This window comes from Tetrao urogallus (genome assembly GCF_951394365.1).
Source record: "Tetrao urogallus genome assembly, chromosome: 25".
NCBI classification, from domain to species: Eukaryota; Metazoa; Chordata; class Aves; order Galliformes; family Phasianidae; genus Tetrao; species Tetrao urogallus.
In genome coordinates, this window is record NC_136838.1 from 527,470 (window position 1) to 671,648 (window position 144,179).

General features: G+C 47.0%; 2 protein-coding genes across 2 annotated transcripts; one reads left to right on the top strand and one right to left on the bottom strand.

Moving 5' to 3' along the window:
* Nucleotides 1–36,819: 36,819 nt before the first annotated feature.
* Nucleotides 36,820–46,060, top strand: MVP (major vault protein; the record flags this gene model as incomplete). The annotated part of the gene is made up of 16 exons (XM_079546598.1): nucleotides 36,820–37,025; nucleotides 37,296–37,491; nucleotides 38,389–38,512; nucleotides 38,584–38,715; nucleotides 39,113–39,207; nucleotides 39,407–39,643; nucleotides 39,866–39,991; nucleotides 40,353–40,511; nucleotides 41,147–41,397; nucleotides 42,195–42,392; nucleotides 42,938–43,076; nucleotides 43,587–43,798; nucleotides 44,569–44,685; nucleotides 44,949–45,075; nucleotides 45,147–45,335; nucleotides 45,932–46,060. Exons 1-16 carry the CDS (start codon nucleotides 36,907–36,909, stop codon nucleotides 46,058–46,060), a joined length of 2,550 nt encoding a protein of 849 aa, XP_079402724.1. The 5' UTR covers nucleotides 36,820–36,906.
* Nucleotides 46,061–73,158: 27,098 nt separating this feature from the next.
* Nucleotides 73,159–119,621, bottom strand: CERS4 (ceramide synthase 4; the record flags this gene model as incomplete). Its single annotated transcript, XM_079546619.1, has 11 exons — nucleotides 73,159–73,350; nucleotides 77,055–77,211; nucleotides 77,612–77,718; nucleotides 77,986–78,114; nucleotides 79,310–79,402; nucleotides 82,596–82,646; nucleotides 85,226–85,283; nucleotides 88,272–88,390; nucleotides 91,637–91,754; nucleotides 108,827–109,000; nucleotides 119,536–119,621. The coding sequence occupies 11 exons, from the start codon at nucleotides 119,619–119,621 to the stop codon at nucleotides 73,159–73,161; spliced, it is 1,284 nt and encodes a 427-aa protein (XP_079402745.1).
* Between the last annotated feature and the right edge of the window lie 24,558 nt (nucleotides 119,622–144,179).

Here is a 144,179-nt window from a genome sequence, read left to right on the forward strand (position 1 = left end):
GCCCCTGAGGGTCTCTGGCTTTGAGCATCAGTCAGTGGCAGTTGTTACTTGTAGAGTGATCTGAGTGTGTGTGTGAATGGTGGTACTTAGAGCTGTGTGAATTCCTTGGCGAGGCCAAGCAGTGTGGAGGTCCTTCTACCCCTACTTGTGCAAGTCAGGAGTGAAGTATGTTTCTCAGTTTCTGCAGCTGAGAGCTTTTTGTTTGCTTGTGCAGCTTTGCTGTGAGCGATGCAGAGCTGTCAGGCAGACTTGGGTTCATTTGCCACTCTCAGCAGCAATGAGATCAGTAATACCTTCTGTAAGTGCACTGCAGCTGAGAAATTACTTAAGTCTGGCAATAGAAATACTGTGTTGGAGGGATTGTTGGTGGCCGTGAGCTGACAGCACAAGCCTTGTATTGGCAACTGTTTTCTGTGGCATGGATTAATTGCAGCTCATTCTAGGGGAGAAGCCTGGGATTTGATTGAATCATATTGTGAAAGGGGGGGGAAGGGAAAGGGATATTTTGATCGCTGAGGTTTGCTGCTTCGGAGCTGCCCTAGGCAGAGCTGAGGCGGCTGATCGCGGGGTGCACAGGGGATTCGCTCGGTTTTCCCTCATCCAGGGATTCCCGAGGCGTCGGAGCAGCCCGGTACCTCTCTCGAGAGCGGCTCACGTGGCGGGGGCATTGCCAGGGGAGCGGCTCTCCATTCCCGCCTCCCTCCCCCCCGCCTAATAAGAGTGTTGAAGAAGGCAGTGGCATGCCACTGCCCACACAGACGAGGAGTATTGTCACTGTGAAGGGCAAGGTAATGTGAAGGGGGTGATAAGTGCGGTTGCACCCGTCAAGGGCCTGGTAAAAGAGCGAGGGCAGATCCAGCACTATCAGAACCGGGGTGGAGCCGTTTAGTCACACCGTGGTAAGGCTACTCTGATACTAAGTGCTAGTGGTTCTGCTGGATTGCCATGGCTGCGTCCCGGCGGAAGGCTACTGCCAGGAAAAATGTGGAGACCCAGACAGAGGTCCCCTGCACACGTAAGAGGAAGGCTGCAGCCAAGAAGAGTGTGGAGACCCAGACAGAGGTCCCCTGCACGCGTAAGAGGAAGGCTGCAGCCAAGAAGAGTGTGGAGACCCAGACTGAGGTCCCAAAACAGCATGCTAGCAAACAGGCTGCTGGCTGCAACAAGTGCCAGAGTTTGGCCCGTGAAGTGCCAAGCGATGGAGGCAGCGCCTGTGTAAGGTGTGACCAGGTAAATTACCTTCTCAGTCTGGTTGCCTGCCTGAGGGAGGAGGTGGAGAGGTTGGGGACCATCAAGGACTGTGAAAGAAAATTAGCTGGTGGTGCCAGGCCCTATCGGCCCCGAGGTCCTGGCATGCACCTGAGGCTCCCTATGGAGCATGTGGCCCCCAGTCGCCTTGCAAACAGGTGACAGAGAGGAATCGGCAGACAGACTGTGCTCCTGATACAGTGAGCCCTCAGTCTTCTCCTACCCCTCGCAATACTAATGAAGAACTAGGGGGTGTGGGACTGGGTCGAAACCACTGTAACTCTCTCCCAAAAGGGCAAGGTAATATCCACTGCACAGTGGTGGAGCCTCTGCCCTGTTGCTGCCAAGCAGAGCAAAGCAGTTTGAGAGCAAAGGACAGGTGGAAACAGATACCGACCCGACGATGTGGGCGTCTCCCCCCTGACCATGCTCGGCTCCCCAGGTGCCTCTGTAAATAGATTTGAGGCCCTGGAACCTGAGGGAGAGGAGTGTGCAGGTGTGGAGGGAGGCCGACCCATGAGGGTGCCTTGGGGGAAGCAGTCACCCCCGCGCCTCAAGACTTTCTCCACCCGGAAGGACAGAAGGGTGGTGGTCATAGGCGACTCCCTGCTGCAAGGAACTGAAGGCCCTATATGCCGGCCCAACCCTACCTGCAGAGAGGTGTGCTGCCTCCCTGGGGCATGGGTCAGGGACATTGCTAGGAGACTTCCCAGACTGATCTGCCCTTCTGACTACTATCCACTATTGGTAGTACAGGCTGGCAGTGAAGAAGTTAGTGAGAAAAGCCTGAAGGCTATCAAAGATGAATTCAGGGGGCTGGGGCGGGTAGTTGAAGGAACAGGTGTGCAGGTGGTTATTACATCTGTACCTTCAGTGGCAGGGAAGGATACTGGGATGAGCCTAAAAACCCAGCTCTTGAACAAATGGCTTAGGAGTTGGTGCAAACACAGGAGTTTGGGTTTTTTTGGTCATGGGGCAATTTACTCGGCACCTGGCATGATGGCTGCAAGTGGAAGCAGCCTGTCTCCACGGGGAAAGGGTTCTAGCTGAGGAACTGGCGGGACTTATTAGCAGGTGTTTTAACTAGGTATGAAGGGGGAAGGGGACAAAATGAGGACCGCTGGGACTGAGGGGGCAGTTTGAGGCTCAAAAGAGAACTTGATGGGTGGAGATGATGGAGTTGAAAGGCTGGAGAGGGGTGGGGAGATGCTGTTTCTCTTAAGTGCCTGTATACTAATGCGTGTAGCATGGGAAATAAACAGGAAGAGCTGGAGTTCTGCGTGTGGTCGCACGGCTACGATCTCATTGTGATCACGGAGACGTGGTGGGACAGCTGGCATGACTGGAATGCTGTCATGGAAGGCTGTGTGGTGGTTGAGTTGCTCTTTATGTGAGAGAGCAGCTAGAATGTATTGAACTCCACCTGGGGGAGAGCGGTGTAGCAGTGGAGAGCTTGTGGCTGAGCATCAAGGGGCGGGCTGGAATGGCTGACACTGTTGTGGGAGTGTGCTACAGGCCCCCTGATCAGGAGGAGGAGGTTGATGAGGCCTTCCACAAGCAACTGGATGTAGCGTCACGATCCCAGGCGCTGGTGCTTATGGGGACTTCAATTATGCAGATATTTGCTGGATGACCAAACATGGCCAGACACGCACGGTCCAGACGGTTCTTGCAGTGCGTTGAATACAACTTTCTGATGCAGGTGGTGGAGGAACTGATGTAGGGAGGGGTGTTACTGGACCTTATTCTCACCAACAAGGAAGGACTTGTTAAGGAAGTAAAGGTCGGGGGCAGCTTGGGTTGTAGTGACCATGAGACGGTGGAGTTCAGGATCCTGAGTGGAAGAAGCAAAGCAAAAAGTAGGATTGCTACCCTGGACTTTAGGAGAGCCAACTTTGTTCTCTTCTGGGACCTACTTGGAGCTATCCCGTGGGCTTGGGTGTTAGAAGGGGGCCTCTGAGAGCTGGTCAGCATTTAAACAGCTTCCAAGCTCAGGATCAGTGCGTCCCTGTGAGCAAGAAATTGGGAAAGGAGGCAGGAGACCTGTGTGGATGAGCAAGGAGCTCATGCGCAAGCTCAAAGGAAAGAAGAAGGTCCATGAAATGTGGAAAAAGAGTCTGACCACTTGGGAGGAATACAGGAATGTTGTCAGGGCCTGCAGGGATGCAACAAGGAAGGCTAAAGCCCACCTGGAATTGAATCTGGCTAAAGGGATAAAGGATAATTAAAAAGGCTTCTTCAAGTATGTTAACAGCAAAAGGAAAACTAGAGAGAATGTGGGCTCCTTACTAAGTGAGGGGGGTGTTCTGGTAATGGGCGATGCTGAGAAGGCAGAGATACTGAATGCCTTCTTCCGTCTTCAGTGAAAAGGCTCTCCTTCAGGTTTCCTATACCCTGGAGGTTAGTGAGAGGGTCTGGGGAATGGGAGACTTCCCACTAGTCAGAAAAGAGGTGGTGCGTGAGTGCCTAGGCAGTACTAAAGTCCACAAGTCCATGGGACCTGATGGGGTGCTTAGTCTAACCGTTTTGTCAGCCCAGGCATATTCTAAAAAAGAGAGCCCTCTCCAGAGAGTGGATGAGGGGCCTCTAAGAAAGCAACAAAAAAGGGAAGATAAGCAGAATAGGAAATTGCTGCGACATGCAGGGCAGGAGAAGAGCCCAGAACTGGGACAAAGGTCGGAAGGACATGGCAAGGTAGACAACTGACTTCATCCCAAACAACCACCGAAAGGGGAGGAAGATGTCGAGCCTTCATCCAAAGGAAGCTACTGCGCGTGCCCTGGGGAGGGGGGACAGTAAATGAATTCACGGAAAAGTAACAAATGTGTCAGTGAGTTTTGGGTTAGCAAAAGGTTAAACAAAGCGATGCTACTTGCCCAAGGACGTTGTGGATGCCCCATCCCTGGAGGCATTCAGAATCCTCTCTTGCCAGCTTGCTGTGTTGGATTTTGAGCTTATGAAGTGCGCTTGTCTTTCTAAGGTGTTCCCTTGTTTCAGAAGAGAAGGGCTGCAGGGTGGTATTTCTCTTGTGCCTTGCAGATGTGCTCCTTGGCACACACCACTCTCAGCCTTCAGCATTGTTTCCTTGAGGCAGACTATTTTGCAGACTGTGGGTGTCCTAGATTCCGCCTTCTATTTCTCTAGTCTGACAGATATTTTCTTTGGAGGAGGAAAGAAAGAATGCAGTTTAATGAGAATAACATTTGAGTGCTAACACAGCGAGGTGAATGAGGGCTGCAGAGGCAACTTGGTGCGGTTGAAGCACCGACCAGTGATGAGGTCGGAGGTAACACCTGCTGGCAGATGTGGATAACGCTTATGGACTGAGGTGAGAGAGAATAAAAAAAGATGACTGAACTGCCTGCAAGGAGCTGCAGGGGGAAGCTTGGTGCCAACTTTGAATTTGATCTGTAGCCTCCCGTGCATGTTCTACATTTATTCCACCCTCCATCTTTCCCACAGCCATACACAGGACTCTGGGCAGCGGATGTTTCTGTTGTTGTTGTTGGGGGTCCGGCTGCCACCTTCTGTGTGAAACATGAGGAAAAACCGCAATTCTGAACCCACAGCACCTCAAAGCCCCTTCAAGAGCCCCCAGCCACTGCCCTAAGCCCTCCAGGTCTCCCTCCTGCCCCCTGCCTGCTTCCGCTGCTGGGCACCGCCGAGCGCAGCCCGGCTCCGTCCACTCCGCGCCTCCTTGCACGGACCGATGGCCGCGCCCGGGATCGCCCCGAGCCTCCTCGTCTGCAGGCTGAGCCGCCTCAGCTCTCCCGGAATCCCAGCCATTTCCGAGGAGGGGAGGGGATGCGGGGGGAGGAAGGGGGCCGGCGCTCGCAGTGCTGCGACGCGGCCGTTTGCGCCGCCCTGTCCTTACCCGGCGGTGGGCACGGACACGGGAGGGGGTTTACCGGAGCTGCAGAAACGACCGCGGGCAGAAGCGCCGAAAAACGAACGGGAAACGTTTAATCGACGAACGCACAGAGCGACAAACAGAGACACGACCGCGTTCCCAGCCGTCTCCCGTCCAAACGGCGACTGCGGAGGACGGCTCGGTGCCGACCGGGGAGGGACGGGCCTCTGTGCCGCCTTCCCCTGAGCGCCCGGCGTCCCCGAAGCACGGCGCGGGCGGCGGCGAGGACACGGGGCGGTGGAGCGCCGCGGCTCCGCCAGCACCATCGCCGGGGCCTCGCGGCCGCGGCCGCAGCCGCCATTGGCGGAGAGGCCGCGCTCGGCCATTGGTCGTGCCGCGGAACGGGGCGGGCGCCGCGCGCGGGGTCCTTTCGTTCCGCGGTCGCGGCGTCTTTGCGTCATCGCCGCGCGCATCCCGGAAGGCCCCGGCCCGGCTGCCCGCGCCGATGCCTGTCGCCGCGCGCCCTCTCCACCGCCGTCAGCACAGGAGCTGCGGTTCTGGCGGCGGCAGCAGGAACTCAGCGCAGCCCTGCAGAGAGCGGTCCGGCAGGACGGGAAGAAGATGACGGCCGTGCAGTGCGAGTGCCTCAGCGGTGTCTGCAGCAGGTTTTTACTGCAGGCCTATCCAGTACCGAGAGCAAACCAGGCATATACCGTCAAGGCACTCACTAAACTGATGTCTGCCTACGGGACACCTCAAGTCATCGAGAGCGACCAAGGGACTCATTTTATGGTGCAACGATACAGCACTGGCCAGAAGAAAATAACATCGAGTGGCGATTCCACCTGCCGTATAATCCAACAGGGGCAGGCCTCATCAAACCTTATAACGGTATTCTTAAGGCTGCCCTGAAGACAGACTCCCAGTCCCTGCAGGGGTGGACGAAAAGGCTGTATGAAACCCTGCAGGATCTGAATGAAAGACCTCGAGTCGGCAGACCCAGTGCCCTGAGAATGTTGCAGACGACATGGGCCACCCCGCTTAGGATCCAAATTACGGGCACTGATCATCAGGTAAGACCCCAGATTGGTAACGAAAATAATCTTCTGCTCCCTGCCCCTGAGAATTTAGATCCGGGTACCCATAAAATAAAATGGCCCTGGAAGGTGCAGGTAGGACCCAAGTGGTGTGGCCTACTTGCACTTTGGGGGAGACTATTGGAGGTGGGAGGCTCAGCAGTCCCTCCAGTAACAGGTACATGGCCTACTGATATTGTGGTCAACACTCCGATCTTTATCGCTAAAGGGACCCCCATCGTGTCCATGTGGCAGATCAGGACACCTCCTTTGGTGCCTGATATCGTTACGCGCTGCAGACCAGAAGGTGTGGTACAGGCGGTCAGGATGTGCCCCAGTACAGGTGGAAGTGTTGATCCAGGATAGAAATACAGCCTGTATCTTGCCCTGGAGAGCAGACCTTCCCCTCCTGGTACCTCTGAAACATCTGTATTTCTCCCCGTGAGTCTGTGAGCCTTCAGGATCACCAGAAGGAACGAAATGCCATCAAGTGTTCCAGTGTTGCTGTCAGATCACATACAACACCTGGTGATGGTCTGCATGGGACTGATGGAACATAGGATGGACCTGCACCTCACAACTGCATGCCCTCCCCTGTTTCCCCACTGGCTGGGTACTCCAGGTTCACAGTCTTATCAGAAGGCTTACAGCGGGGGGGAGGGTGGGGAAAGGGATGATGCCAGGCCTTCCGATGTCTCTCCAAGCGCTTCCTCGGGCAGGCCATCACTTATTTGCTGGTTTGCTCTCGTGCAGGATATTTTTGCAGTGTGTGTGACAAAATATACACACATACACCTACATACAGAGCATGCGTTCCTGGGAAAGTTCATCTAGAGGATAAGTGATGTAAACTATCAGAGATCTTCCCCAAGTTAATTAGAAGGACTGAGATGGTAAGCTAAAGAACACAAGGTGTAAGAATACAAGATGTAAGGGGTCCATAACATCGCCTGGTTATGTTAACTCAAAAGAGGTCACAAGTAGCATCGCTTTGTTTAACCTTTTGCTAACCCAAGGGAGATTTATTGCTTAGTCTAACCATTTTGTCAGCCCAGGCATATTCTAATGAATATGTATGGCTTGGCTAAGGAATGTATCGAGACCCCACTCTGTGGTGTGCAAGCTAGGAGGAGCGATCCCCCTGGCACCCGGCGTGTGGCGCAGCGCTGAAATAAACGTATCTGCTCTTTAACCTTATGTGGGTTAGAGAGTTTGATTCCGCAAATCAGGACTCCCAAAAAGAACTATGATAGCAGAGATCATGAGATAAAAAATATATATATATTATCCAATTCTAATGCAGAAACAACATTTGATTTCCACAGAACCATGTTAATCATTACTCTCAAAGTGCGTATCTACTAAAAAGCTGCAATGTTTGAGGCCTACAAAATGATTTCCGTTCGCAGACTGATCAGTACTTATCGGTTCCTTCTTAGAAGCACTGTGCTCTCTGCCAACCCAGATGTTGTGGTTTCGTGATTTGTTTGTTGTTGTCAGTGTTCCACATCAGAACATCACGTGGACCAGCAGGAGTTAACGAGTGAATGTTCTGGTTCCTTTTGCTGCCTTTTGTGGACTCTTTGAGTGTCCTGATGGGAAGGGAGGGGGCGGCATCCCCGGAGGACGTGGAAGGCAGAGAAAGTGGGGGGGAGCTGCGGTCGGGACCCGGAGGTCTGCCTCTCTCCGTCTGGCCCGGCTCAACGTCTCAGCTCGCCGCGGAGAAATCGCGTGCTTTCGTCGCACTGTTGCGATTTGACTCTCACTTTTTGAGTCCTGTCTCTCTCGTTTTGTTTGATTTAGTTAGATTCAGTAAATTACCCTTCCTCAGATCGCTGCCGTCGTGCCAGCTCTCTGCCCTTCCCCCTCTCCCGGAGCGCACGCGGCCCGGGGCCGGAGGGCTGGCGGCAAACCATTCCTACCCTTTTTCTCTCTTCTTCCCGGGGCTGTGCCCGCCCGTCACGGGCTTCTATCTAAGGATAACCCATGACACCAAAAAACACCGGCAGTTCTAAGGTGGTTCGTTTGAGTTAGTGCATCTATCCAAATCTCAAGGGGAAAAAAAAAAGAACAAAAAAAAAAAAAGGAAAAAAAATGCTTTTATAATCAGAAATCGAATTGTTCCCTACTGATGCAGACAAGAGTTACTTTTTTTGCATATAACTTTACTTCTGGAAACAGGGAATGTATCGTCTCCCCTCTTGCTTCCTGTGATTCTTCAATCCTATCAAATGTTCAGTGAAGACCTTTAGAAATGTGTCAGTTACATTTCTCTATTTCTAGTTTCCAAAAACTACAGGAACTTTAGCTGCTCAGATGCCATGTTAGGAAAAGGCAGGCGAGAAGGTATGAATCAGGTCTTTGTCTAATGACTTTTCTCTCCATGAAAATAAAGCTTTGACTGAAATTTAAGAATTTAATCTCACCTATCATCTTCAGCCTAAGGTGGCTGATAGGCCACCATTTCACCACGGAGGGTGCTGAGAAACAAATTCGGGATTGCCTACAAATGGAATAGAATGATTTGATAAACAGCATAAAAATTGTTGCAAAAAAAAGTCAAAAGTCGTGCTCTGTCTAGGTAAAAAGGAAGGAACCAAATCTCTGAATCCAGTGGGTAAATATACAGCTACTTGGTACTATTTGCAGAGAAGTAAGAATTTTAGCGCTTTTGAATTTGTCTGATTCATTTCTCCTTAGTGTTGGAATGATCAGTTTTTGGGTTACCCAGTAGATGAGATGTACTCTTAAAATGAAATTCTACACAGTTTCTTAGAAGCTGAGAGAAATCATTCTAAACAGAATTTATGAGAAACTCAGAGCATACGGTATATCATTCTGATTACAGAGGGAGAGGACAAAGTGAGCTACATAAAAAAGAAAAAAATGAGAAGGTTTGTGAGCTGTTACTTCATCGGTGCATCCAAGAGCAGCTTCCTGTTACTCTACCTGATGAAGCAGTACCTTTTCTCAGAACCAGACCCAGGTTTCATCCCAGTTCTCCCCCATTGTGATGCTGACATCATGCAACAAGAAGTAGCATTTCACCCCCAGCACAAGGGAAATGTGAGGCAAAAGGGCAAATCATTTAAAAAGAATGAGTTAGAAAAGACACACCAGCTTGATTTATTGTTGCAAGGATATTGCCATGATCAAAGTACCTACTGAGAGGTACTGAGAGAGGAGGAAGGATGGAAAGATTTGGGTGTGAGTTTTCAGGATTCTGAGCAGTTCTGTGCTCACTGCATAATCACCTCAGGCCTCGCAGGACATTCCAGTAGCTCTTCTATTGTTCTTTATTGCATTAGCGAGGGACTCAGCATTACTTACGTGAACATATATGATCCTTAAAACCTGGCAGAAGAGCAGGTTGCTCTGAAAGTAACTTGTTAGAATACCAGCATCATGTACACGAAAATATTTCTGGACACATAGAGGAAAACATGATGCACAGAAAGATACAGCAAAGTAATGTTCACATGTGTGGTCTACATTCGTAAAAATGTATTTTTTTCTATTTGCTCGTGTTAATGAAATTTCTATGCTCTAAAAAAAATCCCTACAGCATATCTCAAAGTTAAAAAGGCTGAACTCTTCTAGATCTGATTGAGTTTCTACAGAATCCCAGCGAGCTGCGAGAAACATTTAGCACTGCATGCAAATAAATGCCTGTCTTTTTAATCAAAAATGACCCTGTCACTGATGGCTATGTTTCAGCTCTTCAACTAAAGGTTTTCAGAATTAAGTTTTGAGATCTGCTCATTAAAGAAAAGATCCGGCTATGGGTGGTCCTTGTACTTGAGGAAATCAGCATAAGGAAATTTGTTTAGAAAAAAAAAGTAATAAAAAAATCATAGAACCATAAAATCCTTAGAGAGAGATGATTTTGTGCTTCTAATGCATTTGGAGTTTTCTTGATCAGCAGCTTCATCAGATCCATTTGTCCTGCCTCACCTAGAACAGAAACACATGGCGCTGGCGTGGGTCTGCAGAGTTCCCCTGCTGGTTGTTTCATCTCTGCTCTGTTTTCTGTTGCAGCCCTCATGCCTTTGGCCAATGACATGGAGAGCTCAGTCTGATGCTTGGCAGCTGAGACCACGTTGATTCTCAGGACAACCAGGAAGACACCAACAGCATGATGGAGCCTGCACTTCTGTGCTGTCTGTTCCGCTGAGCTGCAGCACTCCTGTGACAGCTCTGTCCCTCGGAGGAGCACAGCAAACCCAGTGCCCTGCTGCCCTTCTCCAGGGGACGTTCCTGCCCGTGCTCAGCAGGCAGCGCCATTCCTGGCCTCTGCTGCTGGCTGCAGGACAGTGCATCCCTCTGCACTCCTGAGCACATGGAGGGCACTCTAGGTGAACAGCCTCTGCTGGAGATGGCAAACAGCATTGGCAAGGCCGCAAGGCTCCTACAGAACCAAGGTCTTTGTCCACTTGGCTATGGTAGTAGTGTCTACTACCGAGGCTCGTGAGGGGACATGCTGTCATGACACTGGGGCCTTGCAACCCCATAGGGTGACCAGGAGGTGTCATATCATTCTCCTTCACAGAACATTACAGACCATACTTCCCACTGACCATGGAGGAGCTCTGGACCTTATGTGAGGACCTCCCTTCCCAAGATCTGGAGCTATGGCTAAGCCATTCTGTCTCATCACATCAGCCGAGGGCTCTTCTCAACATTAAAGTCATTGCATGGGGCCTTTGCCTACTTGTAATCATGATCTCTAATTACCTGCTCAAAAAAGACCTTCAGGAACTTTTGTCAGTAATGGCCCCCACGGGAGCCAGTTGATACTCAAAGACACTTCAGCATCTCCTTTGTTGTGTGGTTACATCAGCCTCCTCTCAGTATCTGAAGTTAACGGACTCCGCATACATGCAGTGGGGCTCATTACAGTGCAGAAAGACCTAACAAGCATTTCCTTCAAGTTATCCAGACTTGTCCAGTTAATTATTACGGTTTCAAGGTTGTAGATGAAGAGAAAACTTCCTAGGATAATTAAAAAAAAAGTTAATCACATTTAAGGTTTTTTTAATTACTTTTTTTGTTAATCTAAGAAGTGATTGAAGCTTTCTTCATTTTATAGTTTTCCCAGGCTGTCTCCTAAGGAGGTCTGGACAAGTAACTGCATGGACAACCTTGCTCTCCACTTCCCTTCTCCACCACCTCATTCATGAGTCACCTCAGACTTGCATCATTTTTCCTTACAGCAGATATCTACGCTGAATTCTACAGATTCTTCCAGTTCCTTTGTAGAAATGTACACTTTCTTTGTCTTGCATATCTCCCTACGAACTCAGAATTGTGTGCACATAGGCTCTGGGCACTGGTCTGTGCAGCAGCTAGCTCAGATACAAACATTTGTTAGGAGTTCTTTCAAAGTAAAATAGTAAAAGTTACCTTTTATGTCCTCTACCATCCTTCATTTGGGGCGTGTTGGGGGGGGGTTAAGTGCACATGCATGTGTAACATAGGAGTTGGCACAAACACAGCTGGTAAAGACTCTTATCTACAGATTCATTATTTTTTTCTCAAAACAAAATGCTCTGCTCAGTCCTTATTCAGAAAGCACTGAATATCTAATATCTAGTTAAGTAGGGGAGAGCATGGCACTAGCCTCATGAGATAAGTGAGGCAGTGAAGGTAGAAGAGTAATCCCACTTCTGATCTTTGTTTCCTGTGTCAAGTTCCAGTCAAATTCAAGAATGGGAGGAGTGTGTTTAAGAGTGCCAGGATAAGGGTACAAAATCTATGCAGATACATTTAAAAACATCATTTTTTCCATCCAGCTACATTCTATCAAACTTTACTACAAGACTGAGTTTCACAGGAAAATCAATTTAGAAAGCAAATATTTTCAGTGGATCAGAAAGTTCACCTGAGGTGAAATTGATAAAAAAAATTAAGAATTATAGCAACTGTCTTTTCACAACCTGCTGTGCTCAGTGGGATGCTCCTTCCTCTTGTTCTCAGAAAACACTTGTCGGAAGCAATCTGCCGTCCTCTTCCCACTAACAAATTACTCAATGGAGTATATATGTGGGATTCCATTCATACCCCATGTCTTCTAGTTTAGACAAGAAGCTTCTCACTGAGATGTCCTTTCTCATTAACTTTTTCTGAAGCTTTTTTATTTCCCGTTGAGATGTATTTATTATAGCAAGGAGCCCAGGCCTCCCTATTCCCAAGTGCCTCTACACTCAGTATCTGATGAAGTCCAACAAATACCAGCTATTCTGGAGAAGAACTATTTCAAAAAGAGAGGTGAATAAACCTTTGCTATTTTATTCCCAGGTAAAATGCCATTCAGGAAACTATTTCTAACCATCCTTTGGGCATTTGCCAGTAGAAGCAAAGCATGTCACTAGTGATTTTGAAACATGAGAACAACACAGCTCTCTTCACACACCTTTGCAAGGGGCGTTAAAAATGACAGCTGGCCTGCATGCAACTGAGTAAAACAGTCCAGTTTGACAATGTCTAAGTGAGCATTGGAAAGACTAACTGAAAATCCAGACAAAACAACTAACCCGGCTGCTTACAAGTTCTCATGTCACCTTCCCTTCAGTACCACGTGTGCTGTGCTGAGCCAGCAGTGCAGTAGGTCCTGGTGACACCTTTCCTGAGCAGTGTCTCTTTCTGCCATCTGGACTGGTGCATTTCATGGCCCTGCAAGGAGGCCAGGTCCTTTTGGGACTCTGGAGGACTTCAGCCGGAGTTCCTTGCACAACTCGCTGTATTGGATGGTGGCTCTAAAGCAGCTCAGCTGAGTGTGCTGTGCTCTTACAGAGTAATTTGCACCTTGCATAGCTTGATTCGTGAATCATAAGGCTGTCAATTTGGAACAGAATTATGGTTGCAATCAAGGCTTTCCAGTACTTACAGCAAGTATCAAAGTGAAGTTGTTGCAGAGTCTGCCCTGCTCCTATTTTCCTCAGCATGGAGACTTATGTTAAGTTCTACAATGTGGTGGATTACCTTCTGTATGTGCTTTTTTTTCTTTTGGAACAAGGAAGCCATTGTTTTCTCGATTGATACTGAGATGTAAATATTTTTAAATGCATTGTTCTAAGGGCAAGAAAACATTTTATTGATAACACTTCATGCTGAGTCACCTACTGTGTGATTCTTTTTTTTTTTATTAATTCTTTCTGTTCAGATAAACCCAAAATGCATTAACAGCAATTTAATATTATAGATTTCTAAGTGGGTCAAAAAGATTCTTCAAGTAAATTTCCAGTCCTCTTTCTCCCTTTCCCTTTATCATTTGTTCTTTTTAGACTAGAAGAGAATAAAGAGAGCTTTTAGGAGTTTTATTATTATTACTACTTTTTAATAGCAAATAAGTCCCCTTAATGCTCTAACATTGCCAGGTGATAAAATTGTGAATTTACCTTTAGGTGCTAAGTGTTGATACAGCTTTGTATAATGGTTGGAGTTTAAAAAGTGAGAAAACATATCAACTACTCCTCAAACCAAAAATAGGTTAAACTCAGGTAATCTTTCTTTTCATTCTTTTTCTGGTGCCCTTTGCTTATTGCACTGGTTCTGCTACTGGTAGCTGCGTTGCCCGCCTGTGTAACATGTTTGCTGTCTTGTGTGTCAGCTGGTATGGAACGCTGAGGTGTGCTGACTGCAGGAATAGTATGGGAGGTGGATCTTTCCTTTATGCTTGCTTTTTTTTCTTCTAGTCCCTGCTTCTGCAGGTTGCGATTCATGTATGGTTGGTAGATGGCCAGGATTCATTACAGGGGAAAATGACACACAAAACCCTCAAATGCTTTTAATACCTTGTGATGTCAGCGAAAATAAAGGAATTTCAACATTCAGCTGCAGAAGGGTTGTGCTTGTGAGTGTCTTAGCCCTGGGATTTCACACGGCAGCCCGTTGTAGTCTGCTTCAGTATCAGAACCTTGGAACGCTCTCACTTTTTTCATAAGAAGTCTATCTGAAGTTGTGGCTTCTTATGAAAAACTAAGAGTTTAATAGAATATTGTGAATGAGTAAAGTGGGATTAAAATCTCGCTGAGATGCATTTCTAGGGGATTTCCCTTTTTGTTTTACTGATACTTGTGATATAGCATAACTGTGTCTTCACAGGAAATAAAACAAATGAAGCTTGGAGGCTTGGAGTTATTCTTATGAGCTGTTCTACTAATTCACCACTGGGGATTATAGTTCAGAAAAGAAGAGAGTGATCAGTACTGGGATCACAGTACTGCGTTTCTGTCTGGTGTTGTAGCAGTAGATGTGCTGTTATGTCCAATATTGCTCACCAGAACCATGACATGGGAACACTGAAGGTCTAGGGAGTAGCATAGATCAAGTCAAAAGGTGAAGAGGGAGAAGCACAGAAAACAACTACTGTTCCACTTATGCACTGCTATGAAAAGACAGGTATTTTTATAAAGCACAAAGCAATGCCATAGCCTGTGTAACAGCTTGTAAGTCGTGAGTCAGAGAGCAAAAATTAGGAAAATTCAAAAAATAAAAAATAAGATTTTTCTTTTCTTCGTAATTGAAATATTTCAAACTGTTTTCAAAATCATTCTCTTGATGCCAGCCCCTTGAGCATTAAATGAACTGAGTATGATAATAAAATAAAAAACATTAACATTATTATGACACTACTTTTCTGCTGATGCCCTTTTGAGTCACTTGAGGCAAATCTGAGAAAGATTTCTGTTGTGTTCCATGGAGGCAAAATGAACCAGCTGCATAGGTCTCTTCGTTCTTACAGAAGCTAGTTCACAACATTGCCCTGGTAATAGCAATTACAGAGGGAAAGCATGCAGCTGCCTGCTTTGTGTCCCAAGTGGGATTGCATCTATGCTGATCTGTCCAGGAAATCAAAGATTTCCACTTGCAAGGAAAAGGTCCTCCTCCTTTGTGCTTCTCTCCCCATGTTGGCTGCTGGGAGCTGTGCCTGAGTAAAGGGTGCAGAATTTTGCCTGAAGTGAAGATCATGCATGAACAGTTAGGAGCACTGCGTTGTATCACGGCCTGCTGACATAAGGCTTCACTTGAACACGTACTGAAATGCACTTGCTAGGGCTACTTTGTATTTTTTTATACTGGACAGGACCTGTTACCAATCTGGAATTTTGCTTGGGCAGGCTTTGAAGAGTTGTTGAGTTTGCCAGGAGTGTCCTTGTATGTGATAGCTAAATTCTTCATAGCATAGCATGAGATTTTATTATTATTTTTTAATAACAGCTATACTTGTAAGACTTCTGCTTTACAGCCACACTACACATTTAGAACAGATCCAAGATCATCTGCAACCATTCGGCTGTGTTTTTACCTGTTTTTACCTGTTAACAATTCTGGCTTTCTGGAAGATCCTCAAATAACAAGTTATAAAACTTTTTTTAAATAAGAATTTCAAATATTTTCTCTCTCTTTTTTTTTTTTTTAACAATCACACGTGTGTCATTTAGCTCAATTAGAAACTGAAAATGAATGGTGAGCATTTAACCCATACGAGATGCAAAAGAATGTTCATATGCATAAACTTGCCTGAACAGTATATACAAAGACAAGGGCTACCTACCTGTGCTTAGCAGGCAACTGGATTGTATAATACACACATAATTTGCATTTGCCCTTTTAAGGTAAAGATATTGATGTAAAAACTTGATTCAAAGTCCCTCTATGAAAAAAATTAAGGAAGAGTTAACCCTATGCATGGATAAATAATGAGCAAAATTTATCCGGGGGACTGTTGTTCCAGGACCTAGAGTTCATTATGTGAAAGAATTTAGTGCTTTGCTTTTATTTTTTTTTTAAGTAGTCAGAATTCATTAGTATTTACAATGTGCAGCCATTGAAGGTAGCCCTGTCAATGTTGGTTCTACTACAAATAATAGTCTTCACAGACATTATATAGGTTTGGAGTGGCATCTTAAAATGATGTGTGTGTGTGTGCTTGTGTGTATGATGGAAGAAAGCCACCTGTGAGGTTCTTCCAACCCTTCACAGTGTTATGGACACAATGAAGAAGCAGTGACTGGAAAATCATCTGATAACACCGAGGGCTCCCAGTCTCCACGCTACACAGACCCTTATCTTCTTTCTAAAAGAACACACTGTCACTGCAAACACTGTATGTATCTTGTTCTCACCCAACAGAACTTCTTACAGCTTTGAAGGATTTGAAACATATCTGCAAAGGAGTGAATTAGTCTTGTTTTCACGTAAGCTGAAAGGAGACATGGAGATGAAAGATACAGCTCACCATCAAAAAAGTCTGCTGACTTTTTCTTGGGAAAAAATTGAGCAGTATTCAGGGTCCTATGGTTGTGGCCACAGAGGTTCCAGAGCTCTCGATGAGCCTAATCCTGATTCAGGAACCAACCTGATATGCTGTGTATGCATTTCTCTGCACAGCCTGGGGGCGCTGGATGCCCTCCCCCACTTGATTCCTGGGAAGGGAAAAAAAAATTAGTCTCTCTTTAGCTCAGTGGCATGAGAAGCAATTCACAGCAATGAAATCTAAAGAAGTTAGCAAGGCATGTATGAAAAGAACAGGATGCCTGCAAAAAAGGGAAGAGCTGTCAAAACCTGATTGTGGGCTCTGGTTGCAATAAACCTTATCAAAGAGGGAAGACAAGTTTGATTTAAGGATGTAGCCAACTTCTGCTAAGAGACACTTTTCATTTTCTAGGACATACCAACTGTTACAGTGCTCCTCATGTGTTCCCTTGGTCTGTTCCTATCAGGGTTTGGCTACAGCTGAGAGCTCAGTGTTTTTCTAAACTCAACTCCCAAATGCCCAGGTGGGTATTTCAGTTGTTGGCACTTTGGCCAGGAGCTAACTTTTCAATGAGGGCACAAAAACCTGGACTCCAGACGTAGCTTTATCTTCCCTCACAGCCATGTCTGCTGGGATCACCATTCTCCACAAGCACAGTGCTTCCCTGCTGCAATGGGTGGGGAGTGATCGAAGGTCTCCCTGTTGAAAATGTGCTTCTGTTATCCCCAGGAACCAGAAATTGATTTTGGAGACAGACAAGGCTGGGGTATTTTTGTCATTTTGTGGCATCTTCCTGTTGTGTGACATTTGACTTATGGAACAACCTATTGCTGGTGCTTGCAACCAATTCCTTAGTTGCATTCTAGTAACAAGTCTACACTCCAGAAAGTGTCTGTCAGCTGCCTGACTCTGCATAGCAGGTGCTCATGGCATTCACACGGCTTAACGAGATATTGCTTTCTTTTCTTTCAGCAGACAGTTGTGACTGTCCATAAATACAGCAGCTTCTCCTGGCTGGGATTATTGCCCAACTTTAACAGTGAGAGTAACAATAAAAATGAACCATGGGAACTCTTAGGAAGCAATTTAGTTAGAACGCTGAAGTTTTGTGTCTCATGAATCAAGATTAGCATTTCCTGTATTGGGAAGGGAGAGGATTAAACAGAGGGATTAAAAGGACATCTTTACCCCGCTGGACTCTGTGGAATAGCCCTGAGGATATGGCTAAGAAAGAGTTCAGAGGAATGCCAAATTCCTGCTGAATAGGTTAGAAGGGTGAGGAAGCCCCTTTGGCAGCTGTCCAAGCACAGAAGACCTGCATAACATTTCTGCTGAATAGGCCCTGAAGACAAGAAACAAAACAAAAACCATAGGAACCTTGAATTTTTTTTCTAATTGCATGGCTTCTTATTGATGCCTCAAATCTCCAGAGAAACTTAAACCTTTTTTTTTCTTTTTCAGGATAGTTAGACATTCCTTGAGATTTGCTAGATGATGTAGTCTTACAATAGTAAAGTAATGGAAGAAATGAGATTAGGTTTTTATACAGTAAAACAATAGGTATTGGTAAACCTTAGGAAGCCCACTTCTTTACATCAATTATAATTGAAAGTTACCCAATCCTATGTCTGAAAAACAAAACAAAAACAACCAAAAAAAACCCCAACCCAAACAAACAAAATAAAATCTGAAACCTTTATCCACTGTACCATGTATGTGGCTTTTGTGTATTTATCAAATACAGTAATTACTTTCTGTTCCCATGAAATTGAAAGGAGCAGGCTTAATTTGCATGTTACCAGTATTGGTGTTTCTGAACACTTTTCTAGGATTTAGTGTATACTTGTGGATCTTGGTTTTTTTGTAAAATTTCATCCTATTTCTAATGCCACATACTAAGATTTTAACAGTTATAGCAATGGGAAAGCAAGAAAAAATTCTTACCTCTGCAAGAGGATGCCAGTGGTCAATGGGCTTCCGAGGATGTGAGAGCATTTCACTCCAATGGTCACAACCCAGACTTTCTGCATCGTTGCCTACTTGACGTACTGCAGTGACCTCGTTGCGACCCACACTGTGAAAATGTTCCATAATATGCTTTTCATAAAACATTACCTTTCGAATTGTACCATTTGCATATTTCATAGAGGCAATAATCATGATTTTTTAGATATATATAATAAAGTATAATATAATAAAGTACAAATTACAAGGGTTTGCTCTTTGAATTTTCCACAAATCAAAATAATTTAGTATATTATCCGTGGTAGCAAACACCGTGTTTCTAGATGCATTTATTTTAATGTTGTATGAGAAATGTAAAATGTTATTTGTTTTCTGTAACTAGTTACAAGTAAACTGAGCCTAATTTTATAAACTGAGGCATGTGTCCAAGGGGTTAGTGCAGCTGCTCATAAACAGAAAATCGGTGTGTGAGCTGATTGTATGCTCAGTTATTTCTGCTCTGGTAAACTCGTGCAGCTTAGATATGTTTGTTAGGGATGCAAATCTGCATTTTAAAATTTAGAAAGGAAATTCTGCCTGACAATGAGACATTTTAGTCTTCCACCGGACTCAATATGAGAAAATATTTGATTTCCCTTATGTTGCGAGAAAAAGGACAACTTCATTCCTGGATGCAAAACTACAAACTACTGTACTAGATTTTGAGATAATGTCATTTTGCAGCTACAGGTATCTCACCGGTCATAATCCATCACAGCTATCAACAAGTTAATTTGGTCAGTGTTTTCTGGAGGGACGTCAAAGGCTACAGCTTCATTGTAAACAGGATTAAGGGCATTCCTCTTGGTGGAAGTTTTCTATAGTCGCCTTCCTTCACGCATTAGAGAAACCTTCACATAAGGATCTGTGTGAATCATAAGAACAATGTTGGTTTTCTTTTGTTGTTTTTACGAAAACATAGATGGAAAGTAAAGGCAGTGTTCTTGTGTGCAGTTGGCAGTCACTTGTGTCTGGAATTTGAGCTTCTTTATTACCATTACCCATGGAGTGACTGGGAGGCAGTGGGCATTGGAAAGCTTTACCTGTTTGAAATCTTATAATGAACAATTCCACTTCAATAAGTTTTTCTTTGTGTACTGACTTCTGAAAGAGTATTACATTATCCACTGAACTGTGGCTGTTTTATACATCAGCCTGTGTATCAGTGTATTTACAGCAACGTAGTTACTTTTACAAATGTATCGGTCAGACAGAAGATGACAGCATTGTACACAGTATTGATGTCTGGTTGAATATAATTCCAAGTGTAAGAAATTGCAGTTTATGTTTCTCAAGAGAATTATAATTATGGATGCAGTGAAAAAGAAAGGCAAGGCAAGGAAAGGAAAGGCAAGTTAACTCATTGTAGATCCTTTTTTTGTAGTTCTAGTATGAAAAATAGAATCTATGAGCTCTTACTTAATTTAGTTTTTCTTGCTTTCATTAGCCAATTTTGAAACTGTTGTTGAAAGGAGTTTGGGATGACTGTTCTGTCCATATGCCAACAGCAGCAGAATTGCTTTGCTGTCTCTTGAAGACTGTCGAGGGTCAGCTTGCCTCTGTGCCATAACAATCTGCTGTATGATCCAGTCTCTAATATGAAACCAACTTCACCAATTCCTGTTTTGAATCATGGTTGCTTTAGAAGTAATAGTGTTGTTCTCTTATAGAGAGGAGATTATTTTAAACTGTTGGTTAAACCAGAATGAACACTATTTATTTCTCAGAAATTCCTAAGGTGACTTAAGAGCTTGCAGTGTAAAAACGCTTCTTTTCAAATAACATTCTGGTAATTGACAGTACCGGAGTTCTGTGACTTGGGAGGGAAATGGGACACTAATCCACACTGAGCATTAAATAAATTCTTACCTGATGCTCCTGTGATATCCACTGCCTTTAAATTTCTTGCTTTTATTATTGTAATACTTAGTCTACCAGCTGTTGGAAGGTAGCAGAGTGAAAACATCAGGTCACCAAGATCCACATTATCCTGTTCCAAGGAAACAGAAAAAATATGAAGCAATAATAAGAGTTTTCCCTAGACATAATCCGTAGCAGATAAAGGTAAATTATACCTTTGAGAATCTACATTTCTGTAAGAAGAAGCTGAATTCTCATTCTCAAATGCAGCTGGAAAAACAGAAGCCCACATGCACACAAGATGGAGGTCACTACATTTGTTGCTAGACCTTCAAAGCTGTGAAGTGTAAATGTAGCTACAGTTTTCTTTACTTGTACTTGGAGCTGAGACACACTGATGTGATGAAGTGCACCACGAGGTACTGGAACATCTTTGCTCTATGTTTTGTAGTGATTTGCATGTAATGTTGACAAGCTGCAGCAGATCTCTGTGCCTTCTCTTCTGCAGAATCACAGAATGGCCAGGGTTGGAAGGGACCTCAAGGATCATGAAACTCCAACCCCCCTGCCTCATGCAGGGCCACCAATTTCCACATTCAATACCAGACCAGGCTGCCCAGGGCCCCATCCAGCCTGGCCTTGAACACCTCCAGGGATGGGGCATCTACTAATCTCTAAATCTTCCCTCCTTCAACTTAATAGCATTTCCCCTTATCCTGCAGTTATCTATCCTTTCAAAGAGTTGATTCCCCTCCTGTTTGTAGGCTCCCTTTAGGTACTGAAGGCTGCAGTGAGGTCACCCCATAGCCTTCTTTCCTCCAGACTAAACAAGCCCAGCTCCCTCATTCTGTCTTTGTACGGGAGCTGTTCCAGTCCCCTGATCATCTTCATGGCTCTCCTCTGGACCCTCTCCAACAGCTCTCTGTCTTTCTTGTACTGGGGGCTCCAGACCTGGACACAGTGCTGCAGATGGGGCCTCACAAGAGCAGAGTAGAGGGGGACAATCACCTCCCTGTCCCTGCTGGCCAGCCCTCTTTTGATGGAGCCCAGTATCTCATTTGCTTCCTGAGCTGCAAGAGCACACTGCTGGCTCATGTTTTCAGATCATCAGGATCCCCAGGTCCTTCTCTGAAGGGTTTCTCTCCAGGAGCTCCTTCCAGTCTGTAAGGATGCCTGAGATTCCTCTGGCCAAAGTGCTAAACTCTGCACTTTGCTGTGTTGAACCTCATTCACCCGGGCCCACCTTTCCAGCCTGTCGACGTCCCTCTGCATGGCATCCCTTCCTTCTACCGTGTCAACCGCACCACTCAGCTTGGTGTCATCAGCAAATTGCTGAGGGTGCACTCAATTCTGTCATCGCTGTCATTGATAGAGATGTAAAAGAGCACCGGTCCCAAGACAGAGACCTGGGGGACGCCACTCATTGCCAGCCTCCACCTGGACGCAGAGCCATTGATCACCACCCTGTCTGCAGCCTTCCAACCAATTCCTTATCCATCGGGTGGTCCACCCATCAAATCCACATCCCTCCAATTTGAAGATAAGGATGTGGTGGGGGACCGTGTCAGAGTCCTTGCTCAAGTCCAGGTAATGACATTGATTGCCTTTCACTTGTCCACTGATGCCGTCACTCCATCACAACAGGCCACCAGATTGGTCAAGCACGACCTTACCCTGGTGAAGCCGTGCTGGCTGTCTCGGGTCACACTCTCATTCCTCATTTTTGGGTCAATAACAAAAATACGTTTAGGTCATTATAAATGGCAGAAAATTCCTGAAATCATTACTACCCAAAGGTAGCAGAAAGCTATTGCATACCTGGGGTCACCATCATATTCTGTTCAGTACCATAATGGCACAGGGTTGGTAATCGGAAATAAACACTGTGCTACTACAAGTGCTTTTCCTGCTATTGGTCAACAATCCACAGTAAGCAAGTGCTTTTCTAAAACTCTCATGAGACTTCATGTGTTTCATCTGGAACTCACTGCCCCTTGACCTGTTGCTGAGCATAATTGGGAGGAGCCTGGCTCCCACTCAGGTCCTCCCATCAGATGTTTATATACGTTGACATACTTCCCCTTGGAGCCTTCTCTTCTCCAGGCTGAGCAGCAACTGCTCTCTTAGCCTCCCTTCTCATAAAGGATGCCCCAGTCCAATTCAAAGGCCTTTGCAGGACTTGCCCCACTAAACTCACGTCCTTTTCATATTGCAGTGCCCAGTTCTGTACTGGTCACAGTTCAGCAGAATTTGCTTTACCAGCACTGAGCAGAGAAGAACAAACACCTCCCTTCATCTGCTCCCCCAGTAGGCTGTTATTCTTCTTTGCAGAAGCAGCACATCGCTATTTCATGGTCAGCTTGTTGCCCGTGTGGACGCCAAGGTCCTTAAGGTCCTTCTCTGCCAAGGCGAAGGGCCAGTCAGCCACCATCCCCTCCCATGCTGATGCAAGGGTTATTTCACGCTGTGTGCACAGGGTCTCATGCAGAGACTGGCAGATTGCTCGGCAGTTCGTGCTGGCAGGAGGAGCTGGGAGGAGGAGCACCCCGCAGTATAGAGGCTAAGTTCAATAGGTGATTATCTCCTCCTAAGTACATGGCCCTCATCCTCTAATTACAGGATTAGCGCCCTCCGAGAATAGAGACCTTAGCCGTCCTAAACACCCGACAGAGAGCTATGCAATGAAACAGGTTAAAAAGTCACAGGGACTAAAAGAATAGAGCAGAGGAACTATATTCTGCCCTCAAAGAGACAGCTTCTACCGCAGAAGAAAACACAAGATCCATGCAGGCAGTATCCATCCCATCACTGACAGGCTGATGGCAAGAACTCAAAGGAAAGGAATGGATGGAGGCAAGTTGATGCTGAAGGCTGCAAGCAAAACCCCTTCTTGCCTACTCCACCCACCAGGTGCTTCTATAGACACAAGGATCTGGGATAGATACTTAAATAGCTGAGCTATTACAGCATGCAGACCAATGTAAATGATTGTGGGTGACATTCGTTTTGGTGTTTGTTAATGCTTGATCTGGAGATCAAGCATGCAGGGAGAAGCTTAAGACAGCCAGTGCCCATTTTTAGTTGAATTTGGCAAGGGACTCGAAGGGTGAACAGAAGACCTTCGCACATACAGAAGAGCAAAGGAAAGGGTAGGAAAATGTCTCACCGAAGACAGGACAGGAGTCTTGTTAACAAGTTAAACAGAAAAGCCTGAAATACACACTCCCTCAACTCAGTCTTCTCTGCTAAGACAGAACTTTGGGTATCCAAGGGCCCTGAGACCAGAGGAAAGCCCAGAGCAAGGAAGCTTTCCTCTTGCTAGGGATCATCAGGTTAAACAAACAGGACATCTATAAATCCATGGGCTCTGGTGAGCTGCACCCATGTGCACTGAGGCAGCTGGAAGACATTGCTGTTAAGCCACTCTCGATGTTCTTTGCAATGTCATAGAGAGTGGGAAAGTTCCCCAAAGACTGGAAGCATGCAAATGTCAGTCACATCTTTAAGACCTGCAAAAGCAAGTGTCTGAAGGGCCAGTCACCATTCCTTAGGCATTCTCCTAGTCAGCTGACACAACATAAATTAGATAAATGGCAGGTGAGATTGATTGAAAATGACCAAATATCAAGGCTCAGAGTGTGATGACTGATATCACAAAGTCCAGATGGACATTCTTGCTTTGCTTCCCAGGGGCTGATGCTAGGTGTTATATTCTCTAACCTCTTCGCTAAGACTCTAGACAAAGGGGTGCAGTGGAGGTCTCCAGCACCACGGTCTGCTCTAAGCAACAATAAGGTGATAATAGGGTCACAGTGATCAGTAATTTCTCTAGACCCAGTGCTGGTCTGCATTCATGGTGATTTATTCCCCTTAAGAAAGTAAGAATTTTCCTTTTCTATCTTTTCAATTTCATTTGCTCACTGCCCTTTGTTCTTTCCCCACTTCCCTGCACTCAGATCAGGTCAGCCACATCTACTCTGACCAAACACAATTGTATGGGGTTTGACTGGGATGGAGTTAACATTCTTCATAGCAGCCTATTAATTAGCACAGCAGCTCAGACAAGAAGGTAACATTCATTCTGTGCACACTGAGCTGAGGCAAGAGGAATCCAGCTCCTGTGTGTCTGTGAGGTACACAGCAGGGGCAGCTGAATCCCTCTCCAGCTCCAAACTACTGATGAGAGCAGAGATGCCCACAATGAATCAGGCAGATCCCTGTGCTGCACAGGGAAGAGATCGCTGCCTGACGCTGCCCCGGCTTGCTGCCTGACAATGGGTAAGGGATTCCAGAGGGGAACACGGCACCTCCTGCATACCACCAGCACACCCTGGGAGGGCAATTCCTGCAGCGGGAGTCTGTGCAGTGCTAGAGAGAGTCAGTACCGATTCCTTCAGCTTGCTTCAAAGTGAGTTCTCCAGGAGGGGCCCTGCTGCTTTTCAGGAGCTGTGAGCCCTGGAGCCTCAGGGACATCTCCAGGGAGGTTGGTTTGGGGCATAGAAAGTGATGCCTCGGGCTGTACCTCTGCTGCTGAGCTGGGCTGTGCTTTCTGAGAAGCAGGGAGCTGCTGGCAAACAGCAGTGCTGCAGACAGACAGCTATGTCCAGGAGCAGCTCTTCTGCACCAAGAGCTGGGGACTGGCCTGCAGCTGGCACAGGGAGAGCAGGGAAGTAAAGAGGTGTTAAAGGCTGTGTGGAAGAACTCCTCAGTGCTCTTCACACAGTAAGTCTGGCTGAAGGCAAGGCAGATGCAATATACCTTGAGAGATCACCTGAAGTTAGCATATCCCACTGCTTATAGGATCTTCTGGGAGTGCTCCCATCATTTTTCCATCACAAAGGAGGAGATCCTGCTCCAAGTCAGTGATTCCCTGCTCCAGGCAGTGCAGGGTGGGATCTGTGAACACAGGTAGGCAGGAAATGTGGGGACAGAGAACCAGCTCCCATCAGGGACAGCTGCAGGCAGCAGAGATGCACAGGCTGTGGGAAGGAACTGCCATGGGAGGGGGATTCTGGCACCTCCTGGCTGCGCCCTGCCATGCAGATGCTTTCTCTGGAGCAGCTCTTCCCTGGTCTCTCCCACTCCCCCAAGCCATAGGGTCTCAGGCAAGCATCACCAGCACAGCAGCCAGAGCCCAGAAGAGAAGCTCCCACACTCCGTCTGTGTGTGCCCCTCTTCCCTTGACAGGAACCCTGTGGCATGTCACTGTGATCCACTTTGGACCGAATAAAGCAGTAGGGGAGGAGGGGAGGATTTGGTCATCATTCAGACACCAGCCCAGTGGTCCTGCTGTGCGGCGGTGCCTGAAGGAACAATGACCAAGTGTCCTCCTGATACTGCAGTGTAAGGAGCTGGGATACAGGGACACCCCAGCTTTAGGGTATGCAGCAGTGTCTATGGGGCATCTTTCTGGGCTGCGTGCTGCTCTCCAGAAGTACGCAGCTTTCTCACTAGATCTTTGTGTTGCCTAGGTGACCCACAAAGGACACACCTCAGTGCTAAGGCCATGTAGATGCTGCTGGACGGCTCTCTGTGTGCAGACAGAAATGAGGCCTCTGTATTCCTGGCTAGGAGGGAAGAGCTGAGGTCCTGCTCAGACATCTCGAGGAAAGGACGATTCTTCACACTGCACATTGACCCAGAGTCTCTGCTGCATCCAGAACAAGGTAACACCTGAGCGTGACCATCCTGCAGCTCACAGAGGTGTGACACAGCACAGCTGGGAACAGGGTGGATGGACAGAACTGCTCTCCTCACTCTTCACCAGGGGACAGTCAGCTTGCCTCCTGGAACCCATAGGATTTCCCTTGGAGTCCACATGGCTTTCAGCTACCCAATACCTCTTCTGAGAGTTAATGGGGACAGCTGTAATAAAATAAACCAAATAAAATCCCCTTAGCTCTTCTCTGCAGTTGGATGAGTTGAAAGAAATGGCACAGAAAAACTCAGTGATGTTATAAGCAGAGTGAATCTGAGTTTCCCCCCACGTTCCTCTTTCCCTTCTGCTGCGTGAGAGGAAGGGCTCCTCTGAAACCTGCAGCAGCCTCTGTTCCCAATGGCACCCTCAGCACCAGCCAGAGATCAAGTCAGACAGCTGCAGGAAGGTTCTCCTGAAAAGTTTAAGGCTCTGTGTGGGGGGTTGCTGTAAGGTTTGCAAAGTTTTCTTCAGATAAAGCTGTTTAAATTTTATATATCATTTTCATCAGAAAACTATGTAGAAATGTACAATGGTAGCTCCATCACCAAGCCTAGCCTGTCTTGTTCTCCTTGAACTGGCCCCAGCTAAACAAATGTCCAACAACACCTTCCTCCTTCCAGTTCCTCCTCCTGCCATTCACAGATGTAGGAGCTGCAGATCCTGAAGGGGCCTATAGGAAACCTGAGGAGGGACTTCTTATAAGGGCACGTAGTGAGAGGACAAGGGGACATAGCTATAAACTGGATGAGTTAGATTTAAACTAGATATTAGGAATAAAATCTTTCCTGTGAGGGTGGTGAGACACTGGCGCAGATTGCCCAGGGAGGTTATAGATGCATCTCTCTGGAAGCGCTCCAGGCCAGGCTGGATGGGGCTGTGAGCAGCCTGGTCTAGAAGGAAGTGTCCCTGCCTGCAGCAGAGGGGTTGCAACGAGGTGATCTCCAAGGTCCCTTCCACCCCAAACCGTTCTGTGATTCTATATGTCAGTTTCATTTCTCATTTTGACAAGCAGGGAATATCCCCGCAGGGCAGCTGGATAGAATCTGACTAATTCAGTGCAGGGATTCAAAATTCCCCTTCAGATACTTGGGCAGCTCCATGTGCCAACAGGTCTGGTTGGGGATTAACTCTCCTAAATCCAATCCTAACACCTCTTTGTCTTATCCTCCTAGTACAGGTCTCCAAGCCCAGCAGCAGCAGTTGTCCAACAGCAGCTCCATCAATGAGTTTCTCCTCCTGGTGCTTGCAGACACACAGCAGCTGCAGCTCCTGCACTTCTGGCTCTTGCTGGGCATCTGCCTGGCCGCCCTCCTGGCAACGGCCTCATCAGCACAGCCGTAGCCTGCGACCACCACGTGCACACCCCATGCACTTCTTCCTCCTCAACCTCGCCCTCCTGAACCTGGGCTGCATCTCCACCACTCTCCCCAAAGCAATGGCCAATGTCCTCTGGGACTCCAGGGACATCTCCTTTGCTGGATGTGCTGCACAAGTCTTTTTTTTTACTATTATTTTTGATGCAGAATACTTCCTTCTCACTGTCATGGCCTATGACTGCTACGTTTCCATCTGCAAGCCCCTGCACTACAGCATCCTGCTGGGCAGCAGACCTTGTTGCCACCATGGCTGCAGCTGCCTGGGGCAGTGGGTTTCTTTATGCTCTGTTGCACACAGCCAATACATTCTCAATACTATTCTGTAAAAGCAATGCCAGTTCTGTGAAATCGCCCAGATCCTCAAGCCCTCCTGCTCAGAGTCAGACAATCTCAGGGAAGCTGGGATTATTGATTTTAGCCTTTGTTTAATCTTCGTGTGCTTTGTTTTCATTGTGCTGTCCTATCTGCAGATCTTCAGGGCCGTGCTGAGGATGCCCTCAGAGCAGGGACGGCACAGAGCCTTCTCCACATGCCTGTCAGCTGGCTGTCTTGCTCTTTGTCAGCACTCTCATGTTCGCCTATCTCAAACCCCCCTCCATTTCATCCCCATCTCTTGACCTGTTGGTTGCAGTTCTGTACTCAGTGGTGCCTCCAGCAGTGAACCCCCTCATCTACAGAATGAGGAACCAGGAGCTCAAAAACGCAGTGAGGAAATTCAGAGGAATTCCATGGTGTATCCAAAATTATTAGAACAATCTTTTTACTTTCATTACTATTTCCTCATACTTGGATTAAGATTTAAATACTTTTATATTCAAATTCTTAGCCTCCTATCTGTTCACTTTTTTTTACCTAGTCATGTCATTACAAGTCCAACTTGAAAACTAGGACTCTGTGGTCCTAACAAAGTTCAAAAAGTTCAAGTGCAATGTGTTGCCTTGGGTTGGGGCAAACGTAGAGATATGTGCAGATTGAGAGACTTCACTGAGAGCAACCCTACTGAGAAGGACTTCTGTCTGCCAGAGTTCTGGTGGATGAAAAGCTGGATGCGAGCCAGCAGTGCGTGCTTGTAGCCCTGAAGGCCAACTCATCTGGGCTGCATCAACAGAGGAGTGACCAGCAGGACGAAGGAGATGATTGTCCCTCTCCACAAAAATGACCAGAGGCCTGGATGTCCCACCCCTGGAGAAGTTCAGGGCCAGGTTGGATGGGGCCCTGGGTAACCTGATGTAGTTTGAGCTACATTACCTTTAAGGTCTCTTCCAACCCTAAACATCCTATAATTCTGTGATCTTGTGTACCTGCAGAACCAGGCTTCCTGTGCAGATGAACACAATGAACAAGCCAGCAGAAACTCTTTTGTCTCAGCTCCTATGTCTCCCTTGTCCTCTTGAGCAACCCGCATATGTGGGAGAGTTTCAAGGAGCCAGGAAACCATCTGCCACATGGAGCAGCAGACCTGGTGCCCCTGTGGTCTGCCCCTCAATGCCAGCTGGGCTCTTCCTCTCTGCTGCCTTTGAGTTGGGGCTGTTGCTTTCCTGAAACCATGTCCATGAGCAGCAGCTGAATGTGGTCTTTTGAGCACTGCTCTCCCTCCACTTTCTTGCTCTCCTATTGTGCCTCTCCATTCCTGTTAGTCTTCAGTTCTCAATTTACTTGATAGCAGTCCTGCTGTCTCTACAGTAGCTAAAGGTCTACTAGTAACTAAAGTAAAGTAACTAGTAAAGGTCTACTAGTAACTAAAGGCCTGCTCAGGGCACAGCCAGAATCCAGGCCTCTTTCAAAGCTGGTGTCAGCAATGCACACAAGGAGCTGCTCTCTGCTCTTTTGTTGTCTGGGGCTCTCCATGGGCTGAAGAACACAGGCTTACAGTCCCACAGTGATCTGCTAGTGACCAGTCACTGGACCCAGGGCTCCCTTCTCAGTGGCACTTGTTCAAGCAGACAACAAATATTTGTTGACTTATCTGGAGCGTGATTCAGTACAGACTTTTTGAAGCCCTGTGGGTCAGATCTGGTTCAGCACTCAAGTGCCCTTTGTGACATTAGAGGCACTCCATGCTCCTGCCAAGCACTGTCCTTGGCTGCAGAGCCATTAGCACTAGATGCAAGATTAGATTAGATTAGATTAGATTAGATTAGATGGCAAGAGGCAGCAGAGATCTCCATCCATCTGTGTCTGCTGCCCACCCTGAGCAGCATAACCTGGGCAGGGTCACCACAGATCCATCACTGCAGAGTAGTACCACCAGATCAGGGCCTTGTGGGGAACACGGGGAGGGAACCAGGAGCAGCCAGCCAGGCCAGCATGGACAAGCTGCCCTGGACAAGGCTCTCCAGGAGCAGGGATGGCTCTGGAGAAGAGCAAGAGAGCATTTCTGTGCCTTCAGGGAGGGACAGGTGAGAAAGAGAAAGCTATTTCTGCAGGCATTTGCTGGGGGCAGGCTGTGCTGGGCCAGGACTCTTGTGCTAGGTTGAGAAGAGGACAGGCAGTCTGTGCTGGGGGTCTTCTGGGCCTGGAGCTTCACTGACCTCTGTTTCCCCAGGCCACAGCCCCAGCCTAACAGCTGCTGTGCCTTCAGAGCTTCTGGGCTGTGGTGGCATTGCATACCCAGCGGTGGGCACTGCCACTGGGCTGCTGGGCTGAGCTGGGTTGGGAAGAGGGCAGGAGGTGGGGAAAGCTGGGGAAGAACCGGGATGTTCCCAATAGAAGGAAACACCACCATTAGCTGAGCTGAGACAGTGTGCAGGGTGAGAATTTGCAGCAGGGCTTTGTGGAGCAGATTCAGGGATTAGGGAAGGAGCCAAGATTTGCAGATGCAGGAGAGAGGAGGTCAGTCTGCAGAGGTCTCAGTCACTAACAGCCTTACACAACCAAGTCAGTTTTCTTCCGACTGAGATACTTTTGGGACTGAGACTTAGAAAATAACCAAGGTTGAGACAAGGCATAATATGCAATACCCTATAAAGTTTTTCAGGAACATTTCAGGAACATTAGTTTTTCCCAAAATCAGAAAATAAATTATTTAAAAAAAAAAACAACAGGAGAGCATTATAATGATATATTAATGACAAAATAAAACTTAGTTCTGATTGCCATCAACAGGAACTAAGAACAGCTGTGAGCAAGTTCTGAGATTCATTTCTTTGAAATGATAATTCTAAACTTCTCACAGTTATCCTTCCTCAAATCGGATGCTTCTCTGGAAGAGATTGGTGAGCAGGATTTGCTCTGGTTGGTACACTTCTCCAGTCAATAAACAAAAAGCTTGGGCTTCTATTCAAACAAGTGAGGGGTGAGGAGAGACGCCCTTGGGAAGTACAAACATAGGAGCTGTGACCAAGTTGTGAACAGCTGTGCCAAATGGGAAGATTTCAATTAGACATTTTGGAATACACCTTGCTCAGACTTGCAAAACTGATGTGATGTGTTTCAGGAAAACTTACACATAGCTTCTATGCTTACTCCTCGTTTTCACAAATGCAGCATTTCCTTTGGAAATTAATTTGGACAAAAATAAAGAGAACCAAAAGCCTGTTTTCCTGCACTTCTGTAAATCTGAGCCCAGAAAAAAAGAAAAAATAAGTTAGATAAAGTTCTTATGGAAATGAGACAAGATTGTCATTCTGGTGCTGACCTCCCCGTCATATGCATGGATAATGCAGAGAACAGGCTGCAGGTGTTTCAGCAGAACAGCTGCACTTACTCCTCGATGCCAACAACCACGGTAAATCTAACAAACCATGCAAAATCATTTCATGCTACAAAGCAACTGAAGGTGAGAGTTACTATGAGACTTTTCACTTCTTGAACCTGCACTTGGCCATCACAATATAGCATCAAACTATCTTCTGAGACTTTGGAGGAAAGTTTTTTTGACTACACATTTATGATCGAGCCTGAAACATCATTTCATGTAAGCAGTTCAGCAAAACCTGTACACCACTGTCTGCCACCACAGAGCTCTTCTGAGTTCCTCCCACCCCTTCCCTCACTGTCCATTATTTCTACAGGCCATTTTTTTCTGCAGAGAGCAGCATAGCATTTTTACTTTATAGTTCCAGTGTTCTTTATGTGGCTAATGGAGAACTCTGCAATGTAGAATGAAGTAATGGGAACTTCATTCAACTGGCTGATTTAATAGTTCAACCCTCCACATCGGACCTTGCTCTCCCCAGAAAAACCTTTGCGTATTTGTCACTTACTCATATTGTTCCACTTCAAGTGTGGTAGCCAGCATTTCAGAAATAACAAAGAGAAAAAAAATGCACTGAAGTTTTTCTCTTGCAAAAGATTTTTATTTTACAGTATTGATAGAAGCAAGCAAGAGCCTTGAAACCATTACTGCAATGAAAATGCGACCCCAAGTCTGCTCCTCAGCTTGCTACCTTGCTCACTTTAAGGGCAAGAATGCTTTCAACATTTTTAGTAATATACTTAAGGTTAGAAACTCACTAGTGAGCACATAGAGAAGGAAGGCAGTGTACAGAGAACAGCAATCCCAGCCTTGAGAACGCTCCGCTGCAACAGACCACTGCGGACACTTCCGTTTTATCATCAAAACTGAAACTAGAACTGCATCATGAATGAAATTTATTACTGTGGACAACGTATGACATTGGTGTAAATTATAAATGAACCAGCAGAAATAAGTGTTGGTCCCTGTAATTTCTGTAGCTAAAGCTAGTTTATCATGGAAGATTTACATACTGCTAAAATCCTTGCAAAGTTGTAGTATTCATTTTTTCTAATAAAAATTTGTGGAATGAGATATATATTTAGCTCCATGAGGTCTTTGCTTGCAGTAAGACAGCCTCGTTAATAAATAACCAAATTAACTTTCGAAAGCATCAGATGAGCATCACAGCAAAAGCCTGAGAAATAACTGAAACCCACTTCAAACACAAAACCATTTTTCCCTCTGAATTAGCATGCGCATGTAAGTCAGCTCCGACTGGCTTCCAGTGAGGGTTTCCCAAGTGTCATGGCTGGAGGCAAGGATACGGCCTGTGTTTCTGCAACACTACTATCTGAGACATGTCTTTCAAGGCTCCACACCCCAAGACTGACTGTTTAAAATAAAATCTGTAATTCCTTACAACTACAATATACTTCTGCGAGAATCCTTCTTTGTTTTTTTTTTTTGTTTGTTTGTTTTTTTTTTTGTTTTTTTTTTTTGGCTCAAAGCTTGCTTCCTGAGGTATTTTGTGTGATAAAACTCTGATCAATTTGTTGAGGAGGCAAGTGATGGCTGCTAATCGTGTGACAATCAATATCACTTTGGGAACATTTGAAAGCCCCTTCCTCCAGAGCTGCTTGCCTCTGGAAGAGAGCGCTCAGGGGTGTTCACTGGCGGAAGATCTGGCCTGTGACTAAACAGCTCCAGCTAGGTATGGGAAAATTGGGGAATGATACCATTGTGTCCCGTGAAAAACAGGATGCAGATGGGCATCCCTGCTCCCTCTTATCTGCTGGCAAGGCCCGGAAGAACAAAGGAGTTTCTGCTGAGATCCCAGAGCCAGAAGCTGCCACTCCAAGGAGAGCTGACTCAACCACTGTGGATTTGAGCTGTCACTCCAAAGACAGCTGACTCGGCCGCTTTGAAACCATTGAAAAGGGGCCATCATCACCATGGTCGTCGTCGTCGTCGTCAACAGAACAACTCTGCCCGACCACCCACTCTACTGAAGATCAATGACTGAACTACAAACCACGCTGGATCCATGGTGGTGATTATCTCCCTCTTGCTTCCTATTCCTATAAAGACTCCTTGCTTCTTCTTTTCTTCTTTCCTATCTTTTCTATCGCCCTCCTTCCCTTCCCCATTACCCTAATTCATAATAGCGTCCGTCCTCCCCTTCTCCATTTCCCTGATTAAGATTTGTAACAAACTGGTCGGACCAACATTTGAACTGTTGTTTCTTAATCTCACACCGGGTAGATAGACAATAAAAGAACCTCCTCTCCCTCCTATAGATTGGAGCAAGACAACTTCTTGAGCAGGGTCTTGACAGGAAGAAGAAATGCTGCCATTAAGCAGAGACAGAAAGGGGCAGAGGCAGTGGCCTGCCCTCTCCCACCTGTGTGCCTCAGAACTGGGAAGTTACCCAGCTCCCTGGGGTGGGAGCATAAACCTACTTTCATAGTTCCAGCATCGAACAGAATCCCTTGGGAGAACAAGACTGAGGGCTTCCATGGCTCTGCCCAAGCTGAAGTGGGCAGACAAGACAACAGCAAAAGAGGAGAACTCACATCCAGTTACACTTCCGGTTTTTCTTCCCTAGACCAAGTTAGTGCTCCAAGATCCTTCCTATCTAGCCATCAACTCAAGGTTAAAATGTGGCTCCCCTTCCTTCCATATGTCTTGCTCATTTCTTCCTGTGGACAGGACCTCTACCCTGGCAGCACCCTGGGCATGACACTAAGTGCTCCAGGCACACAGGTTTCCAAGTGATGCCTAGCTTATCTAATGTGCACCACTTAACACACTCTTCCCTGTCACCACAAATATACCATCAAAATCTTAAGCATCTGGCTTGATTACTGGCAAATCTACATTTCCGGTCTTGTCTGCTCTCTCCGTTTTTTATATTGCTGACCAAATAATTTTCTCAGGCCAAGACTTTGAATCTTCCACGCTTCTCTTTGCGTCACTAGGTATGGATTCCTTGAGATTATTTTTTTTTGTATTCCTTTCTCTACATGCATAAAAGTTCATTCTCAGCAGAACTTTTCCTAACAGATGGTTTGGAAAAAAGGGAGACAGAAGTATAGAGAATGAATGAAGGACCACTCAGTGCCCATCTAGAATCATCTTCACTGAGTCAGTCTGCCCTCCAGCAGGTATGCATGGGTGAAAGAAGGCAGCCGAGCTTCTCCAGCAGCTCTGCAACTGTTGGTCTCAATCTATGTTCCTTTAACTTCTCCAAATCCCTACTATTGTTCCTCTAACTTAAAGCCTGTCCATCACTTTACCCAAATCCTTACTCCTTTGCTGCCAGTCCCACATATTCCCAACACCCCTGCTCTTTTCCAAGTCTCTGGTGCTTTGGAATAGGCAGAGCCTCAAAATAAGGCAAAAAAAAAAAAAAAAAAAAAAAAAGGAGAAAGAAATTAGGTCACCAAATGCTTTTGAACACAAAGGTTGAGGGAACAGAGCATGGTTTCCACGTAATGCCCACCATGAAAGCGAAGCAACTGGCTTGGTTCCAACTATTAGATGCTGTTACCAATATGAGCTTTTAATTCTCACTGTGTGTTTCCCATCCATCCCTTGCACCTTGTTCCCTCATTTTTGGCGATCATTGAAGCAGAGTTGACATCACACTGGGCTTGATCATGTCAGATGGATCACTTGCAGCTCACTGCTTACCAATGAGCTGTACCTGGCAGAACATTAAGGCCTGGAAATGCTGCCATAGCGGTTGCAGAGGGCTGCATACTTCTGCTCCCAGTTCCTGCAGACAAAGCAGTAGCCTGGTGTTGGTCAGGGAAAGCTTCTCCTGCTGCAGCTTGATGATGATGGATCTGGAGATGATCTGCAAGGTGAACTTCCACACATTTTACAGAAGGTGGCAGAGAAAAGCAGCATCTGTCAGTCTTTTAGGAGAGCCCTGGGGCAGGAGAAAAACTTGTTTGCCCTAGCAGCTCATTAGCACTAAGGATTCATTAAAAAGAGGAGCTACATAGCAATTGGGATTGAATAGTACTGACAACCTGTTAGTCCTCGGAACTCATTAGTATTGAGGACGCATTAGCACTAGCAGCTCTTTGGCACTTTTGTGTGAAACTCTTACATTTTAATAATGGATAAAGCAAGTCTTTAATGGAAAATTTTATATTTTGGATAAAGTGAGCCCTTTATAAAAAAATCTTACCTTCTAACTCTCCCCTTTTGCATTTTCCTGTGCCAAAAGCAGGTTTCTGTGAACCATCTCTGGATTTGGATGCTCTGGGAGCAGAAGTCCTGCATGTCAATCATGAGGTCCAGCCTTGTCCAGCATGAACATGCAGATCCTCCTCATGTTGAGCAGTTTCTGCTTGAAGCACCAGTTCAGGATGACCACAGTGCGTCAATGACAACGTGCTCCTCCAGGTTGGAGCCCAGGGACACTGCTAGGGGCAAAAGAAGGCAAAGAGATGGGTAAGGGAAGTGCAAAAAAATGGAAAAGAGAGGTGAAATGTGGGGGAGAAAAAAGAAAAAAAAATGAATGGGAAAGGAAGAAGCAAGGAATAGTAAAGAAGTGCACAAGGAACAAGGAAGGAATGGACATGGGGTGGGAAAGGAAATGAGAAAGGGATGGGAAAAAGGACAGAGAAAGGGTCGGGCAAGGAGCAAGCAAAGAATAGTAAAGAAATTGGAAAGGAACAAAGAAGGGACCAAAGAAACGAGGAAAGGAATTAGGAAGGAAGGAGCAACAGGAGGAGCAATGGGAAGGACAAAGGGGTCCACGTGTCTCCTGTTATCCCTGCAGTAACTCCGTTACTCCAAGATTCTGTGACATTCACTCGGATTGAACGCAGCACTGAAGTGTGGAGGTGGCACTGCGTGACAGCAGGGATGACAAAACCCACTCGGAGGGTGGCAGCGGTGACAGCAGGGATGACACAGCCCCTAAGGTGACCCCTGGATCGAAAGCCCCTCAGGAGGCGGCAGTGGGTGACACTAGGTGAAACCTGGGGTGACACAGACCCCCAGGGAGCGGCGCTGGTGACACCAGGGAGCGACAGTACCTCGGGGCGGCACTCGGTGTCCTCTGCAGCCCCCAGGAGCCTCTGACCCTTTTTCGTTGCCCCTCCAATGCGCCCCTTCCCGCCGCTTCCCCCCCGCCCCTCCCTCAGCCTCCCTCAGCCTCCCCTCCCTCCCGCCCTTACAGCCAATGGGAACACGCGCTGCGGCGGAAGGCGGAAGCAGCGGGAACGCCCGCGCCCCCTTTCTTCCTCCCCCCCTTCCGGGGAAGCGGACGTCATGGCGGCGCCGGCTGCCTAGAGACAGCGCAGGGCGTGCCTGGGGGCTGCCAGTGCCGTTCGGGCTCAGCCAACCGCATAATTCTCATCCTGATCCTAATCCATTACCTGCAGCCCTATAACGCGGCATAAATCCTTCCTGAGTGCGAACCTTGCCCAGGCTGCGGCATTTCGGGTGTGGTAACCCGGCCCTGGGGCGGCCCCGATGGGCCGGGCCCCGTCTGCCAGCAGGGCTGGGCCAGGCCAAAGGGAAGTAGAAAAGAAAAAGTTAAAAATAGTCATTTCCGCATCCTCCTGCCCCACAGCCGGGTGTTGTGCCCCGCGGTGAGGTCCTCTGCCCCAGGTGAGGTCTCCTTCTCCCTCATTTGCCTGGCACAAAGCTCTTCTGCCCCACAGCAGGTCCTGCCACTCCTTTGGAGGTTTCCCCTCACACATTTCAAGGTGCCTCGTGACAATTTTTCTATCCTGTTTCAAGGTCTACCACCTACACTGAGCCTCAGAGAGCTGTTCTGCTCCACAGCACGTTCCAGCAAGGTCTCCTGCTCCACTGTGAAGAAGTCTTCTTCCCCATGGAGGACCCTGTGATCCGCATACCCCCCTACCACTACATCCACGTGCTGGACCTCAACAGCAACGTCACTCGTGTGGAGGTTGGACCTCACTCCTACATCCGGCAGGACCATGAGAGGTACCTGCCTGGGGTTCAAGCAGTGGGCTGGAGAGACTCAGTCCCACATCTAGGGCCGTGATGGGCTCTGTAGGTCCGTGGGGGGCTCTGTACAGTTATAGGAATTCTGTATGATCATGGAGGCCTCTTCTATCTGGTTGTGTTCCATAAGGCCTTAGAGTTCCATGGGAGGTCTGTGGGGCGAAACAAGGGTTGTGGAGTATGTGAGGGGTGCTGTGGAGCTCCAACAGTCCTACAGAGCTGATGGCATATGTGCGGGGGCACCTGCAGGGTGGTCTTTTCCCCCAAGCGCATGGTGATAGTTCCCCCCCGGCACTACTGCGTGGTGCTCAATCCTGTGGCCCGGGGCCCAACGGGAGCTGTGCTGTTCGATGGTGCGGGGCAGGCCCAGCTGCGGCATGCTGACCTTGATGTCCGCCTCACCCAGGAGCCCTTTCCCCTGTACCCCGGTGAGGAGCTCCAGCAGGTACGCATAGCCACCCTACATTGCTCCTATAGCCCCCTATAACCTCAGCTATCTTTTCCCTGCCACCCTGCAAAGACTTCCAGCACCTCTACCTATGGGTTTCAGGGTGCCTACAGCTCCCTGTAGCCCCCTGTGGGATTATCCACAGCCTCCTGTAGCTTTTTCAGTGTGTGACAGTATACACTAGCTTAGTCTTATATAGCATCTGTAGTTTGCAGTTTGATGTGATCCCCCTTAGCTTGTATAGCTCTTCTAGGTTTTCATGATTCCTGGAGCATCTGTAGCTCACCAGCAGCCATCCCAGAGATCCTATAGTTAGTTTCTGGTAATCTTTCCAGCCCACATTCTCCTTCAGCTCTTCAGAAGCTCCACAACACCTTATAGCTTCTATGGTTCTTATAGTCCCCCTATAAGTCCTCTACCTTCCCCTCCATGGTATCCTATAGATTCTATAGTCTCCCAGGTCCCCCTCTGCAACTCTTCTCTGTGTCCTTCCATAGCCTCTATAGCTCCTCCTGTAATCCCCTATAGCTCCTCTGACCCCTCTGTTCAGTTTGCTATACATCCTGTAAACCGTCTATAGCTGTCTCATTGACTATAATCGTTCCTGTAGAACTCCCACAGCTTCCCGTAGCCCTCCATGTGTTCCCCTTGTCCCTGCTTTGTGCCTGAGTACTTGCCACTGCCCTACCAGGACCCTTGCATCCCTCTGATAGACTTGTCATGACCCCATGTCCTGAGGTCATGTCCCAGAGAAACCTTTTCCCCTATGTCCCCTGCCATGCCACCGTCACTTCTGTCCCCCATTGTCTTCCAGACATCCCTAGGTTGTCACCCTCAGCCCTGACCTCTGTGTCCCCAGGATGTCACCCTCAGCCCTGACCCTTGTGTCCACAGGGTGTCACCCCGCTGCAGGTGGTGCTGGCTGATACTGCCCTGCGCCTTCGAGCCTTGCTTGACTTTGAGGATGAGGATGGGAACAAGTTTGTGGCAGGCGATGAGTGGCTCTTTGAGGGTCCTGGTAAGCAAGGGGCACACTTTAAGGACACCTTGGGGACATCTTGGGTTGCTGATGGTGCCCCGGCTCCACAGGCACCTACATCCCCCACAAGGAGGTAGAGGTGGTTGAGACGTTGCAGGCCACCGTCATCAGGCACAACCAGGCCATCCGCCTGAGGGCACGCAAGGAGTGCCTCGACCGTCAGGGCACGCGGCGTGTCACAGGTAGTACCCTTGGGATTGTCTTTTCCCCGCCAATGGCCCTTGGGATCATCCCATCTCACTCTGATGACCAGTGGGATTGTCCCTTCTCACCCAGATGACCCTTGGGATCGTCCCATCCCACCCTCGTGATCCCAGACACCGTTGAGGTCATCCCATCCCACCCTAACGACCCTTAGTTTTGTCCCTTCCCACCTTTGGAGTTGTCTCATCCCACCCTAATGACGTCTGAGATCATCCAGTCCCACCCTTAGGACTCCAGACACCCTTAGGTTTGTCCCACAGGACCCCCAGCACCCTTCAGACCCCTTCCCAACCCAAATCTCCCCAACCCTCCCTGTCTCCCCCAGTCTGCACCAGCCCCCTTAACTCCTTGATCACCCCATAATACTGTTTCCAGGTGAGGAGTGGCTGGTGAAGCGGGTGGGTGCCTACCTGCCAGGGGTCTACGAGGAGGTGGTCGATGTCGTGGATGCCTATGTCCTCACTGACAAGGTACAGGGACATGGGATCCCCTGTGGTCTCCCCTACACCCATGGGTGACAGGGACACTCCAGGATTTTTTTTCCCTGAACCCAAATCTGGGGCAAGTTTAGGTGTCCCATCACTCTGTCTCCTAGCACATGCAGGTGATAAAGACCCTCTGGGACAGAATTGGGGTCCCATCATGCGCTTTGATCTCATTGTCCCACAGAAAGCCCTCCACCTGCGAGCTACCCGGACCTTTGAGGATGCACAGGGACATGTGCGCCGCACAGGAGAGGAGTGGCTGGTGACACAGGAGCAGAGTGAGGCCTACGTCCCTGATGTCTTCGAGGAGGTGGTGGCTGAGGTGCTAGTGACAACTTTGGGTCCTCGACAGTACTGCGTGGTGCTCGACCCTGTGGGACCCAACGGGCAGCCCCAGCTGGGACAGAAGCGTGTGATCAAGGTGCACACCTCATGGGACCACAGAGATGTCACCTGCAGGTCCTTGAGGACAAGTTGGGTAACCCCAGAGGACCATGTAGATGGACCTCAGGGACCTGCAGGTGGCTCTGATGTACCCATAGGTATCCCCAAGATATCTCAGAGGTGGCCAGTGGCCACCAGGGACCCTAATTTACTCCCGAGAGCACATAAAATCCCTGAGGTGATGTTCCTGTGTCCCCAGGGGGAGAAATCCTTCTTCCTGCAGCCGGGTGAGCGGCTCCAGGCTGGCATCGAGGATGTCTATGTGCTCTCTGAGGATGAGGGGCTACTTCTTCAGGCTCTGCAGACAATCAAGGACACTGACGAGGTGACACTGAAGCTCATAGCATCACGTGGTGGAGACTGGGGGTGGTGGGCGAATGGGGGACAGAGGGAACAACTGGGGGAACTAGGAGGGGAGCAAAGGAGACTCGTGGGAACACTGGAATTGGTAAGGTGCATTGAAGGCAGGTGGGGACAGGTGAGGTTCATGGGGGACGCCTGGGGTACATGGGAACAGGTGAGGTGCATAGGGGGCACCTGGGATACATGATGATACCTGGGGACATGATGATACCAGGGGGACACCTGGGAGATTCTGGAGGTCCCACATCCCCAGCCAGGGATTGGGTAGGGTCCCCACATCCCATGTCCCCAGGCTGGTGCTGATGCCACCGCTGCATCCTCAGGATGGGACAGAGGTGATACGGCGTGCAGGGGACCGCTGGTTGGCCCGGGGTCCTCTCGAGTACGTGCCACCAGCTGAGGTGACTGTGCTGGAGCGACGCCGTGCGCTGGCCCTGGCTGAGAACGAGGGCATCTATGTGCGGGACATCCGCACCGGCAAGGTGAGAGTCCTGTTCCTACAGACCCCATGGGTGCTCAGTGCCCCTAAACCTACCTCAGTGTCCCTCACACTGCTTTCCAGTGTCTCTAGAAACCTTCCTCAGCTCATCCCAGCGCTTCCAGTATCCCATATAGCTGCTTCCAGTACCTACAGAGCCCATCTAAGATCTCCAAGAGCCCCCCACATCCCTTTGGATACCCCTCCAAGGGCTCCTAGTAACCCCTTTCCTCTCTCAGTCCCTCAACAATCCCTTCCCAGTGCCCCCACAGTCCCCCTCCCTAGTGCCCCCACACACCTTTCCAGTCTCTCCCAGTGTCCCCCAGCACACATAATTCCCTCTCAGTTTCCCCAAGCCCCTTCCGAGTGTTCTTAGCACTCCCCAAATCCCATCCCAGTGCCCCCAGACACTTCCCACAGCTCATCCTAGAGCTTCCAGTATCCCATATAGCTGCTCTCAGTAGCCCTTTCTGTGCCTCCACATGCTCTCCCAGTACTCCCAGTAGGCCTGAAATCCTCTTCCAGTGCCCCTAAGCCCCATCCAAGAGTTCCACATACCCCACGGATCCTTTCAGACACCCCTTCCAGTCCTCCTAGTATTCCTGGTGACACCCTAGCCCCACACTGGTTTCCATACAGGTGCGGGTGGTGACGGGGCAGACCTACATGCTGACAGAGGCCGAGGAGCTGTGGGAGAAGGAGCTGCCCCAAGGGGTTGAGACCCTGTTGGCTGAGGCTCGTGGGGACACAGCTGGTCAAGATTTGGGCATCCAGTCATCCTCAGGCCCCAGTTTTGGGGTCCAGGAACGGGACCGGACCCGTGCTGTCACATATCAGGTGCCCCATAATGCTGCTGTGCAGGTCTATGACTACCGGGAGCGGCGAGCACGGTAAGTGCCTTCAGTTGAGAGGCATGGGGACAATGGGATGTGGGGCAGGCACTGAGTTTGGGGAATTTTGCTGGGATCCCTGGCTTTGTTTTTTCCTAAAAGCCAACCTATTGGATCCATTCAAACTCAGGATATTCTGGCTTTGTAGGGTTCTAGGTTTTTATGTTTCTGGGATTCTAGGGTTCTGCATTTCCTAGGTTGCTGGGTTTCTGGGACTGCAGGACTCTAGGATTCAAGGACTGTAAGTTTTTAGGACTCTCAGTTTCAACAATTCAGGGATTCTAGCATTCTAGTTTTTTAAGATTCTAAATTTCTAGGTTTCCAGGATTCTAGCATTCCATGTTTATAGAGTTCTAGGGTGTTTATAAGATTCTTGTATTCTAAGCATCCTAGGGTTCTGTGTTTATAGGACTCTAGAGTTCTAGGATTCTAGGGTTCTGGGGTTCTAGAGTTATATGACTGTAGAGTGCTGTAGAGTTGTTGAACTCTGGGGCTGCCAAGGAGTGTCCAGCCCTCTACTACCTCCTGATGACCTTCCTGTGCTGCAGAATCTCCAATGTGACTGTAGGGTTTTGGGGTGAGAGTAAGGAGCACAGTGATGCTTATGGGTACTTACTCACGATGCTTACTCAGATTATTATAGGTATCGTGGGACTCTATGGTTTCTAGGCTTTGTAAGATTGTAAGTTTCATTGGATTCTAGGGTTTGTAGGATTCTGGGGTTTGCAGGGTCCTCGGCTTGAAGGACCCCTGGGCCTCATTTTACCTTACGATGCTCTTTCTCCACCCCGTTGCAGAGTGGTACTGGGCCCCGAGCTGGTGGTGCTGGGTCCTGGTGAGCAGCTGACGGTGCTGTCCCTATCTGGAGGCCGCCCCAAAAGGCCCCACGCGCGCCGCAGCCTCTGCCTGCGCCTCGGCCCTGACTTCTGTGCTGACATTGTCACCATTGAGACAGCTGACCATGCACGGCTGCAGCTGCAGCTGGCCTACAACTGGTGGGGCTGGGGGCTGAGGGGTCTTAGGTGGGAGTTAGGGTGGTCTTAGGATTGGGTGGTCTTGAGTATGGAGTGATCTTGTGTATGGGGTAGTCTTTGGGTAAGGGTGAGGTGGTCTTGGGTGGGGTTTGGTTTGGTCCTAAGTCTTGAGGTGGTCTTGGTGTGGGATTTGGGTTGGTTTTGGGTGGCGTTTGGGTTGGCCTTGAGTTTGGGGTGGTCTCAGGTGAGCTATGGGTTAGGATTGGGTGGAGTTTGTGATTGATCTTGGGTGGGGTTTGGGGTGGTCTTGGATTTGGGGTGGTCTTGGTTGAGGTTTGGGTTGGTCTTGGGGTGGGGCTTGGGATGGTCTTGGGTTTGAGGTGGAGTTAGAGTGGTCTTAAGTTTGATTTGTTCTTGGGTGCAGTATGGGTGGTCTTGGGTGGAATTTCACTGTAGGACAGCCAAAGCCCATGGGTTGGTGGCCTGGGGACAGAGGTAGCTTTGAGAATCAGGGTTAGGACCAGGACTGTGGTATGGGGTGGTGACATGAGGACATTTCCCCACAGGCACTTTGAGGTGCCTGAGGATCCAAAGGCTCTGGGGCGTCTCTTCAGTGTTCCTGACTTTGTGGGGGATGCCTGCAAGGCCCTGGCCTCCCGTGTGCGTGGAGCTGTCGCTGCTGTCACCTTTGATGACTTCCACAAGGTCCACCCCTTGCCACCCCTTGGTTCCCCCACTTATCACCCATGCTTCCCCCAGCCACGTCACCCTAAATCATTGCCTTGCGTCCTCCTGTGTCACCTCCCCCTACGTCCCCACATTTTGTTTATGTGATCTTGGCTCGCTCAGATGTCACCAGAATGAGGTTCCCCATGTCCCTGAGTCTCTGCTGTCTCCAAGAGCCTCTGGGGACATCAACAGAATTCTCAACATCCCTGCTTGGCTTTGATAAATCCTTGCAGGTTCCTCAGTGTCACCCCATGTCCCCATTGTGCTCACTGCCCCAACAGCCTACACTATGATATTGTCCCCAGATGTCCACAGATGCCCTTATATCTCCATATCCCCAAGTATCTTCTATATCCCATTTCCCAGATCTCTCCTGTCACCAAATACCCTCTATGTCCCTCACACCCCTAAATGGCCCTGATGCCCCCCTGGTCCCCTGCCCTTGTCCTCGTCCCGCAGTGACACTGCTGTCCCTGCTGTCCCCAGAATTCCAATCGCCTCATCTGCTCAGCTGTCTTTGGCTTTGACGAGGGTGGACGGCTGCGGGAGCACCTGCGCTTTGTCCCCAATGGGCTGGTGGTGACGAGCGTCGACATCCAGAGTGTGGAACCTGTGGACCAACGCACACGCGACGCACTGCAGCGCAGCGTCCAGCTGGCCATCGAGATCGCCACCAACTCCCAGGAGGCTGCCGCCAGGTCCCCAGTTCCCTGTGTCACCTTGGGTTGCCCCCCTCGTGTTCTCTTTGCCATATGTCTTCTTTTGCCTCTCTGTATGCCATGTGTTGCCATATTCCCACCTCTCCTTTTCCACTTCCTGTCCCCATATGACCTCTTTATCCCCAGGTGTCCTCTATGCCCCCTGTGTCCCCAAATGTTCTCTATATCCCATACATCCCCAAATTTCCTCTACATCTCCCATTTGCTCAAGTGTTCTCTATATTCCCAAGTGTCCCCAAATATCCTCTCTATCCCTCTTGTCCACAGATGTCCTTGTCCCACCTCCCCAAGCATCTTCTATGTGTCCCATGCCACCAAATGTCCTCAATCCTATGTCCCCAAATGTCCTCTTTATCTCCCATGTTTCCAAATGTCTTCCATATCCTCCGTGCCCCCAAATTTCATTCCACACACCCTCCATCCTAATGTCCCACAATCTTCAGCATCACCTGCATCCTTCTGTGTCCCAGCATCCCCAAAGCATTCCCAGTGTCCCCAGTGTGTTCCCAGTGTCTCTAACGTGTCCCAAATGTCCCATCCCCAATGTCACCTGTGTGTCCTCAGTATCCTCAGAACCCTAGAGTTCCCACAGCATCCCCAGTGTCCTGTGCTCCAGTGACCTCAACGTGTCTCCAACTGTCCTCCCACTGTCCCCTCTGCATCCTCACTGTCCCACCTCCCAGTGTCCCCCGTGTCCACCCAGTGCCCCCCAGTGTCCCACATGCCCACAGTGTCCCTTCATCCCACAGGCATGAAGCTGAGCGCCTGGCACAGGAGGCCCGGGGCCGCCTGGAGCGCCAGCGGCTGTTGGACCAGGCAGAGGCAGAGCGGGCACGCAGGGAGCTGCTGGAGCTGGAGGCCCTCAGGTCAGCCATCTTGGTTCTCCCCCTTCCCAGCATGCATCACGCTCACCTGCTACCTTGGGAAGGCTGCCGGGGACCTCCATTTGCCCGAGGCTCCACCTGTTCCAGAGTCCCCATGTGCCCCAGCTGGAGCGAGTGTTGGGGCTCTGGGAGTGCTGGGACCCATCGGCCTACAGAAGTAGGGCAGTCTCCTTGCTTGTAGGCTACCGGGTGGGAGGAGGGGATGTGGCCCCGGCAGGCTTGGCTTGTGACAGCACTCCTTGCAGCGCTGCGGTGGAGAGCGCAGGTGCAGCGCGGGCAGAGGCCCAGGCCAGGGCGGAGGCTGCACGCATCGAGGCCGAGGCCGCCATCTTGCAGGCTAAGCTGAAGGCAGAGGCTGTCGCCATAGAGACGGTGCGTTACGAGCAGGGCTGTGGCAGTGTCTCGTAAGGTGGGGTGAGACCTTACCTCCTCCCCGTGCCCAGGAGGCAGAGCTGGCGCGGCTGGAGCGGATGCAAGCACAGGAGGTGCGGGCGCAGCGGGCGCGGGCGGAGGCGGAGGCGGCGCGGGCACAGGCGCTGGCGGCCGTGGAGTCCTCAAAGGTGCGGGAGGTGGCAGCAGCCCTGGGGCCTGAGACCATCCGGGACATCGCCCGTGCTGGGCCTGAGCTGCAGGTATGTGGGGCTGGGGGTGGGGTTAAGTGTCAGCTTTGGGTGGCCATGGGGTTTCAAAAGCACAGCAGTCTTGATGGGCTATAGGGTGCCTGTGGCTTGGGGCTCCATAGGGTGGGAACTCTGTTTGGTTACAGGGTTTCCATTGGATACATGGTGTCAGTGGGGCAGGATCTTCATTGTATTGGGTCTCCATGAGCTCCATGTGGTTTTGGGGGCCTCTGTGGGGTAGAGGGTGGCAAAACATAGGGGGTGTCCATTGAGTTGAGCCTCCATGGGTTATGAAGTCTCTATGGAGTTACAGGATCTTCATAGGGTACAGGCTTTTAGTGGAGCAGTGTCTCCATGGGGTGTCTACATGTTGTTTCCATGGATTGGGTTATCAGTAGATTGGTGTCTTCAAGGTAGGGGGATCTCCATGGCGCTGAATTTCCTTGGGTTATGAGGTCTCCAATGGGACGAGGTCTCCATGGGCTGGAGGTGGCCAGTGTTGTGGGTTCTTCATGGAGTATGAGGTCTCCAGGTTAGGGCCCCCAAGGCTGGTGGGGCCACCAGGTCTCTGTGCCATGATGGGGCAGCGCCTGCACTGTGCTTTCCAGGTGAAGCTGCTGCAGGGCCTCGGACTGCAGTCTGCCCTCATCACCGATGGAGCTGCCCCCCTGAACCTCTTCAGCACCGCCCGGGGGCTGCTGGGGCTGGCGGTTCCTCCGGAGCCCTCAGCCTCGTAGGGCTCAGCACTAACAGAAGGCAGAAATCCCAGGATGCTGAGCACTCAAAGCTTCCTTTTTTTTTTTTTTTTTTCCAAAGTAAAGCAGAGTGATAGCACTAGTGATGTCATAATGATGGGGTGGAGATGTCAAAGTGTCTGAAGTAGTATCACCAAAGTTGGAAAAGACCTCCAAGATCAACCAGACCAACCATCCATCTACCGCCAACCAGACAAATTCTGGTTGATTTTCCTCCCTTTTTTATAACAAAGCCCTACTCCTCTCTCTTTGCAAATGACACCAGTTTGGAGCAGAAGCACCAAGCCTGGGGTGGAGGTGTCTACAGGCTATGTTGTTTCAATGGATTGGGTTATCAATAGATTGGTGTCTTCAAGGTAGGGGGATCTCCACGGTGTTGGATTTCCTTGGGGTTATGAGGTCTCCAATGCAATAAGGTCTCCATGGGCTGGAGGCCATGTCCCTTAGTGCCAAATATGTATGTTTCTTGAAAGCCTCCAGGGACAGTGACTCAGCCACCTCCCTGGGCAGCCCGTTTCAGCACATGACCGCACTTGTAGAAGAAATCTTTGCTAATATCCTACCCCCAGACAGATTGACACTTCCTACCAGCTTGGTGTCATCTGCAGACTTAAGTAAGTGCGTTCGATCCCCTCGTCCAGGTCATCTAAAAAGATACCAAACAGGACAGGCCCCATTACCAACCCCTGTGCAACACCACTCACGATCATTCACCAGCTGCGTGTAACTCCATTCACCACTACTCTCTGGGCCTGGCCATCCATCCAGTTCTTCACCCAGCAAAGAGTGTGCCTGCCCAAGCCATAGGCTGACAACTTCTCCAGGAGAATATTGTGGGAGACAGTGTCAAAGGCTTTGCCCTGGGAACAGTGAGGTCACAGCAAGTGGGGCCCTAGAGGCTGTGGGGCTGAGGGGTGGGGACTGGGAGCCCCTTTCCCTACCTCAGGGTAAATGTGTTAACTCAAGTTTTATTGACATTTTCGATGTATTTTCAAGCAGAAATGAGAAAAAGCAAATTGCAAACAGTTATGGCAAAATACTGAGGACATGGTTAAAAATGAAGTAACCAGTGAATGTGTTCTGGAAGGAAAATAAGGCCGTGAGCAGGGAATAGGAACGTTTCTGAGCAAATCACAGTAATTTAATGAAAAACATTAAAAATATGGTTAGAACAAACTAGAGAATGAATATGTTTAGGGAAGAAAATAGTAGTGTTACTAGGGAACAGCAGATTTTCTGATAAAATTGCAGTACTGGAGACGTAGTTAGAAAACTAGACCTGTGAATATATTGTGTAAGAAAAATAAGGGTGTGAGAAAGGAATGAAGATTCCTGAGTAAAGTGTGGTAACATAAGGAAATAATAAGCAATACAATTGAAAACTAAACCTGTGAGCAAGATTCCAGTCATAAGCCCAAGCTTGGTGCTTCTGCTCCAAACTGGTGTCATTTGCAAAGAGGGAGGAGTAGGGATTTGTTATAAAACAGGAAGGAAAATCTACCAGAATTTGTCTGGTGATGACATTAGGATCACACACCCTGTGCCAATCTCAGCTGTACAAATTCCTGTTTATAAGCTACACAGCACTATACATCAGTTACATATGATAAAGAATAGTAATTATAATCTACAGTAAAAGAGATTTGCATGTGTGTATAAAGACACACACAGGCACACATGCATAAAAGTAACAGTCCTTTTACTCTGCTCTTTCATCTCAGTGTGCACCAAGAATTGGAAAAATCCAAAGGTAATGTTGTAAAATTTCAGCAAAAATTGTAGCCAAGTATTTTGGGGAAACGAAGCAGAACAAAAACAACCCTCTTTTGCCTGTTAGCTTCATGGTTTTGGGTGATATTTTGCTTTAGGAAGTGCCGGGGCTTAAACCTGAATTTCTGCCTGTTTGTTTTTCTTGGAATTGTTGCCTTCTGCGGTTGTTTCTTTTATAAACAGCCTACTGAAATAGATTCTGCTTGGGACATGTCGGCAGCTTGGAACGATTCCACATGTTAAGCATGGGTGTGGGTTGGAAAATACCTTGCTTTACAGATACAAATCTGGGAATCCGTCCTCTTTGTGATAAATCAGAACCATCAAACCATAGAAGCCCAGAATCACCATGGGATCAGAGAACCTATCATCAGGGAATCTACATAGAGCCAGACAATCTAGAAGTATTGAATCATCATAGAGATATTATGAAATCTGCACTCATTGAATCTAGAACATACAGTCATAGAAGCATCGGCTCATCATAAAATCACCAGTCTGGAATAATAGAACCATCATAGAACGTAGAAACAATTAATTTAATTAATTTAATTAACCCCATAAACTACTCTCCCATAAAACTCACCGAATCCTCACAGAATCTGACATAGGCCCACAAGGCATTAAGGACTTCAGCCTGTGTTTCCATCCCTCCATCCCATGAAGGCTGGGGATTCTCCTTTATCCTCCCTTAGCTTCTACTGCACTTAGAGCAGCATTTTTTAAGTGCCTTCAACAGCCGTAGCCAGATGGAACTCCAGCTGCACTTTGCCCTTCTAATTTTCCCTCTGACATCTTTGCAGTCCTCATAGTTTTGTCCTGGGCAGAAACCAATCAGACTAACAGGAGTTGGTGGGCACAAGCATTATTTTGTTTTCTCACTCCCACAGAGGGAAATTTGGCATGGAGCAAGCTCATAACCAATGGTGTTGAACAGCATCACCCACTGCTCCTTATGGAATGGGTTATGTAGAAAACCAAAGCACTGCTGCCAGGTACAAGTGCTGAGAGGTTTTCTTCTTCAGAAGATGGATTTTAATATTTTTAATACTTTTTTAATATTTTTAAGACCTTTCCAAAAGAAATCCAACACTGCTGTGCCCTTCACAAAACCTCCTTTTCCATGACTCAGGAAAAAAACGTGTTCATATAAAATACACAAGCAAAAAGGAATCCCAGGGAGCCTGACCTCATAGAGTTGCATGTGTGAACCTCAGCGCAGGTCTCCCCATCTGTGGAAGCGTTCAGGGCCAGGCTGGATGAGGCCCTGGGTGGCCTGATCTGATGGGAGGTGCCCCTGTCCAAGGCAGAAAACTGGGACTGGATGATCTGTCAGGCCTCTTCCAACCTCAGCCGTTCTATGATTCCATGACTTGATGATTCTACGATGATTCTCTGATTCACTGATTCTATGCTTCTACTATTCAATGATTCTATGATAATTCTGATTCTAAATTCTCTGATATTTTGTTTCTGTGCTTCTTTTATTCAATTATTATGATTCTAGAGCATATAATTAGCTGATTGCATGATTCTGGATTCTCTGATTCTTTGACTCTATGCTTCTGCATTTTGATGGTTTGATGATGCCGTGGTGATTCTCTCATTCTCTGATTCCATGCCAGAGCATGTAGCTGTACATGGAAGCAGCCACTCACATGTAACCCCACTTCTCCTCCATTACATCACCCAGATTTGAGGACATCCATTTCAGCCACTTTTCTGTGGCCAGCGGGATTCTTCCCATCAGCATTATCACCATTCGGGTGTTGGCTCACCAGAGGTGTGCAATCTTTCAGTGTGCAATCTTGAGGAAGACTGTTAAGCAAAACAGACCTGGCTGGCCTGAAAGGGTCAAACAGGGAACATGCGGCCCCTCCTGAAAGGGAAGGACTAGCCAGGTCTGTTTTGCTTAACAGTCTTCCTCACAGTCTGAAAGTGAAATCAAAACTGAAGTATTGGCTGCAACATCCAGGTAACATCTTAGGCATGCCCTAAGTGGGGATCAGATCAGAGCTGATGCAAAGCCCATGGTTTCTTGGTGGCCAGCAACTCCTTCTTCCACTGCATCCTCCAACTTGTGATCTTGTAGGTAGAAACTGACTCTACGTTACAATTCCTGCATTTCATACTGATTAACAGTGGATCTGCCAAGGGTCCCAGTGACTGAAAAACGGGGTGCAGTAAGGATTCTAGATAATAAGAAAGCTACACTAATTGCTAGATGTTCTGTGGGGCAGTTAGCGACGCTAAGTGCTAGAAAAGTAGGCAATGATAAGCAATTCTACTTGCTAAAATGTTTATGTAATTCTGAAACTTCTAACCAGAATGCTGGGGTCTGTCTTCGTCCTGCCAAACATCGTCAAGTGGGATGAGCAGTGGCAGATATCAGTCCAAAAGCCCTGTAAGTCCTTGAGGGTGTGCACAGCTGTGTGTGAGTGGCTGTGACAGAAACATCTAGGATAACCAAGAGGAATGAAAGAGGGAAGTAATTGATTCCATATTGATGATTAAACAACTACTGCTGCATATTCTTGACTCTGTTCCTAAGACTATATGTAATAATAAAGCTCTAATATAACACTGTAGTCAGCCCACATTCTGAAGGAACCATGAGAAGATTCTCGGCCCCATGGAGTCAGGTGAGGGGAGTCCTGAAAAACTCTTGCTGTTAAGAATTACATTCTGAACGTCTCACAGCTGCAAGCACCACCTGCAGCAGTGTTTTGGTGAACTACGGCATCAGGAGGCAGTACGGACTACATGGTGTCCAATCTCCTATGGCGCGCCCTCAGGCATCTGGGGATGTGTATCTTCTCAAAATCCATGAGGGACCTCAGGAAGATCCAGCCCAAGGAGGGGTACGAGCACTGTGAGCTGCAGAGCACGGTGGAGCTGTCAGCAGCTGCACTGGCCGGCCTGCTGTACAGCCACTATGGGCAGCCCCACAGCAGGCAGGTGTCAGCAGATACACGGAGGGGCATGGGATGTAACAGGACGATGTGCTGGAGAAGCCCATGCCCCATAGATGAGGCACAGCGGCCTTCAGGCCCAGCTGGATTCTGGCCCAGCCCCACTGAGGCACGAGGTCTCAAATCAGGATGGATAAAGGCTCTGCTGGCAGGGCAGCCCAATTCTGGGGGTGTTTCATGGCTTGGGGTTGCCACTGTTCTGTCAGGGCCTGCAAGGATGCAATGAGGAAGGCTAAGGCACCCTTGGGATTAAATCCAGCAAAGGTGGTCGAGGAGAACAACAAGGGCTTTTGTGAGAATGTTGGTAGTAAAACTAAGACTGGAACACATGTGGGTCTGCCACTGAATGCCTTGGTAACAGGGGACAAAGAGAAGGCAGAGGTACTGAATGCTTTCTTTGCTTCCATCTTTGCTACTAAGATTGCCCCTCCAAAATCCCAGGCCCTGGCGGTAAGAGAGAGAGTCTGGGGAATTAAAGACTTCCTCCTGCTTGAGGACAATCTGAACAGGAAGCGTGCAGGCAAAATCAGTTCTCGCAAATTCATGGGCCCTGTGGGGATGCACCCACGTGTGCTGAGAGAGCTGGTGGAGGTAATTGCTGAACTGCTCTCTATGATCTTGGAGAGGCCTTGGAGAACAGGAGAGCTGCCAGCATGCTGGAGGACAGCCAGCTTCGCACCAGTCATCGCACCGATGAGTGGGCAGTGAGATGGACTGGGAACTGGCTGATGACCAAGAGATGATGGAGGGGCCTGGAGCATCTTCCTCATGAGGAAAGGCTGAGAGACCTAGGACTCTTCAGTCTGGAGAAGAAACGCATGAGCGGGGGATCTCATAACAGTTTGGCCCACTGTGACGGGCCCTGCGTCTGCTCCAAGCCATGAGACAGGCCCTGCGCCAGCACCCGACTTCGTGACAGCCCACGTGGTTCAACCAGAGAACCCAACTGTGCCAGTATCCGTAGCCCTTATTAAAAAGAGCACAATGAGACTGTGAAAATCATCTCCTTTAGTAAGAAAGGAAATACGTTCTAAGATGGGGGTAGAAGAAGAGGATGAGAATGAAGCCAGGCCATGACAAGAACGGCAGGAGGAAGAGGCAGAACTCATAAAGGAGACAAGAACCATTTGACTCCTGAGCACGAGTGAGCTGAGAGATATGTGAAAAGACTTCAGCTGTCATGCAGGGGAGCACTCTGACACTGGGAGAACGGGGCCGCAAGCCTGGACTAGGCGGGCAGCAAAGGCAGGCATCTGGGATCCCTTTCACGGGCAGGGGGCATTGGCAAAGCCCTTGGAAATGAGGCACGAGCCTTCCCCTCGTGGAGGTGACTCTCCGTAAGGGCCGAGAGGCAAAGGAGTCCCTTCAAAGAAGATCTGGTATGTTACCCAGGCAAGCGGTCCACCGTGGGGAAAGGTGTGTCTGAGGGCACCAGCTCTTCTGGAGGTGATGCGTAATGCTGAAAAAAGAGGGGAGATACAGACTGGCTGTTGGCTGGCAATTGCTGATTCTGAGGGTGGGGACGCACTGGAACAGTTGCCCAGGGCTGCCGCCATCTTGCTTGGGAGCCTGGGACGCATTCTGCCCTGAGGGGGTAACCGTGATGTCACAGTGGTGGCAGGGAGCGGCCATTGTGACCCGCGGGGCTGGGAGCAGAGCAAAGGCTGCCGGGCTCAGAGCGTGGTCAGTGCGGCCTGGTGAGGTGCAGAGAGAGCAGGGACTCTTCAAGTGCTCACCGTTGACGCGCAACATGTCCAGTAGGAAGCGGAAGGCCCCCGACTCCGGGGAGCAAGGTGAGAGCAAAGCATCCCTGCGCGCAGCTCCCCGCCGCCGGGCAGAGGGGTGCTGGGGGTCTGCCAGCGGCTGAGAGGGAAGGAAGGGGCAGGAGCAAAGAGCACGGCCCTGGGGACCGCCCTCAGGGACACCTGGCCCCGCAAGGTGCTCACTGCTGCCCGCCTTTGCTCTCTCCTCTCCAGTGTGCATGCTGTGTCGCCGGGCGGATGTCGACCCGAACATCTGCGGGCGCACCTTTGCCGAGAGTGACCTTTGCGTGCATGAGTTCTGCTTGGTGAGTTCCAACCCTCAAGGGCTCCTGCCAGCTTCCTGCCAGGGATGCTCCCTTCCTGTCTGTCCTAACGAGATCCTGCTCTGCTCTTTCCCACAGCTTTTTTCTTTGAAGAAAAACACATTCTTTGAAGAAAGCGACCCCTGGGAGGAAACGCTGCGCCTCCCCGTTGGGACCATCAGATGCAGAATCAAGCAGGCGGACCAGAAGGTGAGCTTTGTGCCAGGAGAGGCTCACGCCAGCTTAGTCTGCACCCAGAGAAAGCAATGGCAGCCCTTCCAGCGGGCTCCAGGGCAAAGTCCTGCCATAGCAGACGAGCCTTCTCTGCCAGGCGGCTCTGCAGAGTGGGGCCCAGCAGCTTCCGCAGCCTGTGCCCTGCCCAGAGGTGTGGGGCCGGCCGTGGAGGCCCTGAGCCTGCTGCTGATCGGGGCTGCCTTGTTCCTTTCAGCAATGCTTTGTTTGTGGCGAGAGAGGAGCCGCCATCATCTGCGCAGAGGGAGGCTGTGCACGCAGCTTCCACCTGCCCTGCGCCGCGGACGGCGAATGCGTCACCCAGTTCTTTGGGCAGCACAGGTAAGGGCTGTCAGCAGCAGCCAAGCCAGGGAGGAACCCACAGCGACAGCTCCCAGCAGCCTGCCAGAGACGGGGCCTGGGGCTCCTGCCTGCTGCTCTGCCCTCCTGGCAGTGCTTCTCACCGTGCCCATCACTTGCATCGTCCCCCAGGTCCTTCTGCTGCGAGCACCGCCCGCGGCAGGCAGCGGAGGCAGCTCCACCCCAAGGCACCGACTGCGTCATCTGCCTGGAGCCCCTGGACGACAGCACGTCCTACCAGACCCTGTGGTGCCCAGCGTGCAAGCACACCTGGTTCCACCGCCGCTGCGTCCAGGTAGAAGCCCTCTCCTCACCCTGCGGCCACGGCCCGCGCTCAGCAGCACCGGGCCCCGCTCACGCTCACGCTGCTTCTGCTTCTCCGGCAGGGGCAGGCCACAAACGCCGGCACCATGTGCTTCCAGTGCCCCATTTGTCAAGACACGGAGCAATTCCGTGCAGAAATGTCCACTCTGGGGATCCAAGTCCCAGTCAGGTTGGTGTCCTTCTCCCCAGCGCTGCAGATGGGAAGGCGCGAGCGCTGGGCCTGCCCAGGGACTGTCCCGGCAGGCCTGGCCCTTTGCTGTCTCACCAGCATAGGCCTCAGCTTCACGGAGAAGCTGGAAATGGGGTTGCCTTGCATGAACGGGGATACCCCGGATCACACATGGCAGGGAACCGGGGACTCATTGCATTCCCTCCCTTCTCTTGTAGGAGACCGTCTTGGTGGGATGACAACACCTACCCATCACTTCTGCGGAGGCACAGGCGCTGCGATGTCAGCAAGTGCCTTTACCCAGGAGGCAGGGAGCAGGCAGAGGTGAATGGGTGAGTTACCTCAGCAGCCCTCTGGGCTTCTGCAGGGGATCTCCCCCTCAACACCGGATGGGGAACCAGGGCTGAGCACCGCAGATGTGCCGGCCGCTGCCTGGCTTGGCTCACTTTGTCCTCACAGCCACAACCCGTTTGCTTCCCCAGGCCCTGGCAGCTGCTGCTCTGCAGCTCCTGTGCTGCAGAAGGGACCCACCGACGATGCTCCTACCTGAGCAACAGAGTTGAAAGCTGGGAGTGTGACAGCTGTGCTGGCATAGGCACCGGTAAGATGCAAACAGCTGTGGCTCCCTAGGCAGGGGCCGAGCAACGCCTGGCAGTGGGTGCTGCTCAGGGCGGCCCTGCCAGGCTCTCTCTGCCCCAGGAAGGAGGGCAGCCCGTTGCGACTCAAGGCTGCAGCTTCATCCCAATGACGACCTTCCTGCTTTCCTTTACAGCCTCCAGCAGCAACACGGAGCGCGCCGGACCCAGCACCACCACGGAGTGCGCCGGCCCCAGTACTTCCAGCCAAGGGGCTCTGGAGCCTCCCCGTGGCTCCCAGGGACCGGAGAACATCAGCTCCGGCTCCAGCAGCCAGGCAGCATCGGGCCCCTCACACTGGTCCCAGCTGCCTGAGAACAGCCGCCTGCCCAGTGAGCCTGGGACACAGCAGAGGGCAATCGGCCCACGCCTCTCTGAGGATCAGGAGGCATCTCTGCGGCGCCGAGGACGCCACGGGAGCGGCCGTGCAACAGCCCCGCGCACCAGCAGCAGCTCCCGCAGGTCCACCCCACGGAGGGCACCGCGGCCCTCCAGCGACTCTCCGGTGGCTGCACCCAGAAGGAGCCCCAGGCAGCAGGGGACGGGCCGGGCACGAAGCCGCTCCCCGCTTCAAGATCGGGCCTCACGTTCCCAGAGCCGGCCCAGAAGAAGCCGTGGCAGCAGACAAACGCCACGCCGAGCTGCACAGAGCAGCACGCTCTGCTCAGCCGCCCCAGTGACATCGAGGCCCTCGAGGGGTTCCCCGCTGCCGGGACACAGAAGACCCTCCAGGCAGCAAGGGAGGGCCCACACATGAAGCCCTTCCGCAGCGGGATGTCAGGCTGCGACTTCCCACACAGACCCCAGCACGCCGCAGCAGCCAATCCCAACAGCAGCGGCCAGCCTGGGCACAAAGCTGCTCCCAGGTCCATCTGCAGAACCACATCCCCACAGCCAGACCTCAGTCTGCACAGGAGCAGCCGGGTGCCAATGACACCTGCTCAACTTGGTCAACATCAGCCAAGACGACAAATCCCACGCTCATTTACATCAGCTTGCTCAACTTGGTCAACATCAGCCAAGACAATAAATCCCACACCCACCCCCATCAGCTTCATTCTTCTCGTCTTTTCCTGGGGTGGGCAGAGTTCAGACCTCGACCACAGGGTTGCCTTCTCCCCAGCAGAATGGCTCAGGTTGGAGGGGCCCTTAAATATCATCCGGCTCTAACCCCCTTGCCGTGAGCAGGTTCATGCACCACCAGATCAGGATGCCCAGGATCCCATCCAACCTGGCCTCAAAGGACTCCAGCGACGGGGCGTCCTGAACCCCTCAGGGCGGAACCTCGCTGTTCCAGTGCCTCGCCACTCCCTGAGGAAACAGTTTCTTTCTAACACCTCATCTCTCTCTATCCTCTTTTAGTTTCATGCCATTCCCCCTTGTCCTGTCACTATCAGAACGCATGAAAAAGTCAGTCCTCCTCCAGCTTGGCAGGACCCTTAAAAGTACGAGAAGGCTGCAACGAGGTCTCCTCAGAGCCTTCTGTTCTGAAAGCGAAGTGAACCCCACTCCCTCAACCTGCCTTCTGAGGTGCGGTGCTCCAGGCCTTGTCTCCTCTTTGCGGCCCTCCTCCGGACCCCCTCCCACCGCTCCACACCCCTCCTGTGCTTGGCACCCCAGGCTTGGGCGCAGTACTCCAGATGGGGCCTCGCAAGGGCACAGCAGAGACGGACAATCACCGCCCTGCCCTGCTGGACACCTTCCTCAGGCCTTCCGGGCTGCAGGCACGCGCTGCTGGCTCATCTCCGGCTTTTTGGCCATTACGACCCCCAGGTCCTTCTCCACAGGGCTTCTCTCGCTGTCTTCTCCTCCCAGTCTCCACCCGTATCTGCGACTGCCTCAACCCAATCGCAACACCTTGCACTGGGCCTTGTTAAACCTCACGAGATGCTCACGTGCCCTGTATTCCAGCCTGGGTCCAGGTCCCTCTGGATAGCGTCTCTGCCTTCTGCTGTGCCAAGCGCACCGTCAGCTCGGTGCCGTCAGCTGGGGGTGCACTCAATCCCACCGTCTGTGTCCTTGATAAAAATGTTCACGAGCATCAGTCCCCAGACGGACCCCTGGGTGCCCGGCCTCCACCTGGACACAGAGCCGCTGGCAGCAATCCTCGGGCACAACATCCAAACAACCTGCATCCACCTGTCTGTCCAACACTCAAATGCACATCTCTCCACTTCAGACATTAGGAGGTGCTGTGGGACCACGTCAGAGGCCTTGCACGAGTCCAGGCAGAAGACATCAGTCGCCCTTCCTTTGTCCATCACAGCCATCACTCCATCACCAAAGGCCTCCAGATGGCTCAGGCACAGCCGCCCTTGCTGAAGCCGTGCTGGCTGTCTTAGGTCGCCTCCCCATCTCGCGTGTGCCTTCACATCTCCTCCAGGAGGATCCACCCCGCCATGTTCCCAGGCCCACAGATGAGGCACAGCGGCCTTCAGGCCCAGCTGGCTTCTGGCCCAGCCCCACTGAGGCACGAGGTCTCAAGTCAGGATGGATAAAGGCTCTGCTGGCACGGCAGCCCAATTCTGGGGGTGCTTCATGGCTTGGGGTTGCCACTGTTCTGTATCGTTCATTCATTAGCAGCAAACCATTTCCATTTGTAGTATTTTTTAAAGCGTTGGGGGGAAAAAAAAGGAGAGAAACAAAGCGTAAAACTGGTGGGATATTTGACTTCTTTTTTCGTGAAGGTCGTGCATCAATGCCTCGTTTGATGTCAATGGTTGCAATTTTTCGTGAGGTCTTAATGCATTTGTCAGATTTCTGATGAAACTTTACTCTTGCCATGCTTCATTCTTCGCAATTGTTCACAAGCGTGCTGACTGCCAAAACGCGACGACGTGAATAAGGCTTGACTGCAAAGCAAGGGATATTTCTGTCTGTTAAAAGAGGTCTGACAGAAGTCCAGTCAGGAGACATGGTTAGATTTTGGAGTCGAATATCTGGTTGGAACTCTAGGCATTCCATTTGAAAACTGGCAGGTAATGCATTTGTATCAACTTAAAATGGGGTCACCCACATAAAGGGATGATTTTTTGGCAAAATTGAAACCGGTTTCCAAATTCCTTTATCAAAAGAGAAAGCATGGCTGCACATTCTTTGCTGTTCAGAGCACTGCGTGGGGCCAGGGCTGGGCTGCACTGCTGGCTGTGCAGAGCTGCGCATTGGGTACACCTGCTCTGGGTCCCACAGAGAGCTCCAACACACAAAGTAAAGCAATACGGTGCCCAACTCTCTTGCAAAATGCTACTTTAGGATTCAGCATTCACCAAGAAAGAGCAAACCTAGCTTTTACAACGGCTCACACAAATTACCCAAAGACACCCTGTGAGACAGAAAGCATGAAGATTCATGGAGGCAATCAGCTTTTTTTGGGGTGGAGTTTCAAGCACGCAGCCCAACCTGGAGCACAGCCCCAGGTGCCCCTTTTCTGTTTGTAATCCTGCAGGAGTAGAGCACCTGCTGGGGCACAGAGCATCATCTGGACAGTTTCCACTGACAGAAGTAAAGCATCATACTGGGGCAGAAAAAGAAAAAAAAAAAAAGAGCATAGCTATATTAAAATACTTTGAACTGAACTTTTCACCTTGCAGGATGAGCTCACTTCAGGACTCACATCGTGAGAGGTTTGGAAAAAAATATTCAAACATCCTGATTTGTGTTTCCAGTGCTACGGATTAAAAGCTGCAGAAATGCCTTCTCCTCCACCATCCATCAACTCTGATCCTGGGACAGAGACCCACAAACTCCTCAGGGTTGGAAGGGTCCTCTGAGGGCCATCCGGACCAACCCCCCTACAGCACACAGGGACACCGCAGCTGGGTCAGGTCTCCAGGGACGGAGCACCCAGCGCACCTCTGTGCGACCTGTGCCAGTGCCTCACCACCTCTCTGCAGAAGATTTCGTCCCTATAGCCAACCTAAATCTCCCCTCTTGGAGCTTGCAGCCATTTCCCTCTCAGAGCTGGAAACCACATTGACACTTTTGTCAGTTTTGGAGCAGAAAATGAGATGAGATGTAGACAGACAGATAACTCGATGTTTTTCTTCCTTGATTTACTATTTATTATGACCTCGCTGACCGACTGCACGCCGCACGCCCAGCACCGCCGCCAGCTCCAAGCACCACCAGCCCACCGGGCCGCCAGCGCAGCGCCCTTACACCAACGAGCCGCCGCTTCCGCTCTGCTCGGCACATGCGCAGCACGAGCAGGAGGACCCGCTACCATAGAGTTGGAGGGCTGGAGGAACAGAGCAGTCAGAGCAAAGAGGCACCACTTCCGGGTTTCCGAAGGCGTCAGTGTCTGGAGGATCGCTTCGTATTACCGCAGGGACGGGCGGTACGGAGCGGAGAGAACAGAGCGACGCGTCGTGCCGCTCCGGGACGGCTCTGTGGTGCTCTGCGGGACCGTGCGGGCCCCGGGGGGCCCAGAGCGCCCAGAGCGCTCCCAGAGCTCGTCTGACCCCCCGCTGCCCCGAAAACCGCCGCCGCGGCGGTCCCGACTGCAGTTCTGCGCTCCGGTCAAGCGGTGGCAGCAGAGACCGATAAAAGAGCGGCGCGGGGCGTGGGTACCGGCGATGGGAGCGGAGCGAGCCTGGGGCTTGGCTCTGCTCGGGTAAATGCGTCCATTCCAGCTGCATTCAGGCTCGGCTAGCCCTGAGCTCTGCCAGAGTGGTTGGCATTTGTCATTGCTGAGCGCACAAGAGGTTCGACCAAAGGTGACGATGCCCGGAAGGCAGAAGGATGGAGAAAAGCGTGGCCACATCCCTGGCACGGAGCAGAGCCCGTAGCTGGAGAAGGGGGTTGTTCTGCCGGATGTGAACTGGGAGCGGTTCTGTGCCACGGCCCGAATCTGCCCTTCTTTGGCTCCGGTCGGGCCAGGAGCTGCTGCGCGGTGCCGCACACTCTGCGTGTGCCGTAACCCCACGCTGCTCCGTGTGCACGGTGGTTGTGGAGGGCCGTGGTTGTTGGGGGGACCCGAGACCGCCTTCAGCCGGGCGACTGACTCCTGGCTTCTCCGCTGTACTTGGTACAACCTGTGTTTGTTGTGCACCTTTCACAAGCGTGTGACAGTACAGTGTTTGCTCTGATGCCTTCACAAGGCTGTCACAGCCGTGTCTCCTGTCTGCGCTTAGCCACAGGTCCACCTGTGAACCAGACAGAAAGAGGGCGAGAATTCACAGTGTTACAGTTCTGTATGGCGTTGTCACAGTCTGAGCCACAAAGAAACACGTCGCTTCCTTCACACGCCTACAGAGTATTGAGAGTGAGACATAAATATGTGCGTATACATGCATACAGAGCGTCTGATCCTTCACCAATCGTAATGGAACTTCTTTTCACCAGCTGCGTATTCACATAGGCTTCACCTTTATAAATGTCCACAGTCCATAAATGCCTCATGAGGCTCATGCAGACTGGGACGTGCTTGATCGTTTTTCCAAATCATTTCACTGATGGGCTCTGCCACAAGCTCACCTGAAGCGCAATGGTGCCCAAGCCCAGTGAAAAGTGTTGAAAAGCAGCAAGGGGCTGGAGATGGAGAAGGGTGAAAGAAGAGCTCGGGTGATGTTTGCACAAAGAACAGAACGTGGAGAGGAATAGCATCCCCAGGTCTTCAAACTGACAGAAGTTTTCAGATTGTTTCACTCCCTTCTTCAAGAGTGGATGTGCAGTGGGGTTCATGCCAGCTGACCAGAAAGACACCGAACCTCTATTCATCAGGGGAAGAGAAGGGTTGGGATGAGCCTGGAAATTATCAACTACTTGGTGTACCATTAAGTCCTGGGACAATTCTAGAAGCTATCACCCAAAAAGTCTTTCTCAAAAGGTGAAATTTCCTAATGATTTTTAAAGTAGAAGTCACTCTAAGAGGAAATCAGATACAGTTGCACATACAGCACACAGTCCAAATGCGCAGAAATTTCTGTGCAAACTGTGCAAAACAAAATGGTAACAAACTCATGAATGCCTCAGAACAAAAACTGTGCTGCCATGCTCCTGCGAAAGGTGCAGAACAAACATGTTGTGCGTGAGCACAATGGAGAAGTCCGGAGTTTGTTGTCTTGCTTGAGGCGGTCTCGGTTCGATCCCCAGCCCCCCACACAACCACCACGCAATGGGAGAAGCATGATTGGTATGGCATGCACACGGTACATGGCACCAGGCACACTCCACGCCATCTGGAAACTGCTCCTGAGCCAATTGGAAGGGCCCATCCTATGGCATAAAATGCATTGCCGACTCCACAGTAGGACCGTCACCCCAGACTTTGGGAGAGCAGGACCTCCTCAGTGGGCCTGCTTGGAGGTATCCCATGGATGGGAGCTTTGGCAAGTAGGCCCGAGAGAGCTGCTTGACACTTGAACACCGCTTCCTCCAAGCTCAAGATGGATGCAACCCTGAGAGCAAGAAAGCAGGGAAAAGTGGCAGGAGAACTGCTGGATAAGCAAGGGGCTCATGGATGAACTCAAAGGGAAGAGGAGCGTACACAGCACGTGGAAGAAGGGCATTTCTACTTGGAAAGAATGTATGAGCGTTGTCAGGATGCAAGGATGCAATGAGGAAGGCTAAGGCACCCTTGGGATTAAATCCAGCAAAGGCGGTCGAGGAGAACAACAAGGGCTTTTGTGAGAATGTTGGTAGTAAAACTAAGACTGGAACACATGCAGGTCTGCCACTGAATGCCTTGGTAACAGGGGACAAAGAGAAGGCAGAGGTACTGAATGCCTTCTTTGCTTCCGTCTTTCCTACCAAGATTGCCCCTCTGAAATCTCTGAAATATTTTTCTCCAATTCTCCCACGGTGGGAGATCTTAAATGAGCTCGAACTACCTGTTTAAATGTTCAGTTAAATATATTTTAATGCATTAAAAGTATTTTATTGTAATAATGTAATTAAAAGTATTTTGATATAATTAATAATTTTGATAAAAATCATGTTAATATAACTTAACATGAAATTTATAATATTCCACCAGTTTTACGCTTTGTTTCTCTCCTTTTTTTTCCCCCCAACGCTTTAAAAAATACTACAAATGGAAATGGTTTGCTGCTAATGAATGAACGATACAGAACAGTGGCAACCCCAAGCCATGAAGCACCCCCAGAATTGGGCTGCCGTGCCAGCAGAGCCTTTATCCATCCTGACTTGAGACCTCGTGCCTCAGTGGGGCTGGGCCAGAAGCCAGCTGGGCCTGAAGGCCGCTGTGCCTCATCTGTGGGCCTGGGAACATGGCGGGGTGGATCCTCCTGGAGGAGATGTGAAGGCACACGCGAGATGGGGAGGCGACCTAAGACAGCCAGCACGGCTTCAGCAAGGGCGGCTGTGCCTGAGCCATCTGGAGGCCTTTGGTGATGGAGTGATGGCTGTGATGGACAAAGGAAGGGCGACTGATGTCTTCTGCCTGGACTCGTGCAAGGCCTCTGACGTGGTCCCACAGCACCTCCTAATGTCTGAAGTGGAGAGATGTGCATTTGAGTGTTGGACAGACAGGTGGATGCAGGTTGTTTGGATGTTGTGCCCGAGGATTGCTGCCAGCGGCTCTGTGTCCAGGTGGAGGCCGGGCACCCAGGGGTCCGTCTGGGGACTGATGCTCGTGAACATTTTTATCAAGGACACAGACGGTGGGATTGAGTGCACCCCCAGCTGACGGCACCGAGCTGACGGTGCGCTTGGCACAGCAGAAGGCAGAGACGCTATCCAGAGGGACCTGGACCCAGGCTGGAATACAGGGCACGTGAGCATCTCGTGAGGTTTAACAAGGCCCAGTGCAAGGTGTTGCGATTGGGTTGAGGCAGTCGCAGATACGGGTGGAGACTGGGAGGAGAAGACAGCGAGAGAAGCCCTGTGGAGAAGGACCTGGGGGTCGTAATGGCCAAAAAGCCGGAGATGAGCCAGCAGTGCGTGCCTGCAGCCCGGAAGGCCTGAGGAAGGTGTCCAGCAGGGCAGGGCGGTGATTGTCCGTCTCTGCTGTGCCCTTGCGAGGCCCCATCTGGAGTACTGCGCCCAAGCCTGGGGTGCCAAGCACAGGAGGGGTGTGGAGCGGTGGGAGGGGGTCCGGAGGAGGGCCGCAAAGAGGAGACAAGGCCTGGAGCACCGCACCTCAGAAGGCAGGTTGAGGGAGTGGGGTTCACTTCGCTTTCAGAACAGAAGGCTCTGAGGAGACCTCGTTGCAGCCTTCTCGTACTTTTAAGGGTCCTGCCAAGCTGGAGGAGGACTGACTTTTTCATGCGTTCTGATAGTGACAGGACAAGGGGGAATGGCATGAAACTAAAAGAGGATAGAGAGAGATGAGGTGTTAGAAAGAAACTGTTTCCTCAGGGAGTGGCGAGGCACTGGAACAGCGAGGTTCCGCCCTGAGGGGTTCAGGACGCCCCGTCGCTGGAGTCCTTTGAGGCCAGGTTGGATGGGATCCTGGGCATCCTGATCTGGTGGTGCATGAACCTGCTCACGGCAAGGGGGTTAGAGCCGGATGATATTTAAGGGCCCCTCCAACCTGAGCCATTCTGCTGGGGAGAAGGCAACCCTGTGGTCGAGGTCTGAACTCTGCCCACCCCAGGAAAAGACGAGAAGAATGAAGCTGATGGGGGTGGGTGTGGGATTTATTGTCTTGGCTGATGTTGACCAAGTTGAGCAAGCTGATGTAAATGAGCGTGGGATTTGTCGTCTTGGCTGATGTTGACCAAGTTGAGCAGGTGTCATTGGCACCCGGCTGCTCCTGTGCAGACTGAGGTCTGGCTGTGGGGATGTGGTTCTGCAGATGGACCTGGGAGCAGCTTTGTGCCCAGGCTGGCCGCTGCTGTTGGGATTGGCTGCTGCGGCGTGCTGGGGTCTGTGTGGGAAGTCGCAGCCTGACATCCCGCTGCGGAAGGGCTTCATGTGTGGGCCCTCCCTTGCTGCCTGGAGGGTCTTCTGTGTCCCGGCAGCGGGGAACCCCTCGAGGGCCTCGATGTCACTGGGGCGGCTGAGCAGAGTGTGCTGCTCTGTGCAGCTCGGCGTGGCGTTTGTCTGCTGCCACAGCTTCTTCTGGGCCGGCTCTGGGAACGTGAGGCCCGATCTTGAAGCGGGGAGCGGCTTCGTGCCCGGCCCGTCCCCTGCTGCCTGGGGCTCCTTCTGGGTGCAGCCACCGGAGAGTCGCTGGAGGGCCGCGGTGCCCTCCGTGGGGTGGACCTGCGGGAGCTGCTGCTGGTGCGCGGGGCTGTTGCACGGCCGCTCCCGTGGCGTCCTCGGCGCCGCAGAGATGCCTCCTGATCCTCAGAGAGGCGTGGGCCGATTGCCCTCTGCTGTGTCCCAGGCTCACTGGGCAGGCGGCTGTTCTCAGGCAGCTGGGACCAGTGTGAGGGGCCCGATGCTGCCTGGCTGCTGGAGCCGGAGCTGATGTTCTCCGGTCCCTGGGAGCCACGGGGAGGCTCCAGAGCCCCTTGGCTGGAAGTACTGGGGCCGGCGCACTCCGTGGTGGTGCTGGGTCCGGCGCGCTCCGTGTTGCTGCTGGAGGCTGTAAAGGAAAGCAGGAAGGTCGTCATTGGGATGAAGCTGCAGCCTTGAGTCGCAACGGGCTGCCCTCCTTCCTGGGGCAGAGAGAGCCTGGCAGGGCCGCCCTGAGCAGCACCCACTGCCAGGCGTTGCTCGGCCCCTGCCTAGGGAGCCACAGCTGTTTGCATCTTACCGGTGCCTATGCCAGCACAGCTGTCACACTCCCAGCTTTCAACTCTGTTGCTCAGGTAGGAGCATCGTCGGTGGGTCCCTTCTGCAGCACAGGAGCTGCAGAGCAGCAGCTGCCAGGGCCTGGGGAAGCAAACGGGTTGTGGCTGTGAGGACAAAGTGAGCCAAGCCAGGCAGCGGCCGGCACATCTGCGGTGCTCAGCCCTGGTTCCCCATCCGGTGTTGAGGGGGAGATCCCCTGCAGAAGCCCAGAGGGCTGCTGAGGTAACTCACCCATTCACCTCTGCCTGCTCCCTGCCTCCTGGGTAAAGGCACTTGCTGACATCGCAGCGCCTGTGCCTCCGCAGAAGTGATGGGTAGGTGTTGTCATCCCACCAAGACGGTCTCCTACAAGAGAAGGGAGGGAATGCAATGAGTCCCCGGTTCCCTGCCATGTGTGATCCGGGGTATCCCCGTTCATGCAAGGCAACCCCATTTCCAGCTTCTCCGTGAAGCTGAGGCCTATGCTGGTGAGACAGCAAAGGGCCAGGCCTGCCGGGACAGTCCCTGGGCAGGCCCAGCGCTCGCGCCTTCCCATCTGCAGCGCTGGGGAGAAGGACACCAACCTGACTGGGACTTGGATCCCCAGAGTGGACATTTCTGCACGGAATTGCTCCGTGTCTTGACAAATGGGGCACTGGAAGCACATGGTGCCGGCGTTTGTGGCCTGCCCCTGCCGGAGAAGCAGAAGCAGCGTGAGCGTGAGCGAGGCCCGGTGCTGCTGAGCGCGGGCCGTGGCCGCAGGGTGAGGAGAGGGCTTCTACCTGGACGCAGCGGCGGTGGAACCAGGTGTGCTTGCACGCTGGGCACCACAGGGTCTGGTAGGACGTGCTGTCGTCCAGGGGCTCCAGGCAGATGACGCAGTCGGTGCCTTGGGGTGGAGCTGCCTCCGCTGCCTGCCGCGGGCGGTGCTCGCAGCAGAAGGACCTGGGGGACGATGCAAGTGATGGGCACGGTGAGAAGCACTGCCAGGAGGGCAGAGCAGCAGGCAGGAGCCCCAGGCCCCGTCTCTGGCAGGCTGCTGGGAGCTGTCGCTGTGGGTTCCTCCCTGGCTTGGCTGCTGCTGACAGCCCTTACCTGTGCTGCCCAAAGAACTGGGTGACGCATTCGCCGTCCGCGGCGCAGGGCAGGTGGAAGCTGCGTGCACAGCCTCCCTCTGCGCAGATGATGGCGGCTCCTCTCTCGCCACAAACAAAGCATTGCTGAAAGGAACAAGGCAGCCCCGATCAGCAGCAGGCTCAGGGCCTCCACGGCCGGCCCCACACCTCTGGGCAGGGCACAGGCTGCGGAAGCTGCTGGGCCCCACTCTGCAGAGCCGCCTGGCAGAGAAGGCTCGTCTGCTATGGCAGGACTTTGCCCTGGAGCCCGCTGGAAGGGCTGCCATTGCTTTCTCTGGGTGCAGACTAAGCTGGCGTGAGCCTCTCCTGGCACAAAGCTCACCTTCTGGTCCGCCTGCTTGATTCTGCATCTGATGGTCCCAACGGGGAGGCGCAGCGTTTCCTCCCAGGGGTCGCTTTCTTCAAAGAATGTGTTTTTCTTCAAAGAAAAAAGCTGTGGGAAAGAGCAGAGCAGGATCTCGTTAGGACAGACAGGAAGGGAGCATCCCTGGCAGGAAGCTGGCAGGAGCCCTTGAGGGTTGGAACTCACCAAGCAGAACTCATGCACGCAAAGGTCACTCTCGGCAAAGGTGCGCCCGCAGATGTTCGGGTCGACATCCGCCCGGCGACACAGCATGCACACTGGAGAGGAGAGAGCAAAGGCGGGCAGCAGTGAGCACCTTGCGGGGCCAGGTGTCCCTGAGGGCGGTCCCCAGGGCCGTGCTCTTTGCTCCTGCCCCTTCCTTCCCTCTCAGCCGCTGGCAGACCCCCAGCACCCCTCTGCCCGGCGGCGGGGAGCTGCGCGCAGGGATGCTTTGCTCTCACCTTGCTCCCCGGAGTCGGGGGCCTTCCGCTTCCTACTGGACATGTTGCGCGTCAACGGTGAGCACTTGAAGAGTCCCTGCTCTCTCTGCACCTCACCAGGCCGCACTGACCACGCTCTGAGCCCGGCAGCCTTTGCTCTGCTCCCAGCCCCGCGGGTCACAATGGCCGCTCCCTGCCACCACTGTGACATCACGGTTACCCCCTCAGGGCAGAATGCGTCCCAGGCTCCCAAGCAAGATGGCGGCAGCCCTGGGCAACTGTTCCAGTGCGTCCCCACCCTCAGAATCAGCAATTGCCAGCCAACAGCCAGTCTGTATCTCCCCTCTTTTTTCAGCATTACGCATCACCTCCAGAAGAGCTGGTGCCCTCAGACACACCTTTCCCCACGGTGGACCGCTTGCCTGGGTAACATACCAGATCTTCTTTGAAGGGACTCCTTTGCCTCTCGGCCCTTACGGAGAGTCACCTCCACGAGGGGAAGGCTCGTGCCTCATTTCCAAGGGCTTTGCCAATGCCCCCTGCCCGTGAAAGGGATCCCAGATGCCTGCCTTTGCTGCCCGCCTAGTCCAGGCTTGCGGCCCCGTTCTCCCAGTGTCAGAGTGCTCCCCTGCATGACAGCTGAAGTCTTTTCACATATCTCTCAGCTCACTCGTGCTCAGGAGTCAAATGGTTCTTGTCTCCTTTATGAGTTCTGCCTCTTCCTCCTGCCGTTCTTGTCATGGCCTGGCTTCATTCTCATCCTCTTCTTCTACCCCCATCTTAGAACGTATTTCCTTTCTTACTAAAGGAGATGATTTTCACAGTCTCATTGTGCTCTTTTTAATAAGGGCTACGGATACTGGCACAGTTGGGTTCTCTGGTTGAACCACGTGGGCTGTCACGAAGTCGGGTGCTGGCGCAGGGCCAGCTGGAGGCCTTTGGTGATGGAGTGACAGGCTGGAAAGGTGGGCCTGGGTGAACTTGATGAGGTTGAACACAGCAAAGTGCAGAGTTTGGCATTGGGCTGGAGGAATCCCAGGCATCCTTACAGACTGGAAGGTACTCCTTGAGAGCAGCCCTGCAGAGAGGGACCTGGGAGTCTTGATAGATGAAAAACAAAACATGAGCCAGCAGTGTGCTCTTGTGGCTTGGAAGGCAAATGGTATCCTGTGCTCCATCAGAAGGCGGCTGGCCAGCAGGGACAGGGAGATGATTGTCCCCCTCTACTCTGCTCTTGTGAGGCCCCCTCTGCAGCACTGTGTCCAGGTCTGGAATCCCCAGTACAAAAAAGACAGGGAGCTGTTGGAGAGGGTCCAGGGGAGAGCCATGAAGATGATCAGGGGCTGGAACAGCTCCCCTACAAAGACAGACTGAGAGAGCTGGGTTTGTTCAGCCTTCAGAAGAGAAGGCTGTGGGGTGAACTCATTGCAGCCTTTCAGCGCCTAAAGGGAGCCTACAAACAGGAGGCGAATCAACTCTGAAAGGATAGATAACTGCAGGACAAGGGGAAATGATTTGATGTTGAGGGAGGGAAAATTGAGGTAGGATGTTAGGGGGAAATTCTTTACAGAGAGAGTGGTGAGATGCTGGAACAGCTGCCCAGAGAGGCTGTGGATGCCCCGTCCATCCCTGGAGGTGTTCAAGGCCAGGCTGGATTGGGCCCTAGTCAATCTGGTCTAGTATTAAATGGGGAGTTTGGTGGCCCTGCATGTGGCAGGAGGGTTGGAGCTTCATGATCCTTGAGGTCCCTTCTAACCCTGGCCATTCTGTGATTCTGTGATTCTGTAATTATAACTCCCTCTGGAGCTTGGATGCCTCCCCAGGCTTTGCCATCACATCCAGCACCCGACTGGAAAGCAGCAAAATGGGTGTAGTTAGGCACAAGTGCTGGAGAGCAGAAACAGCTGGAGAAGGAATAGGTGTGGGCGGATGGATGTGGGATCCCACCCTCCCAGGTGCTCTCCCACCAGCCGAGAAGCCCACAGGGGTTCTGTTTGGACACAGATTTGCAGCAGCTCAGCTCTGTTTGCATGTGCAGCAATATGCTGGTAAGGCAGTACCACAGCTAACCTGGGTTCTACTGTGCCCAAATCCCAGACGTATGCTGCCAGCACTAAGTGGGAATCAGCATCACTCCCGAGGTGCCTCTACCTGCCTCCTTTTGTGATGTGGGAACAGGATTCAAGCACTGAGAAACGTTGTTTTCAGAGAACGAGGAACAGAGGATCTTGTGCCTGATTGGAGCCTCTTTGTACATACAGTTTAAAGCCTCAAGCTGAGATCCAACAATAACCTGATCCTTTTCATTTGGACACTTAGTGGCTCCTCTCTCTTTTCTGATTCCATATTCTACTGAGATATGCATTAGTATCTCATATGAGAGTGGAAAGTTTGAGGAAAAGAAATTTGGTGAAGTTTTCAGTGATTTCTGTTGCTTTTCTGTTGTCACCTCTCTCTGTCCATGCCCAGTGGCTGGTTGTCACACTGTTATGTCCAACAGTCCACGAGCTGGTAAGAGTATTTAAAATTTGTCATTTCATATAAAAATCCTCTTAAAAAGGTGTTTGCCAATGGTATTACTGCTGAAAATCCCTCCAGCACCTGAGATTTAAACCTGATCAGTGGATACTGTTGAGTCAACTTTATTGTTTTAAAATGCAGAAGTGGGAGGGGAGGAAGGGTGAAGCTGGGGGCACTGCTCAGTGGCTCTGTCACTCCACCAGACTGCATTCAGAGCTAAGGGCAGGACGTGTGCTGCCATGCAGCTCCCTGTTGGAGGCTCCCATCCCCACGCTGGCCCACCTACCTCGCCTCACAGAACCTCTTCGTAAGCCTGGGACGGTCCTGGGCCCGCCGCTGCCGGAACCAGCTCTGCACTGTTCTGACTGGCAGGCCGCTTTGCTTGGCCACTGAAATCAGGTCCTCCTGCAGAACAGATGGGCAAAGCAGCGCCTCGCCTCCCTGACTCTTTCTGTCTCCATGTGGGGGCAGGGGCTGCTTCTGCCCCTCGGGGTCGGTGCTTCCCCAGAGACCGCCTCTCTTTGGGAAAGAACTGCATCTGCTGTGCTTGCACTGCTGACCTCCCGCATCACTTTGGCCATCCTAAAACTCCATGCAGAAATATGTAAACCCAGGTTTGGAGCTTAGCACCGGCTCTCTCTGACCAATTTTTCCAGCAGTGGGACTCAGTGCCTGCTCTGAAAGCCTAACTACAATTTTTTCACCTCTGAAGGTGAGTTTCTTCAGACCTCAGCCCAGGAGCCTTTCTGAACGCCTTTGCAAAGCACTACCAGCAGGTTCTCTCCTCTGCATAATCTTGACTCTACGGGAGAACTCTGGCAGAGAAAGACACGATTTCCTCACACACAACACATGGGAGCTCTTTCCCACAACGTAATGTTCACACACGTTTCCAGTAACTCATGGTACGTTGTGCCAATCTGCTCAGGCCAGATGTCAGCAGCTCCTCACATTTCCACCTGGGACTTCCATCAGTTTCTGACACCACCATGGTTTGAAACAACAGCGACCCTGCTCAGTTGGTAGCTGAACTCTTTATGGTGTCAGCTCCCTCTTGGCTCTTGGGTGAATACCACCCAGGCTGAAGGTTTGCTGTTATTCCATTGCTGTTTCTTATAGAACCCCTTCGTGCCCATCATTTGGTGGGATGCAGCCTCAGCAAGAAGACAGCTGATGTGGACACCTCCTGCTTCCAAGTAGAGAAGCCTTATGCAGGCAGCAACAGGCAGCTCCAGCCTGATCCCTTCTCAGCCCTTATTATTTTAAGTCTCCTATAGTTTTCCCAGTGTTTTTCAGAGCAGATTACTGCTGCCCTTTGTTTCTCAGTGTATTTCCTGGTATGTCCAGATCGATCTGCCAAGCTTACAAGTCCTTTCCTTGTTTAGACATGACTTCAGCTTTCTGCTGTTTCTTAGGGACGCCCCTGCCTGCAGGCACTGTCTGTTGCACACGTGCAGATGAGAAAAGCAATGTTGTTTGAAGCGCAGTCATCCAGTAAAGGCTCCCTTGGGCATACGTGTCTGAATCAAGAAACACAGTGGATGCACTTCTCCCATGTTTCCAGTGCGTGCTTTAAAAACACGACCCCAAGCAGTGCCCACTGGAGCAGTGCCAGCTGCCAGCCCTGGGGCCCAGCTGTTCCAGTCTCCAGCTCAGCACTGCACAGCTGCCTAAAGACACCAGGAGAGGTTCTCTTTCTCACAGCTCACCTGGAGCTGGACATTCCATCTCCCCTGCAGCTTGATGACACTGCTTGGCGCACACATGGTGCGGTGCACTCCTTTCTTGCACACAGGGCTGATAAGGATCAATTGCAAAGAGATTCTGCTGTTGCACCCGGAGCTCCATTCGCTCTGCTGGGCTATTTTAGCAGACGTGACACAGAGTTTTGCTGCAGGTTTTTACAGCAGCTTCTCAGTTTTGAGGTCTGTGATGCTCCAAGAGGAACTGCGTCCATGGGTGGTGATAAAGGGAGTTGATGCAATGAATTCAGAAATACTAATGCAGCACTCACAAACTTCCTGACACCAGAGCAGACATAGAGCGAATGTGGAGCCACTGTGGGGAGAAAACAGCACACAGAGCTTCGCTGAGCCATAGCAATTTGATGGCAAGAAAAATTCTGCTGTGTGATGGGCCGCAGTGATTCACCGCTGCCATGCTCAGTTACTCAGTTAACGTGTCCTAATTCAGCCCCCAAGAGCCCTCCCAAATCCTTGATGTATCCTTTCACAGTGATCAGATCAGCCTTACAATGAGCCTGGGCAGAGCATTCTGCTCCTCAGATGTGTTGTTGACAGCATCAATCCTTGCCACCCTTCTGAAACCTCACAACAAAGAAGACTCCAGATGCATTTCCCTTCCCACGTCCCCACAGCTCCAAATCATCCGCCAGGCTGTGGACTCCCATTGCTCTGTCAGTGTCACGTCACCTGGACTGACTCTAGATTTAACACAGGGGTGCCCCAAACTGCTTCAGGGCCAAATGAAGCTTCACCAAGCAGGACACAAAGGAGGCAGCTGCTGCTCTTTTCTGGCCGGCCTGATACAGCTGAATGCTCTGCAGCATCACCTCCATGCACGCTGAGTGTTCAACAGCCCTGGCAACAGCACCCAGACGTGTCACCAACCAGCCTGGTCACCTCCTGAGAGTCCAAGAAGTAGAAAAGAGCCCAGAGAGCCAAACCGTTCAAAAGTAATTTACAAAGAACTGTTACATTCAGTAGTACAAAACGATACATAACCATTCCTCCTGAGCTCACCGCCTGCAGAGGAGTGGCAAGATTGCACATGTGGATTACAGAAACATGACCGTATACAGAAATTGTACTCTGAACTCTAAATTACCCCAACATCCAGAGAGAAGCTATCTTCAACAAACATGGATTTAATGATCCGCATGAAATGATGATGCAGGAAGAGATGCTCTGCTCTGAGTATGTCACTGCCCTGGAATCAATCACCTGTGCTGGAACCACTTTTCCCTCTGAACTTATCCAATATATTTTGATTGAAACCTAAGACCAAAGGCTAAAATCAAAGCTTCCCCAGTCATATTTCAGGTGAACTTGGTGAGCTGCTGAAAACCCTCATCCTACTAGACTGTCATTTGCCTCTTAACTTTATAAATGTGCATCACCTCCTAGAATTGGGCATTTCCTTGGTCCGTGTCCATCAGTTAGCATTGGACCTTGCCAGGCACAGACAGGGAAGCGTCTGCATGGCCTGCGCAGACTAAGTCCCTGCTATTGTAACAGCAAATCTGTTAGTAATGTGGTTTCATAGTTTAATAGATCTATAAGACAGAAATCTGTGCCATACCTATTCAACTCTCCTAAGGCATTACAGAATCAAAAGTCTAAAACTACACAGGATATAAGATACAAAACGTCTAAAGGAATGAATCAGAATTGCATCATGACTTCACTGCCTACTGCTTTAAACTCCCAACACATCTAGGCAGCGGCCCCAGAATTAGAAGCCTAAGTTAAAGCGTTGTGCCATGAAGTTCAGCAGATCTTCTCTGATTCTTCTCCCTCTGAGAACAGGGGTGTTCCATTCCCTTCTTACCACAAGCTGACTGCAAATATCTCCCACTGTGCCAATCATCCTACATAAAAACATGAGCACTTGATCGGTGCTGTCTTCTAGAATATCAATTTCCTTGTCCCCTCTCTTCTCCTGAAATTGTTACTTTCCAAGATGGGATTCATTATCTGACAGCTGAGACACAACTGCTTGGATTTTCTAGCCCCTACAACCATGACTGCGGTGGGAACTCTCTTCATTACAGCCTTCGGAGTTCCCCCCCTTTGAGGCAACAGTGCTGACAAGAGAAGGGACTGAGATCCATACGTTACAAAACCAGTCACATGGCACACAGCAGCATTTCCTGTACGAAAATGTTTTCTCCTGTATCTTTCCAAAGCTTTTATACCACTATACACAGTTTCAATGTTATGAGTATGTATGGGGGCACCTCTGCTCTTGAAGGAGGTGTCCCTGTGTTAAGGTTTAGAGTTTCACACTTGCTGTCCATAGTCATTAGTGGCAGTGGGCTTTGGCTTCCAGAGGCCATTCCAAATAGATTCCTATCAAACAGCATTAGGCAGTTAAGAGGTGACACTGCCAAAGTTCATCCACTGTTCTGAGTGTTTTTCAAGATCAACATGTTTAACACCTGCTGTGGTATTGTCTAATTCAAGTCAAACCACTTGGATCCCCTTCTATTTGCCTCAAGGCTACAACCTACAGAAAACTTACGTTGAAGAAAGACCAAAAACTCCCTCTCAGATATCACTAACTGTACACAATTCTGTTTACAATAAAAACAAATTTAGTTATGATACTGCAATTGCAATCTTTTATATCTATACAACAAGCAAAACTGCTTCTAAAGATGGTGGACCGGATTCATGACAGACACAAAGAGGGCTATCTTTCCTTGACGTGGCCATTGGTGAGATGGGCTCTGCTGTTCAGTGGCTCAGACCCATTCCTCTGGATGTCATTGCTGCTCGTGACATTGCTGAAACGTGCAATCCCATTTTTCTCTTTTTCCATCATGTTTTCTCTTTCTTCATCCACATCACTCTCTTCTGTTTCACTTCTCATGTCCTTTTCCATCTACAAAAAATGTAAACGAGAAACAGTTCAAATGCAGAAGTGTACAAAAAGCAGTGCTAGCTGAGCCACAGGCTGAAACTGCTCCTTCAGCCACCTGCCTGCAGCATGCATTTCTGCAGTGCGCTTTTAGCTTTAGTTCACCTTTGCAAACAGTTTCATTTCTGTCCCAATTAAATCTTAACTGTGACCCTGATATTCATTATACAAACAGGTTGAAGCAGCCCCAAATCACAGCTGCCCAAGAGTGAGGACAGTCGTGTCAGAGTGAAGAGATCCACACTGCTGCTTTGGGCATCACCGTGCAGAAGAAGGGAGGGGAAAGGCCGCACATCAAAATCTTACATTTTCCAAAGGGAACACGAAAATGGGTGCTGCAAGTCCAGCACTCAGAATCACAGGATCACAGCACCGCCTGAGTGGGAAGGGACCCACAGGATCCCTGAGTCCAGCTCTGGCTCCACAGCACCACCAAAACCCAAACCCTGATGGTGTCCCAACACTCCCTGAACTCCAGCAGCTCCGGGCTGTGGGGCCTTTGGTCTCCAGGGCACGCTGCTGCCTCAGACCCAACTTGCTCTTGACCAGAATCCCCAGGTCCTGTTCTGCAGGCTGCTGTCCGGCCTCTGATCTCCCTATTGTAGCCATGGCCAGGGGCTGCACACCCAGGGGCAGGATTCAGCCCTTGCTCTGGCTGGACTTCATGATGCTGGGAATTGCCCAGCCCTGCCATTTGTCAAGGACTGTGCAAGGTCTCTTCACCCTTGAGGAGGTCAACAGCTTCTCCAATTTAATGGACTTAGTTTACTTTCAAGTCCTGTATCCTGTATCCAGTGTGTCCAGTAAAAAGGACAGGCTCTAGAATGGAGTCCCATTGCTGGCTGCCAGCCTGATGCAGCCCCATTTATCATAACTCTGTGAGCACAACCCATCAGCCAACTTTTTATCCATCACATTATGGTTTGGTCTAGCTGTACGCTAGATATTTTGTCCTAAAGGATACCATCTGAAAGAGTACTGAAAGCTTTGGGGACATCCAAAAAGATCACACTAACTGGCTCCCCTTGGTCAGTGAGGTGGGATCCTTGTTAAGTGCGTTAAACAGGACCTTCCTCTCATGAACCTGTGTTGGCTGTGATCAGTGAGCGCAGGCTGTTTTCTTCCCAGCCACTGAAGTCAATTTGACAGGCCTATAATTAGCATGATCTTTTTTCTCGCCTTTCTTGAAAACTGGGAGAATGTTTGCCAACTTCCAGTTTACTGGGACCTCTCCAGACTCCTAAGACTGTTGAAAAATACTTGAGAAAACTCTTGGAGTACCCTGGGATGAATCCATCAGGCCCTATAGGCTGAAGTGCATCCAGCTGGAGCAGCACATCCCACATCACAGAGTTACTCAACTCTGCATTCAGATTTATATTCAGGTTTTTTTTTTTCCCTTGCTATCAAGAGATCTGCAGTCCACTTTTGTAAATATTTATTTCCTTGCCTAAATAAAGTGATAAATAAAGTGATAAAATGACAGATTAGAGAAAGCAACCTAACATTCATTGGCTTCTCAGGCTGCTTTTACTCTGCCATACAAGATGCCAAAATTGGGAACCCATTCACAGTGTCCATGCTCTTTGGTGGGAAGTGAACTGAGAGCTGCAAGCTTCGTTAAGACTGTGTCCATTGATGGACATACTCTATGGCCTCAATTTTCTATATATGTTCTTCTGGATGTATTTCTTGGATCACATTAAGCAGACTGAAGTCTGAAGCCTTTTTTAAAGATCTCCAATCCCCAGAGCAGTTAGGAATAAGAATCTGAACTTGCAGTGAATTCATATTGCCCGGAAGAGCAATAAGAATAGGAGATGCCACATTTTGTGAGCAATCTATGTCATTCTGGAATTGGCAGTTGAGGAGCTATGCACAAAGAGCACTGATCTGCAGCATAAGTGCAATTAATAATCACTAGTACTCTTCTAAGTGTTTTTTTTTAATTCAGAAATGCAGAATGTGGCTGAGGCCTTACACCTAGCAAGGTCCCCAGAGGAACTAACTAGACAGCTGCATGAACTAAAAAGATGGTTGCCTTTATGAGGAAGTGAAATCTCTTACGTCAGGATTTGGCTGAACCCTAATTACTGAGGATTAGAGAACACCATATGTAAAGGTGATGCAGATAAACCTGGAGCCATGGAGGAAAATTACAGGGGTCAGCTGGGTGGGCACAAGGGGCTGTGGACAGTGGACTCAAACTGGCCAAAGGGATATTCCATGCTGTATAACATCAGCAATAAAAGCTGGGGTAAAGGAGGAAGAAGGGCAGGTGCAGAGTGATGGTGTTTGCTCTCCCAAGAAAGCATTATGCAAGATAAGCCCTGCTTTCCTTGAAGTGGGAAGCAGTGCATGAAGTCCATGGGAAGCAGTGAATGAATTCCTTGTTTTGCTTCGCCTGATCAACTGTCTTTATCTCAACCCAACAGTTCTAATATTTTTCCCTTTCTGATTGTCTCCCATCCCACCGGTGGTGAGTAATGAGTAGCTGTGTGGCATTCAGATGCCTGCCAGGGTTAAGCCACAACACTTACAGATAAAACATGAAAAAATCTGAATGTGCTCCAGCCTTCCTGATAGCTCATTTATTTCTAATAAGGCCACTTACTACCTTATCATTTAACACTGTAATAACTGTAGTGGCATTTCACCCCACATGAGAATTAGGAAAACAGCAGAAAGGCCTCTTCAGTCACCTCTTCATTTTCTGCAGCGTGTGAAGTTTCTTGTTTTAATTTGTAAGTAATTTGCTCTGTGCTACCTTAAGGGAAGGCTGATGAGGAAGCTCTGGACAATACGGATGAAGATAAGTTATTCATGCTTGTTCTTAGTTCCCCTAGGACAGAATTCATAGAATCATAGAATCATAGAATCACCAAGATTGGAAAAGACCTAAAAGCTCATCCAGTCCAACCGTTCACCTATTACCAGTAGCTCCCACTAAACCATGTCCCTCAACACAACATCCAGTCTTTCCTTGAACACCCCCAGGGTCGGTGACTCCACCACCTCTCTGGGCATCCATTCCAGTGCCTGACCACCCTTTCTGAAAAGTAATACTTCCTCATGTCCAGCCTGAATCTCCCCTGCCGTAGCTTGAAGCCATTCCCTCTGGTCCTATCACTAATGACACGAGAGAAGAGGCCGACCCCCAGCTCACTACAGCCTCCCTTCAGGAAGTTATAGAATTCCCCAGTTGGAGGGTAAGAAAACAACTCATCCCAGGGTATGAGGTCAACTCCCACAGAGCACGAACTCGTTTCTACTAGACTGTGTCCTTGGCAGATGGCCAACCTGATGACTTGAGGTCATGTCTTTGATTTTGAGAAGAATTTCATGCTGAGCAGCAGTTTGGTTTCACAGCAGATGCCACATGCTGTAGTCAGAAAGAATGGGATGCATTTCACTAAAGTTTATGCAGCTGCATCTCAGGCATGGAACACTGCTCTATGACTGATAGAGACAAACAGGCAATACCTAGCTGCGATCTCGAATGGATTACACTTACTGAGTGCCCCTTTTGCCAGATGGATAGGAGTCTGCATATGTAATTACATTAGTACAAGAAAGAATCAATCCCAAATAAACTTCTATGTTCCCAAGTAGCTTTAGGGCACCCTCCCTCCCCGTGTGATGCAAAGGGACTACAAGCTGATTCCTACCGTGCCCTGGAGCATGAACTTGTAGACCATATGAATAATGAGGCAGGACCAGAAGATGTGAAGCAACTGTAGAGTTATCAGGAGAGCATTCACAAAGTAGTATCCAAAGAAGGGCTGGAATATCTCCATGGAGTAGTAGTAGGTGTTATAGAGCACTCTGCAAGAGAGAAAGAATTGCACTGAAGGGTACTCATGTTCTTAGCAGGGCTGTAAGCCCCCAAAAGCTCTTTGTCATAGAGGAAGTTTCAGGTCAGTCATTTCCTTCTTCCATATAACATGTGAGTTTCCCACTGGAAACAGAGTAGAGCCAAAAGACAAGGACTCTTCTGCAGTATACATCAGGTCTTTACGACTCCTCTATGAACTCCAAAGCAGACCACCCTTGTTTACCCCAAGGCAGGTGCAACAGCCATATGACACTGTAATCTACACAGATATCAGAGACATGAGCTCAAGGATTGAAAAGCAAAGGCTGTAGCAAAAGATTCAGTCCACAGCTGAATTATCCTGCCTCTGAGAAGGCAGTTTTTTATTTTCCTTGACTGCAGCAGACTCACGTGTAGGGGAAAATGACCAGGCGGCTGATGAGGAAGACAGCTGAGAAGATCATAAAGAGGCTGTCACAAGTTTTTTTCCACTTCATGTAATTGAATATCTTAGTTGGCTGGAAGGAGAAAGAACAATAAAACAAAGCAAGCCAAGACACTGCATCTGCACATGCTCCAAGAGGCTAATAAACCAGATATAATACAATCCACATGCAGGTAATCATCTCTCCTCTGTAGGGCACCTTAAGCTAGGTCAAGAGTTCAGCAATGAGTTATCAGTGGAATAATGCTTGGCCCTTACTGCATTAGATCAAAAGACAGCATTTGGCTGAGGAGCATCGCTGCCAGCTAGGTTTTACCTGGCAAATAACCGTGGAGCTCACCTCTAGGAAGCAATCAGAAGCATCATGAATCACCATCACCAGTGTCCCAATGCGGATGTAATTGGCACAATATGAGAAACTGATCAGGAAGATGGTTGCAGCATGATGGACTATCTGCTCCTTGAAGTCCTGAAGAAAAACGGGACAGGAGAAATAAAACACACGGTGTACCTTCTGTCTCAGTTAGAGCATGTCTCCTGCAGGAAGTGATAAAATCTCTCAAAAAACCTCTCACTGTAATGTCTCAGAATAATAGAATCATAGAAACCTTGGAGTTGGAAGGGACCTTTGAAGGTCATCTAGTCCATCTCCCCTGCAGTAAACAAGGACATCCACAGCTAGATATCAGGTTGCTCAGTCTTGTCCAGCCTGATTCTGAGCATCTCCAATGACAGACATCTACCACATCCATGGGCAACCTGTGCCAGTGCCTCGTCACCCTCACTGTTAAAGACATTTTCCTTATATCCAATCTAAATCTCCCCTCTTTTAGTTTGAAACCATTTCCCGTTGTTCTATGACCATACACTCTGCTAAAGAATCTGTCCCCTTCTTTCCTGTAGTTTTTCTTTAGATACTGAAAGGCCGCTTCAGATCTCCTCAGAGCCTTTCCTTCTCCAGGCTGCACAGCCCCAGCTCTCAGCATGTCCTCATAGGAGAGGTGCTCTGGCCCTGGGATCATTTTTGTGGCCCCCCTCTGGATGCGCTCCAACAGCTCCATGTCTCTCCTGTACTGAATCCTCCCCACCTGGACACAGTGCTCTAGGCAAATCTACAGTACTGAGCAGAGGGGCAGGAGAACCCCCCTCACCCTGCAGACCACACTGCTTTTGATGCAGCCCAGGATACGGTTGGCTTTCTGGGCACACTGCTGGCTCACGCCCAGCTTCCTGTTCACCAGTATCCCCAAGTACTTTTTGGCAGGACTGTGCTCTATCCTTATATCTCCAGCTCGTATTGGCAGTGGGGGTTGCCTTGACCTGGGTACGAGGCCTTGCACTTAACTTTGTTGAACCTCGTGAGGTTCTCCCGCACCCACTGCTCAAGTCTGTCTAGGTCCCTCTGGATGGCATCCCATCCCTCTGGTGTGTCTATCGCATCCCATGTGGCAGCTCACACCTTCCCATGCCAGGGTTTGCATTCCCCACCTCCCAGAGGAAAGGGAAGTGAGTGACTGGGAATGGAAACTCCTGGCAATGAGCAAGGCCAGAGTGCCACAGAACATCAGACCGGCACTGTAGGCGCTACACACTCCTGAACACTCTCCTGAGCTTTAAGCTTACATTCTCTTTACGCTTGACTCTTCCCTGGCGCTGTCACTCACCTTCCTCTTCACATCAAAGGGCAAGGTGAAGACCAGTGAGCAGTAGAAGGAAAGCTCCAGCATGTAGTACCAGAACAGAGAAGGCTGGAGAGGCTGCAACACCAAGGGAGAGACAGTGATATACCCATCAGATAAAGCAGAGAGAGAGATGGAAACCACAGCTCCTCTCTATGCAAAAAAAAAAAACCAAACCAAAAGAAAAAACAACCCATGAGATCACCACCATGAAAAGATCTGGTTCCTGCAGCATCAGGGGGACAAAAATCAACAGAACAATCTAGTCACTAAACAAACATCAGCTGTGCTGAGGTAGAAACAAACAGCAGGGGACACTCTACTTTGCATTACCATGAGGAATATTGGGGAACTGGGGGAAGTTGCAGAAAGTCTTTGCTCTCTTCAGCACTGTGTGAATTCCTGAGCTGTCACTGCAGACCTTAGCAAACTCTATATACTGTTTCACTGCAGTGGAGCAGATTAGGACTTGAATAAATCATTCCCTTTGACAGCGTTCAGGGAGACGCTTCAGATTTCTTGGACTCTGTCACAGGTTTTTCAGTCTAATGAAATTATCGGGCAAAGGTACAGTGCTTCTGTGTGTGAACAGGAGATCATACAGCGTGAACACTCATCTACATTCTTCTGAGTAATTTTTTCTGGGGTTTTACACATGGAAGACTAAAAGCTCCAACGCAATTAGCAAGGTGTGTGCAAATTAAGGAGTAATTTTTCTGTTGTGACCTCTGGATCAGAAGGCATTCATTTTGGGAGAAGAGATTTGGGAGAACAGATGCTTCTTTTGCCCTTGTCTGTACCACAGAGCATGGTTTGTTTAACAGAAATTATATTTAGAATATTCTTTGTTCCTTTTAGGACACAGGTATGTTCTTGACCCTTCCTACTCTTTTCCAGTGGAATGTTACCAGATCTGGTTTTGGTCTTTTCTATTTATTACAGCTGTTAGAAAGAGTTCTGTTATGAGGGTTTAAATTTTTCTGGAAAATACATGTACTGCAAATGTACAGAAGAGGAAATGAGGATCCGTAGAGTCCTATTCATACACCACCTGTTTGCACAAATTCACCCTTAAAATTTCTGCCCTTAGGTGACAAAAGATATTTGGAGGCTTGGTCTGAAAGACAGTACCTCACTCCTCACTCACATGCCCCATCATTGCTTCTGTGCTTAAACCTATGCACTGTATTTCCCTTTACAGGTTAGCAAATCTCAATGGACATTCAATTGCTCTAACTCTGACTGCCAGACCAAGCAGCCCTGCAGCACAAGCAGGGCTTGTCTCACTTTGTCTTGCTGCTGGAATCAAATTGTACTTCAACCTTTCCTTCAATTAATGAAGAACTCATTTCTCACCCAGGATGTTCTTGCATTGTAAAACCCTATGCATGGGAGCTCCCTGCACGATACCAGTGGAAATTATTATCCTGCCAGAAACATTTCGCAGCCTTTGGATTGCAATGAGCAAATGCTGAAGGGAATCAAAGTCTACCAAGTCAATAGCAGCCTTTTTGCCTCCTTCACTGAGCTCTGAATTGCACTGTCAGAACTCTGAGCATACCAGCAGACTCTGCAAAGGATTCCTCTGAGGGGGTTTAGCTGCCTGTGGTCAAGATCAGTTTCTCAGAGGGCCCATCTGTTTCACCTCAAATCACAAGAGCTGTGAATGAGCTGTGTGAGAAAGAGCAGTCAGTACCTCATCGGGGCCCTCCTCTCTCGGCTCAGGAGCTGTGTTTCAATTCCAGCCTTTGTGTCAGCTCTTGCTTGAACTATGCTAGAGGTACATTGTGTGTGCTGATGTACTTTACTCTCCTGGATCCACACACTCCATTTTAGACTTATCCTCTACCTGCAGACTTGCCTGGTGACCTGAGCACTCAGCTGATCCCATCTGTATCCGCTCTTGTGCTTTTCCTCTTGACACTGACTGCTGCTGTCCTCTGGTATCTCACATAAAAGGCAGATTTCATCTGCTCAGGAAGAAGTAACTTAACTAAAGATACTGAACTATTTTTCACAGAATCACAGAATGGCTGATGTTGGCCCATCTGGAGGCCACCTGGACCAACCCCTGCTCAAGCAGGGCCACCCAGAGCAGAGCAGCACTGTGTTCAGTTAATTAGAGCCCTCTGGGCAGAGGGTTAGAATCATAGAATCATATGTGGGGGTTCCAGCACTCAGTCACTTACACAGTGGAAAGTGCTCCCTTTTGCCTTTGCTCTTCTTAGCTCTGACATGAGTTCAGACTCCTCTAGTTTTGCCACAATACTCTGAAAATATTTCCCAGAAGATGAAGCCTGTAGGATTCGTTTAGCTTGCAAAGGCTTTGTCAGCTCTGTGATGACCAACGATTCTTGATTTTCACTGACAAGGACACAGTCCTGCAGCAAACCAAAAATGGTTCACTCTTGCAGAAGGAATGAAATGATACCCAGGTGTCTCACTAATTGATTCATAATGCTAATCAAGCCTGTATTTAAGAAGGCTGCTGCTATATAACAGTCATAAAAACATAAAGAAAAAAGGTGGAACAGTCAGTGGTTCGTGTGCTCAGTGGGTGAAGCCCCATCCTAACTTGTCAACTTATGGAGTATGAATAGCTGGGGAGGCAGATGGGCAAGAATATATTTGTTTTTTTGTGATCCTTTAGCTGATAGGAGATGCTGGAGATCTCCAGCCCTCTGGACAGATTCTCACAGTGCTGTTGTGGGAAAAAACAAACAAACAAACACAGAATATACATTGGAGAACTGTAAAATAACATCCTACAAAATTAAAGGAAATGATGCTGTGTTGCTACTGGCCATAGTGCCAGTTTCTCTGGGAAACAAGCTCATGGGGAGCACTGTGGACATGATTCTTTGGTGTAGTGGAAGGATTACACCTCTCAGAGCATGTCCTCTGCTCTGTATGCTCTCCACTGAAGTTTTCTCCTCCTTTGGCAAAGTGTCCTAAGCCTCGGTCTCCTCCATTAAGTAAACAAGGAGCATGCTTATTTTTCAGTTCTTCGCTCACCTGGTCCAAAGTCTCACTTTCCTTTCCTTCTGTAAGTCTCCTTCTGCTATACTGACTTCTCCTCTATTGTGTTTAGATTAAGACAGATAGTAAGATGTTATCTACTGACAAGGACCTGGTTTTGAATTCTTAAGGCTCATCAATCTGAATTTTATTCAGTGCTCTCTCTTTTATCTGTAATGTAATCTGATGTTGAAAAGAGATACAGAGACAATACACAATTTATAACAGCAATTTTCACTCCTAGATGACTTACCTGTTGTGGGTAACCTGTCCAGCACTCTCTATGGTCCCAAAGCCAAGGCTTCTGGAAAGAAAAGGCAACATGAATGACAGGATGCCAGAGAAAGTCTTTTCTTATAAGCTACCTAAATCTCTTACTTGTTGGCTATCACAGATTTGCTTCATGTTATTACAAAAAGAGCTGGTAAGCTGTTAAGTATTGTTAAGTATTGCAGACCACACACCCCTGCCAGGAACATGTCTTTCCTTCAAATGGCAAGGATCATGCTGCAGGCTGCTAAGTAACGAACCTCTGAAGAGATATTGCTTTGTTTACACTTCAAAGAAAACTGAAGTTTAAAGCTTGTAGTTTGACAGGGCTTTACACTAGGTTTGAAGGGAGAAAGGGGTGACAGCAAGCCTGCCCATGACAAGGTGTGGGTGACATAGCTCAGTTAGCAGGACAAGGTGCTAGCGGAGGCTCTTAACCTGCTGCATCTTATGATGATGAAGGCAAGAAGGAGACTCAGGGTAAAAAATTCAAAGGAATTAAGGAGCTGTTCTCCAAGGTGACAACACCAACTGCCCAGCTGAACTGCCTCTATACCAATGCATGCAGCTTGGGAAACAAAACAGGAGAAGTTGGAAGCCACCATGCCACTGGAAAATCATGATGTAGTTGTTGTCATTGAAACCAGAGGGATAATTCCTACTAGTGGAATGTGGCTACTGACAGCTACAAGCTGTTCAGAAGGGACAGGTGAGGAAGGAGGGTAGGACACATTGCCCCCTACATATAGGAAGGAATAGAGTGTGAAGAGCAGTCCCTGAAGAATGACCACAAGCAAGTCAATAGCCTTTGGGTGAGAGTTACAGACTGAGGCAACAAAGGGAGCCTTGTGACTGGCATCTACTACAGGCTGCCTGAGCAAGTGGAGCCTGTTGATGAAGCCTTCTTCCTCCAGCTACAGGAGACTGCAGACTCTCATCCTGCTGGGGGACCTCAACCACCTGGACATCTGCGGGAAAAGTAGCACAGTGAGCTGTAGGCAATCCAGGAGGCTCCTGGAATGCATCAAGGACAACTTCCTGAGCCACATAACAGACAGCTCTATCAGGAGGGATGCAATGCTGGACCTATTGTTCACTAACTGGAGTGAACTGATTGGTAACATCAGAATTGGAGGCTGCTTGGGCTGCAGTGACCATGTAACAGTGGAGCTCACAGTCTTGATTGATATTGGACAAAGCATAAAATCAGGAAACTTAATTTTAGGAATGCCACATTCTAGCTCTTCATGGAGTTAGTCAACAAACCCCTTCAGAATCAGCTCTTGAGGACAAGGAAGTGGAGCAGAGCTGGCAGATCTTTAGGGAAGCCTTACTTAGGGCACAAGAGCTCCCCATCCCCAGGTGTAGGATGTCAGGAAAGGAATGCAAGAGACCAGCATGGCTGAGCTGGGACCTGCCGGTCACACTGAAGAGCAAGAAGAAAATGCACAGGCAGTGGAAACAGGGACAGGTAATCTGCGAGGAGTATAGGGATGTTGCTGGGCTGTGAGGGGATGAAAGTTTCACAGAAGTTTTGTGTGTGTGTGGAAGATATCTAATGAATGAAGAAAAGATTTTCATGAAAAGTGCAGGTGGTCTCATTCCTAGAATGGGCAGGTGACGTGCAGAACAAGATTTTGTTCCTTCTGTCACGACAGGGATCTTGAGCTATGCTGAGCAGGTCGTTCATTCCAAGCTTTCACAGCTGGCTTCACAGAACAGCCTTCTATTTTGATGTAAAGAACCACAAAACAGTATAGATTTAGACACCTTCATTCCTGTGTTAGCTCATCCTACCTCATACTCATCAGGTACCTTGCATTCTGCCTTGAAAGTTTCTGAGTTTCACAGTTCTTCAGTTATTATAATGAGCAGCTTCAGCACAGTCTGTACCCATGTCTTAGGATCTGCAGATTTCTCCACTCCAGAAGGTCTCAGGGGAGAACACTTTTACAAAGCTCACCAAGGAAACTGGGTTGAGCACAAGGGCCAGGGGAAACTTTATCCCACACTCAGAGAAGGAAGGTGCCCCTCGTCCCAGCACAGTGACCACACTTAGGATGAGAGTGTGTGGCATGATTTCCACTACCTCCTCTGCCTCAGTGATTCAACCCATAACATTTAAGTCCCAGCCTTCTCTTGTTGAAGCTAGTCTATCTGTATAAAGAGGAATCACTATTTATCAGATCAGAGAAAAGGCAGACACATGAACTTCACCTCACCTCTTGGCTAAGGAAAACACATACATAAAATTTTTGAACTGCAGCCCACCCTCCAAAAGAAATAAGAGTACGAACCCAGTACTGGACACAACACACAAACAAGCCATGCAGCTTCTGTCCCAGATAAATGTTCCATATCTCACACCATACACTGTCTCACAATTGTAATGATCTACTGTGTCAGAGGAAGATGAAATCTCCTGGTTTTGCCTTAGAGTTCTAAAGGTAAGCATGGTTCCTTGTTCTTGTGAGCTCAACAGTGTGCTGTGCAGAGGACATATCTGATGGGAAAATCTCTATAAGGTTTGAAAGCAAAGGTTTGGCACCAAAAACTTCCATTCTTGAGGCACTTCCCAGATAGGACAGAAGGTGGCACTGCTTGTATACTCACATCATACAGTACAGCCAGCCCAGTGAAGAAAGAAACGATGTAAAACGCAAACCTCCAGCTACAAAGAAAGAAAGAAGGATGTCAGTAACCCATTAACCACGAAGGTACAATTCTGTGTATCAATCCCACTCACACATGATGCCATTAAAGTAAGCAAAAACATCAAAATGTTCAAGGTTTGCCCAGATCCTAACAGATTCTGTATATTGTTAGCACATTCAAGAGGCGCCACAAAGGCTGTTGAAATCACCCAGATAATGATCTAGGTGATTATCATTTTCCAGATAATCGTTTTCTGGATGATTACCTGGAAATGGCCCAGATAATCATATCAACCCTTCCCAGCCCAACCGGATGCACGTGCAAAATTCCAACAGTGCCAATCTCCTCCTTAGGCTTTTGAAGATTAGGTATGCTAAGTTCATTGTCATGTAAAGCAAATGACTGTTGTCATGTTTGGTCTCAGTGAGAGCTGCTAATGAGTTAGCCACATTAAACCCACAGAGATGTACATATAAAATACGTATAAAATAGAAGTTCAGTGGAAAGTGATGTGTCATGGTGCATATTTACACATACAGTAAGGAATGAGGGAAATTTTATCCCAGCAGAACAAACAAGCAGCTAACAGACTAAACACAGAAAATCTGCAAACGGGTAAAACTGCCTATAACAGCTCTTAAATTACCAAGCATCTCTGTAACAAATTGGAAGCAGCTTTATGTTTTGAAAGACTCCATTCGTCCATGAAACACTCAGGACTCCAAGAAAGACATAAGCTACTATTTCATGTTGGAAGGGCACTCTTTGTGTAGATTGCAAACAGCAACAGAGGGCAGGCAGAAAGACATTATAGTCAGTGGGCTCAGTTAGAAACCTATTTACTGTTTAGTGTTCACTGGCACTATTTACTGCAAGGCAGCTGAGTGCAGGGAGAGCTTGGATTTCATCTGGATAGAAGCAGATTAAGCATGTTTGTTTTACAACTCTTTGTCCACAGTGCACTAAATCTTTCTAACTGTAATGATCAGGAATGCTATAAATAAATAATATGCACCCTTTTTGTTTTGTTTTCTCCATTAGGGGGTTAGATAGGAGTTCTGAATTAGAGTCTAAATAGTAAATGGATTGTCATCAGCTCAGAGGTGATGCCTACCCTACAGATACACTTTTAGTTAGATGAATGTCACTGTAGGTATTTATTTTCTCCTTCACCTCTGTGGCCTTCCTGTAAGAACCTCGTTCTCCACAAGTGAGACTGCACTCAGCAGTTTGACATTTCACCCAAGCTCAGGAGAGTTCTCCTCCTTTGGGGAAAGCTGAGCCAAAGCTAACATTTCTAAGAGGGCTAATTTCTAAAGTTTTACCAAAACATTCTTGGCATTCCTCTAACCACAATTCTGTATTCTGGGTTCACTTCTTCTCCCACCAAACCCAACATACAGGAACTTTATATAGTTTATTATAGCTTATATTATAATTATATAGTTCCAATTATACATAGTATAACTTTATATAATTGGTAGAACCAATTGCTGAGTGATGGTCTACCACGTACTATTACAGAGCATAACCTCTCAGATCTTAACATCTGTAACAACCTTAGGTTGAGATTTTCATAGCCTTTGCACAAGCATGAGGATCAAGTGGGGTCCTGAGACGGAATCACAAAGACACAGACTGGGGAATAGCTGGGGCATGCTCACGGGGGTATGGGCATCAGTGTAGAACAGTTTCCTAAAGAGTTTTACAGTCTGATTTTTTGCTGTAAAATGGCCTTGATGATAATTCATCTAGATTCTGGCAAGGAGGAAATCCCAGCCTAGAAAGCCTGCCTAAGCATGGGGACAAGGATGGACAGTCATGGAGCTCCAAGAGTTGCACAGCTTCTGACCTCAGCTGTGCAATAGGCTGCTCCCAGCCAGGTCACCAGCACCTCCAAGGGCAGCTGTGAACATGCAAGCATGCAGCCACCACAAGTCTGTTGGGACTATTGCTGTGCTACCACTTCAATCTGCATTAGTTGAAGTAACTAAAAAGTGAGAAGTCCAATTATAGTCCTCCTTTGCCAGGCCTGCTTGTGTCTCCTACGAAAATCTTTTGTACAAGCTCTCTTTCCTGACATTATAAAAGGATTGTACTTTCTGGCTTTCAGGGAAGTTGAGAGTCAGCTGCCAACACAATGCAGTCTAGCCCAGTATCTGTGACTTTTGAAAGTAGCACTGTGGAAAATAGCTGCAGGAAAGACGCAGCAGAATCATGATACAATCATAGAATTCTGGGTTGAAAAGGACCACAATGATCATCTAGTTTCAACCCCCCTGCTATGTGCAAGGTCACCAACCACCAGACTGGGCTACCACCAGGGCCACATCCAGCCTGAGCTTGAATGTCTCCAGGGATGGGGCATCCACAACCTCCTTGGACAACCTGTTCCAGTGTGTTACCACCCTCTGCATGAAAAAGTTCATCCTAATATCCAACCTAAACCTCTCCTGTCTCAGTTTAAAACCATTCCCCCTTCTCCTATCATCATCCACCCTCGTAAACAGCTGTTCCCCCTCCTGTTTATACGCTCTCTTCAAGTATTGGAAGGCTGCAATGAGCTCTCCCCTGAGCCTTCTCCATTTATCAGCTTGCAGTGAAGCAAATGGGAGGGAAACAGAGAGGCAATGGTAGGCTGCTCTGGCATCATAGAAGCAGTAGCAAAGCAGCAGGAAGCAATACAAAGCAAAACAATATTGAATTTCTCAGATATTATGTTTCAAAGCAGAGTGTCAGTCTTGCGAAGTCAAAAACAGGCATCCTATAAAGCATAAAGTGAGATAGGAGTAAAAGGAATCTTGGGGATGAAAATAAAGGGGAGAAGCAAGGAACAATTCAGGAACTGGTAAGCAGCAGCAGAGCCACAGAAGAATCAAGTGGGGCAGAGAAGGTTCAGGAAGCTCTCTGTGGATAAGTGCAGGCAGGCTGGAGGCAGCAAGATGCTTGCCAAGCTCAGAGCCAGCAAGAGGCCCTGCAGCTCACAGCTTGTGCTCCTGCTCACCAGGCCTCACAGAACTTCTTCGACAGGCTCGGTCGGTCGGTGTTCCTCCGGCGCCGGAACCACCTCTCCACCTTTCTCACTGGCAGGTCACATTGTTTGGCTAAACTGATCAGCTCACCCTGGAAAACAGGTGAGGAGGTGGGGTTCAGATTCAGGTTTGAGGGTCAGAAGGCTCCAGGGCTGTCTGGTCTGGGCTGTCACAGAACATCGCCGTAGTTCCGGGCAAGCCCAGGTGTGTTCAAGCTAAGGCATCTTTCAGCAAGCTGTCCATTCCTAGCATAGAGATTTCAGGTAACAGAAAATCTTTCACTTCTGCTTGCAAGCAAATGGTTATTAATGCTAAATGTTAAAACCTTACATTTTAATTTTTATGACAAAGTCTCAGGTTTAGAGTTTCAAACTGTGGTCTCTTCTCACAGGTGTTTCTTCTTGAATTATTTCATTTGTCTTTAGTGTCCATGTCCCTTAAATCTGTCACTCCAATAAGGTTTTACTGAAGCTTAAATAACTTCTAAAGTTCTACACTGGATCTTGTCAAGTCTTTCAGCATTCCTATCCAGTATCAGAGAACAACATGACCAGTGTAATGAGCAACATCATTTTCCTACCAGTTATTCTCCTTTTGTGGTAAATTCAATGGATTACTCACAGAAATACTGCAATTACCTTCCTTCTTGCCCTTGGGCTCCTAAAGAGTTTGCTGCGCGACACAGAAGTTGTTCATCATTTTCTGTATTCCTTCTGAAAGTGTCATCAAGGATAGCTTAGTAAAGCAATAGGCTTTCAATGAATGCACTCACCTTAAAGGTTTCACGTACAGTGCTTTACATACCCTGAGAGTGCTGTAAAGATCTGTGTCCACTACCATTGTCAAATACATTTCTTTCTACTTTTACCTAGTGGCTTCTCCTCTTGGGGTGGAGTCACACAGATGACTGTGATTTCAATTCTCCAATTGCTCCATGAAGTGATATCCCTCTCAAGGTGAGGGCTGCTGAGAACAGCAAAATTACATCTTATAAAAGCTGCCACATAAGCAGGATTCTGAGAGCTCACAGGAGGGGAAGGAAGCCAAAAGACTGGCTGAGATGCAAGTGGTGAATGAGAGTAGGGCATTGGCCGGTTGCAGAGTTTTGCTCTGTGACACACTGATATCAGAAGTCTCACAGCCAGATACACTCTGATATCCCAGATTTTCTAGGACAGAAGTGCAGATTTCTGCTCCTTCAGTGCACTGGGGTGCAGTGACAGCTGTACAGAAAGTCTGCCTGCAGAGACAGGCCTTGAGACAGGCCTCTCTGCAACAGGAGTAGTTCTACTGAGAAATGTGCAAATTTCTCAGACAGGCACAGAGAAGGTCAGAGACCATGGCAAGTGATCCTGAGAACATTCCTTCCCATTGCTAGGGAAAGAGGCTGGCTGCACAATCCAGATGAATGCCTGCATTCTTACTTTAGCCTCTATTATTTTACTTTCAAGCTGCTGCTGAATGTCCTGGGGCTCCATATGCCCCACTGCCATATGAAACATGCTGAAACAGCCATGACAAGGCATTAACTTGTTTGCACTAGGACTGTCCAGTGGGACTGGAATCCCTACTCCTTGGTAGTGGCTATTAGCTTTTGCTTCAAGGCCAAGACAGCCTGCAAAAAGGAGATGAAAGGTAATGTTGCAATTGGGCTTACACAGCAAGGTTTTGTTAGCAGAGGTGGCCTCTGTGAGCATAGCCCAGCAGCTGCCCCTCGTCGGATTAGATCCAGATCCAGCTGCTCCAAAAGGGACCTGCTACTGCCAGAGCTCAGCTGTGAGCGATGCTTGTTACACACACTGAAGAAACGGAAAAACTGCTGTTACTGAAAGAGAGGGAAGAGGAACAGAGAGATGAGCAGCTCTGCAGCCACCGAAGTAGGCACAGAAGGAGAGCAGGAGGAGCTCCAGAAGCAGAGTAGAAGATCCCTGAAGCCCAGGAGAGGTCATGGTGGATCACATTATCCCCCTTCAGCCCACGGGCACTGCGTGGAGCAGATCTCCACATACAGCCATGGAGGAGCCCACGGTGCAGCAGTAGATGTGGACTGGAGGAGGCTGCAGCCCAAGGAACCCAGCAGGAGCAGCTCTGGGCCGGAGCTGCCACCCGTGGTGATCAGTTTGAGGGAGGCTGGACGAGCTGCCACCCATGGAGCCCCATGTTGGAGCAGTGCTTGGAAAGCTGCAGTCTGTGGAAGGCCATGCAGGGTCAGTTCAGGAAGGATGGCATTCATGGGAGGGACCGACATGGAGCAGGGGCAGATAGTGACCAAGGTGGAGCAGTAGAGATAGAGCATCATGGACTGACCACAGCTCCATTCCCTGTCTCCCTGTGCTGCTTGGGGGGAGCAGGTAGAGGAGTGTTTGAGTAAAGGTATTTTAGTTTGCTTTTGGTTCTCTCTGCTCTGTGCCGTTACTAATAGGCAATGAATTATATTAATCTCTCTATGCTGACTCTGTTTTGCTTGTGATTGTAATTAGTGAGCGCTCTCCCTGCTCTCATCTCAACCCTTGAGTCCTTTTCTCTCTCATTTTCTCCTCTTGTTCTTCTGATGAGAGAGAGTGAGATAGTGGTGTGGGGAGCTTTTGCTAGCCATCAATTTGATATTTGAAGTCACCACAGTAATCCCCTTACCTACAACACAGAGTTACATCCAGGGACTTAACTGACAAGGTTAAATCCCAATACAGAATATCTGCAGTTCTGCCAATGCTTTTTTTCCTCAGCCACAGCCATTATAATTCCAAATTATCCTGCCATGATCACTCTTTTTCTCTCTCATGGGAAACAAGTATCTACTACTTGTGCTTGCCATATTCTGATGGTCCTTATTGTGTCTCTGATGAGAGAGAAGATTTTAATTGGATTCCTGAAAGATCAATCAAAAAAACTGTGGATTGTATAGCAACAGAACAATTTGCCTCCCAGAGCTAAAAGAATCATGCAATCCACATGTGCTAAGCTGCAAGGGAAAGTCAGTTCAAGTGAGCTGATATGACAGCAATTTGCTAATACACGAAGAAAAGCCATGTACAAGGCAAACAAGAGCAAACAGGAGTTTGGAGAGAAGTCTCCTGTCCAAACAAGTCTGAGATTCAATTCTTTTGAGTGCTGTCCCTGGAAAGCTGTTATTCCCACATGTTCAGAAGCAGAACTGATGACTTACAGCATCTGCAGGATGATCTTTGCGGTACACTGGTGTCAGGAGGCCAGTGCTACAGTGTTTCCTTATGGTCTGCTGAGTGTTCAAATGCAAGATTCCAAATGTGATCTCATTTAGGCAAATAGACAGGGGCTAAATCTAGAGGAAAGCAAAGGAAAAAAGGACTCGACTCACCTCTTTAGGGTTCCTACAATTCACAGTGTAGAATGTTTCCAGAATGGAGATGGGCTGAGCTTTAGGTCTCAACTTGTCCTTCACACCAAGTTTGGCACTGAGAGGCAGGGCTATGGCTCTGCAAAAGAAAAGATAAAGGTTCAGCCCAGAACAGAACAGTGATTTCTAATGCTGTAACACTGTAAAACATTGTGTGTACGTAACGGTTTCCTCCTACAGTTGCCTCCTACAATTCCGAGTCACAGTACAAGTATCACACCAATCAGGTGAGGAAGACAAGTACAAAACCTTGCAGCAGAAACAGCAAGACTTGTATTCTGCAGGTCTGTGCTCTGTTCAACATTGAATGAGTTTGGAAATGCTACGTCCTGCTTTGTCAGTGCTTGCAGAGACAGCTGTGATCCCTGCCGTTGCTTTTTGGCTTACCTGAAGCTTATGCAGAGTGCCACACTGATGGTAAGGCCCAAATCTAGGTGACATTGGGGTCCTACAGAGACATCTGTGTCCCATCCCATGTTTACATCTGGGCGATAGTGGGGACCCCTCGGTCCCATCCCATGTGGACATCTGTGTGACACTGGGGACATCTGAGTCCCATCCCAGGTGGACATCTGGGTGACCCTGTGGACAAAGGGGCCCCATAAGGACACAAGGGTGACACTGCGGTCATCTAGGTGACCCTGGGGACATCATGGCCCATCCCATGAGGACGGACATCTGAGTAACACTGGGAACATCTGTGACATTCAGGACATCTCTGGTCCCATCCCACACAGACATGTTGCCTAATTGAGGTGCTCCTGCTCCGGCAGGGGGATTGGACTAGATGATCTTTGGAAGTCCCTTCCAATTTCTGATATTCTGTGATTTTGTGATTCTGTGAAATGCTGTTCAGTTTTTATGTGGTCATACAAGGGCACTCACTTGAACTAAGGACTTGGCTCAGGATCAAAAGACAGACTCTGAGACATGCAGAATTAATGGAAAAAGACTTCCTGATGAAACAGGAGGCCGCTTGGTCTTCATTGGAAAAATGTTCCTCAGTTTTTCCTATGGCAAGTCAAACTGTGAGAAAATAAAGGGCACAGCAACGTCATATTTAACCACAAGGACTTGTGCTCCCTGTGCACCTTCACTCTTTCAAAGTGAAACAATGTAAAGAAAAACATCTGTATAACAAGGAAAAAGTACCAAGAGATGACAAAACTTCCTGTGCTCAACAACTCAACTTCTGCACTACAAACCTTCTTCTATTCCTTGGCACAAAGAAATAATGTGGTGTGAAGCATCTAAGTATTCCCTGACCTGATCCTCTTCCACCAAGGGTATATGTTCCTGTTTCTAAACATGAAATGTGCAAAATGTCTGGGAAACCTTATTTCTGCATTTTGGAGATCTTTTATTTTGCTCAGAGTGCTTAAAGCTTACTTGAATGGTCACTGAGTTATCAACTGTAAATCAGTGCTGACAGTGGTTGTGAGCTGATGAATATGCAGCAAGTACTGAGATGCAGGCCTGCCCTGCCTGGCCAGACTTAATTCTGTTCAGGCAGCTCCTCTGGTAAGTTATCCCAAACGATTCAGATATCAAACAAGAATTCTTCTTTTCCACAGCAGCAAACAAACTGTGGAACATTCGCTATGCAGGTATTTTAAAAGTGTTTTACTTAAAAACAGCATATGATTTGCTGGTTGCCTGTGGTTACCTCTTCTAGCTACACAGACTATACTCCAAATGTTCGTGTGCTCAGGGACTATTATAGATCAAATATCCTATCAGGGGGTTCTTCTGGAAGTTTAATTTTCAAAAACCTGCATCATCAATTAATAAACAGGTATCAGAAGCAATTTTCTGAAGAACCCAACTGCCTACAGAATTTTGCAGCTTGTATTACATCAAACCATAAAACACAAAATCGTTTGCACATTTGGCTTCTTTGTGTAGCAGTTGATTTCAAACATTCTTTGTATGGCCAGCTGCTGTTTTTCACCTTCTCTTTAGCTTTCCAAGAAGGTTGATTCAAGCTCCTCTGAAAATGAAGATGTAATCAGTTTCTGTTGTTTAAGAAGAACCTTACTGCAGCTTCCTATAGGTCCTCATGGAAACAGAATGGTCTGAAATTTTTCTGACAGATTAAAGGGAAAGAGAATGTTTCTGCTGGGTGTCAGGGCAGCCAACAAGTTTGAAAAGCTATTTAAATCATCCTTAATTTTGGTTAATGCTTATTTTCTCTTTCTTAATGTTTTGTCACAGCCACAGTATAAAATCTCACTGTAACAAAAACAAGCCAGTTGCAGCTGAAGACAGGGTGTGAGTAACCAAAGTTCCAATTACTTTGTTGTTGAGGTACTGAATTTAACCATCAATTATAGGACCAATCCTAGTTTTATGGACATTATTGGGAAATCAAGCCCTGAAATTCCTCCAAAGGGATGTTTGTACATGTTGGATGCGTGCTCTGACTCACTTCTAAGTTTAATCTTGTTCCAAGCACAGCCCTAAGAGAATGGTGCTTGTACTGATTTCAACATCACAGGTTCATGGTATCAATTGCCAGGGATCATCTCATCAATGGAATCTTCACAGCTTGCTGAAATACGGAAGATGAGAGCCTGAAGACCATATTGGACAGTTTCCATAGCTACGTAAGGCAAGCCACAGTCAGTGACATGACTCAACTCAAACCTGTTTCCTCTTCAGTCAGGTTGAGGTAAAGATAGCTTCTCCAAAGTTTACAAAAGAAAGTTCACACTAAGACATTTTATTCAGTAATCACCAATGAGCAAACTGTCTTGTGCAAAACCTGCTGACACTGAAACTAAATGGATCAGTAATGAAGGGCATAAATCCATAATCCCTCACCTGCAGAGGCTTCCACAGCTAGTATGAAACAAAATTATTTAGCTTTTGTGAGTTTATTTTCCACAAATGTTACAGAATTTCTAAGGGTCTAAGGGTTAAGAATTTCTACAGGATAATTTCAAACAACTCTGCCAGTATCTTCCAGCACCAACAGCCAGTGACTGCTGCAACTTCTACCCTTGGAATTGCACAGTTCCTTGAAGCCTCACACACTGCGTTGGCTCTCTGTGCTCTTGACATCTCTTCTACATGGTTCCAGGAGAATTCTACCAGAAGCTATCATCACAGCTATGTTGTACAGAACAGCCAGTTTACACCTCTGCACCAAAAAAACCAACCAACCCAGAGCACCTAAGAGGAAGATGCTCTCAGGTACGTTTCAATTTCTGATTAATAACAAAAATCTTTGTGGAAAATGAATTGCAGATAAACGCATTTTCAAATAAGCTGCTTGAAAAGGGTTTTCTCTTCCATCTTTTTTCCTGGTTCTGAGTTCATATATTCTGTGCAGATGAACAATATTTCTTTCTTATAACGCACAAAGCATGGGTAATAAACTGCCACAACCCTCCTAAAGAAGAGACATAACCATTCGGACTGAACCAGGAGTCTGTTTAAAGAGCCATTAAAAACAGTCCGGATTTAAGACATTTTCTAATGCTCTTTTATCTCCCATCAATAACTTCTTGCCACCGTGACCCCTCCACATCTTCCACACAGCTATCGCCATGGAAATCTCTGCATTAGCTACATTTGAAAAAGTTAGATAAAATTTATGTTTTTTCTTGTTAATAATCCTGATTTACTGCTCTGCTCCCATGAGAAATCATAGAATCATAGAATCACCAAGGTCGGAAAAGACCTAAAAGATCATCCAGTCCAGCCGTTCAGCTATTCCCAATAGCTCCCACTAAACCATGTCCCTCAACACAACATCCAGCATGCACCAGTTCACATCAACAGGCACTTCCTCTTTTATAGACACAGAAATTATTCAAAATTTACTTACTTGGGAGAAGAGTTATACTCAGTGGGCTGCAGTTGTTCACCTTTCATTGGCAATATGCTCAGTTACTTCTGAATTAACAGGCTTACATGGAGAGAAAGCTATCTCAACAGCGTAACAGCCAGCCTCCTCCAGCCCTATAGACCTGAGGAATGCCAGAGGCAGGAAGGTAGAGGAAGGAACTGGAGCTAAACTAAAATAAAGCTATTTTTCTCCCATTCTTCCCTGCACTTGGGGAGTCTGAACAAAGGTAAATCAATGAATTAGGAGGTATCAGGTATGCTCGTGGTGAAGACTTTCTCCAGAATGTGGAGCACTTTGGTGTAGTTCTATCCTCTGACTCAGAAGATATAAGACAGTAACAGCCAGCGGAGTATCGTGGCTCAAGGAGGGCGTTCTGGAACATCTGCCCCAAGTCCTTCTGGTTTATACCATTCCATTTGGAGGAAAATGCTCAAATATCGATTGAATTTCCAGGTAAATTCTGTCTACTGTACTAAACAAGTGTATGTTAATTTCATTAAAATAATAAATTTGTAAAGTCTTACAATGACAGCTAAGTAATATAAATACATATATGGATAGGAATCAGAGTTACACTGTTGTTTTTGCGCACTTGTTAAGAATATGTTCCATTTGTGAGTAAGACTGTGTTTAAAATTTCTTCATTTACTCCCTAGCATTTGATCCTCTGTAAATTAACATGTTGGTCCTAAGCCTTCATATAAAATTTAGGCCAATAAAATTTGTCCTAAATGGCTAAAGAGCTTGCAAAGCTTGTTATTCTTCCACTATTGCACAAGAGGACAGAGGGGTATTTTTTTGCTTTATCGTGTGCATCAGCAGGGAAGCTCCCTTCGTCAAAGGCCAACTAGATGCCAAATCCTCCTCCCACCCCTTCTTCATCTTGAGAAGAAGGAATGTTACAAGGGCTCAGGAAGTGAACTATTCCAGTTCTCCCTGCAACACAATGGCTAAAGTCAATGTCAAGTCACAAACTCGGAGCAGTTTATTGTGTCTTGGAAGCTGCCACTAATTCATTGCTCCATGTAGTTACCAAAGACACACAGAAATCAGCAGATTTATGGATCTTGGCACCTGAAGGAAGCATTAGGCTGTGTGAAGCAAGGAGAACAGTTGTAGTCATTCACATTAATGATCTGTTCTTAAATTGTCTGCATGCAGTTTGACTCTCAAATAGAGCAGGTCCCATGCTGAGACAGTAATTCTTGCATTATAACTGCAACTTCTGACTGAGATAATCTCTCAGGATTCCCAAGCTAGACACCTTCTTGAGGCTGTGTCTCCCTTCCCTCTGATCTTCAGTGCCTTTCTGCTCACCCAGCACTACTAGGCTGAGCTGTGCTATGACAGTGAGCTGCAAGTCTCCTAAGACTTCATCCTGAGTTCAGTCAAGGGAGATTGCTAGTAACAAACTTAGCTGCATGTTTTCTCACACTGCAGTCAGCAGCTGCTGCCCAAAAAGGCAGAGAAATTCTAGGGCAAATGTTAAGAGTGTTAGGGAACAAACTTCTCCCTCTCGTAAGGCTTATTTTAACAGCTCTTACTTGCTCAGGACGCAGCATTTGTTCTCTGCCTATAGTAACAAGATATGTTATCTGTAAACTATTGTTTGTGTGTAGGAACATACTCCAATTATCAGTCTCCGTGTATAAAAATATCACAGTGTCAGTGCAGGAATCACAAACACTATGGATAAAGATAAACTACACTGCTATCTGAAGCACCTCCTGCTACAGAATCACAGAATCGCAGGGGTTGGAAGGGACCCCTGCTGACCACTGAGTCCAGGTGGGTTTTGAATATCTCCAGAGAAGGAGACTCCATCACCTCTCTGTGCAGGTTGCTCCAGTGCTCTGTCACCCTCACAGTACAGAAGCTTTTTCCTCATGTTTGTATGGAATTTCCTACGTTCCGTTTTGTGCTCATTGCCCCTTGTATTGAATCATTTTTGGAAGATCAAGCACAGAGCAGCTGCTAAACTGAAAGAAGAATTCCCTGTACTCACTACATACGCTTTGTAATTAGGGCCCAAAGACTCTTTACCCACATAATGTGATGCACAAATGCACAAACATTTTCTGGGAATACACAAACCAATACTTGCATGACAATCTGGCAGAGGAAGAAGCAGAGCAAGCTATTTCCACATGAACTATGATAGGAAGAACACAACTATTTTGGCTTAACAGTTAGTGGAGAGGGAGAGATGAAGCCATGGCTTCATGCAGACCAGGAGCGACAAAGAAATTTGTACAGAACTCTTGAGGCACAGCCTGTCCTCGGGGGCACCAACACTCACTTCCCAGCCCTTAAACCACACGGCAGGCATAAAAAGCGCATGTTACAGGATATAGATTCCATGGGAACGAGTCCCTGAAAACGATGGTGGACAGAGGTCAAAACAGGAACCATCCACACAGTCTCTACACGGAGAGCTGGCACAGGAATCACCACCCTTGTAGTTCAGCGCAATGAAAAAGGGTGAGCTGTGATCCTGATGGAAGGTTTTCTGGAGATGAACCAATCCCAACAGCCAGGTTAGAAGGTTCAGTGCACTCCTGGCAGAGCAGCTACTGATACCTCCTTACAAGGAGATGCCACGGCCTTTCTGCGAGAACTCAAATAAAATGCAAGAAAGTTATCCTTTGATTTCTGCATTTGAAAATCAAGCCGACTCAAAGCACAGGACCACAGAAAGTGAATAGACAGTCCTAGTTCCCTACATTTCTTCTCCATGTAGCTCGGAAATCAAACCATAATACTACTGTAGGTTTCCTGTTCCCCACATGCGTTGCATTACACAAGCTGGTTACAGCTGGAACGAAATAGGCAGCACCTGAATGAGCTAGAACGTCTTTGAGTGTGAATATGCATTTAAATGAAGCATTAGTTAAACAGCACTTTGCTGCAGTATTTACCTTGAATTCTGTACAAACTGCATTAATTATTATTGGTCTTCTAGCATCAGTGTAACTTGTTGCAGCAAGGAGAACAAAATCATTTAGCATCACAGGAACATGGGAAGACAGAAGCTGCTTTTCAGCTTGAAGAGAAGTTTCCTCTTTCTCACGTGCCCAATTCATGCTTCCAGGCACTGATAACAGCAGTGGTGACAAACACCTACTGTGTTTAAATCAGCTGGATTCTCCGTCCGATGACGAAAGAGGCTCAGCATTCAAATTCCCCACTTAAGAAGAGAAAGGATGTTCACCCAGCAGCAATGGGGATGGGGTCACCCATATCCCCATGTGCCCCTTGAGCTCATGTAGAAATCCAGAGCTCTGGGCTGTACAGTGGTCTGTTGCTTTATACTCTGATATAAAGGTGACACTGCGCTCATCTTGACTGTACCTGAGCACTTGTTAGCAGATACTGCATAAATTTGACCTTTATCCTTTTATTCTTTTATTCTTTTCCCAAAGTGAACAATTGGTGCAATGTTTTCTGTATGGTTTTAACTCAAATATTAAACCCTGCTGTAATAATACAATCAATGGCATGGTTCGCATCTTAAGGGAGGGGCTCAGCAGTTTCTAAGGGGCTTTGTTTCTACAGAAATTTACACCACAACCTTCATGCATAAATACAACCACATCCATCAATACTCTTTCTGTATGTGTACTTACAGTGAGGTTGCCAAAGCTAAAGAAGTTGGATGTCTTATGAAGCCAAGTTGATCGGAAATAAATCAGAAAGCTGGATTAGAAGCTAACCAGAAGCTTCCAGCCAGTAGGAGATGGTTCAAATGAAAACTGGGATCACTGCTAATTTTTAACTGTGAGGGAGCAGCATCTGACCTAATTACTGATCTGGACTTCACTATGATGCATTTGTTGGAGCCTGGTATTGATGGAGCATGAATTTAGAACAAGATTTGAGAGCAAATCTCTAAGCCTTTGTATCTGCAGCTAAGGAAGCTGTTGCAGTCAACAAAGATGAACGTGTCATTTCCGACAGAATGCAAACTAATGGTCAGAATGCTTGAACTCCCCCAGGTACATTCAACCAGCATCTGCCAAGATGTGAACTGAGAGATCTGTCTTATGGTTTTTCTGTTTGAAACATCATTTAACCTTTCATTAAACTCACTTTTCAGCTTATACATCAGTTTCACTCCGTATGAATCTGCCACAAAGATACACAAAGGAATCAAAATATTTTTTTTTAATTGAGGGAAATGGTAATTTAGAGCATAAAATGGGAGCTTGGAGCAGAAGGCTGAAGTGCTAGTGATGGCAATGGTGATGAGGAGACGGTTGGACTAGGTGATCTTGTAGGTCGTTTCCAAACATGTGATTCCATGATTCTATGAAGGAAATGTAAAGCAGACCCGAGCTAAGTACTGCACACCTCTAAATACATCACATTCATAAACTTTTTTTAAAAAAAGCAATAACCAAATTCATCACATCTACGGGCCTTCAGGAATGTCAGAGGATGCCAGAATCCCAGGATCCAGTTCAGCTGAGAGATAATGCACATCACTTACCATTTTACACTGCATCCTGAAGTGAAAGGAGCAGGAAAATCACTTGTGAGGATTTCTCTAATTTTAAATAGGACTTGGTTGGCTAATTGGTTAAGCATTAATAATCTGTAGGATACAGTCTCCCAACCACTGGACTCTGGGATAAGGAGCTCTGGGGCTTTCAGAAGCCACATTTGCTCTGCTGGGGCTCTTTCCATGTCAAACTTGCGGCTGAAGCACAGAGGCAGCCTAAGGAAGGACACTGCAGACACAGAGAGCTCCACAGCTGAAACTTCCTTTCTCTTCCTCTTCTACAAATTGCAAGATTTTGTAATTCAAAATGCATTATCTCTAACTCATATTCAATGGCTTACAATGCATCACAAGTCTCTATGCTAACCTAATGGCTGTGGGTGTAACACAGTAACTTTCAACTGCTAATTTTTAGCAGGTTTGACTCCCTCACTGTATTCAGAACAGCAAGGCGTTAATGCTCTCACTTATTTCTGGAGTCCTCGATGGTTACACTTTATAGAAATCAGCAGCCCTGACACTGAGTGAAGAGACATTTCTTTTTTTCTTTCAAATGCAGTGTTCAAATGCTCTTTATTTCAGAACTGAGCCATAACAGTAGTCCTCACAAGATGTACTTTAATCACTCTGTGCTACTTGATTTACAAGAATATCCGAGGTGTCAGTTCAGCTACTGATTTCTAACAGATGGTACAAGCAACTGAACGCTCAGGAGCAACAACAACAACAACAAACAACAAAAACCAGAAATTAAAATAATAATAATTAAAAGATATCTTCAAAGAAATAATTTTGAATATTTTGTAAATTGAGATAGTTTGTCCAGCATCAGTTTTTACGCACCCAGCTGTATTAAACACATAAAAGAGAAGCAGAGCTGTCTTTTCCCCATGCCTCTTTGAAACCTTGCTCCTGAATTCAAACTCCTTTGCTTTCCTTTGCTTTTTGAAGACTCTCTGCAGGCTTTCAAGGAATGTCATAACCAAGGGATAAAATACCCCAAACCAGTTGTTCTCAATCACAGAATCATAGGGAAGGGACCTCTGGAGATCCCCCACACCAACCCCTTGCTAAAGCAGGTTCCCTACAGCAGAAACACAAGAGAGCATCCAGGAGATTTTCAACTATCCCCAAACGGAGCTCCAAAACTGCTCTGGTTCAGTATGTGCCAGGGCTCTGCCAGCCTTGCAGTTCTAGTGCTAGTTTTAGTTTTAGTGCTAGTGGTGGCAATGGTGATGAGGAGACGGTTGGACTAGATGATCTTGTAGGTCGTTTCCAACCTTGTGATTCTATGATTCTTCTTCATGTGTGGATGGAACTCACTGGGCATGGCTGAACAGAGCCTGGCTCCATCCACTTAACCCCCACTCTTCAGATATTGGTCAGCACTGATCAGGTCCCTCCCAGCCTCCTCCAGGTGACCAGCCCCACGGCTCTCAGTTTCCCCACCAGGAGATGCTCTGTGCCCCCCCATCTCTGCAGCCCTCCACTGCGCTCTCTCCAGCAGTTCCCTGTCTTTTTTGAAGTGAGGAGCCCGGCACTGGGCGCAGTGCTCCAGCTGTGCTTCCCCAGAGCAGAGCAGAGGGGAGCAGCACCTCCCTTGCCCTGCTGGCCACGCTCTGTGCAATGCACCCCAGGGTCCCATTGGCTTCTTGGCCACCAGAGCACACTGCTGGTGCGTGGTCACCTCTTGGTTACCAGGACACCCAGGTCTTCTCTTCAGGGCTTTTTTCCAGCAGGGCAGCCCCTAACCTGTACTGACGCATGTAGTTTATTCCTCCCCTGGTGCAGGTCTGTGTACTTGTTATCATTTAACTTCCTAAGGTTCCTCTCTGCCCCCTCCATCCTGCCCAGGTCTCTTTGAACGACAGCATGGCCTTCTGCTGTGTCAGCTGCTTCTCCCAGCTTTGTATCATCAGCAAACTTGCTGAGGGTGTGCATCCCTTCATCCAGGTCACTGATGAAGACGCTGAAAGACCAGGCCTAGCACTGACCCTTGGGGAACACCGCTGGTTACAGCCTCCAACCAGACTGTCAGACAGTTCTGCTGATCACAGCCCTCTGAGATCTGCTGGTTAGCCAGTTCTCAATCCATCTCACTGTCCACTCATCTATCCCACCTTTTAAGCTTCATTACAAGGATGTTACATGAGATGGTGTCAAAAGCCTTGCTGAAGTCAAGGTACACAACATTCACTGCCCTCCCCTCATCTATCCAGCTGGTCATGGTACCACAGAAGGCAACCAGGTTGGTCAAGCATGGTGAAACGATGTTGACTACTTCTGCCAAACTTATTTTCTTCCACTTGCTTGGAGATGGAACCCAGAAAAAGCCACTCCATCACCTTCCCAGGAACAGAGGTGAGGCCAACAGGACTGCAGTTTCCCAGGAGGTCATCTTCTGGAGCTTAAAGCTCCACTGAGTATTTAATTATTTTAATTAATTTTAATTATTTTAAGGAAGACATTCATCAGTGTCCTTCACCCTTGGTTCCCCACTGCTTCTGAACTGGCTCTCAGCAATACACCCGTGAGGATCTAAGTGTTCAGGAACCTCAAATGTTATTTTCATTAGCATTACCTTTCTGGCTTGTAAGTGTCTACATTCTGTAAGAAAGTTCAGGACAGAAAACCCAGAGTAAATTTATTCTACCCTTCCTATGGAAGGGTAGAAAATGAGAACTGGAGGAGATAGCCTAAAAAAAAGTCTGTTCTGCAACATCTCCAAACTCAGAGAATGAGGTTCATACTCACTACCCACAAAACCTTGGTGACATTTTGGCTACAGAAAGAGCAACAAGCAGAAGCAAAGCTAAGCTTCCATTCAAAATGAGCAGTAGGATGCGCCACATCCAGCCATGTCCATTACAGGCTGGAAACAACTTGAAACATTTTAATAATGCAGAAATAGTGCTTGAAATCTCCTCCTGAAATATCTTCAGTGCAATCCAACTCTGCACAAAAATAGCAGCTCCCATGCTTTCCTGTTTCATTTGTTCTGGCAACCATGAATGATATTGCTACTATCCCCCTGCCCAGGGCAGAGCAGCAATTGCTAGCATCACTAGCATCACTAGCAGCAATTCTTCGCTTTCCTGCTCTTAGGAGTTATATGATAACACTTCTCCCACTCTACAAAAGAACACTGCTCTTGGGAAGACCAAATTGCTACTGCTTAGTAAAGACATTCTGCAAACAGGCAATGATAAGCACTTTTAAAGACATCAATGTAGTTGACAGAGTTATATTTAAATGAGAGCTGAATTATTACCAATGCTATACAGTCCAAATTAAACTGATACAAACGTATGAAGTGCACTTGTATACACACAAGCAGGTATGCACTTACATAGTATAGATAATTTATTTAAGCTGATTTTAGTTAACTTGAATGAGAATCAATGGCTCTATGATTTCACGAAGATTTTTAAAGTATAAAATAATTTTTGAGTCTTGTATTTTTGTATTGGTGACAACTAAAAACCTGAGACTCCTCGGGGTTTTGTTCAGTCAGAATGCTTTGATTTTGATGTGTACTGTTTAATGATCGTTATTTGTGTAGCACCTGAATACACCCAAGTTGCCAGTCCAAGTAGAAACTAATGGACAGAAAAAGCAAATTTAGACTGAAGTATTCTCACATCAGTAACACCTACAGTGGGTCTGAAGAAAGCTCTGTGCAATTCTGAGCCTATTTTAGCTCCTAGTTTCCTTCAGAAAATTGTTTCACAATTCAGAATTTCAGCATCTGTACTTGTGCCTGAAAATTGATGTTGCCACATCACCAAGAATCTTGAATCGCTCTGTAATATGTAAGGTTTGCGTTTTATTCTATCATTTTCTCCTATTAAAAGCTTTTTTCACCATTCACTAGAACAGTTCTTTTATCATCCAAAATTTAGCTAAGAGGCACTCATCTTCCCCTTTGTGCAAAGGAAGCACAAAGGTCTTGAGGAAATGTTAATGTCATAAGCTCCAAAATCATGAAGTTTTTCCCATATAGTTAAGAAAAGAGTCACTGAGACAGCTCTAAACTACAGCTGCAGGGAGATACAAAACACCTGAAACAAACACAATGCATCTAAGACCCTGGCCTTTAAAAGCAACTACAGGAAATTATGAGTGATGTCGGGACACTACAGTTTGAGTACTGGATACAAAGACTCAAAATCAACCTTTGAGCACCAGTGTCCTGTACGAAAACATGGACAGGAGCACAGAAAAGGACAATATAATAGGCAGTGACATAGGACACTTGCCAGCTCAGCATCCTACTTTCACATGTATGATATATTCACCAGTATACAGAATTGTGCTAAGGCTCAGAAGCATCCACCTAGATCTGAGCTTGTGCAGAAATCTGTAAAAAGCAGAGCCTGCTGGGCTGCCAATTATCACAAAAAGATGGGGTGTAAGTACGTCACAGTGCCCAATAAACTAGCACTGGCTGAAAGAGACCTCTGGATTTCTCCAGTCCAATGTCCTGCTCAAAGGGAGACCATTGCTAACATCTAATCAGGACAATAGAGGTTTCAACATGAAGTCTTGGAAACGCACCATAGCTAAGTCTTGAGGACACCAAGCACAGAGATTCTCCATGTCTCAGGTGACATGTCCCAGGCCTGCACCATCCTCCCAGGAATGAAGTTCTTCCTAAAGCCCAAAATGAATCTTCCAGGTTGCTGTTTCTTGACTTTGTCATTTGTTGTACCGCTTGACGCCACCAAGGGAAAAGTTCTGTTAAGGCACACAAATGTTTAAAATCTGGCTCCAAATGGCGGGTCCAGAACACACTTCCTATGTACAAGCACAATCAGAGGAACTGGAGAGGTTCTCGAGTTTTAGCGCCTCTCCTGTGTCAGTACAGAACTACTTACCTCCCCCAGCAGCTGGAAATGGCCTGAAGTTGCTCCAGGGGAGGTGCAGCTTGGATATCAGGAAGCGTTTATTTATAATAAATTAATTTTCATTTATTTGTACACCCAGAACAAATGGTGAGGCACTGGAACAGGCTGCCCAGGAAGTCTTCAAGAAACATGGAGATGTGGCAGTGAGTGCCATGGCCGAGAGTCACCGGCGGGGGTTGCTGGTTGGACAGGATGATCTTATTGGTCTGCCCAACCTCAACGACTCTGTGGTTCTCTGACCTGCCTACGTATTGTGGCACATGGAGACAAACAGCACTGTATGCTGCTCACCAGCCCTGAACACCCCCTATTTTCCCACCTTACCCAGATCACAGCAGCTCAGAGAGGAGTTGCTTCACAAAGTGTTTTTTCCTCCAGGGTTGTACTCACAGTGTCCTCAGCTCTCCCAGGCCCCACCCAGCTCCTCCACTTCCCACAGCCACCACCTAATCCACTCAACAACTGGTTGGTGGATGTTTTTGTCACAGTTTGTCCAAGTTCAGCCCATACATGCCAAGGAAAGGAAAAGAAAAAACACTCCAGGTAGCAGCAGATAGAAAAACTCCCAAGGTATGAACTCCAAAACCATAAGATGGTACCATTAAAAAATGCCAAGGAAGGCATCCAGTGCAGCTGCTGAAATATGGCTCACAGAACCTCCTCTGGGCTTCTCTTGCCTCTTGAGAATTTTCTTGGAATTCTGACAGAGCATTTCTGAAATCCAGAGCAGGAACCACCAGAAACAGAGAGCATACTCAAACAAAAGAAATGCTTTACACCGGATGCACAGTTACAAGTCATAAGGGTAGCATAAATTGACAGAGGCCAAGGGAAAGCCATTTAACCCAATCTTGTAGCTTATTTACGTTCTCCAAAATCACATTTTGATCCACAAACACGCAAAGCTACAGAGTCAGAGCCATCTGCATGGAAAGTGAGAAATAATACACATCCTTTCAGCCTGCTTTTCTCCAAACTCTGCCAATGAGTTTAAACCATCCTAGCCCACCTGTGCAACGTAACAGAGAGACAGTGGGCTTGATTCACACTAAGGGAGGCTTTCTTTTCCAGGATGAATTGACTGTGAAACAGTAATGATTTAAGAATGTGAAAATTTCCTGCTGAAATAAATGCCTGTAGAGAGTTAGGACAAACAAGAATATGGCTCAGAACATTAGCTTGTAATTTGCATAGGTAAGATAGTGGCATGATTACAGGTTTCCTGGACTTGTAAAATGGGCTTGAGATATTATCTTTTAAAGGGCGTGGCAAGAAGCTTTTATTTAATGAAGTTTGTGAATTAAAACAGCTTTAAAATGCATGAGCAGGCCTAGGCCCATGGAAACCCTCCCAGCTGACGCAGTGTTTGGATAGGAAAGAAAAAAAATCTTTTTATCTGGTCAGAGGTACCTTAAAGGAGACAAAAGATATTCAGGCAGACTAGGACCTATGTGGCAGGAGGAAGAGGAATACAAAGTCACAAAAGCACTGAACTGTTAGAGCTGGAAGGGGCCTCAGGATACCACACAGCCCAGCTCTGCAGCTCAGGCTGAGATGGCGAGGGCAGGCTGCTGAGCGTGCAGCGGGGCTTTGAGTTTATCCACAGAAGAAGAGTGTTCCCTTCCTGTGCAACCTGTCCCAGTATCTCACCACCCTTGCAGTAAAAAAGTGTTTTCTTATATTCAGATGGGATATCATGTGTTTTAGTTTGTGTTCAGTGCCTCTTCTTGTCCTGCCACTAGGCATCACTGAGCAGAGTCTGGCTCCTCTGTCTTCATGAGCCCAGAACGGGGCAATTCTGGTCAATGCAGAACATGGAGGTTGATGTGTAGCTTCACTCTCCAAGCATGTCTAAGTGGCCAACTGACATCACCTACCTAAAGAAGACTACAGGTCAGCAAGGAAGAAACGTGACTGACTTCTCTTTTAATGGTTGCTGACAGCAGCTTGGTTCAAACATGAGTGGAGGTAAGTGAGACACCTATGTCCTCAGGTAAGTGGAGGATAAAAACAACAGAATTTATGGAATGCACCCTAAACATATTCTTTACAGACAATTCCAAGTATCATCATAAAAAGATTCTTTAAATAATCATTCATGCATTTGGTTTTAATAACACTCTACTTGAATGCCAGTATTTTTACATAAAAACATTCTCACAACAGAGTTTAGAATCTACTTCAAAGAACTTTTCCATTATGTCCTCGTGTCACAAAAAATCCAAAGAAATCTGTTACTAGCCTACAGAGAGGTCTATTTCCATTTTCTTGTGCAGACTCTTTTTTGATTTTTAATTTTAATTTTTTAATTTTTTTTCCTAAAAACCACCACCACCATCTTTGATTAAACTATGTAGGTTGCTCCAAAAGTAATGCCTCCCATTTATTTCCATGGATATTACAACAGTTACAGACTGTTATATATAGCTCTATTTGATAGAGCAAGTTCTCAGCTACATAACACTGTTTCTCAACATAGTCACCACCATTAGCTGTGCCTTTTTGCCAACAATATCTGCAAGTTGCACTCACACAAATTTTCAACGGCAGAGGTGACCCACCTCAATGCCTCCACTGCTGAAATGCACCACCTGTCCCTCACTGTGCTCACATCCACTGTTTGGTCTCCATAAATGTTGATGAACATCAGTGTGTATCATTTTTTCCTCATGGAGGAATTCAATTCACCCCCCCTGCTTCATCCACTTCCATGTCAGACACCATTCTGTCAGACTGCCCTTGTCCTGCTATCTGTCACACGGTAATGGGATGTTGGTGGGGAGGTTCAACCTCTACTGCCATCCCACCACCATCCTTTTCTCATCTTGTGGGCCAACATTTTTGGAGCAGCCATCGTCCCTTAAAGGAACGCCTCTTCAGACAGCAGGTAGGAATAGGATTTCTTCAGTCTAGCAAAGACTATTTTAAGTAATTTTCAAAATCATGAAAGCGGATTTACTCTGCAGCCCTGACAGTTGATGACACTATGGTAACTTTCAGTTGATCTGCATACAAATTACATCACACCAACACTAAACAATGGCTAAACTGCTTATATCAACAGCACCAGTTCAGGAAACCCACCCAGCAAACACAGGGAGATTTCAAGCTGTGCCTCTGCCATAATTTCCAAATTTTCTTCACTGAAGAGTAAAATTTCCAAATGGCTCCGGCCAAAAAGATCCTAAAACCACAGCAACTCTTGTGTTGTTACTGGAAGACTGCAAAAAGCAGCCACAAAGCAGGGGAAGAGGAGGGGAGATTCTGGCAGCCCAGCACTGTAAGTGGCTCTAGCAGGCCCTGACCTGGAGAAAGCAGCCACAATTCTCCCTGCATGGTGCTCCAAAGGAAATTAAACTCCTGAATCGTGAACTGTGGTGAGTGAAATGCATATGTTCATGTGGCTATGCAGTGCTGGTTCTGAGGGCACAAGCTTATGTTAATGCATGTTATTTAGGCTCCCCTGTCCGGTGAGATATCCCAGATCCCCACTTTCTGAGATAGAGGGCACCTAGCTGTATTTAGGAAGTCTAAACACTATTTCCACTTCACTTGGCCCAGAAACAGCCAGCAATGTACAACAGAAACAGTATGTCTGCATTTTGAAGCACAAGCACAAACTAATGCTAGGGATTACCTGTTTCAAGTGTAGGAAGTTACACTGTTTATAATTAGACCTTAAGGGTAAATGCTCTATATTCAACATGCTTCTTCAGTAAATAAATACAGCTGCAAAGTAAGACCTGAAATATCTGGCTCAGCAGAATTTATGATCTGATGTTTCTGTGGTTCTCTTCAATCGTGCACTGGTCCAGACAACAGAGCCACGTTTTGGACCTGCAATGATGCTGTTATCCCCAAAACACCCCAAACATCACTAAAGAACTTACCTTTCAAAGACACATCGAATGACAACCAGGATTAAGGCAAAAGGGATGCTGAGCAGGAGATCACGAGGCTTAGGGTAGTGGATGTCTTCAGACTCTTTCATGTCCTCCCATGTAATTCCTGGGGGGAGCCAGAACTCGTGCTGCCATAGCCATTCATTCAAAGACTGTGCCATCCTGGAAGGAAAAGAGACCAGAGTACACTGAGGATGCCTAGCACACAGCAAACCTGTCAGCACAAGCAAGTGAGCCAGAGAAAGGATTACACCCTAGCTGAGGTAGCATCTGGCTATGAAGGCAGGTGTGGAACACCTCAGTGCCCAAGGGACTGATAAACTACTCACAGATTTTTATCAGGTGCTCAGTGATTGCAGATTCCTGGCAAGGAAAAAGAAGGAAAAAAAAAAAGAAAGCTAAAATGGGATTAAGTGTCTCAAAATTCAACAGAACACTGGTGTAATCCTCAGCAAGATCTATCAGGAAGTTTTAAGTCTAATGCTGCAACTTCACAGGCAAAACAGAGTCCCTTCTACAGGAATGACAGCTTGGTGAAGATAGGCTCCCAGGCTGGCTACCAGCACCCCTCTATATCTACATATCCTTACCTTTTAGTCTTCTCCTCAATATGTACATATCTGTACCATCTAGCCTTTGATCTTTTGTATTTATTTGCTTCTATTTACACACTGCAATTTCACTCTGTGTGTGTGAGCACTCTAATTACTATTATTTTGAGGCTTGCCCTTAAAAAAGGAAGAAGAAAAAAAGAGAAGCTTATCTTCTGCTTTACATGATTGAGGAAAGTATGTCCAATTTCTGTGGTAAGCTGGATTCCCAGTGCAATTTTAAAGACCATGACTGAAAGTGTCATTTACATACATGATCAGAGAGTTTAACAGCATAAAAGGCAGCGAAATGGGTGTAATGAAGCATTCAGCATGAAAATACCATTGCTAGATAATTCTAGATCATTCACAAATAGGAGTGGTTTTGCCCTCAAATAGAGGCTGCTCATTCTAACTGGTAACAATACGGAGAACACAAGTTCTGAATGTGTCAAACAAACTCTGTGTAGGTAAGGAATAAGAGGGAAGGCATGGGAATGAGATGCCCATTGAGATTATTTGAAGAGCACACAGGAAATGCCCTGTTATGAAACCAACAGAAAAAGCATGTAATTTGAGTGTCAGACCTGATTATCATAAAACATCTGATCCAGAGGAGGACCAAACTCTGGCCCAATTTCTGCAAGAAGTGCATAACTGGTTGAAAATGAATCATAAATTTGACTTTGAAGACATCTTCAATTCGAGAACAGATGCTTTGTTAGCTAAAATGAAGATCAGGCTTATTCCAGAATTTTGCAGAGTCTGATGGATACCGTCTGAAACACAAACTCTCTTCTTGGTTTGGACTTTATTATTGGAGAGATCAGCAGGGAGGAACGATGATGTTTAACATGAGCAAGCGTAGAGTCCAGCTCCTGGGGAGGAATACTCACATGCATCTGTACAGGTCAGGGGATGACTTGCTGGAGGCGATCGCGGCACAGCAGGACCTGGGGGTCCTGGTGGACAACAGGTTGGCCGTGAGCCACCAGAAGGCTAAGGGGATCCCGGGGTGCAATAAAAAGAGCATGGCCAGAAGGGCAAGGGAGGTGGTTCTTTCCTCTGCTCTGCCCTGGGGAGGCCACATTCAGATTAATGTGTCCAGTTCTGGGCTCCCAAGTTCTAAAAAGACAGGAATCTCTTCAGAGGAGTCCAGTGGAGGGCCACAAAGATGACGAAGGACCAGGAGCATCTCCCATATGAGGAGAAGCCGAGTAACACGGGGCTATTTAGCCTGGGGAAAAGACTAAGGGGGATATCCGATCGATGTTTATAAATGTCTGAAGGGAGGTGGGAGGCTAACGGATGAGGTCAGGCTCTTCTTGGTGGTGCACAAGGAGTAATGGCCCAAAACTTGAATATGGGAAGTTCTGTACTAACATGTGAAAGAACTTCTTTATAGCAAGGGTGATGCAGCATAGGAACAGGCTGCCCATACTGCTGGGGAGTCTCCTTCTATGGAGATATTCAAGACCCGTCTGGATGCCCATCTGAGCCACCTACTGTAGGGAACTGCTTTAGCAAAGGGTTGGACCGATTGATCTCTTAAGGTTTCTTGCAATCCCTGCAATGCTGTGGTGCTGTGATTCATCTCAACGTGCCTTTTGATCTCATTATAACAGGGAAGAACTGGACCCCATTGCTTCACATTTGACTCTCATTTTTCCTGGAGTATTCACAGTCAATTCACCATGATGACAAAGCTGACTGCAAATATAAGAATATTTGACATAAAGTGAATGCAGATTTTCTGAGCATTTAAGATATGCAAAGCAGGAAAATGCTTTTCCCTTTCCAACAAAGAAAAAAAAACCATACTAAAAATGCATTCTTCTTCATGCATTTCCTCATTTCAGCATTTGATATCTAAATAGCACAGAAATAACTCCTAAAAATCAAGAGCCTGATATACTGTAGAACTGTATACAAAAGTATGAGGGCTGCTCCAAAAGTAATGCCTCCTAACTTATGATGTCAACCCACAACACCAGAGGCAGATGTTGGTGGGATGGCAGTAGAGTTTGAACCTTCCCACCCATTAAATTTTGCTGCCGTGTGGCAGATGGCAGCAGAGGGACAGTCTGACAAAATGGAATTTGACATGGAAATGTGCATGAAGCAAAGGAGTGGAACTGAATTCCTCCATGTGGAAAAAAAGGCACCCGCTCTTATTCATGGATGCTTGCTGAATACTTATGGGGACCAACCACTGGATGTGACACAGTGAGGGACAGGTGAGGCATTTCAGCAGTGGCAACAGAGATATGAAAGACAAGCCATGTGCTAGATGGCCATGAAGATTTTGACAAGTACAGCGTGAAGCTCTTGTTCGTTGATGGCAAAAATGCACAGCTAATGGTGGTGGCTATTGTCTTGTTTTGCAGCTGAGAATTTGTTCTATCAAATAATGTTATTGTGCCCTTTTATCTCTTTCAGTTTCCAAGGAAATAAATAGGAAGCATTATTTTCACAGCAATCTACTTAGTAACAGTTAAGGCCACAAGAATAATATTCATCCTTGCTCCAGCACCCAACTTCACTAACTGAAAAGAAAACCCAATTCTTTGACTGATTTCAGTTTGACAATAATCACAGCATTTTCTTCTTTCTGGTGCAGCTTTTGGGACTCTGGGAACTGCTGTTTTGCTCCCATTTCCAGGCTGTTATTCATTCTTTCTGTTACCCCTTCTATCAGTGCAATGTCTGGATAAAGACCACTGACACATAAAATGAAGATAACATCTGTTTTAAGAGCCTAACAATCAAGATGTAACAGATTTTAAGTCGTCTGCCAAATCTGGCCTGGACTTCCCGGAGAGCTGGGCAGAGAAGAACCCTAGGAAGTTCAACAACAGCAAGTGCAGAGCCCTTACATCTGGGGAGGAATAACTACATGCATCAGTACAAGAAGACCTGGGTGTCCTGGTAACCAAGAGGTGACCACGCACCAGCAGTGTGCTCTGGTGGCCAAGAAGCCAATGGGACCCTGGGGTGCATTGCACAGAGCGTGGCCAGCAGGGCAAGGGAGGTGCTGCTCCCCCCTGCTCTGCTCTGGGGAAGCACAGCTGGAGCACTGCACCCAGTGCCGGGCTCCTCACTTCAAAAAAGACAGGGAACTGCTGGAGAGAGCGCAGTGGAGGGCTGCAGAGATGGGGGGGCACAGAGCATCTCCTGGTGGGGAAAATGAGAGCTGTGGGGCTGGTCACCTGGAGAAGGCTGGGAGGGACCTGATCAGTGCTGACCAATATCTGAAGGGTGGTGTTTAAGTGGATGGAGCCAGGCTCTGTTCAGCCATGCCTGATGACAGAACAAGGGACACTGGGCAAAACTGGAACCCAGGGAGTTTCATCCGAACATGAGGAAGAACTTCTTTACTGTGAGGCTGGCAGAGCCCTGGCACATGCTGCCCACAGAGGTGGTGGGGTCTCCTTCTCTAGAGATATTCCCCAGACGCTTTCCTATGCAGCTGCTGTAGGGAACTGCTTTGGAGAAGCCAGACTGGGGGATCTCCAGAGGTCCCTTCCAGCCCCTCTGGTTCTGAGATTCTGGGATCTTTTAAGTCTCAATGATTCTGGGGCAAAGTGCCACCTAATTTCTCCTACAATGGATGTTTTAAGTTGGGAACATCTGCTATCTGCTGCTATCCCCTTTTCTTCTGCCTTGCCTGTTGTGATTCAGCAAAGGCAATTGAAACCAGAACCATAGCAGAGTGGTGACAGGACTCACACTACATTAAAAAGAGAGAAGCGAGTTGAAGCATACATACTTTCATGCAAGATAAATCCTTTCAGACTATTCAGTAAGCATGCTGTTCATCAGTACAGCTGTGTATGGATCACACAATTGCACTAAACCAAAGAGCCAAGTTTTCAGGATGTCCTCAAGACTCCCAGATTTCTGCACAAAATCATACAGTTTCAGATCAGAAATTGTGTATGTAGAAACAAATAAAGTGAGTATGGACTTAGCCAGCAATTAATTCAGTACATTGTCACTGTGAAGCATGGTGATCATTTTCCAAAATAGCTTATGCACTTCAGATAGGTAGCAAATAGCAACCAGAAAAGTAAGGTAACCTAAGCAAGGGGTTTGAACTAAAAACAGCTCTACAAGACATGAAAGACACTGATTTCAAAAGCGTTTGTAAGTCCTCTCAGCTGTTAAAAATCTCAACTGTAGTCAGGAGAAGCAATACATTGGAGAGTTTTTTCACTTTGATATGAAACTATGAAATTTGAATTGGTCTTCTCATCCTCAACATTCATCTCCATACTTTAGCCTGAGAAGATCTCCAGCTTGCAACTAGATACTGTAACTATAAAGGACACCAAGAATACCAAAGAGAACTCAAGGAGAAATTACACTTTCTTCCTGTCCCAGCTCTTTGGAATACATTTCTTCAGTGCTACAGGTCTGCTCCACAGTGCAGATAACAGGTATGTCAGGGAAAGTTGCTGTAATAGCAATCACACAACCACAAATCCTCCCTCCAGAGCTCCACATATCTGATAGCAGCATGGGTCTGATGGAGGACAGAAACTAACTGCTAACAGTTCTCTGCAGGGAGCATACGAAACGAGTCTTCCCATTTACTTCGGGGGAATATAGACTCAAAGTGCTAAGGAAGTAAACAGCCATTATCTAATCTACTCCCATGTGCAAAACACAGTCAGGATCATCTTCCTGAAAGATTTATTTATCTCTGCAGCTATCTTTACACAGCACAAATATAGAAAAGGATAAAGGGTGAAGCAACATATTTCCCTTTCTGCAATTCAGACAGGCTGAGCTCTCAAGCTGAGGCAGCTGGAAAGCTGAAGACAATGGTGTTTCTAAAATGCTCTTTGAGCATCCCCAGAAAAGCATAAACCAGTGCATTTCTTTTTGAAAAGTTCTTTAGGACTCTCAGAACATCCTGGGTAACTTTGTAATAACACTCAGGATGGAGCTCTATCTCTCCAGCTCTGATACAAGAGTCACAAAAAGACAACTTCTTTCACAGAGAAGAGTTCAGCAGGAACAAAGTTAAAAACAGCACTACAAACACTCCCCTATATGTGACATGCAGCAGAGCAGCGTCCGGATTTCACAGACAGCAAATACCATGCTAGATGCTGAAGGAATAGCAGTAAATTTGTAGTAAAATAGTATGTGAAGATTAAATCAGAAATAGTGAAGTATCACAATTATGCCAAGGGGCATAAAGGAAGGCTCAGGCTGTAACTCAGGCTGTAACTGTGGGAAGGCACCCTACATATACACTGATAAGGCTCCAGGAAGTCAACACAAAATGTCCTGAAGCAACTGTCCTGACTGGTGCACTGACATTGCTACATTTTGCCACTCTTGATTTTTTGCTTTTTGACTTGTGATAAACCTCTCCTTTGAGCTGCAGCAAACTGCAGAAATGGCTCCGCTGTGCAGATGGAATGTGCTGCAGCATCTGAGCACTGCAGAGAGCAGCACAACGGGGCTCCATGAAACCTGAGCCGAAGCTTAGTAACACTCCTATGCCTGAACCCCTCAGGGACATATTTCTGTAGTTTCACTTTCAAAGCAGAACGGTTGGAGAAGCAGCTGGAAAGGTTACTCCTCGCTTCGTAGTTAAAACAGCCAAGCAGGTTTACCCAGACAGCGTAACTGTTGCTTACATCTTCAAAGAGTTATTCTGCTGCTTCACCTGCAGAATCTATTCCCAGGCTAAGCATTAATACCAAGTGCATGATACTCATATAACTTTGCGTATGTGAAATAGGAGTGAGAGAGAGAGAAACAAGTCTTCTTAAAGAACTAGGTAATTACAACGTATAAATAATATAAATGTCCATAATAATAAATACAAAAATATGCCAGAGTTTTTAATTTGCTTTTTGACTCATCAGCATTCCCTCCCTCAACCATTTTGCTCGTCTTAACGTCTGCACAGCACTCACTGGGAACACAGATGTGGCAGTGAGTCAGGTTTCTGCTGTTGCAATTCTTACCCCACAGCAGAGAACTTCCAACACCTTTCCAAGTTTCAATATGCAACTCACTAACCTCCCTCCTCCTCTCCTCCACATGAGGAAGCATTTAGTTTTAGGAACATCCCAGCCTGCGTTGAGCCACTTTCTGCTTTTTGCTACAACAGGCAACAACCTTCTTACAGAAGGGTACCATATTAGAGGTTTTTGCAGCAATTACTTCCATTGAAAACCATTCCTAAACTTCATCCTCGGTGGGTACTAATCTATAATCAAGAACGTGAATACCATTTGCTTTTGTATCAGCACAGGTTCTTACTGTTCATAGACGAGCAGTACTTTTCTCTCATCCTTCATTTGTCCCAGCTAAACAAGTATGTGACTTCTAATTATTTCCTAACATAACGAGCCACAGCTGAAGAAACAGAAAATCTCTCTTTGCACATTCTTCCATTCATGGCTACACTGTGAACAAAACTTCTGAGGAAGCGTCTACCTTTAACATCACCATTTTTAATATAAATGCATGTTATTAGTTCCCACATTCACAACCCTTCCCTTCATCTGATTCCTCTGACTTGGCCTAGGAAGGCCTTCCAGTTCTCCATCACACCACAGGCGGTCCGTTGTCCGAAGATGGATTAGCCCAGTTGTGTGGATAATGCCACAGACAGAAACATCCTCAAAGCGCCTCTGGGCCGGGCACAAGTCTGCCAAGCCTAATTAGCGTAAGTGTATCATTATGCTAACTACCTCACTGCCAGAACCAGCTCAGGTATTCCTGCAGCAGACTTCCTGGTGGAGCCAGTTTTCCCAGGATTTAATTAACCACCAGCAGCACAGAAGTGCCACAGGGGAAATTATTAATTAATGTGGAATCACACCCCCCTGTGGATGCAGTTACATTGCTTCTGAATTCAAACCGCTTTATGTTTGTTGGTGTTTTCTTTTTGTTGGTGGTGTTTTCTTGTTTTACTTTTGTTTGTTTTTTGTTCTTTTTTTGCATGAGGCTACAGCTGAAATAACTAAAACCAAAAAATGCATCTCAAATCTTGATAATTTGAGAGTAGATTCAAGAGTGCCCCAAAAAATCATCAATTTTCTGGTTTACTTGTATTTATGTTAACTGAAAACAGCCACATTTTTTGCCAATTTTCAAATAGAATGCATGGAATTGCAACCCAAAATTCAATCTTGTCTCTTTATCAGATGTTTATAAGCCCTCTCCTAGCAGGGAGAAATCTCCCTCCCTTCACAGACATGCCTTATTCACGTCATCGCTTTTTGGCAGTATGTACATCTGTGAGCAGCTGTTTCCAAGGGTGAAGCACAGGAAGAGTAAATCTTCATCAGAAATCTCTAACAAACACCTCAAGACCTCAGTCATTGCAGCCTCTTCCACTGACCCAAACCAATGCGTTACTTTCACAAAAACAAGGTCAAATATCCCACTAGCTTTATGTCGCTGTTGTTGACTATGTTTTAATTTAAAAAAAAAATAAATGTTTTGTTACTTAAATACATTAACTATATAATGTATTTTATGAGGGTTGCTCCACAAGTAGTGCCTCCTATTTCCTCAAGTTGGCCCATGACATCAGAGGCAGACATTGGTGGGATGGCAGTAGAGGGTGAACCTTCCCACCAGTATCCGTTACATTTTGTTGCTGTGTGACAGATGGCAGCAGAGGGGCAGTCTGACAAAATGGGTCTGATGTGCAAGTGCAGATGGAGCAAGGGGGTGGAGCCGAATTCCCTCACGCAGAAAGAATAGCACCCATTGACATGCATTGACACCTGCTGAACATTCACAGAGACCAACCAGTGGATGCAGCACACCGCGGGGGGTGGCATGCTTCAGCAGCAGTGACAGCAACAGAGGTGCAGACTGTTACAAGCATGGCATGCACCTCTTGTTCTCTGCTGGAATGCACAGCTACTGGTGGTCACTATGTTGAGAAACAGAGTTTTGCAGATGAGAACTTGCTGTATCAAATAGCATTACTGTGCTCCTTGTATCTGTTGTAGTTTCCATGGAAATAAACAGGAGTCATTACTTTTGGAGTGGCACACACACACTTGGTCCAAGACAATTCCCGTTCACTCAGTGCAGCCCAGGCAAGCCAAGAGGTTGGACACCCTAATGGTTAGGTTGTAGAAACAGAGTCCTACTTAAATTTATAAAGGTTCCCTGTTACTTTAAATTCTCAGAGCCACTGTATTCCAGTCCTGCACTTGTCCTTATTTTTTGATTTAAGGTTATCACTGTATGTTATGCACTTGAATCTTTAACTAAGAAATCAATGATTCAGATACTATCTTCATCAGTTCCCTCGCAATAGCTTTCCTAGACAGCTTCTGACCTAATTCATACCTCCCGTAATCCTGATGTCTTTCACTGCAGCTAAAACTGCTTGTTAGAACTGTGTGAGTTGCAAGTTCAAACATGAAATGTACTGCAGTTCTCTCACAGAGAAATAAATAATTTTAACAAAGTAAGCTCAGTTTAACATGACAAAGGCTATTTTCTTTGCATGCACTTAACCTTGTCTTCATCTCAGTATCCAGGCTTTTTTGCCCTCTCCAGTCTTTCCTGTAAAAACATTATATTGTGGTCACATTAAGACCACAAACTGGGATTGAGTTGATGGGATGATTTTCCATCATGTATCATGTATTGTCACTGTGGTAAAATGTACAGATTAAAAAAAAGATCTTTGCCCCCAAATTCTTAAGTTACATGTACCATTATTTTCAGAATGCTAAGACAGAGATTATCCAATTCCAGTCACTTGAAGGGAATGCATTAACCTTTCCAAATTTCATCCCAGCTTCCATATGCTCATTTCCATCTCCTCATCCCTGGGGATATATCTGCCCTCTGATCTCACCTTATCAATATTTCCTTTGCCTGATATCACTCTCATTCCTTATTTCTGTGTTAGTTTTTCCCCACTTCAATTTTAAGACTTTCTTATCCTTCACACAAATTTAACCACAGACAGCCAGTGACTAAGGAACACAGCTGAAATTTATCAGTTAAGAAAAATGCCTTTCTAAGAATGTCCTTTGATAGCAAAAAGCATTCAAAAGCTTGACTTGTAGTAGCCCTCCGTTGTCTCTTAGCCTTCAGTCTCTTGGTCTGCCTTCTCCTCATTTTGTCAAAGTAACTTTCCTCAGAAAAACACCACCCTATACACCTCTTTCAGCTTCTCCTGGAGGTGTATAGCATGTCTGCTTACTTTGGCTGTAGCCAATACAGAACCTCCAATCACATGAGTGGCTTCTGGTACTGGATTCTGGATTCTTGGGCACAGACAATTGTTTTCTGCAGCTAGTTCTGCTTCATTTCTCCTCTGTTCCCCAGCTTTCTCATCTTTTTCTCTTGTGATTCTTGTCCTCAAGTTATGGCATAATCTCCACTTCGTTTTTGTGTGAGATAGGACTTTGTCAACCCATTGTCAACCCATTCTAGCGACCAAAAAGAATCTTTTTCCATTCTGTATTTTCAGCACTAAGTTCTCCCAGCCTCACCCTCCTCACCCAGACTTTGTTCTCCACATCCTGTCCTCTGGAAGCTGGCTGTAAACTTGAAATGATTTATACAGCGTTGCCTCTCCACCAGTGACTGCTTATCCTCAGCTTCCTGGCTTCCAGATGTTATAACTTTATTCTACCAGTCGATATTTCCTACCAAATCATCTCATACAATAATAAATTCATTTTGCAATTCATCATTTTCAATGGAATGTGACTATTTGCTTACTTCCACTACTAGTCCAGCAGAAGCTCGATTCTTCACTCCCAGTTTTAAAAGCAGAATCACAAAGTTTGCCTCTACAACCAGGAAAACATCTCTTTTCAGCCCACAGAGCTGGGTTGTACTGCTTTCCTACCTAGACTTCTCAGTTATTCACCAACTTCAGCCCTGTCCCATGCTTCAGCATGGGCTGAGCATGGGCTACTCTGTTCAAAAGAGAAAAGTTTCTTTAATATCCACTATCCCAGAAAAAGCTTAAAACCCCCAAAGAAATGCTGGAAGCTACAAATCAAAGCCTAGCAAAACAACAAACTTGATTAGCTAGATCTTCAAGGAACAACTCTTCCTTACCCAGCACAAGTTACTCACTAACTTCCATACCTTGTGGTCTGCTCACCTTCTTGGCTGCTGCTCTGACTGCTGACTGCTCGACTCCCAGGTAGACTGCCAGGTCGACAGCACAGCATCCAGGTTGCCATCAGACAGCCACGTCAGAATGCAAATGCTGCTCATCCCTTCCTGAGGGGGATGGGTGCGATCCTTTGATTTTACTCAGTAAAAAAATAGTACTAGTTTTTATTACACTAGTGTAAAACAAGGCCAAAAAAGGCAGTAAGTACCTCTGGTTTCTCCATGTCTTTGGTAAGGAGTGCTTAGAATAGTGGGTTCACATTTTTCTGAGCCTTCCATTTGTTTGCAGAAGCCCTTCACATCCCTCACTCAAGCTCAGCTTTTGCCTTCTCAATTCTTGCGAGCTTAGACAATACTTCTCTATTCCTCCTGCCCAGCCAGCCACATTTCCACCTTTTTCATACTTCTATTCTGTGTTTGAGATCCATCAAAATTTCATGTTTACTCCTGCTTGTCATCCTTGTAAGCACATTTAGAAATAGACATATCACGGCTGTTCTCCTCCTTCAGACCCTTAAAGAAGCTTCTTTATTAAGGCTGAAGAAACTTGGGTTAAACCACAGCAGCAACAAGTCTCAGAAACAAAGTGCTACCTTGTGTGAAAAACAGCAGACAAAAGCTGAAGATCTTCAGACTCCTATGCTTCTATTATGAAATGAAATGTTCCTTTTGACCATGAGGTAGCAAACTTTGAACAAGAATATCATGTTCTACCATCACTGTGTAAAAGACTACAAACCATACTCCTGCTATGTAGTAAGAACACCAGACACTGCTAGCAGCCAGGTAAGCCGATGGAGGCATCCCAAGAACCAGCTAGAATGTCCCCTCAAAGTACAGAGGCATGTATTATCATCTCTGCGTTCCTTGAAAGCTTATAAATGTAAGATGCAAGGAGGAGGAACGTATAAAATCAGGTCAGCTACTTAGCAATTTCTTTATTATTTCTAATGCCTGTAATTTCCTCCAGCCTCTCTGCAGATTGATTGACCTGAGGAAGAAGACCAAGTCATTGGGTTCAGGCGACAGTAAGACCACATAAAGAAATCAAAAGGAAGCTTACTTCAACCTTAAGTGCTCATCTCCTTTCTCTCAATTCATCAATACCAAACAGAGCTAGGCAAAGCAAATCTTAGTAAGACCTTTTTCTTTAAACTGAGTCAGGAGACTGTGAATAACTGCCAAAAAGCCTTCTAAACAGAAATGCTATGTATCCCCAAAGACTGTACAAACAAGCAGAGATTTTGGAGGGAGAAAGGAAGAAAAAAGGAATCACACACTGTGAGAATCCACGCTGAATAAGGCTGAAAACTTTAACCATGAAAAACAATTATTGCAGGAAATTCTCAAAAACCCCCCCCAAATCTTCCAAGGGAAAGTTCTGGCCTTCTAAGCTGAGGTCCAGCACATGGAGGCTCAGATGCTGGAGAAACAGGAACTACATTTCCATATCTTTCATATGTACCCCTGACATCTTTTCCACTGATTTTTCAACTGATTATCAATATTCCTGTTTCTAGACCTCATAATGTTTAATTCTAACTATTAAGGTGAAAACCTGTGAAAAATAAGTAGTGGAGAGTAGGTTCAAATTTCCAAGTCTTAGGCCATACTTTAATCACATCTTCAAACTTTTTGATGCAATCATAAACGCTAGGAAATGCTCTTGCTGTATAAACTGAAATTATAATACCATTTCTAAGTGAGGAAGAGAAAGGCAGAATTAAAATACCATGCAACTCTCAATGAAGTCTTTTTCACATAAGCTCACGTAACAGCACAGTGCTTGTCCAACGTGTCACCTGATTTTCAGCCCACTCAAAGCATAAATATGCCTTATTAGTCACATGGTTCAGGTTTGACGGCCCTTTGTAGTTTCTGCTCAGGAATCAGCCTTGGCCAGGCTTTCTGCTCTGTTCCATGAGGTCCCACTGAACTCCCAAACCACTAATCTTAGGTCAAAATGAGAGGATCTGTTGTGATAAATACGAAAGTGGAAAGACAAAGGAACAAAGCTAAAACACCAGAGTGGAACTGGATCATCTTGAATGCCAAAATAGACTAGAAAAGAGCTTATCAATATTCCACACAAGATGAGTTTGTTTGCATGAGGCTGAAGGAAGCCTCATTACATAACGGCTTGGCACACCTACGGGTGCAGATCATGGCTTTTCACACAATCCCCACTCTCCTCCTTCACGCAGGGAACACACAGGCTTTAATTACTTTCTACCAGCTGGCTCTGAATTTCAGTATCAACAGTTCCATCAGTTTCCCAGGTTATTTGTTCCCACAAACTCCCAGGCAGCTTCAAAGCCCAAGAGAGAAAAAATGAAACATTAATTACTCTAAAATTAAGATTCTTTAAATGATAAGCTTTTAATACATTTTTATTATTATTATTCTTTAATTTCAAAACACAAAACTTACAATTTTATCTGAGATCAACGCCTACATTCCCAGTGATCACTCTGTGACCACTTCTTAATCAGTAATGCAATCTAACATGTGATAATGCTTATTAAAAATATGTATATGTATTTCAGTATCTATCAGTGCACCAACAATTCAAATGCAGAATGTAAAACTCTCAAACTCTTTCAACAGCGATTCTCCCTCTTCATTCTTTTTTTAGAAGAGTACCCAATATCACGAGAACCTGCACCCCTGTGCTTTACCTCCTACATCAAAACATCATCACGGGCCAGTCAATTATTTACCACGTTACTTCACGTTGCAGCTGCACCGCGCCATGCATCCAGCAATTCCAGCTTTCTGAATGTGATGCACGATGGGATCATTTCCACGAGAAATCCCATCAAATGCACACAGAGATTCCTTACACTATTCAGCCTGGGTGGCCTTCTGTCTGTTATTAACAGTTCCTCCATAAGCAACAGCTTCTACCTCTCTCTATTGAGTAGTCCCTGTACTACACTGCAGATGTGATGGGACTGTGACAGATGACCCAGATGCCACATTTCTTCTATTCTGCATTCGCTCTACAATAATGTAGAAAATAAAAAAAAAGAAAATAAAAAAAAGAAAATAAAAAAAAGAAAATAAAAAAAAGAAAATAAAAAAAAGAAAATAAAAAAAAGAAAATAAAAAAAAGAAAATAAAAAAAAGAAAATAAAAAAAAATACAAAAAATACAATAATAAAAAACATGGATCTGCCTGTAGCCATATCTGCCCTGTAGCCATCAGTTCAGCCCTGCCTGCGCCGGGACAATCACACCTGTACCGGATACAGAACCTGAATGAGCCAACGGAGCCAAGGCCAGAGTGACAGCCACAGACATTCTGGCCTCACTGCACAAAGCAAACGTCTTCGGCTGCACTGCTGGCTCAGAGCGCTGCCGGCTGAGCTCAGGGTTTATTTTTAAAATACAGATCCTCAGGGTCATTTTCTCCTTTCTTCAGTTCACCACAAATCGATGTCATTACTGGGGGAAAACAACCTTACAAGAAGAATCCTGTAACAATCACTATTTCAGGAATTCTGAATTTATGGTTTCACTTCAGTGTCATCTCCAAACAGATAAAATCTTCTGGTCTTTTCTTTGAAAATATCAAATGTTCTCTGACATATTTTTCAGATCCCCCAGAATTAGTTGATCATTTACATACATACAAAGGCAGATGGACAATAAGGAAGGAGTTGCCCCAGAAAGCTCAGGCAGTACCCCCAGTGGGTAAAAACATTACCAAAACACAACCTGAGCAGAGCCTGTTTCCCTCCTTCAAGATTCTTTTGCCTTGTTTTGATGCAGAGCCCTGGTATTCGTTCTGCTGGAAGGCATATGCCATACTCGTGTCTGTTGCCATCTGCACAATAACCTCATAAACATCTGAAGAGCCTTTTGATTTTTGGAACTGACTTTTAAAGTAAAGAAACTCATAACCAGCTTCAAAAAAACCTAAATCTTTAGACTAATGGGATTACCACAGTTGGTATTCTTAGACCATATTTTCTACGTTTTCAAACTAAGTCTACTCTTGCATTAACTAAAACCAAAGCATATTTTTAAAAGGAATGGAGAACATGCATTGGGTCCTCAACACAGTATGCAATTATGATCAAACCATGCTGAGGTGTGCTCTGCAGCAAACACAAATACCTACAGAAATCAGCCTCAACAGAACAAACAGCCTTCAGTATGTTTTCAAGTCTGGGAAGAACAGATTCATTTCTCTTTAGCTTGAAGACCCTACCATGAAATGCCAGTGGAATTAAATATCAAATTTTGATGCAGACGTCCTAAAGGCTAATTTATGCATACAACAGGGACCCACAATGAAATGAAAGCCTTTACCTCAAAGACAAAAGAAGTTGAGGATATGGAACAAGGGCACTGGCATGAGGACCAGGGAGAGTAGCTCTGTCTTCCTCTTCAGAAAGCAGTGATGTGCCGGTGGAGCACACTGGGTTGCACAGCTTAGCCCTTCAATGGCAGCCTTGCAACAGACATCAGCCTAGGTAGGTAACAGCTCCTGGAACTGTCTGGTGCTGCGTAATGAAACAAGACTGCACTGCCTATGCTTTATCTCCTGCTGGGCAAGGATGCAGTGCCCCGGCTCTTGGCAGTGCTTTCTATACACTTGTTCATCAGATGTTCTCCAGATCCAGAGACTGAGCTAGCTGGAACTTTTACAACACAGCTTGCAGTGCACTGCATTGCAATGCAAATAGCAGCATAAATTCTATACCTGTGACATGTTACAATACAGATGTGTATGCAATGCTCAATTAACGCACTAATTCTGTTTACTATTAAGAAATAATTATACAATCTATTTTTAAGTAAGTTCTTGTATCAGATAACAACCTTTGCTTTCCCCTTTGCCCTCAGGTGAACATACATGCGTTCTTGCTACAGCGAAGAAAGTTGGAATGGACATCAGCAGTGCAAGCAGGAGATAAGACACAGACCACAATAAACCATCCTGACACTGGAAATCTCATTACAATTTTGTTCTTATCAACAGCCTCCATTTTCACAACTGAAGCAGAGTCAGTTCAAAACTGCTCTCCCTTGTTTACATTGGATTTTAGTGTGAACCTGTTATGACACAGAAACATTTGGATGCACTCAAAGCGTTCAAATTAAAAAAGAACAAAAAACATCTATCTAGAATTATGCACTCAGTTTTCAGTATTTCAGAGAACAAACATGCCAGTTAGAGCCCCTAGTACAGAAAATCAAGATGGACTATTTCTTTTGACTTACAAATGTTATTCCTTTGAAATTCTATATTCTCCCCTCTTCTAACTTTGCTTTCACCTGCATAAAGACTGAAGCACGGACAACTACAGTGAGGGAGGAATACCTGGGGGTATTTAAAACACACGGAGATGCAGTGCTCATGAACGCGGCTTAGTGGTAGACCTGGCAGTGCTGGGTTAAGGGATGGACCTGATGATCTTTGAGCTCTTTTCCAACCTATATGATTCTATGATTTTAATGGGTGGAGAGATCCACCAGCCTTGAAATGAAACTGCTGCTCTTTCCAGAGTGAAAGGACTCCCCTGCTGTCTCTGGTTTTTGGTAACGTACAGACAGGGTAAACCAATAATGCCAACTCACCTGGGCCCTGACCTCCACCCATCCCTGAGCAGCACACCCACTTCAGTGCCACAACATCTCTGTACTCAGCACAGAGGCTCGAGAGGACACATGGGCAGTAAGGCTGGGAAAATCATTTCAGTTAGAATTCTTATTCCTTATGCTTGGGGTAATTTCACCTCGTACCAGTTCATCTCTGCTCTTCACTACCTAGCTTCAAAATCATTTGTTCTGATGAAGCAAGAAGTAGGGAAGACAAGCACAAGTGGCCTGGCAGGGTAGAAGAGTCCATTTCTATCTACAGGAATGCAGCTCAAGCTGCTGCAGAAAACACCTCCCCTGAACTCCAAACCTCCAACTGTTACATCATACTTGGAAATTTCCAGATTCATGTCATCAAGTCCTTTTTGACCTCTAGAAGAGGAATCTGCAACACAAAAAAGAAAAAGGAATCATAAGTATTTTACATACATGGCCTAAAGTAAATTCAACTAACTTGCATGGACCTTCAGCTTCTCAACACACAAAATGCTCTGTGTTTCTCCTGGATTTCTAATAGAAGCGAGTGGGAAGCCGATCTTTGATCTCATCTTTGATCTGAAAGAAACATATACAGTACATGATAGCATCAAAGATGCATTTTAGAGAGAAGATGAAGAACCTGTCTAAATCCAAGAGCCAGAAAGTAAATTTATTTCAAAAAGCTTTGCATGGATATTGCAAGATATTGCAAGAAATCTGAGTGCTTTAGAAACTGGTGTTATAATGTAGAATAAACATCCAGAAAACACTGCCAGTTTTCTTGTCTTCAGATACTATTTTGTTTTTATAAGAACTTCTCATCATCAAATATACAAAAAAGGTGTAGTCTTTATATGCAGAAGCTTCTCTGAAATCAGTTCTTCCAAAGCTTTGTAAATGATTAGAAACAAAAAAAGAAAACAGCACAATTAACAGAATTGGTAAGAAAAATGATACACTTGTCAAAGGAATTAAGAATGCATCTTCATCTTCGAACTGCTGCCTTGAGGCAAATCTCAACGTGACATCTACATCCAGGAGAACAGCTCTTAACCAGAGCTGGAATTATCCTCATGACATGGATGCTGTTTATTACTTTTTGCTCATTCTAGAAAGTGATTTTTAGGTGAAGATCCAGGTAAAACTTGTTTGAAGACTGACATACTAACATTCACTAAGGTCTTCAAGTTTCTAGACACTCAGGCTTCTGCTCTAGCACTGCTGACTGTCTTCACTTCTACTTGCAAAGTAGTACTACTGAAAACTTGGGGCCTGAGGATTCAGAAACTTTTCAGAAACCTTTAGACAACGATCAGACTTGCATCAGCTATTTTTCCAACAAAACACCCTTTGATCTCTCTTGAAGGCACCTGTTAATGTGCTGTTACCAACACCAAAGGAGCTGTAGAAAAGAAAGTAGTTCCCCACCTGTATGGCAATGAGAGCTGTCAAAATATCCTGCTACAGATAACAGTTTATTTTCAGGTCTTCCTTTACATATTACAAGTGCTCTCAAATCCATGATACTGCAGATCAACATGTGAACCACTAATGACTGACAGGTGAAGCCCCAGTGACTGGAAAAAAAAAAAAAAAAAAAAAAAAAAAAAAAAAAAATCACTCCTATTTTAAAAGCATTGGAAGGGAAGACCTCAGGAATTACAAAACAGTCAGCCTCATCTCTGTGCCTGAGAAAATCATGGAACAGATCCTCCTGGAAGCTATATTAAGGCAAGTGGAAAACAAGGGAGGTGATTTGAGACAGCCAGCACAGCTTCACCAAGGGTAAATCACGTCTGACCAATCTGGTGGCCTTCTACAATGGAGTGAATGCATCACTGGACAAGGCAAGAGTGACAAATGTCATCTACTTTAACGTGGCCCCACACAACATCCCTGTCTCTGAATAGAGAGAGGTGGATTTGAAGGGTGGACTGTTCAGTGGATAAGGAATTGGCTGGATAGCTGCAGCCAAGGAGTTGTGGTCAATGGCTTGATAGCTGGGTGGAGATCAGAGATAAGTGATGTCCCATAGAGGCCCCAGTAGTTTAATATCTTCATTAACAACACAGAAGTGGGAGCGAGCACACCCTCAGCAAGTCTGAGAATGACACCAACCTGAACAGTGCAGCCAAAATACCAACCAGGAGAAATGCCACCCAGAGGGAACTTGACAGGCTTAAGAAGTGGGTTCACGTGAACCTCATAAAGATCAATGATGCCAAGTGCAATGATGCCACCTGGGTTGGGGCAATCTCAAGCACAGACGTGGGGATGGATGGAGAGAAGCCCTGTGGAGCAGGACTTCAGGATCCCGGTGGATGAAAAGCTGGATGCGAGGCAGCAGTGTGTTCTTGCGGCCCAGAATGCCAACAGCATTTTTTTACAACAGCACGTAGTGACAGGAGAAGAGGCAATGGTTTCAAACCGAAAGGGTAAATTCAGATTAGATACAAGGAAGAAATTGTTCATAATGAAGGTGGTGAGGCACTGGAACAGGTTGTCCGAAGAAGCTGCGGAATAACATTTTGTAAGTGCTCAGTGCCAGGTTGGACATGGCCCTGCTCCAGCGAAAGATGCCATGGCAGGGTGGTTGGACTCGACGACGTCTAAAGGCCTCCTCCAACTCAAACCACTTATGAGTTCATAAACACAAAAACAACTCAAGTTATAATAACAGGGATATCTATCTCAAAGGGCAGAAAACTATCAGATGTTCCTTTCTGACATCTTTTTCTCTCTTGGCCCCATTTGGGCCTATGAATATAATAAAAAAATCCAAATCAGTTGTAATTCAGAAGAACTCTTGATTGCAGGAATGACTGACAAATTAAGTCCCATGTTTACTGAACAGCACCAGGTCTATAAAAGTCTGGTTACTTTTGTGATATTGGCTCTTCAGAGCTTGCTCCTTCTTTTGGCCAAACATTACTTAAGTTCTGCATTCAAAAGGTTGTCAGAACACCACAGAATAAAAATGATTAAATTATTTTAAATGATTAAAAATGATAAAAATTATTCTGGTTAGAACCAGAATAAAAATGCCTTCAATCAAGTTGGTCACCACATGAGGAGAAAAAGAACTTCCTCAAGTCGAGGAGAAGGGAGCTTTAAAAAGATGCTTTCCTCAGCTCTATTTCTGCAAGAAAAGTGAGTAATAAACAGAAATGTTAAGTCTCCAATGATGATATCAAGGATGATATCACAAGGACACAGCCACTGAGCTTCTGATTTCAGACATGTTATGAAGCATCCCCAGGTAAACTTGGGAAGAAAGAGTGAATAGCTTAGATATCCCTAAGCACCACCATTCATCTTTATTTCCACATGGGTTAGAGTCTCCATAGACACTCTCTAAAAAGTAAGAGAAAGGGCACCCACCCGGAAGAAACATTTTTATTTTGCTTAGAGCTAAAATATAGCAATAGTTTCTGCCAGTGATCATGCAGTTTGTAGCAGGAACCCAATCCTTGACTTAAGTAAATAGAAAAGCAGAGTCCCTTTGAATTACCAGACTGACAGACTGCAAAAATAAGCCTAGTTTCTGTGGGCTCAGGAGATTATAATGCAATAATATAATAACCATTTTTCACTGTATATGTTGCTCTCCTTTCCTGCCTGGAAACAACAATCAAACAGAGAAATCCCTCTCTTCTACCTCCTCAATTCTAACACATGAAGGGAATGAGATTAATAAAATTAACATTTCATACAAATTTCACAAGTTTGTAACAGTTTATAATCCAGAACAGGCATTCCTCAACAAGTTGTCTTAACTCCAGACAGTGAGAAATTCTGGCTTAATATCAGGTGCACAGTTCAATTTTGCCAGCTTCTTTACTGGCATGAGCACCTGACCGCCTGTTCTGTCTGTAATCTTCCAGCACACAGCCTTGGGTTAACAATATAAAAGCTTTTTTTTCTTTTTTTCTTTTTTTTTCTTTTTTTTTTTTTTTTTAGCAGAAATGGAGAAAAGGCTCCTCTGTGATGGCAAGGCTCTGTAACTCTCCTGAATACCTCGATAAACCTGAGCTTGCAGGCAGATGAGTCATCAGCACATTTTCGCATCTTGCAGTTGTCCCTGGTCAGTCAGAGGCAGCCCGGCTCCTCCGGAGGGCCGAAGTCCCACATTTGTCCCCTCCAACAGATCTTCAATTTGACTTTCGCACAACTTACAAATACAACTTCACCATCAACTTGCAAAATGAGAACGGCTTGCCTTCAGCTGCAGATCAGTGGCATAAGCAAACTCAGCAAACATTTTCAAACCTTGCTAGCTAAAATTCAGAAGCCTAAACTCATGTTATTCATCAATGCCCAATCTGGAAACATTCACCTCACGCTCTGACACCTAATTTTTCTTTCATTCAACCGCCAGTGCCTCTAAAATCCACTGCTTCAAATGATTCCAGAAGTGCAAACTGCAATATAGCGCCTCCTCTTTTTCGGGAGCAGCTGTCATTGCTCGCAAGAAAAGAAAATGCTTCTTTAATTCCACCGCTCTTCCACGCGAAGCGCTCGGAGCGCAGACGCCCAGACGCCCACCCGAAGGGCTTTTGCGACCTTCCTCACCGCGAACAGCTCGACGCCACCCCTCCCCTCTGTTCTGATCTCATTCTGCCTCGCTGCGCTCCGACAGCGAGCAAAGAACTCTCCCCGTGCAGAAGAGCGGTGTGGCGGATCGCCCTTTTCCTCCCGACCGCCAGCCAGGCCGACCGGCCCCGCTCCAGGGGGCGGCAGCAGGTGGGACGCGGATCCGCCCGGCCGCTGCACAGCACGGCCCGGCGGTGCCCCGCGCCGCTCCCACAGCCCCTCCGCGGTCACCGCCACCCCTCCCCGCAGCCTCCGCCCTCCGCTCCCCGACCTCGATGACTCCGCGCAGCCCCCGGCCCACCGCCTCCCCGCGCTGCCCCGCTCCGTCCCCGCCAGCGCTCGCTCCCTCTCCCCGCTCCCTCACCTCCGCCTCCCCCGGGCCGCTGCCTCGCTCTCCTCTCCCCCCGGGGCGGCGCTGACCCGGTCTCTCTGGAGACCCGCTCGGCGTCCGGGCCGTGCGCTCCCCGGGCGTGAGGAGGAGGTGGTGTCCGCGGGGCGGGGCTGGGAGGACCGTGCGGCTGAGGAAGGGTCGCCCGCAGACTGTAGGGCTTTAGTGGCCGCTGAGGATGGGGGAGGCATCGCTGCGGCCTTGTGGTGCCCAAAAGGAGCGCAGGAACAGGAGGGAGAGCTACTTTTTATGCTGATAGTGATAGGACAAGGGGGAATGGGTTCTGAACAAAAGGAGGGGAGATTTAGGTCAGGTGTGGGGAAGAAATTTTTTTACTCTGGGGGCAGTGAGGCCCCGGTACTGCCCGCAGCTGCCCCAGGTCGTGGATGGGCCCTGGACAGGCTGAGCTGGGGGCAACCAGCCCGTGGCACAGGTGGGGCTGGGGGGGATGTGAGGTCCCTTCCAACCAAAACCATTCAGTGATTCTATGAAGAGGGTTTGAGGGCACCAACAAGTGAGGACAGACTGCTTCTGGTGACCCTGCAGTCTGAGCTTTACCAGGAGTGATGTGCTAAGGAGGCTGAGGGCTTTAATAGGAAGGCTCATGTGTTACAATAATTAATGGAGAATGTGGTCTTTTTGCCTTACCCAGACTGCATTAGTATTTCCAGGACAAATCATACGGATATCAGAGAACCATTAAGGTTGCAAAAGATCACCAAGATCATCTAGTCCAACTATCATCATCATGCCCACTAAAGCCTAATTGGCCCTAGGTGCCTTTTCTTGAGCATCTTTGTGGTTGTGATTCCATCACCTCCCTGGGCAGCCTGTTCCCAATGCCTGACCCTTCTTTCCAATAAGTTTTTCGTAATAAGAGAAGCAGGACTCAGCTGGAAGGGACAACTGTGCTAGGACGCGTATAGAATGGTGTATGTGCCATGGCAGCCCTAATAGCAGAATGGCATACCACAGGAACAAAGACACCAGACACCTTATATTCTCTGTCACTGTATGACAGTGTTTGCATGGTGCCATTTATCGCTGGCAAACTGAAAATGTAAGGCTAATGAATTAGACTGTTAGTTTATATGCAGTTTTCATGAGTTTGAATGAAAAAATGTAGGTGCAGTTGGAATCTTCATCCCGAGACTCTTGCTTCCCAATCTTGCCAACAGTGAGGGTGGTTAGTTGAACCCAGTATTTTCTTCACAAATGCAGAAAAAAAGGAGGAGTGAAGTCTCCCAGCAAACTGCAGCTGCCCTTGATGTGGAGAACCAATGATTTGGGTACTACATGTTATTTCAGCTTCTTGATGGGACAAGTCAAAACAAAGAGGAAATGCTGAGACAGTGGACTACAGCTTTGGAATCACTGCAATACAGCTGTGTAGATTTTAAGGCCAGAAAAAAAAAAAAAAGAAAAAAAAAAAAGGCAAGGGTCATCTATTCTGTCTTCCTGCATTACATAGGTCAAAAAAAATTCCACCCCATCATTCTTGCTTTCAAGTCTAGGGAATACAGATCATGTGTACTGTTGTTTGCCAGTGTGCTGTAATGCATTCTAGCAGCACTTAAGACTGTTCCCTCATCTTACTAAAACGCTTTCCATCAGCTCGTTATTTCCAGGCTTTTCTGAAGCTGTAGCCAGGATAGATATGATAAGCGTTGTTATAAATACCTGTCTTGATAGCAGTGTTAACAATTTGAAAACAAATATAGTCACTTCTTACAGTTTTCTCTCTTACATATTGTATTTCACACGCTCAGTTCCAGTGAAGCAAGATAGAATCATGCTTGTAACAGACTGATGGCTTGAAAATAGTTTGCTGTAGTAACTGGGTTGCCATTAATGCTTTAGCATCTGGGCAAACAAACTGGTGAATATTTACACAAAGAGTTCCAGCCCTAAAGTTATAATAAATTTAGGAATCTTTGGCTCTATCATACTCCCTTGGCAGAACCCCAATGCTCCTACGTGCATTAATATTCCTGTAGCTGATTGTCTAAAACCAGTTTAATACAGTGCTCAGCCTGCAGTGTCTGTATTTATAAATCCAGCTTCTCTGAATCTGATCCAAAGCCCACTGACATCAGTGAAAAACTCCCAGTGACTTTGAATGGATATGAACTGGGCCTTCCATGAGTATAAATCTGCTCATTTCAGTGCATGCAGAGGGTGAAACAAAAGCATCTAAGACTGCTGGAGCAAAGGAAGGGGCTTTGCCCAGTCTGTTCCCCCCCCACAGCCACCCGTCCTCCCCCCAGATAGTGCTGACTTCCTCAGTTTGGAGGTGTAATATGAGTCATACTATCAGGAGCAGCAGTTTCTGCGTAATCACAGCAATGACCAGCATAGAAGCAGCAAAGCACATCACAAACCTGAACATTTCCATGCAGCAAAGCAATTCAGGACACAAAACCTCGTTGAGTAGCCTTGACCAGGAGCACAGAGACATGACCCGTGCTTGCCTTGTTGTTTATATAAATCACAGTGACTTTGAACTGTGGCTAGGAGTGCCTCTCATTCTGGTGGAAGAGAGTGGTTCCTTAAAGCATTAAAAGGTGTCAGTTGTTTTAGGGGGATGTATGTTGATACATCCAGAGGGGTCTAATGCAAGGAAGCATACACCATCCCTAAATATCAGATGTCTTTGAGTTGTTTCATGAAACAATTAGGGTTTGAGGTACTTAAAAATAGCTCTAGAACATAGGCTGCTGAACTCATTTCAGGTTATTATTTATATTACTCTATATCTGTGAGCTAAAAACAACAACTCGTGTTGTTAGAAAGTACTCACTCACCAGCCGCTCAGTGAGGACAATACTGTGTTCAGATGTCCCAAAAATCCTCTAGTTACAGCCCATGAAAGAGTCATCCTCTGAAATGCTTTTCAACACGTTCTCCTAAGGCTCTGACAGGCTGAAGGTCACTTTGCCTGCAATCTCTGGTTATGATGTGCAGGAAGACCCGAATGTGTCTGCGTCATAGTGCACAGCACCCTCATGTGGAAAACCAAAGCACATGCACACCCATCTCTTGGTATGACCAAACTCCATTTATACGCATATGAATGGATTATGGCATGGAAAATAGCGTGGCAATAAATAAAGTAACTGTTGCAAATTACATGCTGCCAAAACGGTAAACTACAGAGTGGAGCACTGGGCATTACTGCGGGGGAAATAACTGAAAGGCACAATTAGGTTTTGATGGTTTGTGACTGGTGGCATAGGAGGTTATATGGGCTGGGTTCCTCCCTTTTTCCAGCAGATTTATGTAGGAGAAAGTAATAAAATAATACAGATCAAGGAAAAGAGAATGGCCAACAGCAAACAAGGGAGGCTGAAAGAGATAAGACAGCAGTTCCAAGCAAGGAGGAAATTGGCTGTGGGCTTAATTTGGGACAATAAAGTTTGTGTTTGTTCTCAGGATTTGTAAATGCATTTATCTATCTTCCATACAAAGTGCAGATGTGCTCTTTGTAGCAGTGACTGAGGCACCAAAGGAAAGCACCTTCCTTTCTGAACCATGCACTTGCTCACTGTTGCCCATCACCTCACCTCCCTGTGTAGGGGCTGGATTCTGGGACGCATGACAAGAAACCTTGATGAGAAAAATCCTAGAAATCCTCCCTGCACTGGTTTTCAGGGGATTTAGAAACAGGAATATCTGCTTGTGTAGGTGAAAGAAAGGTGCAGAAGATCTGCTGGTACAGAGGCACCTGTGGACACCCACAGCAGCCCAGCTCCAGATGCATGAGGACTTGCTAGTGTGAGCTGTGCTGTGAGAGTTCGGAGTGGCCGCAGAGCAATGCTCTCCAATACCAGTGTTCTGGCAGCTGATCATGCATTTATCTTTCCAATAATAAAGCTTCACTTTTGCCAAAACTCAAACACAGAATGGATCGTGTGCTTTTTGTTAGTGACTCTGTGATGAGCCAAATGCCAGCCTTTTCTTGCTGTTAAAATGCCTCTCTCACTTTGATTTCATATGCACAAATGCAGACAGGGCTGTGCTTCCTCACCTCACAGAGTAACAAGTTACGTAAACAGGGTCCACTTCCACTTTTTAGTGACTCCCAAATGCTCTAATAGAAGTGCCATAATCTTCTGCAATGATCCCAAACATTGCAGCTCGCAGTGATATTAGACTGTTTTGGAACAAAACTGAATTCTTTTGCCCTTGATTACTTTTCAGTCTGTTTACCTCTGCACATTCCAGTGACCTTTTCAGACCTCAGAGGGAGGTTGTTTCAGCAGTTCAAGTGTTGATAATGTTTGCAGTGCTGTGGAGAGTGGCAGTGAGAGGTGACCCGAGGTGTGAAACACTGCTTGCACACTGGAGGACTTCTTGGGAAGTTTCTCTTGTTCCCCGCAGTGGATATGGAGGCAGTTGTTCCTCTCAACCCCATTTTAAGGAAGACCAGGGCTGGGTGATAAGGTCCTGACTCTGTCCTGTTTCAGAAAAGCACAGAAATTCCTTCCTCGGGTGCTTTGAGAAGTCCACGAACCTGCTGCTCCCGCAGCCTGCTCTGCCTGCAGGTAGGTCATGTGTCAGGAGGGAGGATGGAAGAGTTCAGATCATTTTGTGTCACTCTGAAAGTAAAACCATGACTGAGAGAACAGACCTTTGTGAGGGAAGCACAGGGTTGCTGCACCTGGGAAGGACTGAGGTCTGAATCATGGCTGAGAGTTATCCCATCTCAGACACTCCACGTCGGGTTCTTCAGTGGTCAAAGTTGCATTGCAGCACAACTACCTGCACACTAACTGCTACCCAAAGAGGCTGTCCTGATCCTTCCAGCCATTTGCATTCCCTCAGGCACTGTTCTGCCATTCTCTCTACTTTCTGATGGGCCAGTTTGAGCAGCTAAACAACCAGAAAACTGTCATTAATCTTATTTATTTATTAATTTTAACTAAAGCAGCAGAAAGACCTTTTCACGGGGTTAGTTCTAGTTTAGCTTCTTGAACTGGCTTAGATGGACACATGTATGAGTGCACATACAGTCCTGTGCAGTTCAACAGCAAATGAAACTGACCTGTTTCAGTGTGTTATAAACCTGCACCAAACTTCCTGGTCTTCATATTTTCCTTGCACCAACACTGGCATTGATGCAGAGGCATGCTAAGCAAGCTCAAGGACATGATGTCACTGAAAATTAAAAAAAAAAAAAAAAAAAGATTTTCTACTCACACAGTCTTAATTTAACAAAGAAATCCAAGCCCTGATAGTGTTCCAGTGTACATACCTGATTTTTGCCACCTATCAGCTGCAGCAAGTAGGGGTAGAAGGGAAACTGTAATCAAAAGGACCAGCAGAGAAATCTGACAGGTGTCCACATTAACTGCCATGCAGAATGAAGCAGCAGTGAGCTGGAAACAACTCTGATGCCAAGATGGTGCAAACAAGATCTATCACCTATCTGCATCTCGTTCCTTTAGCTGCATTTATTGTCAGCCACTTTAAAAAACAAACCAAAAAAACATATGCTTGTGGCAATTTGGATATAAAGCAAGTATTTCTGTCCTGTTGCATTCTTTATGGTCACTGTAGTATGCCTGGTACAAACATTTCATTGAGCAGCTCCAGGAATATTGGCAACATTTCTTTTTAAAAGTACCTTATGTTCATCTTTCTATGAGCATCACAACATGCTCAGTCTTGTTCTTGAGAATAAATCCTACATATTTCTGTTCTCCAAGACTGCAAAGACAATGGCGTGGGTCCTGACACAACCATTTTTCAGAAATAAAGCTGTTTTAACTCATTTTGATTGAAGTAATGCTCTTGGTGGATGCAGGCTGAACAGCAGGTCAGTTAAGACATGACAGCTTACTTCAGAAACAAATAATTGTACTGGAAGCATACAGGGACTTCCCTTTTCATCGGAGAATGGTATTTTTTACTAAACAAGGAATACTGCCACTTTAAATTTAATCTTCTCAAGTGTCATACAGCTGACATGGGAAAGTCTGCTCAGCAGCTGTGTCTGGAAAGATTAGGGGAAGGTTTAAGGCTGTGTGTTGCTGGAGGAAAGCCTCTGAAGATAAGGTTTAGTTATTTAAAATAAATCAGCTGTAAAAGCCAATGTGGTGAGAAATCTCACAGTGAAATATTAATACAGATAAATAGATGGGAAGGGTGCATTCATGGTCACTCTCCTTGCAGCGTGGGCAAAGAACAGGCATTGTCCTTGGACATCCAGACAGTTGAGCTGTGCAGACTGCTTTCCTGATGTGAACCTAAGAGACGATGCTAACTTTATATTCCAGCAAGGGCAGAATCTCTACAATGCCATGGGCAGTAGCACCGAGAATGTGATGCTTCACTGATGTATTTATTATGACTGCAATCAAACAGCAAGCAATGTTGGACCATTTTACGATAGCATGACCTTTAAGTAATACTGAAACCCAGCCTATATCAGTATCCTCCAGTCAGCTGCTGAGCCCCTTCCCAAAGCTTTTTTGCAGCATCTCTCCTGCATTTGGATCGGAGTCACAAGAATCCTCAGGTGGTGTCTGCATTCACACTGCCCTCTCTGTCTCTGGAAACAGGCTCTGCCTGTTTCCTCCTGCAGTGTGGAAAGTCATCTGGGAACCTTTATGCTGGCTTTGTGCTGTGCAGGGATCGCGTCCTATGAAGTTGAACTCCTGGGTGTTCAGTAACCTGGCCTGACGTTTCTTCTGTGCAAGCACATCAATACAGTGTTGCTTCTGAACTTCCTGTTAGGTAGCTGAAGTTTCCCACTGCACTGTCTGCAGCTGATGCCTTGAGAGCAGCTCTGTCCTAAGTAAACTGAGGACGACTGTTCTCTTCACAGCATAATTCCAATGAACTATGTAGGAATCATTCCAAGATATGTGTTTTGTCTCGGGAGATAAAAGTGGCACTGTTGAGTTCTTTGCATGTATTAAAATAAGAATTTCCAGACAGATGATAATAATAGAAATTACAGTCGGAGCAAGAGAGCAAAACATTACGTGCTTAACGAGCAGCTGCCTTAATTTGCTAGATAAATGCCAATATGCCATCACTAAGTCCGATTAGCTCCTCAGATAGGTCATGTTGTACTTTATGAAACAGACCTGTTACATTGTGATGTTTTCAATTGCTGTCTAAATAACCCATCAAAAAACCTATTTTTAAGTTCAAATGCCTTTAACGTAACATTTGTGACTATAGCACAGAACTGCGTGATGAGGAACAAACTTTTGGTTTGTGAACTTCATGCATTCTGACTACATTCTAGTTCATCATGCTTATCTCCTGTGTTTACTGGGAGGAAAGTATCCCTGAGTCAGACTTTCAAAGATGTTAGACAACCACAGATGCCAGCAGCTACCTGATGGGATTTACAGGACTCTCTTGGAGAGAGCTCACCATGTGCTTTAACTTATTGTATCTTCAGAAGGCCTTAGGAGCAGTTGCATTGCTCCAGATCAGTGCCATGTAGTCCAGGGGCTGCCTCCAAGACGGTTTCTGTGTTGGATATCCAGGCAAGAATAAGTGCAGATCTGGCATATATAATGCTTCCCCCTGGTGTTTTGCTTCCCTACCTGTTTTGACTCTGAAACCAAATGTGGTTTCTATTTGTTTGCCAATGTATTTAATCTCCATAGAATTCTATACTTTCCTTTGGATGCATTTGATTTCCACCATCTGTAGCTAGTTGTTCTTTTTGAACTTGGTCCCTGCAAGCTTCATCTTGTTTAGTTTTTGTATTACAAGAAAGTGGTAAAGTTACAAAATTACCTGTATTTTGTAACCATGAAGACTGTCCATTTCTTGTCTGGGGGCCCAATACTACCATCAGATAGATTTCCAAAGGGAATTCATTACCCAGCATCTCATATGACCTGACTAAATAAAAGGTTTTGAAAAATGCTGAAATAACAAACTCCTGCAGAAGATGCAGAGCTCATTCTGAGGTGGTAAAACACCTTGTGAACGTGCTACACCTAAAGCTACACACATTGGCAAGGATCTACCTTAGCCAGAATAGGAAACTAAATACCATTATTGCCATAGAATCACAGAATCGCTAAGGTTGGAAAAGACGAAAAGACCTACAAGTCCAACCGTCCGCCTATCGCCAATGGTTCTCACTAAACCACGTCCCTCAACACAACATCCAAATGTTCCTTGAACACCTCCAGGGTCGGTGACTCCACCACCTCCCTGGGCGGCCCATTCCAGCGCATCTTTGTGGAGAGTATCATCTTTGGAGCCCAGAAGACTCAAACCAAACCAGGCAACAGACTTTGAATAATGAAGAACTTGTGACTACTGAAAAACAACAGCAACAGGAAGCAGAAAAAGGAGGGCAGTTCCACCCAATGCTGGCATGCTGCACAAACATACAAGAAATAGCCCTTCTCTCAAGCTTTCTCTGTGATTTTATGAAATGACAGGGTAAATTCACATGCTATTAGAAGAGAGGACAGAGGTGAAATTCACCTCTGTGAAGACCAGTAATAGCTTTGATGTTTTCAGAGCTGCCTAAAATCTCATGCTGAATTTTTGATGAAGTGTGTATCACAGGTGGTATCACAGTGTGCTATGTCTGTGACAGTGTGCTTGGAAGCAAAGAACTTTATCATATAGAGAGGGACATACAAGCTATTCTGTTAAACTGAAGCTGGTGAAGCAGGTATCTTCTCATCACTTCAGGGTGTGACACATCAGTGTTGTCATTTTTCTTCAAAGCAGACTTGAAAATTGAGGAAATACAGCAGAGAATTTAAATTTGAAAGAATATAAAATGCAAATGGATCAATTTATCTTTCTTTTTTATTTTCTTTCTTCTTTTTTTTTTTTTTTTTTTTTTTTTTTTTTTTTCTGTACAGATTCAGTGGAACTTAGGAAATTCTAAAACCGAAGTCTGTCTGTGGGGGACACACCTCCAACACAGCTGGTCGATATTCTTATTACTGCCTTAGAGCTCCTCCTCCTCCTCTTGGATAAGCTTTGGAAGCAATAATCCTTGATAGCTGTTAGCTTCATGCAACTTTTTTATTCTTTTACCACACAAGGCATGTAAATATGAATTCAGTAAATTTTAACTCAGTGGAAATTTTCAGTAATCCTGTATTATCCTACCACAAAATACATTTGAGGCCTGAAAGAACTTCAAACAGAATTTCTAGTATTTCTAAATGACTTTAAAATTTTGCCTCAAATTATGGAACAGCTTTCTTACACAGAACACACCATACTCAGAATGTGCTGCACTGTGGAAGGAATACCTTACAGTTTGTTTCATGGACAAACTGGATCCTTACACTAAAATTCAAATCACGTGGAGTCACGACTGTCTCACGACACCTCATCCTACCACCTTCTTGTAGCACTCAATCCTGAAGATCCCAAATCCACGATAAGTCAAGACCAGGACACGGCATACCTCTGGGATTACTTGGTCTACTCCTGAAATACAACCTTTTATGAAGAAATGGGGAGGTTGTCTTCAGGAGATACCATGGCTCTTCAGATCTTAAGAGAATTCTCTTAAGAGAATATGCTGTGAGACAGTGTCTAACTGCAACTGCATGAGGAGAGCATGCAGTCATTGATACCTGAAATCTGACAAAATGCTGTTGCTAACATCACTGTCCTTTTGAATACGCCTTCTGAAGATTTGTATTTTGTTTCCAGTTCCCTCCATCATTCCACTTGTGCAAGCTGCCAGATTGAACCACAACAATATCCAGAATACTCGTATGGTGCTGACTAACTTTGTGATTTTCAACGTCTCAAAAAGCTCACTAAAAGTATAAAATAATTTGCGATGTGTTGCTAAATAGTTTTGTGATATGTGTATGATTAGAAAGCAGATAACTATGGCTCACACGATTTATACTTCAAAAGAGGAGGTCTAACAATTATTAACTGCACCAAACCTCCCTTTCTTCTCGAAGTGTTCTTTCAGACTGGTGAGATTCCTCAAGCCAATACCACTGCCTAACAGACTTAGGACTCTTAAAGCCTTTATGTCATCAGCTGATCAAGGTCATTGAAAATAAATCCTCATGTCTACACAGAAAGTAGATAACTGCACTGCTGGCAGCTCCTTCCTTTGAAGAGCATGAATTCTAGCTCTGCTCAGGCACCCCTGCATGTGCTCACTAGAAACGCCTGCGCTGGCAAAGCTTCAGCACTGACGGTATTCTCTGAGCCCTATTGAAATGGACAGAATAATGGGCATTTACTCAACGAAGTTGTACCAGAAGGAGCACAGCTCAACAAAATATAATGCCATAATATAATGCATAACACAGTGCAATAACTTCACACAAAAATCTCTCAGATCTCACTGCTCTGAGCCACTGCAGCCTGCAATTTACACTAGCAAGAGCCTAGTTTTACTTACAGCACCTTCTGAAATGACAACACAGTTGTTCTGACTGTGCCCCTGTTTTACCAGCTACTTTATGATGACTGTCCTGTCTTACACTGGAAGCACTGGCTTATACATAGCACGTGTTGTAGTTACACTGAAAGATATTTGGTTTGGGGACTTATATCCAGATCTCCGGCCTATTGTACTCATGAAGCACAACAGGCAACATAAACATTGCAAGAGAAACCCTTTATATACCCTCCTAGATAGAATGCAATCAGAGTGCTTTGAGCAGTGCTGTCTTAGATTACCTGAAATGCAGAATATATTAAGATTTAAAGAATATCTTAATTAGGAAGAGATTATATACATTTGCAAGCTTTGTAGGTCCTTTATTCTTTTAATCCACCAATGGCTAGTCCTGTAAAAGCAGTGCCTTCATTAATTTCTTGAAGTAATAGATCTCTTTTGAGGTCAGCACCATTCCAGTAGACTGCAGTGCTACTGGGCATAGTATCTCCTAGGAGGGTAATGAACAGCAACTTGCTGCCACGACTATAAGGAAATTTTTGTTAATTGCTTTCCTTTTTCCCTTTTCCCACTTAGACTGTTTGTAACTCTGTGCCTTTTAGTTTCCTCCCTTGTTTCATGTCTGATTCAGAATGTTTTATTCAGGAATACTGAATCCTTGCCCCGAGTCTGTCCCTGAACTGCCATCTGCCACCTAAAGATTGCAGGTGACAGCTGATGGCCCATTAACACAACTCCACTTCCTCTCTTCTTCTCTGCTCACCCCAGCCACATCTGCTGAGGTAAGTTTCTGCCCTCACTATGCCATTTGGTTTCTAAACTCTATCATGACACTGAGCCACACTCAACAGGAAAATATGGGGCAGAGCTGCATTGTTGAGTAACCAAGTGTGTTTAGTTGCTTGTTCATCATCGTAATCAGATAGAAATGTGATTTCTGGTTGCACTTACAAGCAAAATTCTAGCTGTACACATCTCTTTCCCTTCCAGCGTCGCATGCTATTCCTCCATGCCTCCTCCAGGTCATTTCTACTCAGAAGTGGACATCCCTCCCTCTACCAGTACTCCCAGTCCTATGTCAAGGCTGAAACTTGAAAATCTCTTGCATGAAAAATATTTATTCCTTTTCATGTGGTAAAAACGAAATGAGTAAGGACTATTCACATATCTGGAAGAAGAGTGAAACTGCGGCACCAGTTCTGAAATCATAAAAGGGAAAACAGGGACACTATATCCTTCTATTCTAAAAGGAAGCCTGTGCGGTTCCTAAGCCTTTGATACACCCCACTTTTTATGTGTCTTAATTATAATCAGGTCCTATACTACTGTGGTTCAAGAGTAACCTTCCAAAATCTGTTCTGGGTGCCTCAGAGAGGAGAGAACCTTCCTCAAAAGGGAAATGCTTTTATTAAGCAGGGAAACGTTGGCTCAGAGTCAAGTCACTAAGGAAGGATACCCAAAACCTAGGGCTCAGCTGAATTACTGTTGTTTTGGACAAGGATTTGTGCATTATCTAAGTTCCAGTTCGTTCACCTATTAGAAACACTCCTCTTTCAGGTGCATGGTTGAAACTCTTGCTTTGGCGGAAGCTCACACATAACTACAGCACAAAACTGCTTGTAGACAATTTCTGAATGTGAATTTGGTATTAAGACATTCAGGCTGAACATTCAGTCTGACCTGAGGACTTTCGTACGCATGTTGTCACCAGTGTTTCTAAACATCTGCCATTATGAGTCTGAAATCCCTGTAATTAAGGGTCAGACTCCCTTGGGGGTTGCTGGTTCAGGGGGTTCATCTGCCATCACAGCACTGCACTTTTGAATTTGAGAAGAAAAGGTGAAGGTGAGGCCCTGAGTTCTGTCTGCTGTCCTCCCATAAAGCCAACAATGATGCAAGCAGTCAGATGGGTGATGAGCACAACTGAACCACGAGGGCAGTTTGGATTTCCCTGCCTGGCAGGGTGGGTGACCTGCAGGGTACTTCTCTCAGCCACAGCAGCAGTCCCTCTGTATGCCAGCAGTGCCCTCACCCTATCCAGAAGGTGGCTTTGGGAATGTAATAGACAAAAGAGAAATCCAGAAACCATGACTGCTCTTCCCAGGCTCAGGCTCTATGGGGATGTGCGTGGGAGCAGCTTGGTTGCTATTTTAAGGACAGGCTGAAGAAGCCAAAAGCCATTTTGTCTCCCCTACACAGCCTGGCAGGATCTGTGTTTCAAACCTCAAGGGACTGCCGCTGAGTGTGCTGCTTCAGGGGTTACAGAGAGGAAAGCTGTCCCGGGATCTCTGTCCTTAACAGAGCTACAGAAGAGTACTGTGGCTATCATTAGATACTGCAACTTCATCAAGCAGTCACGTGTCCTTTCTTTACTGCCTGGCTCTGCCCACTCCTCCTGTGAGCTCAGCCTGCAGAACCATTTTCAGGGTGAATGTCAGGACTGATAACAATGACTCTCACTGAGGTCCTTGCTCTTCCAGTCTGAGAATACTGTCCCGAGAGCACTGAGCACATCATAAGAGTGTCCGAGCATCCTGCCTCTGCCTTTCTCCTTGCACAGCTCTGCAGCAAAGCTCAGAGTGATACCGTATAGGTGATATAACTTTAAGCAGAATTGATTTATTAATACTCCTTAAATTTCATTTACTGAGGTGTAAAGGATCTCTGTATAGGCATAGCATCAAGAACCATCCCTGCTAAAGGGGAGATCCTGCAAGGCAATCTGAAGAAGGAAGACGGGAGTGAGGAAGAAGTAGTGGGAGGAATGCAGCATCACTTCTCCACGTGTTGGCAGGACTGATCACTGACTCGTTCTTTTTCTGGCTTACTGTAAGCAGGCTATCCTCTGTAGTAGGCTGCCCTTGGTTTTCCTGCCTTGACAGTTTTGGGAACTAGAAATCAACATTCTGGTGATGACTTTCTACTCTAGGTGCCTTCATCATGTGCCATTCTTTAACCCTTCTGCAGTTTCAACTGGTGCTTCAGGTATGCGGGCTTCTGGCAGTTTAAATGGTTCTTTACCATTTTCTACAAACCTCAAAGGTAGACAAAACATCTCTCCAGATATGGTTGGACTGTTTAGAATATTCATGGTAATGGCTTCTAGCACTGTCCTGAGGCAAAGGACACGAACCTATCAAAGCTACTAATTTGAGAGCAAGCTCAATGGAAAGTGTAATTGCTGCAAGTTTTCTAGGCACTGGAGTACAAACTCAAGGAGAACAGGAGCCATAGAGAACTTGGAAAGCTGCAGATGTGAAGTAAGTCTGAAAGAAGAATGCTCTTCAGTTTCTTGCAAACCATGGCAGTTGTAGAAGCTGTTTCTATTTTTTCCCCCCATAGTATTGACAGAGGATAATTGGTCTATCCCTGAAGCAGGTTCCCAAAGACAAAGGAAAATGGCAAGCAGAATAGCAGGGGAATTGCACGAGTCATGCAAAGTGCTGAGACAAGAGTGAGGAAGCAAGTTCTTAATACTACCAGGCTAACCGACTGGAGCTACTCACACTTCAGAAACTAGATGGCAGTCTCGTATCTAAAGACTAGGTTTCCAGAAAAGTTCCAAGAAATGCGGCTGTGACTCAAGCATCTGGTCTGAAATCATACATGGCTGCAAGAAAGCAGCAGGAGAATCCTCCTCCTCAGAAGAATTGTCATCTCCCTGTT